A 103,763-nucleotide genomic window follows, 5' to 3' on the forward strand; every position below is an offset into this window, starting at 1 on the left:
GCAATCTAGGTAAAGTACCTTGCTCAAGGGTACAGCAGCAGTGTCCCCCACTGGGGATTGAACCCACGACCCTCTGGTCAAGAGTCCAGAGCCCTAACCACTACTCCACACTGCTGCCCCAGTAGGAAGAGTTGTCATTTGATTCAAAATGTTGAGGCGCGCATGTCATGCATGGTATTTAAAAAAAAAAAATCTTGATATGGAGTCTACTGAGACACCACATTTGATTGAACAAGTTGCTGATTAACACACCCGATGTGTATAACCTCTGTGATAAATGAACTTGTTTGCATTTTACAACACAATTTGTGCAAAGCTTTTTTTTTTTTTTTTTTTTTTTTAATGAATACATATACATATGAAGTAAATATAGGTTACATATACATATCTGAGGGGAGATGTTTTTAAATTACTGTGGTTTTCTTGCATTAATTCACATTTTTACAATATTACATGTATGTTCTTAAGTTCTTATGTTCTTTTGTTCTTAACTTACTGTGACATTATAAAAACGTTTCTGGCTCAGCTCTGTTCTCGGTGTTGCACATACCAGGATAAAGCTATATTAGGAAAAATGTGTAGCTCTCTACTGTAGTTTCTGATATATGGTATGTTAAACGTCAACGAGTAACAAGCTGGTGGTCTGTGAGTGAATTGAAGGTGTTCCAGCAATATTGAGTCTGTATTTCTAGGCTGTGGGTGTGTGCTTGAAAAGTGATAATTACCTACACTACCTTTCACATAGTGTCTTAAAGTTATGCCTTTACACAACACTATGTAAAATGTTCCATGTTGCTGGTGCCCCGTCACGTTTGATTTTTTTCTTCAGTGATGCATTAGTCCAGATAACTGAATTCAATGCTGTGGAAAAGCAAGTGTGGGAAGTGATACTGATATGTTAAAGCAGGGCTGGTGCTAACCAAAGGGTTAATGTCCATATTGTTACCTGTTATTAGCACTGACATTATTACAATATTATCTCCTGTTCCCCATGGTCCTTTTTCTTATATACTTCAGTTGGAATAATATGCAGAACGCTACAGAAAGCTGCTGCTTCCTCCTGGTGCCAGATCACTTCCTGTGTGGTAGATGAGTTTCACTCCAATGGTCTAGCTGCCTTCAGAATCAATGTGATTCGTTCTGATCTACAGAGTTGTGCTTGAAAAACATACATGTACTGAATAGAATACTGCAAAAAATAATGAAGGCAAGAAATCAACAAAGTACAGACATAACTTCAACTAAATAGAGGGAATAATGCTGCTCATTACTATAAATAGGGAAGACAAAACCTTGGTTAGCACTATGAAGCGTGGTCCCTGCATGCACATGAAACAGGTTTGTCAGCCTTCTGGAGTCCTTTTATTGATGGCAGTGCCTGTATTCTTTTACATGGGAGGGGTCCAGATCCCATTGTATCCCATCCAAGTTCCCTCCCTTACTCGACCATAGAGCCCTGGGCTCAGGGAAACCATGTGCATGCAAAAAAAAATGACTCGGGTTAGCTGCTTCTAGCTATTTCCTCATTGCTGATATCTGCAATGAGATCACATGCCACTGTGTTAGAATCTAGTTTCAACACACCTTATTTATATACCTAAAGAAATAAGTCTGGTCTCCTACCAGGGAATCCCTTGATAACGTGCTGTACCCTGTATGTTCGGTTTGAAACACACAGCGCACCATACCATACCCACTGCGTGATGTCTTATCTATTTGAACCCAGCTCTTGTAGAAATGCTTTGCGTGTATGGGGCACATGACACGGGGTATTGCTTAAGCAACAAACACACCACACCTACACATCCAGGGCATTCCATTAGCGATGTATAAGAAACGATTTTAATTTCTTTGTGTTTAGGTCACACGCCCTTTCTTAAAGGTCATTTGACAGTACAGAGAGCTACAGTATAACCTGTTCTGCCAAATTCATATTTTGATTTCTCAATAACAGTGTGTTAAATTCTGAAAGGTCTGTGTCCATGGTTACACTAACTTAAAAAAATGACAAAAAAATAAATTAAAAAAATGACAAAAAAAAAATGTAAAAAATTCCAGCATAACTGGACTAGCCGCTAAAGCTGCGTTACATGCAAATAGGCAAACATGTACTGTCGCAGTAGGTTACTGTAGCAACATGAATTAAAAAAAAAAAAAAAAAAGGGAAGGCAGAGTCTCCCCCAACTGCCATGTTTAATAGCCCTTTCAGAATTGCATTCCCTGCTTCACAGCATTCAGCACAGTGCTGTGAAGTTCCCCCTTCATTCACTTTTAAAATCCTTAGATTGAGATCTAATATGGGCCAGCGTGCCTTTGTATATCAAACATCTCATCTCTGGAAATCATTGGCTTCGAATATTAAAACAGCCTCTTCACAATACCTTCTTTTACAGCACAGTGAGCAGATTTTCAAAGCTCAAAACCAGGAAGCATTGTTAAATACAGCTGTAACTAGGGGTGGGCGAGTGGTTCAGCCGCCCAGGGCGAAAAGCCATGAGGGGCGGAAAAATGACTTGAATGCATTGCCACTCGAGTAATCATTTATTTTCTGTGGTTCTCAATGTTTTCACTTGTCAGCCCCCCCCCATTATAAAACAAGTTTATTTGATAATTACATAGCTCATATAATGCGTTAAAATATGTATGTATAAAGAAAGACAACATCTAGTTATTTTTAATGACCTTATTTTTTGGTTTAAAATAGTATACAAACCTGCATGGCTCTTGCTAAAATGTTTTGGATCTATATAGATGGAAATGCGAGTTTAGGTCTCTCTGAATGTGTTTCAAGCCATTACATCCGCGTTTGTGTTATGATTATTTTCAATCCATGCTTTTTTACAGTGGCAATCAAGGATTATGAGAACGCCACACATTAATTTAACTAAAAGTTATAACATGTGTAAACAAGTTCCTTTCCGTTTAAGTAATGTCTTGTTCCCTTCAAACATGGTAAAGGAGTGATTCTGAAATAACAATAAGTTCATCAAAACTATAAAGTGTGAGCAAATATACCATCCCAACTTTTAATACCCAAAAAGAAAAGAAACAGCAGGGTGGGGGTGCGATGGGTGCAAATAGGATTGCCTGCCCCGGGCACTAAAATGCCTGTTAAATTGATGAGACTAATTAAACCATTAAAATATAGGCTATCATTAAAGTAGGTTTCATTAAATCATTAAAATAGGTTTGGTATTTATTTATTTTCTTACTCACTGCGTCAGGCTCTATTTATTGACGTTGTTGATGTGGTTTAACCTGGTGGATTCGGATGATTGCAACCTCTCGTTGCACTGTCTGGGCTAAATCCCACCAGAACTGAACAGCTACGAAATGACCGTATTACACACAATTGTAGATTCATATGGAGTACATGCTTTAATGCACAAAACTGGTAGAGAGCTGACCAGGTGACAATAAACCAAGTAACACTATTAACTATGTGTACAAACGTTAACCCTCCCGTTTTCCACTCTCTCTACAGGTTCTTTTGGGATTCTGTGACACCAACTTTTCCAGGTTCTTACTGCAGTCTGTTCCTCCAGCGATTCCTCTCATGCACGTCCTCGTCTGGGTCGTCCAGCAACACGGTGTGCCCTGCTCTCTCCTGCACTGTGCTGACAGCACACCTTTCATAGGGCAGTTAGTAATATTGTGAGGTAATGGATAACAGGTGATGCAATTAGGTTCCTCAGAATGTCAATCAGTTCTACAACTTGGTCACCACTAATAATAAATACAACAAAATAGTAAAAACTGAACATAATAATTAATATAAAATAAAACAACCAAATAATCACAGCAAATGACAACAAACAGTGCAAATCAATCAATCAGTGAAAAGTGAAAATGTGCAGTGCTCAGTTTGGTCACTTATGACATATATGAAAACGCATGGCACACCCAGGAATAAGCATGCATGCCTGTATTAATCACTTTATAAAAATAATGTTCTCGATTACCGTAGTACCTTGTTTTTTTATTTTATTTTGTTTTCACTGCAGGTGCCATAAACTATAAGCGGGTGTTCATGTTATTTTGACAAAAGGTATTTAGAGTGTGTCGCGCTACATGAAGTGGCTGAAAACCAGGACTTTTTAAAGATTTTGAGCAAAATGTCGGGACACCGCGACCTTTGATGAAAAACCGGGACTGTCCCGGCTAAAACGGGACGTCTGGTCACCCTACCCCGCCCATGTGTGTGTTATGTGTTATATGTTGCGTGTGGTGTGTTAATGTTGGTGTATAGGTATTGGTGCACGGGATATAAATGGGTCTGTGTAGCACAGGTGATGTAAAATGTATAATTGTATTTAGACACGAGGATGGCACAATCCCTTCACGTGCAGATTAAAAGGGGTATTTGTATGCGAGCACGGGGAAGGGCACAAAGTAGTTCATGACGTGCAGATGTACCGAGATTCCAATTGAATGATTGATTAGCAATCGAGTCTCTGTACACCTGCATAAAAGAGGCAGTGTTTCACTCACTCGGCTTGTGTGTTCAGGGTGAAAGAATGGGAGAGAGTGAGGAGAAATAAAAAGAAAAAGAATTACAATTGTTAGACGTGCTGAGTTAGATCAGCACGATACTTGTTTGTTTAGCGTTCGTCCCCTGTTTGTTAGTGACTACTGCTTCCTGAACCTGACGTCACCACCTACACGCCACACAAAAGCCACTGTGACGATCACTCATTATTATTATTATTATTATTATTATTATTATTATTATTATTATTATTATTATTATTATTATTTATTTCTTAGCATACGCCCTTACCCAGGGCGATTTACAGTTTTATACAAAAAATACATACCAAGAATTACAGTAGAATTAAGAGCAAGATGCAAAATACAAAGACTTCAGTCGTAATAAAGGCAAATACAAAACCCAGTACGATTTGATATCGGGGCAGTTCAAGAGCAGATAACAGTGTTGATAGTTACATCAGGGTTAGATACGAGTGCAAGTGAAATACAAAATACTACAGATTGGATTAAGTGTAGGATTAAATACAGTAAAACAGGGAGCAGATAATGCAAGTTAAAGTCAATCAATTTTTTTTATGATTTTGTATAGCACCTTTCATAGTGGACCACCATCACAAAGCGCTTTACAAGATGCAGTAACAACAAGAAAATCCGTAATATTTTAAATACAGAGAAATGCATAATACATGCTATACAGTAAAAAAAAAAGTGCATAATGATGTGATCATGATTTTTACATCTGGTGAGGATCCTGGCAGTGGCATTCTGGACTAGCTGCAGTCGGTTTATGGTGCGCCAGGAGACCACCATAGAGAGAGTTGCATTAGTCGAGTGGAGAGGAGACAAATGCATGACAAAGTATCTCCGCATCCGAGAGGGAAAGGTAGGGACGGACTTTAGAGATGTTTCGAAGATGGTAGAAGGAAGATATGACCACGGAGGAGATCAAAGGAGATCAAAGGAGAGGTTGCTGTCAAGTACACCAAGGCTTTGTACTGTGGGGGAAGGCAGCAGCAGACAGTTTCTGAGGTTCAGGGAAGCTATATTAAGATTCTTAAGTCGAGTTTTTGATCCTACTAGAAGGAGTTCAGATTTGCTAGTGTTCAGCTGAAGAAAATTGGCAGACATCCAGGCCTCGATGTCTTGAATGTATGCCGAGAGCCGGACCATGGCACAAGGGCTTCCAGGGTTGAGTTTTAAGTAGAGGTGGGTGTCGTCAGCATAGAAGTCAAACATGAGGCTGTCTTGGCAGATGAGGTGACCCAAGGGAAGCATGTAGATATTGAAGAGAAGAAGCCCAAGAACAGATCCTTGGGGGACACCACAAGTGACTGGGTTTGCTACACTACTGCATCCAGCATAGAAAACAGACTGAATCCATCCGGATAGGTAAGAGGACATCCAGGAGAGACAGGTTCCAGTGATCCCAGCATACTTCTGAAGACGGTCAAGAAGAATGCCATGATCTATGGTGTCAAAAGTGGCTGTTAGGTCAAGGAGCACAAGCACAGATGGAGCACCAGCATCAGCATTGAGCAGGAGATCATTCAGAATCCAGAGCAGAGCAGTTTCAGTACTGTGATGCGGCCAGAAACCAGACTGTAGAGATTCAAGCCGATTGTTATCTGTGAGATGTTTCATCAGCTGACTGGCTACAGCCCTTTTGAGAGTTTTTGAGAGAAAAGGGAGATTGGAGATGGGACGGAAATTAGATAAATCAGCTGGGTCGAGGGAGGGTTTTTTGAGTACCTGTGTAACTCAGGCAAGCTTAAGGGCAGCAGGAACCGAGCCAGAATCCAGGGACAGGTTGAGAGTGTGCAGAATGGAGGGAGCAAGATCAGAAGCACAGAGACGGACAAGGTTCTATGAAGGGTTCTATCCTGGTTAAATAAATGCATGTGAAATTTGAAGAAAAAAAATGAATTGATTTATTCTAATGTGTCTGGAGTGACTCCCAATAGTGCACTGTTAAACAGCATTTTCTCCTTGGTGAGTATTGTCTGATAATAGATTTAATAAACAGAGAATAAAGTAGAAGCTACTGTACATAATCAGATTGTAAAAAGCAAGTAGTTCCATGACATCACAAAGGATGAGGCCGCAGCCCGAGTGCTCTGTGATGTCACAGACCTCCAAGGTGGCTTTTTACAATCTGAATTATGTACAGTAGCTTGTATTTAATTTTGTATAATACTATTTTACCAGCACTAAAAAAAAAGAAACACACACAAATAAGATTAAACTAAACTTTTGTTTACTAAAAATCACAAATCAAACAAAAAACTACTTTTTTATAATAATGAGTTGCTGTCAGAATTATAATTAGGAACTATAATTCGTAATATTCATAATATTGATTGCAGGCTAGTACTGACGTCAGTAGTAACCTGTAATCAGAGAATTAAGCACAGGATTTTATAGGGAAATATCAGTTACACTGGTATGATTGCAGTTTAATGCCAGCCACTCCCCAGTCTGGATAAACTAAATCCCAGAAGAGTAGCAGAGTCATCTATTATGAAGTCATTATGTTGCAGTTGCATATATGACCAGCCGAGGGCGACAAAGTACAGTATATATAGTGACAGAGTAGGGGAGGAAAAGTAACGTAGTCTTTGTGTAAAATAGGATGCAGGACTACATTCCCCACAATGCACTGGTTTGGAATTAGAGCAGGGAGTGCCTACACCTGGCTCTAAGTTAATGAGGGACACCTGCCTGTAATCTAGCAGGTAGGCATTTAAACAGGTCCAAAGGTATACATGAGCTATGTGTGTCTGTGTGCGAAGCGCATGTTTACAGACCTGGGGGAAAAACAACGGTGTTGGATACGTTTGTTATGTGTGTGACTTGTCTTCTTGATAAGTGTTGTGTATGGACTCGGTAAACCGCTTAACCGTCCGATTATTAGTTAGAACGTTGTCAAAATTTAGCTAGCGCTCCTTGGTGCAGTCAGGGTTTTTGTATAATAAAGAAATATACAGACTCTGCACTGTTTTGAACCTGTCTGTGGTTTCATAACAGGGTGGTGCCTGTATATTTATTTATTTATCAAACAAAAGTCTGACTCCACCAAGGGGCGCCAATATCTGTTACTGTTACCCAGGTCTGTACACAAGCGCTTCCACAGTCCACTCACACAGAGGGAAACTGACAGCTAGGTAGCTCAGTTATACTTCTGGACCTGTTTAAATACTAATTCACTCCCTGCTCTAATTCCAACCCAATGCATTCTGGGGGATGTAGTCTTGTATCCTATTTTACACAAGGACTACATTCCCCATTTCCTCCCCCCTATGTCACTTTGTGTCCTTAACAAAACATACACAACAGCTAGGTTGCTGTATCAAACCCTAAGTCTCCCCTGGTGCTTCTTGACTGGATTTTCAAGCCACAAGCGCCGTCGTGTTCCCTCATTTTAACACTTCATTATACACTGTATATGTAAATCCTTACTTGTGATGACTCTGCTTGTCATCCATCAGAAATCATTTCTCATATGCATGATTACAATTATAGTATTCATTAAATGGCACCTGCATACACAGGCATTTTGTAAACGTGTGTCTTCTACCCCATGAAAAGAAGAAACTTAACGTTAGGGGAAAAAAAAAGCTTCAGTGAATATTTGTTTTTCTCCATCTAGAATAAAATTATTATTATTATTATTATTATTATTATTATTATTATTATTATTATTATTATTATTATTATTATTGTTGTTGTTGTCGTTGTTGTTGTTGTTATTGTTGTTAATAATAATAATAATAATAATAATAATAATAATAATAATAATAATAATAATAATACATTACGAATGTACTGTATTTAATAAAAAGGAAGATCATTATATGAAATGTTTAAAACTATGTGATCAAATGTACAGGACTACCTGGATTTCAATACCTACTTGATTGTCCGGTTTGCGAACAGTCTAGGTTCAAACGATGAGTCCTCGCGCTGAAGATAGGGGGCGCTGTTCCCCAAATGTTCCCATGAGGAACAGATCAGAGGAGGGATTCGGGAGAGTAGGGAGTGCAGAATAGCAAACAGGGCGTGGTTTCTCTGAAGGTGATGAGCACTGCGGGGCAGTCTGATACTTTATCCAACCACTCCCTGCAAGTCCCGTCTCCCTCTCCAATCCATCACTTTCGAGTCATTGTCCGAGACTCAGTCTGGATGAAATAAACGCACAACGGCACTAAATCAACGGGGCAGGCGATCCAGTCCTCATAACTCTCTCCCGAGTCTAGTGTTCTTAATTCAGACATCCTCACCGGGAAATTACGTTTTGTTAGCAGAAGGAAACCAAAAACTGAAACCCAGGGCAAGGCTGAAAGGTAAACGGTCTCCCGGACCATTTTTTGTGTTGATTTCGTTTACTTTTGTCTTGGTTGTTGCACCGGTAGTGGTCATTTTTGTGTTTCATTTGTAATAGTAGTTGGGTATGTTTGTAGTGCTGGACAGAGGATGTGGGTTGCCTTTTGTTTAAATAAACTCTGGCTTGAACAAATTAGCTAGTGAGATGATCAATTCTTTCGCCACAAGATTGTGGAATGATAATGCGATTGATGATGGACTGTTGCTTATGTCCACGATGCACAGTCCGTCAGTGCTATGCGAGTCTGTTTTGGATAACTTGTAAGTGTTTGCTAACATACTTTTCACCAGCTAGGGTTGTAGTTTAAGTCTTTAAAGTGCCCGTGCTGTCGTGAATCATATGCTGAATACATGCGTTTATTTTATTTTTCTTTCAGTGTCGTGCAAAAGAGTGCCAGGAAAATAGTCCAGTTCTGTTGTAGCTGTGCGTTATGTTGTTAATTGTGCAATATTCATGGACTTTGCTCTGGAATTGTACAGAACTACAAAGTTACGTTCAGTCGGTTCTAGTATCGATTGAGGAAGGGAAAAAAGCGTGCGGTTACCTGACACATGGCATGTATAATATTGGTTTTACTTAACTATTTTCGATTTAATGTTGATCCTTTTCGTGGATGCTGGTGATGATAATCCGATTATTGATCGATATATACCACCTGTTCTGCCGCTATACTGTTGTATGTATGTATGTATGTATGTATGTATTTATTTGGTGTTGTATGTAACAGGCTAATGATTGTCCCATTTGATTTAGCGGGGCGATGTGATTGGAAACAGATGTAGGGATAGTACAGTGTCGCGTGAGTACTACAAGCGCGCACTAGCGCCATGCATTGCGGTGTTGGTTTTATGGCTATTACGCCAGTAGGGTTTTAAGTGTTGAAAAGGTGGTAGTGCCAGTAAATTGTGCATGTCAGTTCGTGGAAGGGTGTAGAGAAACGGCTAGGTGGTCGCGATCAAAGGGGTCCCAATGTGTGTACTTGTTTTAATGTGGGTAACTTTGTCCCCTCCCTTGGTGTGTGTCCTCTCTCTCTCTCGCCCGCCCTCTCTGAGAGAGAGAGATTGATTGATCGATATCAGCATATGTGACATGAACGGAAATCTGTGTTTTCCTAACCCCCCGTCACGTTTTAAAATCGTACCATGCTATGTATTTTAAGTGACGTAGCCACGTTAGCTTTAAAGTAGCTAGCACACTGTAATATAACTAATTCCCTGGTGGGTTGTACATCTGGACTAGACTCAAAACTGAATGCAAGAAGGCCTGGTCATTTGTTCATGGGGTTCTTTAACAAGCTATCCTTTAACACAAGGGCTTTTGTATAAACTATCACACATCGACTTCTTTGGAAGAGGCTATTTAACATTGTTCATTGGATAAATGCTTTTTTTGTGGCAGGAATTTTTTTTTTGTGTGATTTAGTACAGTACCATAGCTATATGTATTTTTTGTTGGAGACTGTGACTGCCCATTAGTTCATTTTAACCTTGTGCTCTCTTCAGAGAGTAATGCCACTTGGCAGGTTGCCATAGCAACGGCCTGCAGATTCAAACCAGGGGTTTTATATTTAACCTCTGTGAAAATATTTCTTTGACCTCTTTTTTTCGTTGCTGAATGATTTAGTATTCTTGAAAGGCAGTGGAATGATGCTTCTAGCCAGAGCAAAGTCAGTTATTACCCGTCTTTTTGAAGAGCTAGCAGCAATCTACCATTCCTTCGTTTTGGCATCTCTTAGCGTTACAGCAGTACCACAGCAACTAACAAAATAAAGAAATAATTGCTCAAAGTAAAATATTTCCAACATGAGCGTTTGAGTTAACCACCCGTACGTACCAGTATGTGTAAAGCCGTACAGAGCCCAGCTCCCTTTTAAAGTTTGATCACCTTTCTTACAGAACGGTACTTGATGAGCAGTTCTGGTTGAGTCCACAATTAACAAGCAGCCCTTTCTTACCGTTCAAGTTAGGCTGTATCTAATTACAAGCCTGTCCTGTGATTCAGTAATTGCATGTGACGCTGATGGCGTAGAAAGCTGGGTGTGTGTTTGTTTAGAGAAGCTTGCTCTGGAAATAGATCCACTGCTTCAGTCTGTGTCTTTACCCTGTACTGGCTCTGATGCGTTTTTAAAGGGTCTTGGTAAAATGTGACTGACCTCTTTTAAAGCTGTCCTGCATTAAATCAGTCTCTGGCTGTGCACAGGAATATGTGTCTCTACATGTGGGGTCTGAATCCTTCTTTTCAGATTGTGTAGCCTGCAGAAGTTGAGGTATTGTATTACCTTCAAGGTAAAGAAGGCATTTCCCTTCTATAATATCAGTGAAAGGTAAAACTCAAGGGTGTTCAAGTGCGCGGTCATGATAAGAAGCTTTGATCTCTTTTATAATGAATAACCTTTGCAGTTAAAGCCATACATAATTATGAATCGCTCCATGTTTTTCCACAACAGTGGACTTCAAGCCGGGAGCATATTATAAAGTATTTTATTACTTTAAGCAAAATGCCACTAACTTTAAATGCAATTGTGTAGCCAAATGTTATCCTACAGTTAATGCTCAGTATTTACGGTTGCAGTTGGTGATAAAAAGTTGTTTGTCATGCAGTGTTGTGCAATACATGATTTCAAATAGCTAACACTGACACAAGGATACCGCTTCTTAGACTATTGATATATTCATCTTTTTACTATTGTCATATCTGTCACACTATCAAAAAGGGTTCTCAATTAAGTAGGTATTTTGCATACTGTCTGCAAATCCCCATTAATAAAATTGGTATTGATCCGCCGTCATTGCCACAACACGGACTGACCTACTGAGACCCAGTCATTCTCTTTGCGTTTGGACTTCGGGTTCTTCAGCCCTGTGACTCCCTGAATTTCACATTGACTGAATGTCAAACTGGGGTGTTACTGGGTTTGGTCTTGCTGGTATCATAGCAGCAATGTGTCACTTTCATTCTGGAGTTAGCTTTGCTGTTCAGAGGCAAGAATACAGGCAAGCCTTGAATAGCACATAGTCCTCTCACTAGTAAGGTATTTGTCTGAAGTTACCCAAGCCATTGTGTTTCAGTGGTTTATGTAATCATGTACAGTCTGCTGTAACAAGTGAACACTCCCAATTGCATAGCAGTTTGAGGTGTTAACTTGGATCCTAATTGGTCACACCTGAGCTTAATAACCCTCAGAATAGAGCTCAGCTGTGGAGCCAGCTATGGCTCAGACAGCTTTGCAATGAGTATACTAACTCAGGAGTGGCCAAAGTGGGCTCTTCCACTCCTGGTTTCTGTTCCAACCCTGTTCTAAATTGTTTAATTGAACCAGTGAAACCTCCATCCAGACCCTGAAGAAGATAATGATCTAATCGTACCTGTTAAACCTGGAGAGGAATGGCCCTCCTGGTCTGTGATTGACACCCTGCTGGAACTGTTACACTTATATATTATTTTCTTCTCATGTTTGTTTTGCATTATGAGCTTGTCTTGCAGTTGTAGAGTATAGGTGTGTATAGGAGGCTGGGTGTTTTATATTGGCATGTGGAGAGTCTCTCCATATGTCTTTATGTAGAACAGATCTTTGTTTATACATTTGGACCGCATTGATATGTTACCAAATCAGAATAGCAGGTCTAACAAGCCTTTTTTATAGGAGTTTTGTTCCTGGAAGTGTAGAATAATTTAAAGGTGTGCCTCAGGGTGAAAGCACTTCGGCATCCCACAGCACTGAGTTCACTTCGCATCTGTTAAAGAAACCACATGAGCTGTAAATTCTATGCTGTGGAATGGTGGATCAGTTGGGGTCTGATTCTCTGTAACACAGGAAGTGAATTGAACTTCGTGTTGTGGATAAAGGTGCTTCACCAGGGTCACAGTGAAAATAAAGATCTGCAGCCACAGGGACCTGTGAGAAGTCTGTGAGGTCTCTCATTTGCACAGCAAAGCCACTGTAAATATATAGCTACTTCTCCTGTCTCTGGGTGTCGGGTGCATTAGGCTGTTAACGATGTTGTGTTAAGATGGTTTGATGGCTCAGTTGTTGCATTGGAAATAATCGTTCAGATAAAGCCTTCTCTACCCTTCCCTGGATTTCTCTTGAACCCCTGAATATACCAGCGTCCAACGACTGTAATAGTGTCATGCCTGGGTTACGAGTTGGGCTTGTTTAGGTGTGTGTTTGTGTGTGTGTGTGTTTGGAAAGGCCTGCCTGGAGAGGTAGTTGTTAAGCTTGCTTTCTCAAACTGCTCCTCTAATAAATGTTTTTCAGAAGTTGTGGCGCTGGGTCAGTGTTGCTGTTAGTTTGTTCCTACAGTGACACACTGTGGCGTTTGTTAACATGTAGGATTAGTGGCCCTGGTTTTCTAGCACAGAGCAGGTGTAGCGCAGCACTGTCACAGATTCTGTGCACACTGGAATCCAAGGGCTTGGGTTAATGGAAAGTGTCAGGGAGGTAACCACGGCAACAATGGTTGGCCAGGTGTGCACCTAGCGCTGCCTATCTTACAAGTTGACAGTGGTGCTATTGGGAGTGTCTCTGATCAACACCTACTGTATCGGTGTGATTATCCTTCTGTGAAAATTACATGGACTCCCATTATAGAAACTGTGAAAGGAATTGTATTTATTAAGGTACAGTAATTGTGATTATGGATTGGAGTTGATACTGTTTGTTGTGTTTACTGTAATATACGAGCACTCAAGACCTCAAACAGTCTGCAGGTGTCAGTGGGAATAAAGGGTTATTGTTTCTTTAAATCTCCACCCACCTGAAGAAGAGACTGTTGAGATCTTGAAAGTTAATGTAAATCTACACACAATAAACTCCAAGTAGAGTTTCACTTTTGTAGTTTAAACTAAATGCATACTTTCCTATAGACCACTACACAGAGTACCAGTCATAAAACGTGCATGACATTACATTGTTTAAATGGTTCCTTGTAAATTAGGACTTTTGTATCTGCACTGAGTTAGTGTTAAAATCTGTTATTAAAATGAAAGAGCGTTTAATGCAAACTTCCATTCTGCCTGTAGATTGTAAATCCCTGCTGTTGAAATCTTAGCTGAGCCAGTAGCAGGTCTCTGGATTACCTGGGGAGTTGGATAGAGTCAGACATGTGTAATCAGTGTTAAATATTAACTTGTTTGTGCAGAGCCAGGAAATACAAATCCAGAATTCATCATCGGCGCTTGCCTTCACTGTTTTCTGTTAAGTCCCTCCTAGCACTGTATAAAACTGTATTTGTGCACACGGTTTCTAGAAATGCAAACTGTGTGCCACTGATCCCTTTCTGGGAACTTCACTGAACTGTACCGTCTAAAAAAAAAAAAAACCTGCGAATGGAAACCGAGTAAAGAGAGTTGAGATAGGAAGCATTGTGTATACATTAATTTATAAATATGCAATATAGTTTAAAAAATAGATGGGCTTTTCCAGTCCATTATATTCCATTGCAAGACTGTGTTCCGAAAAGGTCTTTTATTCAGACAGTGTTCAGTTGAGTCAGTTAAAACAAGGTAAGCACAAGTTAAAACAAAGCCCTGCAATGGATGAGTCAGGTTGACAGCAACACGTGAGATCATTCAGAAATACTGCCCTATGGCGAGGGGACGACAAGCATTTCTTCAGTTCCAAATCCTAACACTGTTTCTGTCACTCCCTCTCAAATTCAAAATTTGTTTTTTTTCATCTTGATTTGTTCTTCATGTGTTAATGTTCAGTTTTGAGTGTGTCTTTGCCAGTAAAAGATCAGTACAGTATACAGTTTAGAAAGAGGTGGCCAAATGGTGTCATGCCTGGGGCTAAAATGCAGTCATCCTCGTGGGGGGGGGGGGGGGGGGATTCGTTTACAGTGGGGAAGACTTTGTAAAACATATGCCGTAAAAGATTGGGCTCCAGGAGCCAATATTAACAGCACCGGGGATGCTGGGCTAGGGGGGAGGGGGAGGGGGAGGGTGGTGAACTGAGCAGATGTCCCTGATGGGGAACAATGCAGATTTTGAAAAGACCCAGAGTAAAAGATAAAGAGCATTCCCATTTCTCGGAATGATCGGCAATGCTTTTGATCTCAGAGAACCTGATGGAATCCTGCTCTCCTCCTGTGACAGGTTTATGGGGTAAGGTTTTCTTCACAGGCACCCCTTTTGAACATAAACTTGGATTTGACTCTCCCTCGAGTACACCTGAGCGTTCCGGTTTGGGATTGCAGATACAAGCCTGCTAACCAGCCTTGCTTTGGTGGGCAGGGTACCAGAAGAACAGAACAGGGTAACAGAAGAACATTGAAGAGCAGTACATTCTACTCTGCCTGACTCTTGGGTGTAGCACTCTGTAGCCAAAAAAGCTTCATATACATCCTGGTTACATACAGACTCAGCTCCACTCTTGCTGTGTGCTCAGGAATGTGAGAATCAGGGTTTTTTTTTTTTTTTTTTGGCAAATCCCCACAATGAGAAATTAGCAAGCGTCTCTGTGTGCTACAGTATGTGCCTGCTGACCTCAGTCTGAATGCAAACCACAGTGACGTCATTGAGACGTGAGTCATGCTTGAAATGATGTAGCTATGTCCACTTTCACCTGCTTCGAACCACCCCGTGAGTAAGGATTACCTGTCAAGCCGGTGTGAAATCAGCGGAGACACGGCACTCCTATCGCTGAATATATGCGACTGCAGTGAAGGTAATCTATTTGTCCTGGGTTTAAAAGCCAACTGAATACCATCAACATACCTCGCATTAAAACAAAAGCAACAGCAATTTTAAACATTAAGCAGGCACCCTAAAACATCTAACAATATTCTAATAAATCACCCATTGGGCTCTCCCTGATGCCTGCCTGTACTTTAAAATGTGCTACAAAATGAGCTCTGCATTGTACTCCTGCATTACTACAGTATACACACAAGTGATCATATTTGTGACAGGTCAAGAAAACGTTTAGACTCTAAACTAATAAATGCCTGCTCGGTGATATTTCATTCTGGATTATGTCTACATGGTGGGGTTACAGGGGAGAGGTCTCGGAGTTTAGATCTTGGACTCACCTCACTTACTCCTAATTAAACTGTTTGATTTAACCCATCGAGTGCCTCTGTCCCAACCAGCTGTAAAATCTGATACTCACTGGGAGGAAGGGGGGGGAAAGATGCGCGACTTCTTATTGCAAGATTACCTCTTGGTTTATTTCAATTATTTAAGCACGGTTTAAATCTATTCAACATAACTTGAGCAGCAGGAATTGTAAGAATCTGGTTTCTAATAAAATAAATTACATTATTGAGTTAACAAGTTTGGAACTTTAATACAAAGCAATGCAAAGCTTTTACAATGATTGTCTAAGCATCTGTGTCATTGTTTTTAAATACTAGCAAGTTGCTTAAAGTTGTATAACTTTTTTTTAGCAAGATAGGAAGGGATACAGTAGATCCCATTGATCACACTGTAGTATAGCATGCAGCATTAATGACTACATTTGATTATTTTCAGCTGCATCTGATTGTAATATAGATAGGGAAACTGACGTGCCAGTGTTTGACCAAAACCACACAGCCTACGGTCTGGCACATTCACCTGACTCTAACCCCTTAAGAGACATGAGGAATTGAGTGGTTCTTCTTAAAATACATTTCAGAGTGACTCAAGGAAACTGACATTTTTGATGACTAGATCCAACCTTTCAGTACATTTTAAACTCTGTTTTGTGCATCTCATTGCACAAATAAGAAAGTCAGCATACATTTTAGGTGTGGGACACATACTATATATCCCTTGTACTTTAAATGGTTAAAGGTGAATAGTCTATTTATTAGTTTATTTTATTAAGTAACAAAAATGCTTTGCTTGGTGCAGCAGTTCACATTTGCAAGCTAACACCCATTTATTTCACCAACAGTAGTTCTTGGGCTTTTTAACTTTGTTCCCTGTATTTCATTGTGAAGTTTGAGGAGTGAATTAGGCATTCAATTTATTTAAAAATAAGTCTCTAGTCGTCCACCCAGAACACCAAAATGTAGTGAAATATATATGTAGCTTATGAGCTCCGCATCATGTAGAACCAGAACTCGCTTGACAATAACAGACATTCACATAGCATGTCAGAAATATAAAACAAGATTTTATTTAAGAATAAAAAGGGTGCGCACCTAATCTATTGCAGAAAGGAAAGGCGATTGGTTAGAGATATGCGTGAATAGTATACAGTTCATTGATTTCTTAGTCAAACGATTACAATGACCACAACATTATTAGCATACATGGTTAATATACAGATATGGCTGATCACACAGTGTCTGCTTTGCATTAGTATTTTCAATACTCGTTTCTCATTGCAATCGATCATATTTCATATCAAAATGCACGAGAATTAATTCAATTTCCCATTCAGAATGGAATACAACATTCCAATAACTAATTTATCAAATTAGTTTTACTGTGTTAATTTAGTTTAAATGTGATCTACCAAACTAAACGATGTTATCAATCTCAGTTGATTCTATATTCAAATTAACTCAGAAATGGCGCAATGATCAAATTCTCTGCATTTGAGGCAACTCATTTGAGTTACACATTTAACAAACAAAATACATTTCTTGCACACTCTAAAACAGGAAGTTTTATTCTATTCCTTGAACAACTTATCCAATAACTTGACAGCATTTGCTACAGTTAATTTCTCAAGTCATAACATGTTTTAATATTTGATTTGTTGAATACTTATCAATTTTCAACAAAGGATTCCATCGCCTTAGCAGCTTCTCCCATCTCTCTCTGGGTCTGACGTTCCACAGAAGGAAAAGAAGACGGTACTTTGCTTGTTGTAGGCATTGTATTGCGTCGGCTCGCAACAAGATAATATTTATTTTCAGAGGGGGGTGGGTCCTGATCTCCAACAGTCCTGAAACATTGTCTTTGGCTTGCCGAAAGGTTTCCAACTGGAATGGGTTCCATTGATCAGACGTGCTCCCATTTTACAGAATGTGTCCGGGTTATTCCACCGCAAACACGTGGGTCTTGGGTGTTTCACTGATATTTCACTGAAACAACACAAGTCCTCTTGGTTACGTACCCTTCTGATTACCTGGATTATCTCAGCGCAAGTGCACTTAGTTATTTAAGTTCATTTAAACAACCTTGGTTAGAATGATGGCACGGGATGCAGGTCTCACAATCGGAGCGGCTGTTGGTTTCTGTTCAGTTGCTTTCTGTGTGAGTTGGTTCCAAGCAGTTTGCGACAGGGCCCGTCGTGTCTTGCAATCGTCCCGTTTCCTGGTTAGAGTTTACCGTGCAGAGCCCAGAGCAGAACCCCCTTTAGAGCTGGTCAGCCTTGGGATTTTAGCCATTTTTGTATCTGATTTTGTTCCCACTTCAGAGCAGATTTCAGAACTAATTTCACCTTCAGCGCATAACTTTTACAGTCAGCTTCCTTGTTCAGACCTTGGTCCAGTCTTTTTGAATTAAACCTTGACCCATTTTGATTGGATTGTTGAATTCATGGGTGGTGTTTAACGTGCTTAAGCACTGGTCAGCTGGCCTCTGGCCACTCCTTGGCCTTGCCCATAGCTTGTGATTGACAGGAAAAGAGAGAACTGCTTCATGTCAAATGCCCAGAATTGCATGTTTGAAGAGATCTCAGTTTGTGATTACGCAAAGGAATGTTTACAACTCAGCTTCACAAAGCTGCATTTGTCTACTTTAATCAAGGGATGGGGGGGGGGGGGAATAGAAAAAACATTAACTTGCAAACTTTCTCAAACAAATTTAAACAGTGAATATATCATCCAGCAATAACCTGATTTGACTGCACTGTCCGCTACAGGGGTCAAAGTCAAATTCTGTGGTCTTGGCTCTGTTCCTGATTTTATATAATAACTTCTTCTTGTGGTTTTTATTATTATTATTATGGTAATATAATGGTACTCCGCGGCTCTGCAGTGCTCGGTTTGAGCCCCTCGTTAGTGGTGAAGCTGACGCAGTGTCTCTATGGTTTCTAATTTCTGCTGCTAGGATTTCCAGCCTCTCTCTTCGTGATACTTGTCTAAATCTACAGGTTAGTGGGCTTAATGATTGTTAAAGAGGACCATTTTGAGTAAACCTATATAACCATGGGAAAAGCATAGGAAACTTACAAAAGTTGGGGTGGGTGGTGCCATGCTACTGTGTGATTTTTTTCATCCAGAACTCTGCTGCTCGCCTGGTGTTCTCTCTACCTCGCTTCGCCCACGCTACTCCACTACTCCGCTCGCTCCACTGGCTCCCGATCACCGCTCGCATCCAGTTCAAGACTCTTGTACTAGCCTACAGATGCCTTGATCAGACTGCACCCAGCTACCTCCAGACCCTCATCTCTCCCTACACCCCCACTCGACCTCTCCGCTCCGCCTGCACTAGAAGACTGGTTCTACCTCCGCTACGCTCCCCTGCCTCCCGAGCCTCCCGAACCTTGCTCCACAGTGGTGGAACGACCTTCCTACAGATGTCAGGACTGCCCAGTCCCTGACCACATTCCGGCGCCTCCTTAAGACTCACCTCTTCAAACAGCACCTGTAGAACTCCTCTGTTGTATCCTGGGACACTATCACCCTTCATTTAAATATGCTTTATTTTGCTCTTATCTGCCCCCTATTTTACTGCATTTAATCCTGTACCTCAGAATATTGTAATCTGCCAAGTGTTTAATCTGTAGTATTTTGTACTTAATCATATCCTGATGTAACTATCACTATTTAATCATATCCTGATGTAACTTTCACTATTATCTGCTGTATTATTGAATTGTGGTTTGTCACACTTGAGAATTATTGTATTTCTTGTTCTTATTGTATGACTTATATTGTAACACTTGAATGTATTTGTGTTTGCTTGCGATTGTAAGTCGCCCTGGATAAGGGCGTCTGCTAATAAATAAATAATAATAATTTGCTTCACTCTTTATACCCCACATTCTTTGTGTTAAGGCCCCACTTCATCAAGGAAACTAGGTGTCCATACTAGAACTAAACGCTCAGATGTCAGACATAATCATTTTCGTCTGTTTTCCAGTAGCAGTTTAAGGCTCATTTTATAATATAATCCGTATTTACTCAATGGAATAGTCTCCTTTAGGGTTACTTAAAGCTGCTTCGGTTAAGACTGTTGTTCTAGCACTGACTCTAACGCCAGCATTGGAAAGCTGTCTGTCACAACAATGACTAGTTTCTGCGACATTGATCAAGTCTGCCAGCGGCATAAAGTACTGTAGTACTGCTTACCATTACAAAACAAATAGCACGAATGTCAATACAGTACTGTATGTGCCAGTGGCTTAGAATATATAGTTCATTCAACAAACAAATACATAATGCTATACAAATATTATTTTTGTCGCTTGGGCTGTATTCAGTATAATGTGCAAATATACCAGGTATGTTACCAGGTATGTTATGTCCTGTCTCCGAACTCCTATTGCAATGGCACACTGTTTTCCCAGGTCTCTGTGGTTTGTAAAATACAGTAAATAAAAACAAGGGCTGCATTGCAAACTCCTGTGGTTGCTGTGCAAATCCATAGCAGCAGTTGCTACAGTACAGAAGAGTAGCAATGTTTGTCGACGTGCATTGATGGAGCTATTACCTGATCCTGCTTTCTTGGTCCATGCAGGGCACACATTTATGAAACACATAAACCAGGTGTTTTAATTTCATAAATTAAATCCAGGATTATTGTCTTCTGATACAATACAATGGCATGATGTTCCCATAGCAAGCGCCAGTAAGTTGCAGAACAAACAAAGTACCGCACTGACATGCAAACAATAGGTAGTGATGTATGCAAAGCATTTCGGTAATCAGCCCACACTAAACCAGATTAGGCAACAGCAATTGATAGTGATCGCATCTGTGAGGCCATAGAGATGAGTATGTACAGTATGTAGAGTGCTTCATCAAGACTGCCTTTTATCTTGGAGTTGCAACATTTTCTAGCAGGGCTGGCTCTAATGGACACATACTTGATCTGGTTTCTTATCATATACTCCCCTTCATCTGAACTCCCACTAATGTAAGATTTCTTTCCAAGTCCTTGGTGTGGTTCGGATGAAATCTGTGAATACAGTAAGGTTCTGTAAGATGAATAAGTTATTAATACACTATGTGCTGTCCAAAATATACCCCAAAGGCAAAAAATTTAAGCTCATGGCAACATCATGACCAAAATCAACTGTATGCAGTTTCTTCTTCTAAAAAATTAAGTTTGACATTTATGCAGACAGACAGATGTCTCAACATACCTCCCCTTCTGTTACTCAATAGCCCTCACATTTTTGAAGTTTCGTCACAATTGGATTTGCATTATGTAAGACGTGTGAAATGCATGCATGCATACAGACAGATAGGTTGCATTCATACACCCCCAGATTCTGATGGCATGTAGTAAAAAATGTCCTCGGCAAGTTTCACCACAATTAGGCAATCGTGTTTTTGGATATATGTAAATCTCTGGCATATGTACAGTGCCTAAGGCTGCCTCCACTACTGTACAGTGTTTGCATCCCAGGCAGGAGGTAATGAGCGAGCTTCTTGCTAATGAGTGGCTTCTCACTATTGCTTTCCCATCACAGCTTAGAGGCCTGGCTTAGAAACCAGCGTGAAGGCAAGAGCTGACCATTACAGTGACCGCTGTAGTCGTGGATTAGTGTCCAGGGATGCTAGCGGCAGCATTCTGTTGCTTTGTTTTATATTTTAGTTTTTCTTGTACTGTATTAGAATGGAGTAAATATCTAAGTCCAATGGACAGGAGCTGAAGCAAATAGCTTCATCAGTATCATGCTAAAGGCATGAGTTAAGTTTAGTCCAGAGGATCTATGCTAGTTGCTTGGTTTTCTGTGCTAGTTGCTTGGTTTTGGTTCTGACCCAAGTTTTTCTTTTAATGAATTGACCATGTTTTTATTGTTGTTTGTTTCAGGAGATATGTCCAAGATGGAGGTGAAAACGTCACTTCTTGACAATATGATTGGGCTGGGGGACATGGTGTTACTGGAGCCCCTCACTGAAGAATCTTTCATAGCGAACCTGAGAAAACGATTCGACCACAACGAGATATACGTGAGTTACACTTTTGCATTTGAAATATTTGCATGGATAAGGCTATGATTTTGGCACGGTAATTTTTGGTACATTTCACCGCCGAGGTGCGGCAAAAAAACAAGAATTCACAGAAAGGTCTCCAAATAATGTAGTTTTAGCTTCATAAACATACACAAGAGCTTTTAAATAGTACACCAAAACCAGTACTATAAAGACTATTGCTTTTGACTACTGACAAGTTTAAATGTTACTTTTAGAGTACAAAACTTACAGTACGTACTTCAGACCGACATAATTTCTGGTCAGAGTCGAGGGTCTGTGACCCTGTATGAAAAGTCGGAGTTATGTCCTCTACAGTCTTGTGAGGTGCATCTTTTTGGAAAGGCGTACAGCCTTAACAGATTGTCAAACCTTTCACCTGTCATTCTAAAATACCTAAAATATCTCTCACTGTCGCGTACCCACATCTCTAAATAATATTTGGTTGAGAGGAGAGATGTACCAATGGCTTCTTCTTAAATGTAAATGTATTCAATTATGCAAATACAGTTTGTATTTAAAGTATTGAATTTATATGAACAACAGCTGCGACCACTTTGCAGAGTCGACCCATACAGCAAATAGTGAAGCTGCACAGCTTTCAGCTGTCTACGCCTGACATATCGCTTCATCTTTTCCGATGCATTTGTTCTTCTGTCTTTACAGAAAACAGGTCACTCACAATTTTTTTTTTTTGCAGTTTAGCTGTCACCGATTTACTTGCTCGCTCAGCTATCTCATTCGCTGACCTCTAGCTACACGTAAATGCTGCGTGAAACGACCAAACAATTTACAGATCCTCGCAGATTTGTATTTTCAGTGCATGACGTACTGCACTTTGTTTAAGGAAATAAAGAAGCGCCGAATCGTAATGTGATTTTACATCCATTTCCAAGATTTTATTTATTTATTTTTCAAATTCACGATTTACATGACTTCCATGACAAAATCATAGCCTTAGGCAGGGTTCCTGTAAATTAAGCTATATATATATATATATATATATATATATATATATATATATATATATATATATATATATATATATATATATATATATATAAAAATAAAATAATATAAAGCATTAGTAAGCAATCTGCTGTACTCGGACACTGCCATTGTGAATGCTAAAGGGGATCCCTCCTCTCATTATAGGATCATATTTACCAAATATGTTGCCAAACATAGAACTGTTTACTTAATGTGTGTAAAACAAAAAAGGGAGTTGTCTTTGTCAGGGTTGCTAATAACTCATATATACTGTGTATATATGTATGTGTGTGTGTGTGTGTGTGTGTGTATTATATGGTGGCAAAGCTGTCTGCTCGGGCTCGATGCACCCTTTAAAACACACTGACCCAGACACAGAAATTGGATTTAAGTTTCAGCGTGGATGCGCACTTCTTATTAAACAACAAAACAAAACCTAACTCCCCACGAAGTACTAACTAAACTAAGTTTTCTCGCTAAAGGGTTGGGACGGCTAAGCCGTTTTCCCAACAAAACCGCTCTTTTATTTGACCCAGGCTGGGCAAAAGCCTTCACTGGTTTTCTTCTTTAGCAAGTACACAGCACACTCTCTTACCAGCTCCCTGGTGATCCCCTAATAGAGCTTCCAGCAATTGTCCCTGCCAACCACCACCAAAACACCCCCGCGATTTGGGCAATGATGTTCTGTTGAATATTCCATTTTATTTACCTGATTTCCTTGAAACTAAAATGGAGGTAGAGGCACTGAGGGAGGCATACAGACCTGTTTGCTGCCATACAGAAGTTCAGTGGCTGATATGATAAGCACATCATCTTGCCTGTTGAAAAGAGACACATCCTCCTTCCCTAAAGGTTTTGTCACCAACAGGCAACTCTTACAGGGGGAGAAATAGCAAGTCAAAAAGATGCTTACTTTTATCTGGCTGTGAAAGAGGAGGCTTTATGTGAAAAGTTTTTTAGAAGAAAACCTTGATTTTGTGATACAAAATATAGTAATAATAAATAAATAACAGCCCAAAGTGGTCTGGGATGCCAAGTGGCAAGGCATTCCTTGTTACACAATTCACATTCTCTCTGACTAGACAGAGGCATCAGAACAATTAGGGAAATGAATACAGAGGCGTGATATCTTTTCAAAAACGGTACTTGTTTAACATTGATTACAAAGATGGATTGACATGTTAATTGGCACGTACATCCGGGCTATTCCGTGTCATGCACAAAATGTGTTGATTGACTCGACATTTATAGGCATCCTTGAAAAATTGGTTTGTAACAAGGAGAGATCAGACCAGTCTTGTTTTCTGAGATCAACCAACAAATTATTATTTTTTTGTTTAGTTAACGGTATCCAGATGTTTTTATCAAACAATCAGATTTATTACTTTAAGCAATTTAAAGAAAACACTGTGTAACAATTTTTTTTTTTTTTTTGGTTCCTGGGTAGTAAGTGTTATTTCCTAATTGCTTATGCCTCAAAAGTATAGAAAATGGCTATTATTCCCCACAAACTTTGCTTTTGTGACCAGGACAGTGATATTTTGAAATTGATTGGACACTCCTTCCCTGGGTTAGATCCAAATGGAACCCTTGCTAGCAGTAAATCAGCAAGGAACTCTGGGAGTCTTTCCACTGGTGCCATCAGGTCACATGGGTAACCAAGTTTGAAAAGAAGCTATTCAGCCAATATCTGGGAACTAATGATGCAAGTCCTGCTGCAGTGTTTGTTTTGATAAAGCTTGGGACTGGCCATTGAATCCTGGCAGCTTGCAAACATGTGCTGAAAATGCAGACTGAAGCAGATATGGGTTTGCTTGAAATGATCTGAATGGGGAGCAGGATGTTGTGACGGACAGGGAATTATCAACATGATGGAGCCTCTGCTGCTGGGGGACCACAGGCTGGTACAGTACAGGTGCTCATCAGAGATACCAGCAGAACAGAAGTTTTGACTACCGGCATGTTAACAATGCTCCCATTTACTCCACGGTTTCCTCATTTGGTTTCTTTGGCCCCCTCCTCACTCTTGTTTCATGGCTGAGTGGGGTTTCCAATCCCCTGGTTCCTTGTCCGTATTTTCAACAACAGTCCTTTCTTATTGCCACTGCAACCGATTGACATATGCTATTAAGCAGATGGTAGTACTTATAAAAACATAGTTAAGTTTTTTATAAATGCGGTAATCTCATCTCAAATGCTTGGACATTATGCGAAGTCTGAAAAGCACCTCTCTCTCTCTCTCTCTCTCTCTCTCTCTCTCTCTCTCTCTCTCTCTCTCTCGGAAACGCTTCCAGTAGTTTGAGAATATTGGGAGGCTATAACTGTGGATTCCAATATCTATCAGTCCCAAAGCTGAGCTCCGATCACATGATTCCCACAGAAGTCCCCCTGAATTGTTGACATTATTAACCCAGGATAGAGGGTAGGAGACACTTTACACAGAGAGGTGTTGGTATGGAATGGGTTACGAAGCCATTTACTTACAGTTGCTGGCCTCCTCCTAGTTCATCATTTTTCTTGTGTTTGAATGTGTTTAAGTGAACCCTAACTAATCTGTCCTCCTCTTTGTCACCACAGACCTACATTGGCAGTGTGGTGATATCCATCAACCCCTATAGATCTCTGCCCATCTACACTCCCGATAAGGTGGAGGAGTACCGCAACAGGAACTTCTATGAGCTCAGCCCTCACATGTAAGTGCCAAACACCTTGCACTACTCTTCTGTTTTGTGTGTTTCTTATTATTTTGGAGGGGTTCAGCATTCACAGCTGAATCATTTTGGGAAAGACTTCTGTCCAAAACATATGCAATAGCAATAAAAAAGAACCCGAACTGGCCCACAAGATAATGTGTGCAAAGCATGACGAATGATCATGATAATTACATCATGATTTTTTTTACCAGTAGATAATTGGCCAGTGCGATCCGAGACAATGGAAACAGTCTGAGCTCCAGGCTTCACTAGGGTTCTGTGCTTCGCCTTGGAGCTCGGAGTGTAGTTTCTGAGGAGTGATCATGAGAACCACTCTCGGTGACAGATTTGTCCAGCTGTTTGTTTTGGTGCTCTCTTTATAAAGAGGATGTTGACGTTTTTCCTCTATTGTGTTCCTTTATTGGGCCGTCGATCCTGGGTCCTGCTCTCGCAGGGAGCCAGCCCCGACGTCACCGTCCAAGCATGCTATTCTCCTCTTAAACCCTGGGATGCTGTCAGTCTCTTTAAAAGCAAGCGGTCAATTCTCTGAGCTTTCCGTTGAACTGCAGCAGCTGCTGTTCTCATTATTATAACAGGGACTTGGAGGGGTGGATTTTTATGTGAGAGTTGAGGGTGGGGGAGCTTCAGCAGTTTGTGATGCAAGTCAACAAGGCATCTGTGCAACCACATTCAGTCAATGGAACTGAACCTGATTTTACTTCATTGATATGCTGGATATATGAAGTGCTTGTATAGTAATGTACAGCATGAGCTGTCTTTCTTCTGATGTGTGTTGGTAAAAAAAAGATCTGCATACAAGCACACCTATTTCCAAAGATGCATGAAGACATTTTTTGTTGTTGACAAAACCCTATTGCAATGTTTACCGATGGCACAACAGTATTTGTGACCTATTGCTCGGAATAGGCTATTTAAAAACCTGTTTTTGTTGCAGTTTATTACCCCTGTGTTGCCAAGGAAGCTTGCTCTAATAGCTGCCATTTAGTGGTTCCACCTGCCAGGAATAGTGTACAGCTTACAGGAGTTATGTGTTTAACAATGAAGCAATTAAACCTTTCAGTTATGAACTGTTGAATTTGAGTCAAATGTAAGCATTCATTTTGCCTGGTATTTGTTTAATTATTTGTAAGCATATACTTGTATCCATACTTGGCATACATTTTAAACTTAATAGATATGTCATGATTGTGTATGTCTGTTAACCGTGGACCGTCCCCAACAAACTTATCAGAACTGGAGCAAGTTTCCCGTGAAGAATGTGCAAAGATTTCACCATCCTACTGTGCAAAGCTAGCAGAGACCTATCCAAAAAGACTCATAGCAGTAATTGCTGCAAAAGGTGCTTCTACCAAGTACTGACTTAAGGGGTTGAATACTTATGCAACCAGTAAATTTTATTTTGTACATTTTCTTTGCATGTTTTGCTGGCATTTAACCCCCTCCTCATATAACAGTGTTCAGTTTATCCACTACAGCTTTGAATAAAATAAGTTCATTTGAAAAACTGTGCATATTATTAGTAATTCAACAAAATGCGACATTATTGGTAAGGGGTGAATACTTCTGCAAACCACTGTACATCTATTTTCAGTGCAGTAGTTTAAAGCTTTATACCATTTTTTTAAAACAGCAGACTAACTTTTTTCCAGAGTATTTCTATCCTCACTAACTGTGTTTTTGTACACAGTAAATAAGGTCCGGGCCTGTATTTTTCCAAGTCTGTTCACAGCTCATGCTCGCGTGCACTGGAGACACACTGACTGCTTATTGAAACACAGCGGCAGGCTTGTGTTTGACATGCCCTCTTGAAAACAAACACCAGGAACTGATTCCTTAACACAAGTCTGGGAAAGTCAAAGGTCAGTGGGGTTGTTTACGACAATGAAGTTGCTGTGCAGATAGTGATCTGCTGTGTGAGCTGGCCAATCAGGATCTGGAAGAGATTTCGGCCCAAGTTTACAAACCTGGGGGCTGAAGGTAAAATGTGTTGGATTTTTATCATGTGTTTTTGAAGCCTGAAGGACACTTCCATTCGGTGCACTGAAGGACATTTCCATTCGGTGCATTGTCGGTAAAGGTTAGGAATAAGATTTGGAGACATTTAATAATTGTTGGGCTTGTTCAACTGCTTTTAAATTAAAGCCATTTTAATTGACTAATGGTTAAATTGACCTTTTCCACTGAGAAGCGCATTATAACAGAATGCTGCCAATTGCAATTTTGATCAATGAAGTGTTGGAATTGGTGAAAAAGGAATTGGAATTGAGAATATGTTTTAAAAAGGGATGTTCTATTTTAGTTCTGATATATTTAGTTGTTTCACATCAGGGCGTTTTCAATGCTTTTAGGCTGTGGTGCTGTATTTTATAAGAGGGTTGTTTTGATTCCCTGTAATTACTGTTTTTGTTTGGTACTTGCCATATAATTACATTTTTGTATATTTTATTTCCTCCTTGTAAAGCATTTGGAAATAACAAGGTTACATTGAAATTGCTTCTTTCATTCTGGCTGCTTGCAATGGTCTAATGTGTAATGCATTCACTCATCCTAATAAGGAAGCACAAGCCTCTCTAGTGAAAGTTCCAATACATTTTATCAGGAAGAAGAAAGGTTTGATGCTGTACCAAAAGTGATCATAATATTCCTGGACATTTCAGGGGGGTACAGACCCAGGGAAGAAGGACACGACTTGTTTGTCATGATGTCATTCTTTCACTTTGTTTGATGTTGTGTGCCTGGGGCAATTGGTGGCTGGCTGTGTTGACATTGCCAGACACTGAAATAAAAGTACTGGGGCAGTGTCAGAACTAACAGCACTGTGCTGAAAGCCTGACTGTTTCTGTTGTGAAATGAGACAACTACAACAAGGGTGGGGCCGTGGTAGTTGTCTGAAGGTAGATTGGTCTGTGTGGGGGTGGGTGGGAGGTCATTAGCCTTTGTTGTTGGTGATCCTGATACAAAAGTTCAGAATTCATGTTTTTGTTTTTCCATTTAACGAGACTCGAGCAGCTGATCTCTCCCCCTCCCTTTCTGCCTTTCCCATTCGTATGTCATCGCTTAACCTTTCAATTAATCGCAGCATGTTGCTGTTTTTGCTGATGCATTACCGGTTCCAGAGGCAAGTCCAATTTAAACTGTAGCCACACCAGATGAAAGCTGCCACAGTTATGACTGTGCTCATGCTGATGGTATTTTCAGTCAGCTTTTCTTTCCTCTAGGTGGAAGTGCCATTAGTGACTTTAGCTGCCTCTTTAAATGACTTCTTCAGTCGTCCCCCCCCCCCCACTATATTGTAAATTGATGTAATAAATTGAACGGGGGAAAAAAATAGTTAGGGTGCTAATTAACCCTTTCTTAAATCATTTTTGTCAGCGCTGACTCGCACAGAATGTTTTGATGCAGAAGTGAAGATTCGGTCCATGTTCTAATCAGTCCATCTACACCATGCAGACTGTGGGTGATTAACAGCTGAACCAGATCTGTGGAAGTGACACGATTAAATAAAGCTGTGCCAGTCGGTGTGGAAGCCTCAATAGACTTACTCCTATCAACTTACTGTAATGCTGTAGCTTTGGTCATTTTTGTTAGTAGTTTGTTTAATATTCATTTTTTCTGTCCAGTTACATATTCATGATTCTGCTGTAAATGCTTTTATCTTTCTGAGAATAGCTGACATAATGAAAGATAATTGACTAGAAATAAGCGCAGTGATAATTGATGGAGACTAATCTACACAGACCACGCAGCTACAGTCATTAATAACACTGCTCAAAGTGACCAATTGCTTTGGCTGATAAACATGGGAAACAGTTAAGATGCCAGTGTAAATATAATTTGTAAGCAAATGTACATTTAAAAGCATAGCAGTGTTCAGTTTACAGTTCAGCTACAGTGTGCAAATATGACCTCAGGTATCAAAAAGCTAAGCAGGATAATTCCATGGCATTATAGTGTGTTCACAGTGACATGGTTCTGGGCCCATTCTGTATGAGCTGTACACAATGATGATGAGATATTCCTGCACATGACATCTCAGAAAAGGGTAATCCCTGTATCAAAATAAATTGAATCTTATCTTCTATTGGTTTCTTTTTAAAGTGCCTCCTTTCAACAGAGATTTAATTGTATTTATTTATTTTTAGTAAAAGAAGGTTATTATGCAAGTGTCAAATTCCCCCACCCCCCCTCCCCCCACCTACACACACACAATGTTTAAAAACCTCTGGGAATGGGGTTCTGTAATTTGCAGACCCTCGTAGCTCTCCCCTCCAGCGCTGATTTACTCTGCTTCTCCTATCTGGTGCAGTCTGTCTGTGTCTGCCGGCAGTCCCCAGAGTGCAGTTCAGGTTACAGAGTGACTGACAGGCTGCTGAAAAAGAGCAAAACATCAAAGATCATTCCATGGGGAAAGAATGATGCAAGCGTTTCAGCCACGCAGTTTGTTTCAAATCTGTGCCGAGGCTTTGGAGGGTAGTGAGAAATGTCTTTCCTCATCCTGAACCTCCAGCGATATACTCTCTTTATTGCATGGTACATTGAACAGAGCACTGAAACGTTTGACCTTCTGTCTTCATTTCTTATTTTTTACATTTTTGTTTACCTGATTTATTGCACAGCAATGCACTTTGTAGTTAACCTGCATAAAACCTTTTAAACTCCACACATTTTTTGAACAGTCATCCTAAAACACCCTCCGTGCAACGACACTGTTTGCATTAGTTGCTATGGTTAACAGACTAGGGGGCCCTACGCTAACCCATATTTTGGGGGCCCTATACACAGTAGCTTGTGAAACGGTGTTGTAATTAACAGCCTGCTGGTAAACTGTATCTGCATGGACAGCTTTCAGTTCTATGTCAGATGCATGTTCACCATTTAGACCTTGCAAAACAAATACAATGTGTAACACATACTGATCTTGGGCATCAATCGACTCGTCAGTGACCGCTGACAAGCAACCAGACTGTTTTACCAATTCCATAATCTCCTGCTTGTGATGCTCAGCAACTGTAGGTAAGTATTCATGTCTCAACTGGGCTGATGAAGGAATCCACCATTTACGTAACTTTTTTGGTTGTCCAATTTTTCAAGAGGAATATTTGCGTAAACAAACACATCTGTCATGTCAAAATGTAATGTGTTTCGTTTTTCACGGTATTAATTTCACGATTTCCACGTAGTATATAAAGGAAGAAAACAAACAAACAAACAAACAAACAAACGCTATGGACATACCTTTCTTGCCTCCTGCATTGTACACGTTTACCTTTACCTGCCTTTTTTCCTAAAATACAAACCCCCTAATTAAAGTAAAATTCATAAAATGTAGAGAGCTATACTGTGCATATTTGAGACAGGACAGGTTTTTAAATTGGTTCTAAAACTGAAATAAATGAATGCGTAAATTGAGCATGATTCACACATTTTATCCTGCAGACCTGATGCCTCTGATGTAGGATTAGGGACAGATCTTTCCCAGGAGGTAGAGGGCATGGAGCGTTTGGTATTCTACATTAGCAGGAAGCTACTTGCATGAGAAAGACCAGGTATGCTGTAATTGAGATGGAATGCCTAGCCGTCACAAAATTTAAAAAATGAACCGAAAGTAAGTTTCTGTGCATCTCTCTTCCTGCGTGTGTGTGTGTTAGTGTTTTCGGTTACTTTATAAAAAGTAACTGAAAACACTAATTTCATACAGTATTTCAAAAAACGAAAGCCCTGAAAAAAAACGATTTACATTAAACTCAAATAGCTGAAAGTAAGCCCGCCCACTTTGTGCATCATCCCAACTAGAATCATACCAATCAAAGTATTACTCAAGTAATATGGTAGAGGCTGCTGGTGGTGGCCTTGAGAGAAGATGAGACACAACAGTGAGATCTGGGGTCCAGGCGCTGCTTTTACAGACGACCGGTCTCAATTACTGTAGGTACTGTGCAGGGAATGTGGGTGAAATAACCCTACCGTATTAATAAAGCTTAACCAGAATTCTAATTTATCTATCAGCAAACTACATAAAGGCATTGCATTTCAGATCATCTTGATAGAAGAAAGTCGTGTGAAACCAAAAGAATAGTGCACACAGTATTGCCAAACTGTGGTTGGGTGGTTAAATCCCTAACTGTGTAATATCCTCTCATTTCTAAATATATCCATTGAATTTTACAGTACTGTTCTATGCTATTGTTGGTAGCTTGTACGAATAAGACAGATTTATTTTATTTTATTTTATTTTATTTTATTTTAATTTTTTGTCTGGTACAAGTGCTGTCGAGGTCGGCCTGTAGATAAAATTATTGTAAATACATGTCAAGTAGTTTAGTGTTTGGGGGTGGATTGGTCGAGACTCCTTGCTGTAGGAACATGCTGAGCTATGGAAAACGGCAGCACAGCCTCCAGTATCTGGAGGATGTCTGCATTCCCCTGTGATTTTAAATTCACTTTGGGGCAACGCAGCTTGCCAGATCCCATTTCTGTTTGTTTTTTTTTTTTTTTTTTTTTTCAGGATTTCCTGGAGGCAGGATGTTTGGCTAGAGTTAAAAGAAACTCCTGCCTTTTTTTAAAAGGTTCATTTCCAACCTGTTAATATTCCGAACTGGATGCACCATAAGGTGTAAAGATAGGCTTGTGCAATCCCCAGATTGTGGAGTGGGTGAGAGAGAGGGGTAATTTTCTAGGGTTAATCCAGCATCTTGATCCGAGTGGTTTTATTGCTGAAATGCTGTGTTCAGTCCGCTGAACAGCCTTGAAATAGATGAAAAAAAGAAAGTGCAATTGGAAGCAAATTATCTAAAACCCAAGGGCAAATCGCCTAGTCAGTATCCTCAACTTGCAATAAAATGGCTACAAAATATATGAATTGATATTACCCCAAAGTATTTGAATGGAACTTTCTAAAAGACTTGAGAGTTAAGGGAACACCATTTTTTTTTTTTTTTTTTTTTTTACATTCTTGTAGTTGAAATGAAGTCTTCAATCTGATTTGACTTTGCCTATATTTAATCAGGAATTCTAGAATGAAGACCAGTTCTCTCATTCCATTTGGAGAGCAGCTCTGGCAGTCACAGGAGCAGTTTGTCTTGACCTCTTGTGAAATCTCACATGAACATGGAACTAGGGAGGGGCACTTTGTATTGGGTGAGTGCCTGCAGTGTGGAGAAGGTTAGATTGGAGAGATCAAGGCTTTTTCTTCAGGCCTCTGTTTACCAGAAGCCATGTGAATCCTATGCATGTACAGTAGAGTGTATGAAACTTGAGTTCTGAACTGTTGTCTGCTTCATACATTGTGAGCCCTTGCTAACTGAGTTCCGTGGTCTAAAATGTAACTGTACAGTAGAGACTGGACCCAGCTTTTAAAGCTCAGATTCAGCCATGGCTCCGCTGTGATTCCATGTACACCACAGCTCTGTGAGCTCGTATTAAACAGGCAGATAACTTCTCTTCAGTGCTCTTTCCTAATCTGTCACTGAGTCCTTGATCGACTGTTTGTTTAAATGTATTATTAATTTTAGCAGACTTCATATCCTTCTGATAAGCAGTGGAATGTACAGGGTGCAGGAATGGATTGGATGCATTGTTCTGAGCTGTAATGAGACACACCTCAAACATTACCGACTTTGAACTTAACTAAATGGGTTACTTCTGAGAACAGCAAAGTAGATGAAAGAGTGTCTCATCTTTGTTTCCTCTTGGGCTCAGTAATGTCCACGTTACGCATTAATCTAATCTGTGCTTTATTGCATGCGAGTAGTGCAAAGTGTCACTTTATTTCAGAAATCATAAATGTCCACGTGACCAGGTTTACTTGGAAGGAGTGCCTCTGACTATTGAAACCCAGAACACTGTTGAACCTCAGTCTTGTTTGCCTTGGATTGCTATTTTCCTGTTTTAGAATGCTAGCCACTTTATGATCCCAAATAATATCCTGATTCAATCTGTGTTGCCTGAGCAATTGGCATGACTGAGACGTGCTGCTTATTTTATAGAACAGAAGGTAGGGAACCCTCTTACACAGAGTTACAAATGCAGGGAATGGCCTACCAGGTGACATAGTAGAATCTGAAACATAGCTGGATTTCTAGACTATGTGTGTAATCTCTTGAGTGTACAATACATATATTTACACAGTGCTTTTAAATTAGATGCCCCAGTTGTAAATGACTATATTGATGTTTGTTTTAACTGGGGATTATGTAAGGCACTGACTACAAAACTATAAATGAGATGTTCCCCCATGTCACTTCATGTACTGATATGATTGAATAGATGCATTGAAAACCATGCCGTCCCATAGAGGCAGATTTAGATAAAGGAGCTTTAATGTTGAGCAAGTTTATAACAGCAGTTTCAACTGAGTAGCATTGCCTGATCTTTTAATAAAAGGAGTTGTGATAAGTATGAGGTCATGGAGGAGGAGATTGCTGTAAAACACTGTAGACTGTGGAGATCACCTTGTATACAAGATAGTCTCTGCACCCCAATGCACCCACCATGGACAAGGCAGCTCTAGGGGGACAGACCAAGGTTTACATCTTACGGGTAGAATGACAAGAGTTTATAAAATGGTATTCATTCACCCATGTGTCATTCGTGTTTCCAATTCCTGTCATGTTTCTGTTTGTCAACACATCTTTGAAACTCTTTTAAAATGTTTAAGCCCAGCTAAGTTCATAGCCACAAGTTATGCTGAATGACATTTCAACTAGTCTTGTTCAGTGTTGGAAACAAGAATTGGAAACCAAATAACCTGAATGACGCGTGGGTAAGAGAGTCATGTATTTAATCCATTCCCATTCTACCTTTTAAAGTAAAGTTCTACAGATGGCTCTGCATGAAGCAGGGCTCAGAAAGGAAACCGCTGTAAAATAAATGCCAAATGTCCCGCCTCGTGTGTGTTTTTTTTTTAAATTTGTTTTAATTGTTTCCCTTTTTCTTTTTATTCTTGATAAAATCTGTATTTTTTTAAAATATTGTTTTACTGAATTAAATTGAGTTAATTTAGTTCACAATAGCTCACATAGTCAAAAGGAAGAATACAGCAATTGCTAAATTATTTTCCAAGACCATATCCAATTTTAACCAAGAGATTATGATCCTAAACTACAACCCTCCGTGATTTGGTAAACGGTCTCAGATTGCCCTTAAATATCTCTTAAAATAGGGCACAGTTTTTTCAAATTCTCTTCGATATGGTTTGAGAGATTCCTAGTGCCAACCTATAGCAGTACTGGGAAATGTGTGTATGTGGATTGGTCCATTCCTGCACGGTCTAGAATGAGTCCCCCTAATCTGTTTCCTGCCATTTTACAATGCAGAGAAAACAATGATTAAAAAAATAAACAATTTTTGGCACAGTAACTGAACAAACCACCTGGCCCTCGTGTCCCAGACCTAGCTAAAGGCTTGTTGGCAGTCTTGAGGGCTACAGTGATCCTGTCTGTAGTCTGAACATGTAATTGCAAAGGGTTCGCAGTCAGGCTGCTGAGGTCAAGCTTTCTGTTTTTAAAGTGCAGAACGCAAGCAAGACGTGCAGCCCTCCATGGAAGAGTGATTGTACCTCCTTTATTCAAAGCAAGCCGGTTGTTTAAGACATCCTGATCTTATTTTGAGCTCAAAAGAGGAAGCGCGCCCTGGTCAAAAAATAGAAACAGCTTCAATCCTTGGAGAGAATACAAGCTACACCAGCAGAATTATTATAGAATGGGGAATGTAAGTCACATATCCGGAGAGCAGGATCAGAAGCAGCAGCAGCAGGGCCTGGGGGCCTCCTCATCTGTTTCCTTGGATTGTAGTAACATGGGAGCTCTTAGTGGGGACTTTCCTCCAAGTCTGCGTTCAGACAGTCAGTAGACTTCACTCTAGTGCAGTCAGTTATGAATGTACAGTAGTGGAGACACTTTATTCAGGGATACTAAGATATTTAGTGAGCAAGTAGTCAGAGTGAAGTTATCTGGCAACAAACTCCCCATCCCCAGTTGTACTGCTTTCCTAGAAAAATGATAGTTATCCCCATGTGTTGTTGCAGCTTTGTTTAATAACAGGCTTGCCTGATTTATTTAAAGACGGCAATGCTTGTGAGAGAACGTACAGGGATGTAAGCAGAGTGGCTCTTGCTCTTTGTGTGCAGTACAGTATGTTTGATATTTCAAATGCATGCCCTGAAAGCTAAAATACAGAGCCTTGTTTATAAAGTGCCCTTCACTATACAGAGTGGGAAGCAGAGCTATTTAAATGGTCTTTATAAAGCATGCCGCTGTTTAGATGCGTGCTGGTTTCTGGAAATCCCGTACATTTACAAATATGACTTCCTGCACAGAAAATAACATTTGCTGATCTATCCTATATCTGTTATTAGTTGAGGCTCAGAGAAATTACTCGGTAATGAAGGAAAAAAAAATCAATCCCCGCTCTGCCCAAAATCTCTTTCCAAGTCAGGACGTGTGGGTTAGAAAAATGCAGAGCTTTGCTTAATCGCCATGCTAGTGGTTTAATTTCTGAACTGTTATGAAAGCATGAAAAAAAACCCTGCTCCACTACTAAGGGGAGAGCTGCTTTTAGGCAGGGTGTGCCCAGACGAGAGGTACTGCCGGCCCGGTTTGAGATTGGACGCTTCTATTTTTGAGACTGCTCGTGGGTATAATTGTTGCCTGGGAGCACCTACCTCTCTAATTGGGTTCACATTGACTTGCGCGTGTTCCACAGCCAATCCTGCAGAACTATAATTCACCCGCGCTGGCACGGCTGCTGTGCAGAGTTACTGGCCAACAGTCTTTCTCCACTGAGACACTCCCAGAAACAGAAAGAGCAGAGCATCTACCTCAAGCAAGCCACAGGAAACAGGAGCATAGAGACAGACAACTCCATCCTTCTGGGCTGCTCTGCACAGACCCCGAGACGATTGGTGCTTTGCAGCACAGATCTTTTTGTTATCCGATAGGCTGTGGTTTGGCATTTGATCGTGACCAATAAAGTTAAGCCATGATATCCTACAGTCCTTGTTGTGTTGCTTACAACTGGATACACAGGTCTGCTGGAATAGTAATGTGCCACATCCTTGATGAAAGAAATTGCGTTGTATTCAAAATGGCATGACGTATAGTTTTCGTTCCGGTTTGTTTCATATTTTAACTCTTTCCGCACCAGGTATCTTTTGAAAAAGGGCGCCACTGCTAAAACGAATTAATTAGTCATGACTTGTATAGAAATACTGAATATAATACTAAATGATACAGGGGAAATCAAAGACTGGGGACAGGTAACTGAGTTAAAGACCTTCAAGATCTCCAAGGGCTGCAGTGTAGTTAGGTGTCACTAGATAGATTATTCATCTTTGATTTGTTCTTGTACAAAATTTTCTACTGAAGTAAAATAAATGACAAAGCAATTGCAATATTAACTATTTCAATGCGTTTAATAACAAATGTAGATTTTGCTGGAAATGTTTATATACTGTAGATTATAGTCAATAACTAGTTTGCAACAGGGTTATCAACTACTGTGTATACTGTACATGCACTCAGTGATTTGTACTTACAGTAAGGTGAACTTGTACACGTGGAAGTATATAATGTCCATAATGTGTAGCATAATAGACTTGTGTGTTCATATTCTCTCAATACTGAGTCCTGTGTGTGGCGTCACTGTGCTTCTGTTTGATTTGTGAAGTATGTTCCGGTCCAGGTAGAACAGTCACACGGTACCTTCTTTACACAGAGCCCCACACGCACGGTGAGGCTTGGGTGCAATTAAACCCTGTTTCCATGATCTGGAGCAGCATACTGCACAGTGTTTATTAGTGGGACGACAACCTGCACTTTATGTGTTTATCAGGAAGACTGCCTGTTGTGTCTAGTGTTGTTTTTGTGACTTTTTGTTTACTGCAACTCATTTTACTAAATGTATGTTTTTGTTTAAAACGCGGTTGATCAAAGCTTATCTCCTGACTGCTTAGCAAAGTCAACGATGATGTAACAAACTCACAGCAGATCCTTTTCGGTTCAGAAAGAGGTGATGATTATATACTGTGTGTGTCTATAAACATTGTCATTGGTTAAACAGTGCTTAGAATAGATTTCTATCCCTCTCTCTAAAACGATAGAAAAAGATTTAATGAACAAACATGATTCGGTAAATCAAAACAGGCTTTAAAAACCCTTAACGTTTAGTGAATATGGTGGCTGAATTTGCACTGAAATAAACAATGAGCATGAACACGCGGCTTGCTTCTGAATAAGAAGGCTGTGAACTGCATAGAAAATAAACAGTATGGGAACGCTCCGACGGACAGTCCTTATATACAGAACCAATTCCTGTTTAAGCTTCCTGGCTGATTCTCACAGCTTCACAGGTTAGCCCTGCCAGCGTTGGATATCCCAACTCCTTTTGACTTATCCCTGTGTAAATATTTATAACCCAGGGAAGATATCTTAGCTCTTTGTGAAAGCTGTTTTCACTTGTGAAATACAATCCTGCTGCATTATCTCCATGCACAGCTTCTTTTTCACTGTGAGCTGGCTCTTCACACCGCTGCTGACTCTAGTTAATGTTGAAGAGTGCCGACTCCATACGAGGCATGCCACAGGACTGGGATCACACAGCTCTGTGCTTCACTCTTCTCACATGGCTAACCCAGAATCGCAAACCCAGAGCTCCTGTCCACCGGGCAGTTGAGCTGGTTTAGCTTTTAAAGATACATGGAATACAAGGTTGTTTCCCCTGGATATCTAGGCAATGTTCTGTTATTGAGATCCATCTCTTCTAGATGAGCCCCAGTTTCTGAAGACTACGTTCAGTTGGGTTATTATTCTATTTGAAAGGAGTGGTTTAAAAAAATAATAATAATAAGTACATCCAACACTGTACACAATGCTTTTCATGCAAGCTAAAGATTAAAGCTGGAAGTGAACTCTTTTCACTCTTTCATAACCAGGTCTTGCTTTTGCTGTTTTGCAGTTACGCCTTGGCAGATGAAGCCTACCGATCCTTACGGGACCAGGACAAGGACCAGTGTATCCTCATCACAGGGGAGAGCGGTGCCGGGAAGACAGGTAACCTGACTGATCTGCTTGCGTATTACACTGCAGCAGCCTTACAGGTAACCTGACTGATCTGCTTGTGTATTACACTGCAGCAGCCTTACAGGTAACCTGACTGATCTGCTTGCGTATTACACAGCAGCAGCCTTACAGGTAACCTGACTGATCTGCTTGCGTATTACACTGCAGCAGTCAAAGCAGCCTTTGTTGTATTTTATTGTCAGTTTTGAAGCATAAAATATTACATTTAACATGTGAGGGAAAGTCAGAAACTTGTTTACAGTAATAATTCCCCTTATCAGAAGCAACACTGTACCATTGATACGTGATTCATGATGCGGTACAATAAATGACAGGGCATTCCTGCATCACGCGAGTGTGCTGATGGGCATTTCAGTCTGTACAGCTTTTTATGGGTTCTAATTTTACATGTAATTCTGTTGTGACAGCACGTTGCACACAAAAACCTTGAAACTTTCCCAAGGCTTTGTGACTCTTTCCAGCCATGCCTTAACTACCTCATTTGGTAACAGGATCCCTACAAGGTTGTTTTTTTTTGTCTCAAGCCCAGATTGTTGCTGGTTATCTGTTCTCTGAGCAGATGTGTAGCCCAGTGGCACTTCTTCCCCCGCAAAATCAATGACAAAATCGCATTTGATTGGTAATCTATTCCAGTCTTCCTTGGGTGGTGCTACACACACAGTAAATGCAAGCACTAGGAATGGGTTTTGACTTTGGCAGTTCTTCTTAGGTGCAGGTGAGGGCCACGTGTACAGGGATGGAACGTACATGTAGCTATTATAGCTTATTATATTTTTATTTTATTTATTTATTTTTTTTAAGTGGATCCAGAATTTTAAGGGCTCTTTTTTGAATTGCAAGTATCAAAGGAAAATGTCCAAGTTTGGCTCTACAACAGTTGTTGGGAGCGTTTCTGTGGATGTTTAAGATGTTTTTACAGAATTTGCAGGTGAAATTGTTCTGTTGGACTTTTTTCCGATTTCTCGAGATGAGGAAATAGAGCTGGACCCCAGATTTCACTGCCATACAGAAGGATGGGCAGGATCGCACTGTCAGTTTTGTCCACATTTCTATTGATGGATTTAAGTGATAGATTTTTTTCTTTATTTCATAATATGCTCTGCGTGCTTTTTCTCTGAGGTTTTTTATTGCCCGATTTAGAAGCCCTGATGAGCTTATTATTAGACCCAGGTAGTTGTATTTTGTTGTGTGTTCTATTACATTTCTATTACATTTTTATTAATAGTGAACTGGAATTTATTTCTCTGCAGTTCGGCTTTTTTCTGGAAAATCATTTTTAGTTTTTTCAGGGTTAATTTCCAGGGCCCAGGTTTTACAGTATCGCTCCAATGTTGTGAGTTTCTGCTGGAGGCTTGTTGCTGTGGGTGACAGTAGCACCAGATTATCAGTGTATAGGAGGCACTTGATCTGTGTGTCATCTATGACCAGTACAGGGGACTGGTCCAGATCTGTGGCCAGCTGGTTTATATATAAATTAAACAGTGTTGGGCTGAGACTGCAGCCCTGTCTCACTCCTCTGCCCTGTGTGAACGAGTCCTCATGTCGTTGATTTTCACACTGCATTTGGTTGCTTGCGTACATGGATTTAATGATGTCATGTAATTCTCCTCCAATTCCACTTTTGAGTAATTTCAGGAGGAGTCCTGGATGCCAGATTGGAATCAAAGGCCCACTTAAAATCGCGAAAACATGCAAATATTTTCTTTCTTTTTGTGGTGTACGTGTTTGGTGATCAAGGTGTGCAAGGTATGTATGGTCTGTAGTGCGGTGATGGGGGAGGAACCCCACTTGCTCAGAATCTTGTGTTCCTGCATGAACGTCAGGAGTCGGCTGTTTAAGGTGCTACAGAACAGCTTCCCCAGGGTGCTGCTTACACAGATGCCTCTAGAATTGTTGGGGTCTAGTTTGTTTCCCTTTTTGTGTATTGGGGTTATAAGGTCTATGTTCCAATTTTGAAGATAATATCTGGATTGTAGCACTAAGTTGAATAATTTCTCTCTCTCTCTTTCTCTCTTCCTTCCCCTCTGTCTCTCAAGTCCCTTGATCAAAGCTAAACTACTGTAGGAGCTAAACTGTAAAAGCAAATGTATTGACCGCCATTACCAGTGTTAGTTTCCTTCCTTTACAAGTCAGAGGAATCTTCAAATAGAACAGCTTTGCACACAAACAAGTGCTTCTGCTTTGGGGTTAGAGGAGATGGACATTTTGAATAGAGCAGCAAAGGTATATTACAATGAAAAACTCAACTCGAGAGGGTCTGTTTGCCGTTGTTGTTGGTGGTGTGTGTGTGTGTGTGTGTGTGTGTGTGTGTGTGTGTGTGTGTGTGTGTGTGTGTGTAATATATATATATATATATATATATAATATAATATAATATAATATATATAAAACAATGGTCTAGGTAAATATATATATATATATATATATATATATATATATATATATATATATATATATATATATATATATATATTTTACCTAGACCATTGTTTTTCCTCTTGGCCCGTTCTATATACATGAAACCAGAACTTGTGTTTTTTGTTGCACCTTTTTAATGTTTTCCGAAATCCCTTGCACTAAGTAACAGCCCAGCATCATTTGCAATAAAGCCATTCAAACGTATGACCCATTATCACAAAACAGTATTATTTCTATCCTGGCCAGTCAGCTCTCCTGTTGACTTTCACTGCATGCCAACGCTAATCATTCTTTCTGTTTCCTCCTTCATAAGACACAGCTAGTGCTGCCTCGTACGTTTGTGGGTGATGATTTTGATTTAACTGTGGACGGGGAAAGTGTTTTTTTATGTCCTGTACGCACTGTCGCTTTCAGAGCCATGCAGTAGCTCCATGCACTTCTTGCACTGCCCTTTTCACCTACTCAAGGTCATGATTTTTTATTTTATTTTATTTTTTACTATATTATATTTAAAAGTTCTACCTGATCTGATCCAGCAGTGCTTGTTTGGACTCAGAGCAGGAGGTGGGCTATGGACTAGAAACCTCAGTGTTTCCACCCCAGTGTTAATACATCTAATGATAATCAACATTGTATTGCATGCCACTTGGGGAGAATACTCAAGGGCAGTGCTGTGTTGTATAACTGTGTTGTATATCAGTTTTGTTTTCCTTTTGGAATGGCACCTTACTTTTTTGGCCACAGTTGTATGGGAAGTGACATATGGAATGGAACTCTCTGGAACTTCCTGTCTGCCCTGGTAACTCTTCTCTCTAGTCTCCTCAATGAACAGTAACATGGCTTCTTGGACACACAGAACAGCTTCTGAATATATCAGCTGTGTATTATATGGAGTTGTGTGTTTTGTGTTCGCAGAGGCGAGTAAGCTGGTCATGTCCTACGTTGCTGCAGTGTGTGGGAAGGGAGCAGAGGTGAACCAAATCAAGGAGCAGCTCCTCCAGTCAAACCCGGTGCTTGAGGGTAAGTGCAGGCCTGTGTCTCTTGTCAGATGAGCTACATATATACACACACACACACAAGCAACCATTACACCACCCACCCCACAGACAGATACACACACACACACACACACACACACACACACACACACAACCCTTACACCCCCCCAAAAACTGACCTCCATCACTTCCCTTTTTAATTTTTGATTTAAAAAAAAAAAAAAGAAAATGCTACACATTAAACACTGCAGAATTTCAGCAAATGCCACTCCCCCAAAAATATGTGCTCAGTTCAGTTAGTGTGAATGATCTAAATGTCTTTAAATGTTGCATTATTATTCAATTAAAAAGATCTATCTTTTTCCTGTAATCTGACCGAAATTGCATGGAATGCACATTCCTTTTGTTTTTGGTGCAGATGCATGGAGTTCCTGCTTCTATCGCGTTGCTCTGCTGCCGTTACTCGGATGATCAGCAAAGAGAGCCGCGTTCTTCTCACATCTGTAACAGATTCAATGTGATTGTAATGAGCTGGGAGTTAGACGCTCTCTGAATGCCTGATCACTTCCTGCAGTGAGCTGGGGACTCTGACGTGCTCCCTGGAGCTCTCATTATCCATATTCTCAGGGTTTATTTGTTGTTTTCAGCTACCCATGACCGGCACTGGCGTGGATTAGACAGTCGAGCAACATGTGCTTTATAGGCTTTATAGGCTATATATTCTATATAGGCTTTGTTTTCAGTACCTTCACAAAAAACCAATGGGAACACAAATCTCCACTTGCTTAACATTAAAGAGTGGAGCGAGAATGCTAAAGGATTTTACAGTAATGTTACAGTTAGTCTTACTGTATACAGGGTGGTTCAAAAGTCATTTAGCCGGCTGATGTGTGCCTTTTTAGAGCAGTGAAGTGAACTCAGACTGGCTGTGCTATACGGTATAATGAAAAACACACTTCTTGTTGCATGTCTGTGAAATAGTTAAGAGAGGTGTGAAGCAGCCTTTTATTTTTGTTTGATTTGTTTTGAGTTTGATTCTGAACTCCACCACACTGTACAATCATTAAGCGTCCAATTGGATGTCAGACCTGTCTGTACCTGCACAGGTAATGCAGACAGAGCTGTGTTGTGCTCTTATCTGGAGCCAAGTGAACGTAATGCTGAGCCAGCCTTCACTCTGAATGTCCTCAGATTGCAATCATTAAAGAATTCACACAAATATCCCTCTCCGGTTCATGGGTCTACCTTGATGACCTTTTTCTTTCTTTTTTTTTTTTTCATCCCCCCCCTCCCCCAGCATTTTTCTTTGATATGCTATAACCTGGTCCCTCAGCTTTCTTTATTGAAAATGTCCGTCCAGTTAGAGTGAGTTACTGTACCTGATGCCACTGTTCCATGTTCTCTCCCCCGTTTTAGCTTTTGGAAACGCTAAGACCGTGAGGAACGACAACTCGTCTCGGTTTGTAAGTACCACACCCTCTTGTTGATGAATACGCCGCAGTTAAATTTGTTTAGAAGTTCAACAGTAAAACTTTTTTTTTCCCTTGGCAAACCAATGATCATTTACCTCAGTTTCCATGGGAGTGGTTGCTAGGGATATCTGCTGGTAGCAACTGCATTGTTATTAAAACTGGTCTGTTCCGACTGTCAAGCAAATTAAATGTCAGGAACCAAAAGGTACCATGAAGCGAGACTCACCAGAAACATACGCTCGTGCTATCGGTGTACTATCCTAGAATGCTTCCCTATTTCACTTCTTTTCTATGTCATGTTTTATCTTGTATTTTTTTGAAGTTATGTATGATATACTCAATTGAGCCCAACTCTGTTGCTCAAAGCTGAGGGAACACAGACACTTTGTGGCTTTTTAAATTTGGTTTCAGGAGACTTGGTTTCAGCCCAGTGCATGACACACCAGAGGAGACTTGATACAGGTTTGATACGGCAAAGTTGCCTCAAACTAGGTCTCCTGGAACCAGGTTTCAAGCCACTGTTCCTGAAAAAGTGGCTTTGTGTTCCCCCCAGATCTAACGTTTCGGTCTGCTTGGTAAAGCTCTGGTTTCAAACACGGGCAGTCTTGACTGTTTACAGGCTGCTCTATACTGTGTACTTAGTTGCCCTTGTCAGGCAGATTGTAAAAATGATGTATAAAATAAATGCACAGCTGGATGTATATAGGATTTATTTTTATTTTTGCTTTTATTTTGTTTTGCAGGGAAAATACATGGATGTTGAATTTGATTTCAAAGGAGACCCGCTGGGCGGAGTTATCAGCAACTGTGAGTAGCTGGATGTTCTTTGCTGGGTTTTATTGACGACATGGGTTTGGGATAGACCGAAAAGTGCTGCATAGTTCTATTCATGCACTGTCCCTGTGCTCACAGAACTTTAGAGACTGTGTTTCAGATAGGGTTAGATTAAATAGAAAAATAAACTGCACATTTTTAATTGAATTCAAACAACAACCCCTTTTAAAACATTCCTTAAAACAGTTAGTTTATGTACAGTAAAGGTCCCAATATTTCACCGGTAGTTTTACTGGCTCTATATCCAGTGTTATACATGCATGTCAGCTAATCTGCAAACTTTGTACCCTTAATTGGGGGAAACTTCTTTTTCCTTGAACAATGCAACCTATGCAACCTGTGCAACCTCTAACAGCTGAACTGTTTTTATAGCCTCTTATCTCAGGGACTCTGCAAGAACAAAACTTGGCTTTCACAGTGCTTGATCTATGAAACCCTTTACATAAATAAATGAGTAGGCGGGGAGTGTGAGACTGTGTGCTGTCTCCCCAGTACAGTGTTCATCGTGTTGTGCAGAACACCTGGGGCAGTATGATGGGGTGTGCTGGGACTGTGAACGCCTGGGGCAGTATGATGGGGTGTGCTGGTTCTGTGAACGCCTGGGGCAGTATGATGGGGTGTGCTGGTTCTGTGAACACCCTGGGGCAGTATGATGGGGTGTGCTGGTTCTGTGAAATGTGAGATTTGCAGCAGCCTGCATGCAGTTCAGTACACAATGTGACCCAGAGGCATTTGGAGACATACCTGTGATGATGCAGCACCATGTGTCTTATCTGTTCTATAGGAAATTACTGAAGCACTTTATTCTTCAGTGCTTTCCTCCAGAGGTATTTAAATGCACCATTCATTAGGAAACGCTGTGCATACGTACAGTACAGACTCCCTCGAAGGGTGAGGACTTCTCAGAGCATAGTCTATATTCTATCTTTAAAAAACAAACAAATCAACAAGTCATCTTTCCTGGTTGTCTGCTGAAGGTTTTTTATCTTCAGTTTCAACTGCAGCCTTTCACGATTTATTGAGGTTTGTCACTCACAGAAATGGATCACACTGCTTTGTAATGTGAGTCCATCCCTTTACAGCATGCTGTGGTTTTGGAAACCTTTTTCAAACAGCAGTACAGAAAGTGTTATCCCTACTCCGGGTGCCTGTCACAGCTGCAATCTATGATGTCTCTCCCTGTATGTACACCTTCCAGGGCTACAACACTGAACAAGAGCAGACGTACAGCTGCCTGGTGGGCATTCCTGAGATAGGGAGATATGAGAAACAGTCAAAGATACGCTAGGGAAATTAATACAGTGCATGATTGCAGGTGTAGTCGTGACAGTGTGTGGTGTTGATTCAGGTCAGAGAGTAATCTGAGCTGGAGTGGAACTCCTGAAGAAGAATGACTGGTTTCCCCAAGAGAGTTTAACCGGAGCACCACTCACCCACTGGGGTATCCCACATCTGTGCGCAGTACTTAGTCATGCTTTATTGAGCTGGAGCTTATTTTGTTTGTGAAGTGACCTCGTACCTTCAAAGGGTTAATCAAGCAAAGCAGCCCTCTCCCTCCTAGACGCAACCCCTCCCCCACCTCCGCCCTTGGTTTTGTTCCTTCTGTTTTGTCTACGGAGGTTTCTGAGTAAACCTCAATGCTGTCAAGGTTACAGGAATCTAGGCATGGTAGTGCAAGGCCAGTAGACTGATTCATTGTTCTTAGTGGCGTAAAATTGACGTTCGAAGCTGCCAGTTTCTCAAAGTAGAAACAGGTGTCCGTTTAGGCAAATTCAGTGCAGGCTCGGGGTCTTTTAAAAGCCTTCCCTGGCGCCTTTGTTTGTTTGTACATTTGATAGATCTTCACAGTTCTGTCACCAGCAAGAGTCAACCAGTATCCATACAGAGCAGGATCTCATTCAGTGGTATATTAACTATTCAAAGAGATGCTTGCACAGGGGAATCGTGACCTGCTTTGTACTAGGTGAATGCAAATCAAGTGCTTCGGCCTCTAGCTGTAAAGTTATTTGGCAGGAGCGGGGTAGAAGCTTGCTATCACACACACTTGTTTTTGGGCAGTGATGCACACATGCAGTAATCGTGCCACTGTCGTAGAGCTGCAGACAGAGGCTCATTAGAATGAATGCTGACTGTGGAGTTTAGGAGCCAGGAAATGCCACGGATACTTCTAGCAGTGGAGAACAAACATCTCTGCTAGTTGCAGTGGGGAAGGTTCGGTTAGTAGTCGTCAGACGTGGTTTCTCTTGTGTTACAGATGAGAGTTGTGGCTGAGAACAGGCATGGAACTCGTTCTGGAAGCACTTGGTTCAAATTAGTTCGTAAGAAGTTTACAACTAACATAGAAATATTTGTTAGTGGTTGACCTTTTCTTCTTCATACCAACACTAGAAAGAACTGTGTTTTCCTTCTTGGCACACCATTTGCCCCTAGTAATACTACTGAAAATACCATGATGTCAACCCATTAGTTTATAAACATTAGACTGCGACAACTATGGAAAACACCCAGCAAAGGGATGTAAAGCAGCCAAATCACTGCTAGTTATGTGGAAGCATGGTTAAAAGAAAACATGGCTTACTGTAAATACATAGTTATAAACCTGGGGAAAGCACATTTTATGAGGGATGATTTGAAACAGATTAATTCTGTCTGTAGGGTGGTCTCCATGAGGGAAAAAAAAACTGTCAAATAGCAGTTCTCAAAATGTGCAATGAAATGGTCTTGTACAAACAAAGTCTAATAAATAAAAGCTTCAGCATGCCCGTTTTGAAGGCTTCTTGTGTTTCTGTAGCCTGAAGAGCAAGTGAAAGCCTTGTGAACGACTTGTTTAACTAACCCTTTAGCTGCTAAAGCAGGAGCGCTGCCCACCTGTTGCAGTGCTGTGCAGTATTGATGAGCCCCATTGTGTAGCATTTTGTTCCGACATTAAGAATTCAAGAGAACAATGGCAGGAGGCGGTGAGCCATGGTGAGACTACATGCTTTACCCCAGCCCCTTGGGATGTCTTCCAGACACTAAATACTGTAGCCTGGTCCACCCTGAGCGCCAGCACACAGCTACAATGTGAGAATTCCATCTGGGATCGTGGAAGAATGTCAGATCTAGTCTTCCCCCTGAGCCCAAGCAGGTTTGGGAATGTATACATTTAGCCCAAGGTACCCATATCCCTTCTGTTCTTTGCTCCACCTGTACCCTAAATTAAGTAACTGAACCAGGTCTTTAAGAGTTCATTATTAAATGATACCTACAAAACCCAGAGGACTGTGGGGCTCAAGACTAGATTTATGCAACTTTAGTTTCTTCTTCTTTATTCAATTCTGCAATGATGTGTTTTTTTTTTTAGTGTGCTGTTTCAGTCTGTTCTGCTGAAGCATTTGTCAGGCACTGACAGAATAGGGATCGACACAATTGCAGTATGCAAGCATAGCCGAGTGCTTCCCTAGCAGCAGTAACTGGTAATGATCATAATACTTCAATGTGTTTCTCTTTCCCAGATCTTCTAGAGAAGTCCCGCGTCGTCAAACAGCCGAGAGGGGAGAGGAACTTCCACATCTTCTATCAGCTTCTGTCCGGGGCATCGGAGGACATGCTGAGTGAGTGCATCTCTAGTTTTAAAAGACACATAAATAAATAATACACCACCATTCATCTACAGTGTCATTGTTTTGTAGCTCCATTGCTGGGGTGGACAAGTTTCATATTCTGAATATATTAAAACAAGTAATTACTCCAATTAAACCAATGATGCACAACTCCTGGCTCCAAGACCATTCCAGTCCTGCTCCTTATACAAAGCAGCTCCTAAATTTAGTTTTGTTGTACCTACTAAGGTCAGATGAATCCCAGAGTTGTGCGTCACAGGCTTAAAGAACCCAAAACCCATAAGAGAAAAGGACTTGTAATAGAATTCCTAATGGCGACACTAAGAAATGGAATTGGGCCTCACTGCTGTGTATTTGCTGAGTTAGGCTAGCCTGTGCTTCTGTATTGAACCTTGCTGGTGTGCTCCCCTCCCCCAGAGAAACTGAAGCTGGAGCGAGACTTCAGCAAGTACAACTACCTGAGCCTGGACTCTGCCACAGTGACCGGGGTGGACGACGCCGCATCCTTCCGAACCGTGAGGGTGAGAATCTCATTTCCTGCTCTGTCTGTGGCTGTGGCCCTGAGCCGCTCAGGAAGGAAGGGGCCAAGTGCCTTGAGGACGGAGCAGCGTTCATGAAAACCCTTCCCCCCCCCCCCCCCCCCCGAGTAACTGCTGCACAGCTGCTCCCTCTGAGGGTTATAAAACACGCTGGGCAGTACAAACAATAGAGGCAATTCACAGTGCAATAAAACACAGGGCTCAGCAGGCAAAACGACACTCGCTACCACACAGATGCAGTGCTGTGCATTTGTCTTGGGCTGGAGACTCTCTGTGACCTGTGAAAAGAAACTTACTTACTGAAATGAAATGTGAGAATTGTTAAATTATAAAAAATGTTTGCATTTAAATTTGTGGCAAACTAATTCACAACTCTGTTAGAATGCTCATATTTACAGAATTCTGTTATCGCTACGTAACGTTTACCCATAAATCCTGTAGATCAGGGATGGCCAATCACGGCCCTGGATGGCTACCTTGCTCCTGGTCTTTGTTCTAACCCTGTTCTAAATTGTTTAATTGAACCAATTAAACCTCCTTCAAGACCCTGAAGTAGTTCATTATCTTACCTGCTAAACCTGCAGTGGAATGACCCTTCAGGATTGGACATCCCTGCTGTAGATATTGAATTCGACTAATAAGTTGGGTCTCCTGCCTGATGCAGATCTAGGCTGTCCGAGAGAAAGGGCAACTTTATAAGGAGCACTTTAATACAAATAACGAAAGGCTTTTTAAGGGCATCTTATGAATCATATTGGTGGGTTCCCAAGGGACAATGTGCAGTACAATTATCCACACACATCATTCCAATATCCCATGTATTCACTACATACATGTGTTCATGAGTTGATAAGGTAGATGTAGTTGGCTACTTAAAAGAAAATCTGTCATTCTGTTCCAGTTTACACTTCACTAGTCACTTCACTAGTGAACTAGGACACACTGCTTGAAAAGTTAACTTGAATAGAACATTTTAAAAGTCTACTTTTTTTTTGTATTTTTTAAAATGTGTGGTGCCAGTAAGTCACAATATCGCTGCCTCCTCACTGCACAAAACCACTTCATACTTGCAAAATCAGCCTGGCTTTTGAAGTTTGTATCGTGAGTGTTGGCAAGGTTGAATAAATCAATGTCTGAGTGGCATTATCGAAATGTTCAGGCTGAGCACTTCTGTTCCCACACAAAGCTTTTATTCTGCACAGACAAGGCACTTTATGAAACGAATGCATATTCCACAGCGCCTGAAGGTTAAGCAGCTGTATTAGCATCCAGGATTGTCAGGGACTGGAGCTGCAGCGAAGTGGCAGCTTATTGCACTGATTGGTGTAATTCAGAACCTCTTATGAGGGCAGCAGTGAAGTCACTTGTGTTTTGAAAGCTCAGCTGCCTGTTCTACAGTTCAGCGTGCCAGACACTGCTGATACATTCCTGCAATGAGCCCTGCTTTGTTATTGTTCCCTTAATATATGGATTTGTTTAATGTGACCATCATGTTGCTGTAGGTGCACAATATTCCAAAAATATTTAGGTCTGTTTGAAGTACTGTAGAAACGTGCCAAACAGCCATAGAGGTCGCCAAATCAGATGATATCCATTACCGAGTATGTATTTACTTTTAGCTAAAAAGGACAGTCCATTAAATAACAAGCATATTAAAGCACAAGCCAATGAGAATCAGAGCCTGAACCAAACCAGATTGAAGGGGTTTTCAGAACTGATAGTAAGAGAGCTCCTTGGCATACCCCTGGCAGTGAAGGCTGTATATACTGTTATTGTAAATGCTGTTTTAACATGGGTGCTTTAATTACTCTCAGCTAATCAATGTGTTCGCAGGGATGGGAGCTGAAGCTGCTGTTTAATATGGATCTGACAGGTCTGGTGTACAGAGCGTGTCTGCCATGTCAAGGTATCCCAGCAGGTTAGCAGCTGTGGGACAGCAGCTCTGTGATCTGGTGTGTGTGTGTGTGTGTGTGTGTGTGTGTGTGTGTGCGCGCATGTCTCTCTTGGTTAACCCCCGCTCTCCCCCCCCCCCGCAGAACGCCATGCAGATCGTGGGCTTCATGGATGACGAGACACAGTCTGTGCTGGAGCTGGTGGGAGCCGTGCTCAAACTGGGGAACATCGAGTTCAAACCGGAGTCACGAGTCAACGACATAGATGAGAGCCGTGTCAAGGATAAAAACGGTACCTGGCAAAATGAACCACGAGGAAAATAAACTACAGGGAACATCGAGAAAGCAAGAATCTCAAGAGGCCTCCCCTGGAGAATTAACACCATCACTTGTTGTTTCTTAGCCTGACACCTTTTTTTTTTTTTAAGGCAGTTGAGCTTGCTCAATCTTCACATATCTTTTATGAGAAATGCTGACTCAAACATATGCTGGAAATGCCCTTCTGCCCATTGATTATGTATTGCTTATCTATACTCACTTCTATGTGTCAAAGTTGTGCCAGAAGCGGTGCCTGCAAGTTGGTACTACCATATTGGGGCATGTGACTTGATAGTAACCTAGACTTTTTTTTCCCTACCTGTTGTAGCAGTCTAATGAGAGTGCATTGTTCTCACATAAAGGTGCTGATTTACCGTTCTGAGCACTACTGCCATCTTCTGGGTGTTTTAGAACACTGCATGAATCAGAAATTCAGGGAGCTTTTTGTAGATGCTTCATGTATTTATCTTTTCACACTGTCTTGAAAGTTCAATGGTTCTTTCCGGCATTTGGAGAGTTATGATTTTAAGGAATCCGGAGAACTGCTCCTGGGATGGGGGTAGGAGTGAACGCTTGGGAATACATGTCCTTGTTGCTTTCGGGGGTGCTTTATGGGATAAAAACCGTATTTAGAACCAGACTTTAACCGCCCCCCCCACCCCCCCCCCCCCCCCACTGTGTCGTATGTAGGTTTGGTGTTTCAGGATTTTTATATATATAATGGAGGAGGTCAGCGCTGTTCCAGCTGCTTCAACATTGCTGGCATTTTTTCTTTGTTTTTCTTCCCCCGCAGTGACTGTGCCATACTATCAAAGCATGCAGGCATGTAATGCAAGATAGGGAAGAGAGAAATAAATAACACCTCTCGCAGGAGTCCTGCACCCTGCCCTGGGTTTTAAAACAACCTCGTTTGTGCAATCAGGCCCCTGTTAAATAATCTGTAACTCCCCAATAGCTGCAAGAACAAGCCCTAATAGTAAACATGCAGAGATGTATTCACTCTGTGAGAAGTGCAGAGCTTGTATACCTTTTCAAGGGGAGTTCTGAAATCCAGGACCAGTATTGCACACATTAACCTGGGGGTGGGGGGTGGGACTAATGAAAACAATGGTGTCTATTGTAACACCATGTTATATAAGAGGCCTTTCGGCCCATCTTGCTCGTTTGGTTGTTAGTAGCTTATTGATCCCAGAATCTCATCAAACAGATTCTTGAAGGATCCCAGGGTGTCAGCTTCAACAACATTACTGGGGAGTTTGTTCTAGACCCTCACAATTCTCTATGAAAAAAAGTGCCTCCTATTTTCTGTTCTGAATGTCCCTTTATCTAATTTCCATTTGTGACCCCTGGTCCTTGTTTCTTTTTTCAGGTCGAAAAAAGTCCCCAACAAGATGTATGGTTGTGATTTTCTTAGAGCTGAAGCAGATCTGCTCCTCAATAAGATGTACGGTTGTGATTTCTTACAGAACTGAAAGAGATCTGTGAGCTGCTGGGGATCGAGCAGTCTGTCCTGGAGAGAGCTTTCAGTTTCCGCACTGTGGAGGCCAAGCAGGAGAAGGTGTCCACTACTCTCAATGTGGCCCAGGTAACGAGGAGATAGAACCCACCCCACCTCGCTTAGTTTTACTGCATGCTGGGATTCGCATTTTCAAGTCATACACCCTGGTTAGTTTGTGCAAGCGACCTCACGCATTCTAGGTGCCAGCCAAAAAAAAAAAAGCATCCATAAAAAGAACTCTGGGGAGGGAGGATAATGAACATCTTTCTGTCTGCATGTAACCTGGACCTCTCAGCCTTGCCCTGTGTGGTTGTATTTCCAATGTGCATTAGAGATGAAGTTTAGAATTATCTTTATTGTTTCATCTGAGGGATCTGCAGCGTTCTTCCCGAAGGAGTTCCAGCCCATTGTTTCAGGGATCAATTGAATTAAAGAGCAACCTCAGAAACGTGCCGAAACTCTGGCTTTCTCGTCTTGGTTTAGAAACGCTGGCTTTCTCGCCCTGGGTTTAGAAACGCTGGCTTTCTCGTCTGGGTTTAGAAACGCTGGCTTTCTCGTCTTGGTTTAGAAACACTGGCTTTCTCGTCTTGGTTTAGCAACGCTGGCTTTCTCGCCCTGGGTTTAGAAACACTGGTTTTCTCGCCCTGGGTTTAGAAACGCTGGCTTTCTCGCCCTGGGTTTAGAAACGCTGGCTTTCTCGTCTTGGTTTAGAAACACTGGCTTTCTCGTCTTGGTTTAGAAACGCTGGCTTTCTCGCCCTGGGTTTAGAAACACTGGCTTTCTCGCCCTGGGTTTAGAAACGCTGGCTTTCTCGCCCTGGGTTTAGAAACGCTGGCTTTCTCGTCTGGGTTTAGAAACGCTGGCTTTCTCGCCCTGGGTTTAGAAACTCTGGCTTTCTCGCCCTGGGTTTAGAAACGCTGGCTTTCTCGTCCTGGGTTTAGAAACGCTGGCTTTCTCGTCTGGGTTTAATGGCCTTCAGATGCTTTGTTCCAAGACAATGCAGGTTTGATCCTCTCGGATATACAGCAGTCTGAAACTCATCTCAGGGTCATGTGTTAAAGAGCAGGTGTGTTGTTGTTGTTGTTGTTGTTGTCACTTTGTGACCCTGAGCAAGTCACTTCACCTCCTTGTGCTCCATCCTGCGGATGAGATGTTAAATCAGTGTCCTATTGTAAGTGACTCTGCATATAATGCACAGTTCATAGACTACCTATGTAAAGTGCTTTGTGATGGTGGTCCACTATGAAAGGCGCTATATATAAAAAAATAAAGATATCATATATGTCTTATATGTCTTATTATTATTATTATTATTATTATTATTATTATTATTATTATTATTATTATTATTATTATTGGTTCATTCCAGTTGAATGTATTTTTTTACAGGCATATTATGCCCGAGATGCCTTGGCTAAGAACCTGTACAGCCGTCTCTTCACCTGGCTCGTAAACCGAATCAACGAAAGCATTAAGGTACCATCTCTGCTGCATGACATTTTCATTCCACAAACGTGGAAGCCAATTCCACAGTGCAGTAACATTGTAGAATTGCTAACACACAAATTATCACCTTCCGACAGGCACAGACGAAAAAGAGAAAGAAGGTCATGGGGGTTCTGGACATTTATGGATTTGAAATTTTCGAGGTAAGATAATTCTAATGAAAATATTACATTATTACAGAGTTACTGGTGACAAAATGAACAAACACTCTGGGCCTTGGATTAAGATTCTACTGTTATACACTGCATTACAATGAAATGATGCCGAGCACGCCTCCAGAGAATTGTGTTCATGTTCGATCCCTTCACAGTGTTTCATAACCGCACGGATAAACCCACAATGCTCTTCACCGCAGCAGCGTGTTTCATAACCACGCTGACAACCCACAATGCTCTTCACCACAGCAGTGGTTACATTTCGCAAAAAACAATACTGTACCAGATGTCACTCACAGACTTGCTAATCCTGTTGATCAAATATGTGTAGTCAACTGCTGAGAGATCCGGGCAGGGCAGTGTTTGTACTGTAAACACTAGGCTCTGTCTGAAGTGTCAACTTGGTCATGTGAGCTCTATGAACATAAAGGTCATTTGTTTTAGATTGTTGTCTTTTGCTACTCCACAGTCCAAGCTGAAAAAAGACACTTGCAATGTGTACAATGTACAAACACTATTATTATTATTATTATTATTATTATTATTATTATTATTATTATTATTATTTATTTCTTAGCAGACGCCCTTATCCAGGGCGACTTACAATTGTTACAAGATATCACATTATTTTTACATGCAATTACCCATTTATACAGTTGGGTTTTTACTGGAGCAATATAGGTGAAGTACCTTGCTCAATGTACTTTACCTAGATTGCTTAATCAGCAGCATAGATTGAAGAAAAGTAGAAATAAGTCATAGCTATTTGTTAATGTGGACTGAAAGAAGCATTGGCAGGAGGTTCTAAACAATTCCCAAGAATTATCTTTGAAACCAGAGAAGGACAATTTATCAGATTTGATATTCATACTATGATGGAAACAATTCCACGTCTTTGGGAGTTCATGTGTAAAAGAGAATTCTCCCATATATATATTGCCCATAGCCCACTCCTGTGCTGCTTCTCAACACTTCAATCCCCTCCTGATGCCAAACTTTGGGGAAACTGATTTAATATAAAACTGTGTTTTGTTGTTTAAAACCCTTTTGTGTGGATTGTATCGCTATAGATATCCCTCCTTGGCAGTGCTTCCCAGGGACCTTTTTGATGTTTTGTTTTTCATGTAACTTTCCATAGGAATGTTTCTTGATTTACTTTGCATGATGAAACTGAGCAGCACAGAAGTCCTCTGGCAGGACAGGAAGTCCCTCAGTGCTAGGGTTGGTGTGACTGGGTGCAGCATGTTACAGCATGGAATGCACCTGCAGGCGAGTCCTCTGATAACCACTGATGCAATCCAGAGGATTCCTCTGTGCTGTAAAATAAAAAAAAATAATCCAGCTCTGATTTATTCCAGTCAAGCCCTTTCCAGGAAACCGCTAACAAGCCAATACCTTTTCATTGTGTTTGCAGAAAAGGCATCTTGCTGATTCTGTGGAAGTTGCTTCATTTCAGAGCATTTGTTTCTGCATTGCTGATCTTCATCTCTCAGCAATTTCCACTCCAGGTTGAGCCCTGTATAGTCTTGTGAGTGCTGGTATTGTGAACAGAAAAAACAGGCTTGAGAATGCCAGTCAGCAGCAGACGGACGGGTAGGAGTGCGATCTGGAAGCCTCCATAATTCTCACATTGTACTGCAGTCAGCAGTCCACCCTCATACCAGCTCCAGACTTTCTCAATCTGGCATTTCACAGGATAAAAGGCTGTGCATTTAAAAGCAAAGGGATTGTAATAGATTACAATGTAATGATGATTTCATTCAATTTATTTTGCATCTTGCATGTTAATGGTGCAGAGTGGCCTAGATGTTGGAGCTGACGACTAGCAGATCAAATGTTATTGTACATTGTACTTAGATATGCCTTAACCTCTGTCAAAGAATCTTCTCCAATCTCCAGAGCTAAAGGGCTATGAAACTCATTTCAGTATTGCTCATTTTAATTAAGAAACTCCATTCCCCCCAAAAAAATTTAAATCCCAAAAACTGCATTTTTTTTTTTTTTTTTTTTTACTATATAAGAGGTCGTATGTTGCGATTGTGTTATATGGGATGGTTCATGATCTCTAAATCCTTTCATCAATAGTTGATTTTACACTGTACAGTAGTGGTTGCAAGTCATCTCAATGTGGTGCCTGTGTGCAAGGTGGTACAGTAAGTGATATGAGATTTGCTGAATGCAATCCTCAACATCTTTTATAACAACCCCTTGCAGGGCAGCTTAATCTGCAGTGCATCACAGAGGACAAGTTAAAATAACTGTTTTCTCACCCCTTCTAAGGTGAGCTGCATACTCTTCAAAGATATTTTTGTAAATGGGTTGAAAGACTTGATGGTTCCCTCCCTGCCCCACTCTGTGTGTTTTAGTCTTCAGGGCAGTCAGTCTGTGATCTTTCACAATCGCAACACAAAAACAAGCCCTGTGTGTTAACCTGTTTACATGCAGGCACATGGATAGGGCATCTATCTTCCTGATCTAGGGGCCTGTGCCAGGAAAGAGTTACAGTCTGCTTGAAATTGCTTTCCTATGAACTGTGTGAAAGAGAACCTTTCTCCCACATAGAGATCCAGCTATGTAGGGCAGTGTAGGACATGGGGAGGAAGGTACATATGAATGAAATATACAGTGAACCAACAGCAGCTGCTCCATTTCTGTTTGTGGCATGGAGGATTTAGCAAGCTTGTATCGCCTGTAGTAAACGAGCATGAACATGGGTGCAGCTGCTTGTATGCAGTATGTGCATTTAGCAGTGTGCATTGTGCATGTGCTGGTGTGCATTCATTAGGATTTCTCCAAAAGATTGTAATTCTAGATTGTAATTATAGATTTCATAACCATCCTAAAGGCTGTGTTGCTATAGGAATAGCACAGGTACCTCCGGTTATCTCTCATACATTATATATGGGGCGGGGGGGGGCGGGTAATTAAATAATTGCTTAAAAAGGTTTTGTAATTCGCAAGACTTCAAAGCAGCAAAAACATGGTAGGACAGTGTTAGTCTGAGTGACGGTCTGACAGTTGTTTTTTCTCTCCTAATTTTGTTTTCTATGACAACAGAATGGCGTAAGTATGAAGTTTGCAGTGACAACGTTTGGCTGCATGCTTTAATTCTAGTCCTAATTCTTAGACCTCATTGATCTGTGTAAGAAACCTAGTCAAAGGGGCAGTATTCTAGCTGCAAACCTGGCTGGTACCTCGCTGATGCCCTCCTGTGAGCTTCCATCCAGTAATGAAACCCTCCTGGCGTGGTGAGGTGCAGAGTGAAGGGAAGCCTGGTTTGCACAGTTGCCTGGATACTTCCCCTTGAAGAGCAGCTTTGCGCTTCCCTCGTGTGTAGAACCATGAGAAAGCAGGCGTTTGCTGTGGCTTCTGTGTGTGTGAAGGTGCAGTGTGTCCCACGTAGCTGTCAAATGTTGCTTCCGGAGACCCAACCCCCACACCCCCACCCCTTTTATAAGAAACAAACATGTTCTATGGAGAAAATCCTACACAAATACATTGCATGTGTGTCACAGTATTCCCCCAAGGTACCAGACACACACACACACACACACACACACAGACACACACACACACACACACACACACACAGGAAAAGAGTGCAGTAGAATTGTACAATGTACAGTGCAGCACTGTAGATTTCTGACTTTTGTAGCCCTGCCATGAGGGTTAATACAGTTGCCTTGTCTTGGGGCAGTCCTATTGGTGGTACCATTGCATCTCCAGAGGTCCGCCTGCAGTAATATTTAATATTTAATTCTAACACACTAGTACATCAGACTAACATGCTTTGTGTTAATTCAAGCAGAAAGGCAGGGGTGGCTGTAGTGTAATTCCTGGGTGTTGAATACAGAAGAATAAAGGGGCTGTATTACTGTTCAATGGTTTGGTTTTTACTTCTTGGGAGGAATGAATTGAATCTAAAATGACTATATTCTATGTAATTACAGTTCATCTACATTCTCAGAGCAAGTATTTGGAATGGCCATGGTTGTGATTGGCTTGACAGTAATTTAATGGTCTGGTTCACTGCAGTGGTTCTGTTGCAAGACTTTTTTGAATGGCACTGTCCTGTATGGATCTGAAGACCAGGCAGAGGCCCATCAGCTAGTTGAAAGAGGCTCTTTTATGGGGGTAGTGTTTATAGACATGCCACTAATGCTGAATATTCTTCTACAGGAAAACAGTTTCGAGCAGTTCATCATTAACTACTGCAACGAGAAACTCCAGCAGATCTTCATTGAGCTTACGCTGAGGGAGGAACAGGAGGAATACATCCGAGAGGTAACTTCCATCTGTGCCTCCTTTTCCTTATGGAGTTTTCCCTACACATCCCTTAAGCAGCAATGAAATAACACCTTGACCTCCCCCTGCTAGTGCAAGGCCATATAACCAAAGGGTTGTAAAGCAATACACTCCTGCTTGCTTTCTGTTTCACCACCTTAAATACAATCCAATATAATGACCAAGAACAGCAATCTCTCATCAGTGTAGCCTGATGAAAATAAAAAGATAATACAGTGGATTATATAAAACAGTGTTATGTAACTTTTTATTATATAAAATATCAAATGATGAAGTGTTTAATACTGTAATCCAAGGGCACCTACTCCCCTGTGCTCAAGGTAAGTACTGTGTATCCAGCTTGATTGCATTGTGCCATTAGCACAGTGCCCTTAAGCTTAGCTCACACAGTTATCATAATGGCTTGCTAAGCGATTGGTTTCAGAACTTAACAATGTAATGCATTCATTTTGCAGACAAAATACTCAAAGACTTTCTCTCTCTCACACGTGAATCATACCCCTGGAATACAAACCTATCCCCCAGATTTGGTTTGTCTCTGTTTCCAGTGTCTTCTCAACACCCCCTCTCTTTAATACAGGGGTGGAAATAAGACTCCCATTGCATAGCAGTTTCACTCATTCCAGGTTTCACTATGAGCTTGATTATCCACGGTGTAAAAGTAACCAATTGACTTAGTCTCCATGTTACGGGCGTAAGGGCGCATCCTGTCGTGGGCAGTGTCGGGCGATACACTGCCGTCACGGGCGTAAGGGTACATCCTGTCGTGGGCAGTGTCGGGCGATAAACTGCCGTTACGGGCGTAAGGGCGCATCCTGTCGTGGGCAGTGTCGGGCGATACACTGCCGTTACGGGCGTAAGGGCGCACCCTGTCGTGGGCAGTGTCGGGCGATACACTGCCGTCACGGGCGTAAGGGCGCATCCTGTTGTGGGCAGTGTCGGGCGATACACTGCCGTTATGGGCGTAAGGGCGCATCCTGTTGTGGGCAGTGTCGGGCGATACACTGCCGTCACGGGCGTAAGAGCGCATCCTGTCGTGGGCAGTGTCGGGCGATACACTGCCGTCACGGGCGTAAGGGCGCATCCTGTTGTGGGCAGTGTCGGGCGATACACTGCCGTTACGGGCGTAAGGGCGCATCCTGTTGTGGGCAGTGTCGGGCGATACACTGCCGTCACGGGCGTAAGGGCGCATCCTGTTGTGGGCAGTGTCGGGCGATACACTGCCGTCACGGGCGTAAGGGCGCATCCTGTTGTGGGCAGTGTCGGGCGATACACTGCCGTCACGGGCGTAAGGGCGCATCCTGTTGTGGGCAGTGTCGGGCGATACACTGCCGTCACGGGCGTAAGGGCGCATCCTGTCGTGGGCAGTGTCGGGCGATACACTGCCGTTACGGATTTTGTCCTGTCCCCTGTCGGTGAGATGAAGTTAAATGCTGACAAGCCCAGCTCTCTTGCATTGTGGTTAAGAGGCTCGTTTGCGGTGTGTGGGGTGTGTGCCCAGCCTCCACCCTGTTGCAGTACTAATGCCAGTACTTGATGGATTTCATGCCTATTGACTTCTCTAAGCCTTGTGTGTGTCGGAACAAAGGGCAGTCACTAGCACGAGGGCTGCTCCAAGTACTGAGGGTCAGCTGATGCACCTGATCCTTCATGCAGGCTCTGTCCTGGGCTGTGAAGGGTAAACACGCATTCACTTCCAGCAAGGGAATGGTTTTGTTTTCATTTTTTACATCTGTGCGAGTGCACAAAGCTGCTGTGATCTTGGCGAACTGCCAGTGGAGTGCATGGGAAATTGACATGAATCTGGAAGAAGGAATGAGGAGGAAGCAAGCTTACCTCCATCTCTGCAGTGAGGGCCCATGCTGTGTGAATCAGATATACTGTACACTGTAAAGAGCTCAGACTTTTCACAACCAGTCACATGTATGATTTCAGATCTAGGCTTTTAAAGTGTGACTTTGCATTACACTCCAGTTTTCACACCATTAAATGGTTGAACTGCTGTGCACTGGTGGTCTCATGTCTGCTTTTATACTGCACATAGCAGTTCAAGATTGGAGTGGTGCACATGGGGTTTGAGTTTCAAACTGTATGTTCTGTGTTGCAGGGTATTGAATGGACGCACATTGAGTATTTCAACAATTCTGTCATCTGTGACCTGATTGAAAATGTAAGTTGTTGTTGTTGTTATTATTATTATTATTATTATTATTATTATTATTATTATTATTATTATTATTATTATTGTTGTTGTTGGTGTTTGTCATTAAAACAATTTACTAACACATGAACGCAAGCTGCTTGAACAGTGTATCAGGTACCTGAGCAATAAAATCTAATCCAGCAATATATTTATTTTGCTTTTTTAAATATGAATATTTGTATAAGCTGAAAAAAGCATGATTTGACTGAACTCACTTGTAATTCCTGGTAAGTCTTGGAGATGTGATGCCCTTTCCTCATCTCACTCCTCCGTCTCTCCCCAGAACACCAATGGGATCATGGCCATGCTGGACGAGGAGTGTCTGCGTCCCGGGACGGTCACAGATTCCACCTTCCTGGAGAAGCTCAATCAGGTCTGCGCGGACCACCAGCACTTCGAGAGCCGCATGAGCAAGAGCTCCAAGTTCCTCAACGACCACAGCCTGCCCCACAACTGCTTCCGCATCCAGCACTACGCCGGCAAGGTACAGGACAGCAGTCCTGCTGAAGCACCCGCACGGGGGCTTTCAACTACCTCGTTTGCATGCTTCAAGCAACCTGCTTGAGGAATCGATTCTCAAATCCTCCATGCAATCCGCATGCAAACCACTTTCGAGCTGGAAGCGAGAAACAAAAACGAAGGAGAAAAGGAACGGTGTATACAGCAAGTCCACACTGTGATTTATTTTTATTGTATGTAGTAATATTAATAAGTAGGGAGACCCAAGCTGGATTAATTTAAAGTATTTAGATATGTAACTGTTTTGATTATTAAAATAGTCAAAGGAAAGTGAGATTGTAAAGCAGAGAGCTGTGTGTTCCCCTGGTCCGCAGGTGCTGTACCACGTGGAGGGCTTCATGGATAAGAATAACGACCTCCTGTACCGGGACCTCTCCCAGGCCATGTGGAAAGCCAATCACAGCCTCATTAAGAGCCTCTTCCCCGACGGAAACCCCGCCAAGATCAACCTCAAGAGGCCCCCCACCGCCGGTTCCCAGTTCAAGACCTCGGTGGCAACGCTCATGAAGAACCTGCAGACCAAAAATCCCAACTACATCAGGTGGGCATTACACTGGAATCGAGTCATCCAGATTCTAAAGTGCATGGATCTGATTCCAGTTCTTCATGCGTGTGTTTTTTTTTCTGAGCTTCATGGCCAATAAATCAATTTTACTTTGAATATGCTTTCTTGATAACAGTCCATTACTCATGGTGAGGTGTCCTTTTTGCAGAATTGACAGCTAGCAGATAACCAATTTTTAATAATGTTTTGCCCTGGGCTCTTTGTGTCTGTCTGTGCATGAGCTGCATCTCCTGATGTACGCTGCATGTCAAGTGGAACACTTCAATTCCCAGCACTCTGTCTGTCAGTCTAGCTCCCTTGGCCGCCGCCCCTGTGTGATAACTGTACGTCCATTCCAGGTGCATCAAGCCCAACGACCAGAAAGCGTCCCACATCTTCACAGATTCGCTGGTGTGCCACCAGGTGCGTTACCTGGGCCTGATGGAGAACGTGAGGGTGAGGAGGGCGGGCTATGCTTTCCGCCAGCCCTACGAGGCCTGCCTGGAGCGCTACAAGATGCTGTGCAAACAGACCTGGCCACACTGGAGGGGGCAAGCCAGGTGAGAGGCCAGTGAAGCCTGCCTGTACAGACACTCCAGGGAGCTGCTAATGGGGGAGTGGCTGCATGGGCTTCATTCATAACCACAGTATCACAATTCTACTTCTTTGTGCAGCATATGTAGGGGTTACTTTCATTTGACATGGGCTTAATTGGGTTTTAATGCTGTACTTTAACACAGAGTAGGGGCAAAATCAGGTCTTCTTCCATCATGCTGTTAGCAAATAAAACATCAGATGCTTTACTGTACATTTCTATACACCGAGTAAGGCCACTCTTATTGAAAATGCATATTGACGCTGATTATCCAGTCCTGAAGTAAACGCCTGTCTTCTGTGGGGGTTTTTCCTGCATTTCGAGTCGTTCTGCTGCCGCTAGGGCAGGTGATAACTTGTCTCATTGCAAAGGAAGGTTACTGATACCGTTCTGCAGTTATGCAAACAGACTTCTAGATTACACAGCTGAGAGATAGCAATCTTCCCACTTGAGAATCCTAACTGCTTCTCCACGGCAGAGCTGTGCTTTGTATGGGAGGGCGGGCTGCCCCCTCAATCCACACCTCTCTGCCAGAGCATGCAGGCTTCTTCTTGTCCTTCATCCAGCCCCATCTTCTATAGTGTGATTCATATGTGCAACATCCTGCAAACATGCTTAAGCTGAATAGCATAGAGCTTCATTTAAACTAATGGTCCCTGTTTTGTAGTGTAGTTTCAGGGATGGAAAGGAGGAAATATTGTATTTTTTACCCCCCTTTTTAGAAAAAAAACCTGCAAGGATGGAAATAAGACTGATATTGCATTACTGTTTCACCTATTCCAAGTTTTACAATGCGCTTGATTAACCCCAGTGTATAGGTTACAAGCTAAGGTGTGTCTGATTTTAAACTCACTGTAAAACCAGGAATGGATCAAACTGCTGTGCAATGGGAGTCTTCTTTACATCCCTGCACTGTTTTTTTTCTAAGAGGGGGGGTAAAAAAAAAACCCTCCAATCTTTGCTGTTTGTGTCGACAGAGCTCTGCGCTTACTTCAAATGATCTAGCATGCTGTTATGATAGTGCACCTCGGCAGGGCCCTGGAAGAGAACCAGTCTGTTTAATGCAGCTCTCTTGTGCTCTACAGGGATGGTGTGGAGGTGCTCCTCAAAGACCTTCAGATCCCAGCAGAGGAGTACTCCTACGGCAGGTCAAAGATCTTCATAAGAAATCCCAGAACGGTATGGAGTCACGCGTTTGTATGTCTGTCTGTACTTGGTTAAAGTTCAAGAACCGGGATCAGCATGGTTACAATGCAGTGCTGCCGAGAATGTTGCAAACATGTCAATGGTATTCTCTGCCCTTCATGATGATCACAGCTCACACACTGACCTCCTGCCTTCAAGGTTAACTCTTCCCCTGGGAGAGCTCAGAAGCAGTACAGCCAGGATGTTGGAGGGTGGACAGCACAGTTTATTACACACCTACATCACTGTAGAGCTCACCATGGGTGTCGATGAGGGGGCCAGAATTAAAGGGGTGGGCTGGGTAAAGGGATAGATAAATAATAAGGATAGAGTCAATATTACATCTACAAGTGCCTCCTATTGTCAAAAGCTGGATTGCTCTTGCATTTTTATTTAGAAGTTGAATGGAAGTGTAAATGGGATTCCAGTAATAATAAACATGACTGCAGATCCAACAGTGCTGAATGTCATGCCCCCTGAACTCTGACCTCTGACCCTGCCGCCTCGCAGCTCTTTTCCCTGGAGGAGCAGAGGAAGCGGCGCCTGCACGGGCTCGCCACACTCATCCAGAAGATCTTCCGCGGCTGGAAGACCCGCACCCGCTTCCTGCTGATGAAGAGCAGCCAGGTCACTGTCGCTGCCTGGTACCGCAGATACGCAGTAAGGAGCCTCCTTTTATTGCTTTAAGTCTGCTGAAGCCCATGGTCGACCCCAGCAGATCTAAATGCATCACACCACATGAAGCATGTACCACCACGGACCATTCTGCATTGAGGTTTATAACCAACCTGGGTTATTCTCTTCATCATTGTGATTTATATAGATTGGCTGCTCTGACTTCTTTACCTTTGCGATGATTGAAACACTGCTACATAACTGTTGATAAAGCAGTCTTTGGCAAAAACCCAGATTATTTTAAATTGCTAATTACTTCTAGTAGTTCTTCTAATCTTAGATCTCTGACTATTCTAAGTTTTTTCAGTTCCTAAAGTTTTTGTATGGAATTTGAAAAAAGACATTCCATTTTCTTGCTCCATGGTCTTGGAATAAACTTCAGGAAGAACTGAAACTGTTCTGACTCCTTTTTAAAGGCTTTGAAACAAAAAAGAAATCGATGTAGCTCAGACATATTTTTGTTTGGCCAGTGCTCCTAAATTGTTTGTTGTAGTTTTGATTAACTTGTTTCTATCGGTCGTCCTCATTTTTATTTTATTTTTTTGTGTGTTGTTAAATGCCACCTTCTTGACCAGGTCTCCCTTGAAAAAGAGATTTCAATCTCAATGGGACTTTCCTGGTTAAATAAATAATACTAAGCATTTGTGGTGTCATCCAGCTGCGCCTCTGCAGTAATCCCAGCCCGTAACCCTCCTAGTAGGCCTGAAAGCTTCGCTGTGCCTGCCGTATTGATCCTGAAAGATGATGCTTGTGCTCATGTTAAGTCCCATGGAATACTAAAAGTGGCACAAATATATTTTTCGTGTTCGTGAATTCTGGTTAGAAAAAGTCACGTCCTTTTTAAAGTCTTTTCTTTTCCAATTTCACAGCAACAAAAGAAGTACAAGAAAACCAAGAGTTCTGCAGTGATCGTCCAGTCTTTCATTCGAGGCTGGAAGGTAAGTGGCCTTCAACTTACTCAAAGGTTACTCTCTGGATTACCATTCTTTCCAGCTACTGCACAGCTCACCATAGTGTTAAATGACTCAACAGGGACACCTTCTGGGGACAGTGGGGATATATTGGATATAGACCAATTTAATTCAAGGGGTGGTGATATACTGCTGACCTCATTATTCTGTCACCCTGGTGACCCTAACCTTACCGCTTTTCATTTCCTTCCCTCCAGGCTCGCAAGATCCTGCGGGAACTGAAGTACCAGAAGCGGTGTGAGGAGGCTGTGACAACTATCGGAGCATACTGGCACGGAACTCGGGTAAGAGGGCTTTATTTCCAACAGCGTGTGAAGTCTTACAGCACACGGCCCTGTTTCATTAAATACTGTTCTTTTAATAATGGAAATGGGGTTCTTTTATAAGAGCTAAATACTCTGAGGTCCGTTCCAGTTTAAAGGTGGCAATACTTTAACGCTTGAAATGTTTTTGCTTACGATTGTAAGTCGCCCTGGATAAGGGCGTCTGCTAAGAAATAAATAATAATAATAATAATACTAAAATACTTACAACAATAGCCCACCTCTCTCTCTCTCTGTCTCTCTCTCTCTCTCTCTCTCTCTCTCTCTCTCTCTCTCTCTTTCCCTTGCTCACCTGTGGCTGTGAGCTGAGTGTTCTTACTGCTTCTCTCTCTCGCTCTCTGTCTCCACCCCCACACGCTCTAACCCCACCCACTGCTCTGTAACCACGCCCCTTCCACAGGCACGGAGGGAACTGAGGCGTCTGAAGGAGGAAGCCAGGAATAAACACGCTGTCACTGTTATTTGGGCTTCCTGGCAGGGGACGAAGGTATTTAGGAACCTGCCGTCCTCCATCCATCCTGCATCTCCAACCACCCCAACAATCCCCAGCACACAGTAACCCTCTCCCATCCCCAGTCACACCCATCCCATACTCACTCCTGCATCTTCTAATCCTTCAAACTACCATAACCCTCGCCTCCCTTCATACTGCTCTACAATTAACATTCAGAGTTCTTATTTATTTATTTATTTATTTTTGTGCTTTAATTATAACCTTTTTTTTCTAGGCTTTCTTTTTTGAATTGAGGAGGAGGGTTTAGAGAGAGACTGGGGAATAACACGCATTTTAATTTATCATCCTAACCTCATCACTTAAATGATTTAATGTATTTATTTTTTGTACTAACTTGTGTTGGTTGAATCTGTAAAAATACTGTAAAAACAGGGTGTAGTACAGCAGATACTGGTGACTCAGTATGTTTATGGTTGCACCGAATGTGGACCTCAAGATGATTTTAAGTTGGTACTGCTTAAAAAACCAAACAAACACATGATTTAATAATAAATCTCTTGACTACTACACTGTGCTCGGCACGGTCCAGCGACACACATGTGCTGCACAGTCACAGGGTCCCAATGGGCAGTCTTATTGCTACTTTGGTTACAGGACATGCTGTATAGTACCCTGAGGTGAAGCAGAGTGTAGCCTTTGATTGCATCTGTATCTCCAAAGCGCTGGTATTTATATTTGAGAGTCAGTAGCTGCTTTTTTTTTCTTTTTGCTTTTCATTCTTCCAGTTATCTGGGCAGGCCTTCCGCCACCTTATCCTGCTTTTGCTTATAAAATAATGTTTTGGTGCAGAAACAAAACTCTCCAAGTTAATAAGATGCTGTAGGATCCATGAGTAGTCTTGCATGTCTGCTTGGTTGCCAGAGCCCCTTTTCAGAGCCTTTATTTCTCAACGTTTCTTAACACTGTGGCCCAGCCACACACTGCAGAGGGGCACCAGGATTCCTGAACAGAGCAGAGATATCAAAGTGAAATGACTGGAATACATTATGAATATAATATCATTTGAAAAGCATCAAGAATATAAATAAAACATATTAAATAATGTATACGGCTTATAGCGCCACCACCACATTCAAATGTATTAGCACAGAGTACCCCTCCAGGGTAACAGGGTTCGCAAGCCACCAGGTGGACCCCAGCTCTGTGCTTGGTTACATTCATACACCTAAGATTTGTTTGTTGTTGTTGACTAGGACTCGGGATAACAATCGAAGGTCAATGAGACCTCTCTCTATCTCCTATCTGTCTCTCTCTGCTCTCGCCAATGTTTTCTCACTGCTTCTCTCTCTCTCTCTCTCCGTCTCCGCCCCTACACGCTCTAACCCCGCCCACTGCTCTGTAACCACGCCCCTCCCGCAGGCACGGAGGGAACTGAGGCGTCTGAAGGAGGAAGCCAGGAATAAACGCGCTGTCACTGTTATTTGGGCTTCCTGGCAGGGAACGAAGGTATTTAGGAACCTGCCATCCTCCATCCATCCTGCATCCCCACCCACCCCCCACTAAACCCCTCACTAAACCCCTCACTCACTCACGTTGATCATCCACAGAAACTTTTGTCTATATAAGTGACATTAAAGTCATTACATTACAGATGGTGTATCGCATTGTCGTATGGTTGTCTTGTCTTTAGTCCAGCTGCAAACCATAACAAATATTTTTGCTGTATCAGTAAAACAAACAATTCAGTTGCAATCAAGTGGATGTCATGGAAAAGGATACAAGCCTCTGCTTGTAGTCTAGGATGCAAGCGGGGGTTCTACTGGGGAGAGAGAAGCAGCTGCAGTAATACATAGAATACATCATCACCAGACAATGACTTCTGAATCCGAAGGCATGGAAAAACATATCCGAAGGCGTAGAAAAACATATTCACTGCAGAAACGGCTAACCTGTGTAGGCAAATACAATATGCTGCTTGTTTTATCTAGCTATAAGTCTGGTTTGTGCCAAAAAAAAAAAAAATAGTATTATAGAATTAAACAAAGTTAATACTTGTTAATTATACAAATTTGAGCTGATTCTGAACTGGTATTAATGTCAACAAGGTGCAACACACACGCTGCGTTTGCTGGACACTAAGGTCTTAAGCTAATATTTAATCTTCATATTTAATTTTGCGAAAATCCATGATCCTCACATGGTGTAAAAATACCTGAAAGAAATCCGAATCATCATAAAACATATCCATAGGCCTGCTAGAAATAGCAAAGACTTCTGGGAGTTGTAGTCCAGTTTGGTAAGAGATTCCTTATGAACACACTTACTAGAAACCTAGATATTGAAGAGGTTGTGTATTTTCAGACGTGTAGTGTTTAATAATAATGATAACAATTCTAATTATTTACCATTTTCCCTCCCAATTCCGTTCTAGGAGTTCTTTTAGGAGCATAGTGTTAAATTTTATTGACCCATTTTTTTTGTTGTATATTATTATTTTACTTAACAAGTTACTTTCAATAAAAAAGGGAATATTTCTATGTGTCCAGGGCACCCAGTCTGGTTTCCTCCTTGCTTTTCTGTCACCCCCCCCCCCCCCCCCCTGCATGCCTGCTTCTAAGCACAGACTGCTCTGCTGCTGGTTAGGGGACAAAAAGCAATGGCATGGAAGAAGGGCATACAAAGAGATGGGAAGAAGCCAACTTCCAGGGCCCTGCTAGTAGATGACGGACTCCCCTGCTCCACCTTTCAGGTTTAATGGAGCGCTTGGAGTTTCTTTGCTGTTGAAGGAGACTGCCCCCTCCCCTTCTCTCTTCTCTTCTGTTTTTCAATCTCTCTCTCTCTCTCTCCCCTGGTTCTTTGCCTCCTTTCCAGGCCCGCAGGGAGCTGAAACGCTTAAAGGAAGAAGCCAGGTGTAAACACGCAGTCGATGTCATTTGGGCTTATTGGCTTGGACTGAAGGTACCTTTATCTAACCCGCCCCCACGCTCCCCAGACATGCTGGTGGGGGCCGGGGTAGGGGGCAGATCTAGGGTCCAGGCAGGCAGACAGGCAGGCAGTCTTGCATATAAGAGATTTACTTTGTGCAGTGGAGGAATCAAATGATAAATACACTTGAAACTGTTGTATGTATGTGATTTTTCTGGACTGTTAAATATACCAATTGTTTTATGTTAAAAAATAAAAAGGTCATAAACCGTGATGAATATCAGGCTTTATTTAATCCATCAAAATGAGTTCAACTTTGAAATATGGCTTTTTGGAAAGGGGGGGGTGTGGGGGGAAGTTAAATTGCAACATAAAAAAAGAATCGTCTTGACCAAAATCAGGGATGATCTCTAGTGCAGTGTGTATGACCTGCACAACATTGAATCTGCATAATGTAGTTGTTTTATCACTGGCCTGCCTGATTCCTTGCCTGTCTGAGAGACCTGCTGTATTTGGGACCCGTTACACTCTGCTGGAAGAGTCTGTCTCACCTACTAACCCTGTAATCCCACATCTAGCCATGGGAGATGGAGAAACGGTCTCTGTCTAACATGCCAGTGCTGTGTGGCAGGCTTGGGTTGTGTCCTCTTGTTATCACTCTTTTTTTAATTTAATGGTGATGTGAATCTAAAACTGAATCAGGTTGTTAATGGTCTTGGCTGTTGCAGAAATTAATTACATTTACTGGGTTTGACAGCATAACTTGAAGACTGAGGCGCTAAAGGGTTTCCCTAGAAGAATTTCAGATAGAACCATTGAAATTCTTCTGTGTATTTTTGAACCAGTTAAACAAGGAGGTAGAGCAGTCGAAGGTCAAGAATTGGGTTGTTTTGAGCTAGAGGGAGATGGGTGGGCTTGGCTGAGTGGGGAGCAGGCATGCCTATAGCATACATAGATGAGTTAGAGTTGAGCACTGTAGGCTGGATGGATGTTGCCACAGTAAGCTAGAGTGAATGGCAGTGAAGATATTGACCAGGTTACTAATTAACATTGCCAGGTATGTTGGAGGACATAGTTCAAACAAGATGTCCATGATCTCATTTGAATGTAGTAATTTATTCCATGTTTGTGTGTTTTTTTTGTTTTTTTTTAATGTTTGTTTGTCAAGAATGAATTTGTGACTAACCACCTGTCTGACACTTGAAGCCTATCCCCAGTGCTCCAGTCTGTGTTGTCCGTTATTGCAGTGCCACACTGACCTGTACCGTCACCTCTGTCCACAGTCTTTGTGTTCTCAGCTTCCAAATCGCTCTTGGTTATCCTGGTGGTCCAAGCTGATGAAATGTCCCATTTTTTACTCCCCAGGTGCGACGGGAATACAGGAAGTTCTTCCGGGCCCATGCTGGCAAGAGGATCTACGAGTTTACTATCCAGAGAATCGTAAGTGACACCGCTTACTGCTGCCCTGTCACTGAGAGCAGCATTGACATTGACTCTCATGTGCAGGTGTGGGAAGATCGTACAGAACAAGTGATGACCTGTGAAGAGGTGCTGCCCTCTGGCTATGTCATGTATTATAAATATCAAATGTGGTGACCACGATTATAGATGGAACTTGATCTGGCCTCAAGTTCAAGTTCAGTGAGTGAGCAGCTGTGTAAACTAGGATGTTTATTTGTGTCTTCCAGATGCAGAAGTACTTCCTGGAACTAAAGAATAAGACACCCTCTATGTCCCCCAGTGACAAGACCTGGCCAGCTAGACCCTACCTCTTCCTGGACTCCACCCATAAGGAGCTGAGGAGAATCTTCCACCTCTGGAGGGTACACTGGCTTTCAGATTCCAAACCCTCGCCCGCGCGGCACGAGACCCGAGACTGTTACTATAGTTGCTCACTCACGAGCTTGGAGCTTTAGAAATTCCCCCTTTTAAATAATGAAAGTACATTGTGAGTTGAAACCCTATGATTCCAGTATACTGTAAATCAGAAGTTGGGTCAGACAAGCCCAGTTCAGTATACCATAATTTGTTAATTGGTTAATATATCATGATAAACAAAGCTTGCATCAAATTGCCAGTGATTTTTATTTTTGTGAATGTTTGTTTATTTCCGTAGTGCAAGAAGTACAGGGGCCAGTTCACAGACCAGAAGAAGGCAATTTATGAGGAGAAGCTGGAGGCTAGTGAGATCTTTAAGGACAAGAAGGCCTTGTACCCCAGCAGGTAGGAAGTATCTGGAGTCACTGCTTGTACTTGGCAGGTAGAGAGTGTCTTGAGTCACTGCTTGTACTCTGGCAGGTAGGGAGTGTCTGGAGTGACTGCTTGTACCCCAGCAGGCAGGGAGTGTCTGGAGTCACTGCTTGTACTCTGGCTGGTAGGGAGTGTCTGGAGTCACTGCTTGTACTCTGGCAGGTAGGGAGTGTCTGGAGTCACTGCTTGTACCCCAGCAGGCAGGGAGTGTCTGGAGTCACTGTTCTTTAGCAATGAGATGGGAAGTAACAAGCACTGTAAACACACTTCTTTTTATTTGCTTTTATTATTAAAGTACAAAAAGAAGACAACATTTTCCCCTGTTTGCTGCAGCCTAACAGATGAGGTTTTCTTCATTCTCTGTGTCACTGCAGCGTCGGTCAGCCATTCCAAGGGGACTACCTGGAAATCAACAAGAACCCCAGATACCAGAAACTCAACAGCCTGGTGGAGGAGAAGATCATCTTCGCAGACGTTGTGAACAAAATCAACAGGGCCAATGGCAAGGCAAGTGCTTTGATACGGGAGCACTGGAGAATGGGACCTGTCTGTCTGTGGCATGGCGTTGGCATTCAGTGTGCTGCAGCAGGACTCTGAAGAGAACCAAAAACCAGGCGCTCCACCAGACATCCCCTACTAGGATTTTTTTTTTTTTTTTTTTTTTTTTTAATTTAGTAGTCGCCAATTATTTTAGATTTTTTTTTTTTTTGTTATTTTCTCCCCAATGTAGTAGTGTCCAATTATTTTGTTTTAGCTCAGCTCACCGCTACCACCCCTGCGCTGACTCGGGAGGGGCAAAGACGAACACACGTTGTCCTCCGAAGCGTGTGCCGTCAGCCGCCCGCTTTTTTACACACCATGCAGCCACCCAGAGTTACAGCGTTGGAGGACAACGCAGCCCTGGGCAGCTTACAGGCAAGCCCGCAGGCGCCCAGCCAGACCACAAGGGTGGTAGTGAGCTGAGGACACCCTGGCCGACCTAACCCTCCCTCCCCCCGGGCGGCGCTCGGCCAATTGTGCACCGCCCCCTGGGAGCTCCCGTCCTCCATCGGCAAAGGAATAGCCTGGACTCGAACCGGCGACATCCAAACTATAGGGTGCATCCTGCAGTCTACGCGAGTGCTTTTACTGGATGCGCCACTTGGGAGCCCTGTGCATGGCATCTTTGTACATATATATCTGTATAACAGATGTGACCTGTCTTTCCATAGTCTGTAATGTACTGTTATCTCTCTCCTTCAGGGAGCTCAGCGAATCTTCCTGCTGACCAAGAACAAATTCATGCTGGCCGACCAGAAGTCGGGTCATCAGATCAAGTCCAGTGTACCACTGGCTGAGCTCACCAGTGTCTCCATGAGCGCACAGAGTGATGGGTTCTTTGCTCTGCGGGTCAAAGAGGTGAGACCAGCTGACTCGAGCATTAAGGGTTTGATCAGCTTTCATGGCATTCACTTATCCAGACAGCTCTGCTGTAAGTGTGCTATTGCTGTGCACTGCTGTGCATGACTTTGTGCAGTCCTGCACCTGCTTTGAAAATGTACTTGTATTTTAACCCTTTTTAAAGGACATATGCATCCCGCAAATAAAATTATGCTAACTTCCTTAATTGTTTTCAATGAGCTTGTTACCTGAAGGGGTTAAAGCTCTCAAGACCCTTTGTTTCATTGGATTCCTTTTTTATTGTTCTGGATGCAAGCTGGTAAGAGCGACGGAGTGCTGGCTGTGTTTATAGGAGAGAATGTTTGCAGTAGCCCGAGAGGTCAGCCTGGAAGAGAAAAGAGCCACATAACTGTAGAGATCAATTGGAGGCTGGGGCATTGCATGCAAGAGCTTTACAAATGCAAGAGAAGCATTACAAAACTGTTTGGTAATCCTGTACAAGTTGGTCTTTCAGCAATCAAGGGGAAGTGGAATTATTCATTTTTTAGCTACTTTATTCGATTCTTTTATTGCCACAGGGGACAACAGCAGCTGCCAAGGGGGATTTCTTACTGAACAGCGAGCGGGTAATTGAGATCATCACCAAACTGTACCGGGCAGGACTCAACCTGACCAAGGAGAAGATTCAAATCGAGATAACGGATGAGTAAGATCACTCTCATTGTCGTATTCAGGGGGGAAACAACACTCCCGTTGCATAGCAGCTTGATCCTCTCCTGGTTTTACTATGAGTTTAATAATGCACACCTGCGCTTGTTACCGATGCACACTGTAGCTAATCAAGCGCATAGCAACACCTGGAATGGGTGAAACTGCTATGCAATAAGAGTCTTATTTCCGTTCCTGGTATTAATTCATATTCTTTGGGTGTATGCTGGCGAAGCCCCAGTTCTTGTTGTAGCGGCCCCACCTGTGTACAGTGGAAATGTAAGTGTATGAAATGGATATGTGAAGCGCTGTGCACCCAGCCTCTTACTGCTGGATCTCTTCCTGCAGGTTCCTGGTCCAGTTCAAGCAGGACAAAGTGTGCGTGAAGTTCATCCAGACCAGCCCCAAGAACGGCACCACAGCCTCCTGCAAACGGAAAAACAATCGGCTGCTGGAGGTGACCGTGCCATCGCCATAGCCTGCAGGGTGACGCCACTCGGGACTGTGTTTCCTAATTACTGTGCAATTTGTTTTTGTTGTTTTAATTTCTTATTTTTATGTGGGCTGACGTTCGAAGAAGAAACACGACTGCACCAAGGCTTGAAGATGAGGAATGACCATTTAACAAAAAAAAAGAAAAGAAAAAAAGTTGGCTGACTGCTGTCCGGTTTCATTTTCCAGGTGTTTTTGCTCAGTTTGTTTCGAGCTTCCTTCAAATGTAAAAAAAAAAATAGAGGTGTGGAGGAGGGGTGAAAGGAGGCTGTTTTCTAAACCCGTAACCTCTGGTACTTTTGAAAGAGACAGGATATACACGGAGTTAGGCTTAAAGCTCCTAATTCAGTATCCAGTGTACCTCTTCCTGGGGTGGAAGTAAGACTCCCATTGCATAACAATAATCTATTCCTGGTTTTGATGTAGGTTTAATAAGACACACCTGAGCTTGTTAGCTATAAACTGGCTAATCAAGCTTGTACTAAAACCTGGAATGGGTGAAACTCTCATGCAATAGGAGTCTTATTTCCATCCCTGTCTTCACTGATCATGCCCACTAAAACATTTAGGTTCTGCACAATCCGTATTCTTTCAGAATAAATCCAAGTCCCAGAAATGTAAAAAATGGAAATATACAAGGTGTTAAAAATGACTTTGAAAATAAATAAGCAGGTTACACAGTGGTTAGGGAAAATATTACCTTGAATGTCAGGCTTTCGCCTGTTGAGTGACACTGGGAGATGCACAGTCACTCTGTGTGTGTATGTGTGTGTAATATATATATATATATATATATATATATATATATATATATATATATATATATATATATATATAATTAGTCAGATTATCTACAGGTAAGCTGAAGAGGTTCAATGTAAGAGATGCCATGTGAATGAGAACCACCTTTATCTCAGTGTAGTGAAAACCAAGGCACAATTTAATGGACCATTATGAAGCACTGGTTGTCTGCCAGCCGAAGAGCAACTAGAACAGGATAGATAAAGTAGTGATTAGTGGGTTCCACCATTGAAAACTGGTCCTGAATGCCTTGCTTTGCTTGAGCACAGTTCAGTGTTAAATATAGAATATAACACACACACACACACACACACACACTGCACAAGGAAACTGATGATAATCTGTGCCAAACATCCTGAGATCTAAAGCCACCTACCAACCATACATACTACATCTGTATTGAAATACGCATGCGCTTTAATAAAAATTAAATAGTAATAATTTTGCAACAATGAAAAAAAGAAAGGATTTGTAATTTGGTGATTCTAGGGTCATTGTAGAGATAACGATTAGTACATCTTAATCTTTGTAGTTTTATTTTACAGACGGTTCTTGAGTCTCTTTTCTTTTTACTTCTCTGCTGGTCTGGGTGAACTCATGGCATTGTTGTAATGATATTTACATTACAACAATCTTCTCCACAGCATTGTTATAAGCCTGTCATTCCAGCACTATCCAAAGTTAGATTCGGTTATTAGAGATTCAATTAACATTCTTAGCCAGCACAAATGTTTTTCCCTGAAATAAAGGCATTATCTCTAAATCTGGAAACAGTTTTGTTTTTGAAAATAGCAGTTAAAGTCTATGAACAAAGGAATGTATTTTCAGTTCATGCCATGCCATGACATGCAAAACTAAAGAAACACCCTAGAATTACATTTTAATTATGTTGTTGTTATCCTTATAGTGGCTTTTAAAAACTACCTACCTTGGGTAACTAGGTATGTAATGCTTATGATGCATAAAATGCCAAAAAACAATCTGCTATCTTTATCGCAACTTTTTATATTATTATTTCTTGTTATTTGGTACTTTTTAAAATCTGCTGTAAACATAGTGTTGCCATAATTAACATTTAATACAAGGGAAAGTCCAGCAAGCAAATATTTTGTCTATATTTTCAAACTGGTGTCCAGCTATAAGAAACTAGAAGACCGACTCTTTGGCTAATGCTGCTGAATGAAGCATTTGCCAAGCCATTTATCTACATGGCTTTCCAGAAATTGCAATAGCTGTCATAATAATATTAATGGCAGGGCCATAGTTTTGATCTAATCCATGCGCTAATCACAAGCATCCACCATCTTCAAAGAACACTACTCCAAAGGTTACAGATGGCTGAAGTATTTGACTACTGGACCATGCATTCCCAAACTATGTTCCCAAATAATTATATTTATTTATACCTTGGAATATGTCAAATGCAATCTGTCAGATCTCCCAGTAAAACTCCTTTCTGTAGTGAGTTGTGTAATTTAATCTGAACCCTGTTCTTGGAGTGAGGGTTCTTTTCATCCTATAAACTGATGATTTACAAGCGACATGCATCTGAATGGGTTCTGTAGAAATGTGCTCAATGTATGCAGGTGCTCTTTAATCCAGACTGTGTAAAGAAAAGGGGATATATTTGACCCCTGTGTATTTTTAAATGAGATGTCTTTACTGCTCGTACATCATGCAGCATATAATTTATCTTGTACAAAGGGGCAGTACAACCAAGCAAACATGTATGCCATTGCCAACTGTGATACTATTTCTATGTTGGATGTACAGCACATAAAGTTCTCTTTAACTGAAGTGTTTTTTGTATGACAGTTCTGTACGGTTTGCTATGCTGTATTAATACCTAGCTTATTGTGTGTGTGTGTGTGTGTGTGCGCGCATTTAAGAATTGCAGTTTTGCATTCCTGTTTCGTGTCTGATGAAACCTGCACTGCAGAACAGACAACAAAAACTGCTTTGATAGAATTCACTATATGATTGCACTTGATCTTCTTTACAAATTAAAAAAAAAAAAAAAGTTTGGATTACTGGTTTAAATCTGTACTTTGTTTTGTCTGAATGGAATGTGCAATAGTTTTGTTTGTTTTTTGGGGGAAGGGATTTGTGTACCCAATTATTTTACTAGCACCACTCATTCACTCACTCACTCAAAAACACCTAAAACATAAAAATGTCTTCCCCCACAATATGCATGGTCTACCGCAGTGTTCCACGTACAGTAATCTGCAATGTGGACTCACTGAGAGCTCCATTGAAATGTGAGGCCAGTCTGCAGCCACTCGTGGATTAGCATGATGCAGAGCTGCCCAGTTGCAGTGGACTGTGTGCTTTGTGCAGATCCTGCTGCTCACACAATCCAGCCCACTGGAACCCCAGTGATGCAGAGCTGCCCAGTTGCAGTGGATTGTGTGCTGTGTGCAGATCCTGCTGCTCACACAATCCAGCCCACTGGAACCCCAGTGATGCAGAGCTGCCCAGTTGCAGTGGATTGTGTGCTGTGTGCAGATCCTGCTGCTCACACAATCCAGCCCACTGGAACCCCAGTGATGCAGAGCTGCCCAGTTGCAGTGGATTGTGTGCTGTGTGCAGATCCTGCTGCTCACACAATCCAGCCCACTGGAACCCCAGTGATGCAGAGCTGTATTATCTGTAGCATCTGCAGCAGCACAGCTGTTTTCTATCACATCTGGAGAGCCTTTCAGGGTTAAATCCCTTCTCTTTGTGGTGCTGCTGTTGGGCTGTCCCCCGAGACACAGCCTATGACAGATTGTACGCTGGAATTTAAACACTTCCCATTCGTCCCTGGGTCTGACTAGAGTTCCCACCGTCCGACTGGCTGGGAAAGGGAAGAAAGAATGAACCTGGGGCAGACCCCAGGCACCGATTCTGTGTTGCTAAAGTCCCTGCAGGGGCGAGGCACGGTACAGTTGCTTTTCCTTTAGATTTTTATGTATTGTTTTATGATTATTGATTACTGTTTTCTCTGGATTTCCAGAAGTCCAGAATACAGTGTTTGTAATCTAAACTTCAGATCTGGCTATTACATATTCCAATGATACCATACTGAATCTAATTTTCATTATAGACTATGGCCTCTCAGACTTCAAAACTGCAGCAAATTGTGACAAAAAAACAAAAACAAAAACCACCATACACATCAGATAAAAGTAACATCCATCACTGCAAACACATTTCATCTAGGGGATACAAAGGTTGGTAAAAAGAAAAAAATGAATTTATGACACCATTTATTAAAAAGATAAATAAAACCAGCTGCATGAACAGAAGGCTATTTTGCTGGGCAGATGTGGGAATGAACAAACAAACAAACATGGTTCTGTACATTGTTTACTTGTTACATATTTAGAACTATATCACATGTGCAACATATACAATAAATAAGACATCTCCAGCACTGAGCCTACACCAAGCCCGTTATCGCCTATAGTCCGTGCTTTTGTCCTGGCAACACGTATATGCATTCCTGGTCAAATCACCAGCGAGAGAACCAGCTGTGTTAGCGCCAGAGGCTAAGAGCTAGGGGTTTAAACTCATGGGAAAGCCACGCCTACATTCCGCTCTCCTGTAGAGAATGTTCCCAGACTGGACCCCCTCCCCTCCCCCTCCCCCCCCCCCCCCCCCCCCCTTGAACTCGGGAATTGTGCGTGAGTGTGTGTGTGTATGACAGACTTACCACTCGAACCTGACACGCCCTTCTTTAGTCACCTGTGTCACAAAAGGGCCCCCGAAACAAAGCATGTTGGGATTTGTAGTTCCTTTGTTTGAAAGCTGAATTCCAGTGTCCATTTCAACAGTAAGTTTCTGTTTTGATGATGTGTACTTACATGTTAAGAGTCAGAAACAGTGACATTCCTGGGCATGTATTAAAAGAAGATACGTAATTTGAATAAACTTCCATGGTTTTCAAAAACTTTAGAAAGCGATATGGCGCTCTCTTGTGGATTGAGAATAACAGTAACAGGCTAATCAGATCATTTTCTATGTGTATGCCAATGCATGGCTAAGAGAACGTACTTCATCACACTGGGAATACATGATCGCACCACTGCTGATTAAATCGCATTGCTACAGTCATTAAGAGAACCAGGTGCAGCCCAGTGGGGATACAGCATACCCTTTACTTACAGAGGTGCAACTGTAAGTGTACCATGTATCCTCCTAAGTGTAATTAGAGCCGAACTGGCAGGGCGTTGTTTACCCATTCATTGTGTTCACAGCTGATCGGTGTCGTTTGTGTTTTTGTTACCTTACAAAGCCTAAGTACTACAGAACATACTACAAAATACTACAGTAACACATCAGTGCTATAGAATACTGTAGTACTCTAAACAAGGTACTATATTATTCTATGTGTACTACAACATACTACAAAATACTATAGTGAGTACTACATTGCAACTTGTACTGTATTCGTGCTCTATAGTATTCTGCAGAAGGTACTATAGGATTCTGTAGAATTCTATAGAAGCAATTAATATGGGGTATTTCTCCATGGAGAAAATCTATTTATTTTGTATATAGGCTACCTAGACGCTGTTCCTTGTGCCAAAAACAAAACATCAGAGCTGGCCGGCTGCTGCCTTTGACACTGTTGATCACTCTATTCTACTATCATCTCTTGCTGACCTAGGGATCTCTGGCACTGCTCTGGCCTGGTTCTCCTCCTACCTCTCCAACCGCACTTACCAGGTAACCTGGCGTGGAGCAACCTCCACACCTCACCCTCTCTTAACTGGAGTCCCCCAAGGGTCAGTCTTGGGTCCTCTCCTGTTCTCTCTCTACACCCGCTCCCTGGGCCCCCTCATCGCATCCTATGGTTTCTCATACCATTTCTATGCTGATGATGCTCAGATTTTCCTCTCCTTCCCCACCTCTGACTCCACCATCTCCTCCCGTATCTCTACCTGTCTGTCTGCTATTTCCTCCTGGATGCACTCGCATCACCTCAAACTCAACCTCTCTAAATCTGACCTCCTTTTCTTTCCCTCCTCCTCCCCCTCCTCTGATCTCTCTATCTCTGTTCCTCTGGAATCTACCACACTCTCTCCCTCTTCCTCAGCTAAGAACCTTGGAGTCACCCTGGACCCCTGCCTCTCTTATTCCCAGCACATCTCCACTCTGGCATGCACTTGCAGATTCTTCCTGAGCAACATCCGAAGAATCCGACCCTTCCTCACCAACTATGCTACCCAGCTCCTGGTCCAGGCCCTGGTACTCTCCCGCCTAGACTACTGCAACTCCCTCCTGGCTGGCCTCCCTGCGTCCGCCACCCGTCCGCTCCAGCTCATCCAGAACTCTGCTGCTCGCCTGGTGTTCTCTCTACCTCGCTTCGCCCACGCTACTCCACTACTCCGCTCGCTCCACTGGCTCCCGATCACCGCTCGCATCCAGTTCAAGACTCTTGTACTAGCCTACAGATGCCTTGATCAGACTGCACCCAGCTACCTCCAGACCCTCATCTCTCCCTACACCCCCACTCGACCTCTCCGCTCCGCCTGCACTAGAAGACTGGCTCTACCTCCGCTACGCTCCCCTGCCTCCCGAGCCCGCTCCTTCTCCACCCTTGCTCCGCAGTGGTGGAACGACCTTCCTACAGATGTCAGGACTGCCCAGTCCCTGACCACATTCCGGCGCCTCCTTAAGACTCACCTCTTCAAACAGCACCTGTAGAACTCCTCTGTTGTATCCTGGGACACTATCACCCTTCATTTAAATATGCTTTATTTTGCTCTTATCTGCCCCCTATTTTACTGCATTTAATCCTGTACCTCAGAATATTGTAATCTGCCAAGTGTTTAACCTGTAGTATTTTGTACTTAATCATATCCTGATGTAACTATCACTATTTAATCATATCCTGATGTAACTTTCACTATTATCTGCTGTATTATTGAATTGTGGTTTGTCACACTTGAGAATGATTGTATTTCTTGTTCTTATTGTATGACTTATATTGTAACGCTTGAATGTATTTGTATTTGCTTGCGATTGTAAGTCGCCCTGGATAAGGGCGTCTGCTAAGAAATAAATAATAATAATAATAATAATAACACAAAACGTATTTACTACTAGTACTGTACAAGTGAAAAGGGTGGCTTTGAGAGCGGGCTGTAAACACAATATTCTGCACACCCGTTCATTAGTTTCGGAATATAAAAATCCTCTTTTCCACCTTCTCGACTGAACGCTGAATTAATTCGTACCCAGTGCGACTATGCAATGGAGAAAACAAAGTATGTTCTAGTGGCAATGAAGTGAATAAACTACATTTGATGACATATGAAATGTAATCATGCACTGCCACCTTCTGGTGACTTTGAGCAAATGCATTTGAAGTTCATAATAGGGTTTTTGTGTACTGTACTTGATTGTGATTTTTAATTGTAATATTTGTATGACTGTTTGATACGAACAGTTGCGAATGAACTGTTGATACTGGTACAGCTGTGAAATGTTCTGCCGGTTAGTGGACATTGGAAGTATCTGTGTCTTGTCTTGCTGCTTTGTACGGTTTAATACGGCACTGGTAAATACAGCTGTAGTCGAGCTGAGAAAAAAATGAAGTGTCTCGCGCACTAAACTGTCAGTTGCTTGGAAACCAAAGCGAAGCGTGGAGGTACCGCTGCTCGTTCCCGGAAGTGCGTGGCTCACAGAGCGGCCATGGCGACGGACAGGAGAATGGTGCATTTGGTAATGTTGTGGCTTTCTCCGAAAAAACTTTTCATCCAGCTTATTCTGCTTGTTGTCTTTGTAACGGTAGGAGCTACAGAGATCTCCCCCTCAGGCGAGGCGTTCGGCGCCGGCCAGACAGCCTTCAAACCCGTGTCTGCCTCAGTTGCTAAGAATATAAGGTACGCAATGCAAACTATTGACTTTGTATTTCCACTTCATACATTCACAGAGGTACTAGGTTTCTAAAAAATACTGACGAGATTTTCTTACACTGCAAATTTCAGTAAAAATGAAAAACTCAAACACTTTGTTAGGGCGGGGGGGGGGGGTGTTCCACTCCAGGCTTAAGTACAATTAGATAATTACCTATTGCAGGGTCAGGTGGAGGTTTAATCGGTTCAGTTAAGCAATTTAGAACAGACCTGGAAGGGCCAACTTTGCCCATGTGAGTTTAGAGCATATCGACTTTTCCTCCCCATAGGTATCTGTTATACGATGTTAACCCACCAGAGGGCTTCAACCTGCGGAGGGACGTGTTTATCCGTATGGCTTCCCTCATGAAGAGCCTGCTGAAGACCGGCGACTGGGTCCTGGTGCTCCCTCCCTGGGGCCGCCTGTATCACTGGCAGAGCCCCGATATCCACCAGATACGGATCCCCTGGGCGGAATTCTTTGACGTTCCCAGCATCAACAGGAACATCCCTGTCATCGAGTATGAGCAGTTCCTTGCAGGTGAAGATTGCACCCTTAACCCCTTTTAACCACGAGATGGTAACGTACAGAGCTGGCTTTTTATAATACAGGCATCGCCCTTATTATTATTATTATTATTATTATTATTTATTTCTTAGCAGACGCCCTTATCCAGGGCGACTTACAATTGTTACAAGATATCACATTATTTTTACATACAATTACATTATTTTTTTACATACAATTACCCATTTATACAGTTGGGTTTTTACTGGAGCAATCTAGGTAAAGTACCTTGCTCAAGGGTACAGCAGCAGTGTCCCCCACTGGGGATTGAACCCACAACCCTCCGGTCAAGAGTCCAGAGCCCTAACCACTACTCCACACTGCTGCCTCCACACTTAATTTATGATGTGTGATTACTGATAAAAAATAGAGAGAGTGAGAGAGAGAATCAAAGTACAAGCAACAGCAGGGATGTAAATAAGACTCCCATTGCATAGCAGTTTAATACATTCCTGGTTTTACTATAAGGCTCGCCTGTGCTTGTTACCTATACACAGGGGCGGATCAAGCGCTTTGTAAAACCTGGAATGGGTGAAACTGCTATGCACTAGGAGTCTTATTTCCATTCCTGGTATGAATTCATATTATTTGGGTATATGCTGTTTTTTTTTTTAGTGTTGTCAGCAGCATTTCTATTTGAAAGTCCAGGCAATGATTTGTTTTTTTAACCTCAGAGTCAGGCGGCCCCTTCATTGAGCAAGTGTATGTCCTGCAGAGCTATGCAGAAGGATGGACAGACGGAAAGTGGGAAGAGAAAGTTGATGAGAGGCCCTGTATGGAGCGTCTAATGTACTCTCATGACAAGCAAGGATATTTCAGGTGTGTCCAACCCATCATACACAGTGCTTGAATTTGCCATGTGACCCTGTATGCTGTTGACCATAGCAAAGCCCCTCATCGTCTTTTCTTATTGCACACATTGTCAGCACAAACTGTCTGATAAAGATTGACCAATAGGCATCCGCTGTTATATTAAAATGAAATTAAAACTACATTTTCTATCTAGAAGAGTGCTATTGTAGTATATTGCACTTTTTATGAACTTGGTTCATCTTTTCCTGATTGATGACGCAGGTTATCTGCCAGTTCAGTTGAATTGTCACACAAATAAACACATGGCTCATAGATTAACCCCCCCTTTTTTCCCCTTTGTTTCAGGGGCTGGTTCTGGGGTTACGAGGAAACAAGGGGCTTGAATGTTACCTGTCTGTCTGTTCAAGGACATGCCTCTATCCTGGCTCCAATCCTGTTGGGAAACACCACAGCACGGTAAGAAATAGAGACAAGGCTTTTATTATTCAAATAATAAAGCTGGTGATGGCTGCGTATTAACAGTGACCTTTCAGTAGGGGCTTCGGATGCGTTGTATTTAAATGCAGTACACAGAATGAATATTTCCAGTGGTGTTTTCTTGTTAGGTCATTGATGCTGGACCGAGCGGAAACAGTCCTCCATGACCATTATGCGGGGAAGGATTATTGGGATGTAAGTTGAATTCTTCTGAACGAATCAATGTACTTATTTATTGAATAGTTAAAAAAATAATAATAATAAGCAGAAAGTGGTAGCAGTAGCAAAACAAGAAATGACAAGAAATGACTCAATAGGGGTATATTTGGTAAGCGTTTGCTCCTGGAAACAGGTGAAGTTTTGTTTTCCCGACAGGCTCGTCGCAGCATGGTGTTCGCAAAGCACCTGCGAATGGTTGGGGATGAGTTCAGAGCCAGATACCTCAACTCCACTGATGAGAGCGATAAGACTCATTACAATGAGGACTGGACACAAATGAAAGTAAGATGTGCATCTCTTATGTATTTGTTCATGTATACGTAGCAACCCTGTGGTTTGTTTTCCCTTATTCTCGCTTTCACACAGTTTGTTTAAATAATAACAATACTATCAACTCCAGTACTCTGTAGTAAGGTTCCCAGTGGAGGGATGGGTTTTAAGGCAGATTTCTTTTTTTCTTTTTTCTCTTTTTGAAGACAAAAAAAGTACAATTTAGGGACAAAAGAAAAAATGAAATGGTCGCTGTTTTGAAATGAAAGCCCTTGAGCATCAAATGTGCCTACATAGCAAAATAAAGAATGGGAGGAACGTAACCAAGACCACCTTTCAATACAAATACTGTGCATACAAAAACACAGCTCTTCGCAGTCTGCAGTCTGTCATTTGGTTCCCTCTCATGACAGTCCTGTGCAGATCCATGCTTACGACTGTCCCATCAGAGATGTCATCCTGCTTATTTAATGCACCTCCAGCTGGTATGCTTGGATTTCGTTCACCAAAAAAAAAAAAAATCATTTGTAATGTATTTCTTTATTTCCCACGGCAGTCGAAGCTCGGCAGTGCAAAAGGGGGGCCCTACCTTGGGGTCCACCTTCGTCGGAAAGACTTTATCTGGGGTCAGAAGAAAGATGTGCCCAGCCTAAAGGGAGCTGTCAAAAAAATGCGCAGTATTATGAAGAAACACAAACTGGACAAGGTGTTTGTAGCTACTGATGCGGCTGAGGAAGGTAAAAATGATTAATGAGCTGTGTTCTAGTGAGACTGGAACTACTGCTAAAATAATATCACACTTTAAACTGACACTTTTGATGCTTTAGTTTAGAAGCCAAATCCATCTGACTGACTTGCACAATAAATCTCTCTCCAGACTGGTGAGCTGCTTATAGAAGCTATGTCCTGGATTTTTCACTTCTGTTTTTTTTACGTTTAAAATCCATTCGTTATATATATCCCATGCTGTATGAAAATGAATGTATGGCTGTTTTTCCATACTTTGTTTTAGATATTATATTACAAATAAAGTAGACATATATTCTTCCTATGTTTCATTTTCCTGGAGACAAGCTGTTAAGGTCACCTGTCTCTTGCAGAGCTGGAGGAGCTGAAGAAGCTGCTTCCAGAGATGGGGAGGTTTGAACCAACGTGGGAAGAACTGGAACTATACAAAGATGGAGGAGTTGCTATTATCGACCAGTGGATCTGTGCCCATGCCAGGTACCAAGCATAATAAACTCAGACGCTGCCCGTGAGCCAGTACAGGCTGCTCAGACACACACTGTTGGAGGGGTCTGTAGCCTCGCTGAACAAGGTATTGGATGACATGCTCCATGTCATACACAACTGCAACATCCTTCACTGGTATGAGTAAAACACCAAACTGTATGTATAACCCCACACTGTCAAGAAACCATTAGTAACACACAAACATTCATCTGACAAATTGTGTTTGAGAGCACATGCATTTCAGTGTGAACACTGCATAGTACCTCAAATAGCTATATTTTTAACAAAGACACAGGGTTTTATTGAAGATTTCATAAATATCTTGCATTTGACTTTTCAATGAACGCTATATATTTAATAGCTACTGTGTGTGGGCAAAGTTACTCCCAAATGTTTTTCTTCTTCTCCTCCTTCCATCCTTCCAGATACTTTATAGGGACCTCTGTGTCGACATTCTCCTTTAGAATTTATGAGGAGCGTGAGATCCTGGGATTCGATCCCAAAACTACCTACAACAGGTTCTGTGGTGAAAAGGAAACGGACTGCGAGCAGCCAACCCACTGGAAGATTGAGTACTGATTCAACAACTGGGACCTTTACTAAGTGGTGCTTTTAAAAGGTTAGGGTATGACATGTTACAGGAGAACAGGACTATACCATGTAGGCCCATGGGAATCCTGTGAAAACAGGGAAAAACATTCTCCATTACTATTGGGTGGAATGCTAGTTGTCTTTTCTCAGCTCAGAAGCAGTGTCAGTGGGGTCTATCTTTACCCTATGCACCAGACTGAATGAGAATCCTCTGAGCAGTTAGCCATCCAGTCGGACGACTGCAGAGAAAACACTAACACAAAGCCCTAACCACTGAGCTATCAGCTTATCATAGCAGCTTGTAAAACTTTCTGTTGAGAATGCTGTAGTCAGGTGGAATCTCTTTGCTCTCGACTAGTATTCAGAAATCTACGTAGCCTGCAGAATACAAGGCGCTGTTCACTTTTAATGTACTGTCTCTATTTTATTTTTGGTCAGATCTGACATTTTTTGCAGGTTGCATTCCACAAGCCAAACACATGTTCAGTGTTATTTTTAGTCTGGTTGAAATAAGGGACCACTAGTTCTTGCAACACTGATTGTTTTAACTTTTAGTTTGCTGATATGTGGTTTGTTGTGGAGGTCTTGTCCTCCAATAAACAACATAGTTACAAAATAGCACATACTATAGCTATAGCCAAAAGTTTTGCATCATCTAGAATTTTTGGATTGAGACATGATTAGAATGGAGATTTTCATCAAGCAGAAAAAAGGTAAAATGCATACATGAATACTGTATTTACATATTTTCCAGTGGATTGATTTGGAACAGGGATTAAACATAGTTTGAAAGATGACGTTTAAGGTCCTTTACCAGTGAATAAGGACCTCGTATTGACCAATCAGATTAAAGGAAATCTCAGCTCTGTTTTCACATTAAGAATATTATCACAGACAGCCAAGGGAATAATGATTATGTCTTTTTACAAAAGTTTTTAATTCAAGCATCAGAAACACTGAGAAAACTCGTAAGGAGCTACGAAGAAGTTTATTTTTTCTAGCTGTGTAACATTAACAGACACACAACAGTGCCAGTTTCATGTTAATTTAAAGACTTAATCTATGCCAATGTGCAATGCAGTATTACAATGTGGAGAAACCAAAGATTCCTTAGATATTTTTTGCAAAATGAAAGTGTGGTATATTAAAGTTCTGAGTATTGTTGAATAAACGGGACAATTGTTTTCTGTGTTACACATGAAAAAGTGTGTCGTTCGGCACCCCTATCCCTAACATATGCCTTTTACTGACCAAAACTTTCAAATCTTGATTTCTTGATTTTTTTTTTTGTTTGTCCTTTACAAATACAGTTGTACATATTGTACTGTTGCTGAAACCCATCTGAATTTTGCTTTAGAAGTATAAGCACAATCTTAATAATATTAACCTAGCTGGTTCACTTTAAGTAACTGCCTTTCCTACTGCCTGTGCCACTGCTACATGGAAAGCCTCACGAAGAATCTGACATGGCAGCTTCATTGTTGTCAGTGTTCTCGAAACACTTTGACCTGGGATCTCAGATAGCTTACACTTTTGGTAACTGGCTGGTACGCAGCCACATTTTATGATTTTTTCTCAATTAAATTTCATCTTCAGCTGTTTCACTGCCATGTTGTTTTAACCACTGGCCTTGACAAGGACACACACTCTCACTCTCAACTTTGGACAAACAGAAACTTAACAGAAATAAATATGATTTAAAAAAAAACTGCTTTCACTAAGGTGCTACAGACACAGTAAAGTATAAAAAAACAATACAAAGCTTTTTGTTTGTTTTACAGTAAAAACATTGTAATGTTTCTTACAGTCTCCGCATGTAAGCTGATGTTTATGGTGTAGCTATACCGTTTAAAAACATCATCATAATAAAGATATACAAATCTGACTGGACAGATAATTTGTGTCGGGACTGTACACTACTACATTTCTAAATGTGCTTGTTTCACTTGGGCATGGTATTTTCTCTCTGTTTCCAGTTGTGAAGCTTACAATGTGTAACGATGTGAAATATAACCTTTCTTGTATTTAAAAGTTAACAACGTCGAAACACGCTGTTCAAGGCAGAGTGGGTGGATTCCACCTGCTTTTAATTCAGAATTGTAATTGGTTGCAGTCATGCCAATCAACACCTTAGCCAATGAGGTTGGAAACGTTTAATACCCAGTAGACACGTCGCCAAATTGGCAGTGAAAATAGACACGATAGATAAGAGAAAACAACCGGGTAAGTGAGAAACAGTACTATAAATCGCTAAGCATTGTATGTCTTTAGTTTAGGTAGATACTATCTAAATATTAATTTAAACAACAACGGCTAAATCATTATTGTTTCATGTACGTGCGTATATCAATGTGTTTCAACTTAGGCCTAGCTATGCTGCTGGATTTAAATTACGTGGGTAAAAGTGTTTATATTTATTTATGATTATTTTGTGGTTAAAAAAATCCTTAATAATATACACATATTTTAATTGTTTCTCTATTATCTGTAATGATATCAAGGTACATCTATTGAGAGGTATGCTTGAACTGGTAAACTCGCGACGTGAATCTCATATTAAAAAAAAAATACAACTTGTAAAACTTTAACCGTGATTTATTTGATTTGTTAACTTGTTTTTTTTCGATGGCATTTATTGAAATAACAGTGAGATAGAGTTGATCTCGTGGGTTAGAGAGGTCACGTCATCAAATATTACTTTCCTGACTGCAAGCCACGTGCTTTACAACTATGCAGTAATTTATTGTTAGATAACATAAATTTAGAAAAAAAAGTGTTCTGTTCTTTTAAATAATACACTTGAGAATTAAAAAACGTAACATTATGAATAATCCTAAAGTATATCTGTAAAGTGTTGATATATGTATATCTATTTAATATATATGTACATACATAAAGAATGTTGTATTGTCTTTGAAGTATAATAAAAAAAACATACTTCACAAAACAAAAAAGCATGACACTGACAGAAGGCATACATATAATAGAGTATGCGTCGACATGACACGATAGAGAGAGTCACACTGGATGATAGAAAGTGCTGGCATAAAGAATACCGTGGGCGATCCAATACAACATTTCTCCAGAATTAAAAATGACAGACCGCATTCAAGTTTAAACCAGAACTTGTGTTCATGTTGCATTATGCATTAAGTAATCATTATCTTAATAATACTATTAATTAAAAAAAAAATCATAATTTAAATTGATGATTATCAAATATATATTTTCTTTTCAGTTTCCTAGTGGTATATCTCCATGGTAAAAGTATGTGTCCTAAAAGCATATTAAAACACGTGCATGCAGTGCGAGTCACTGGTAAGCATGGTGAACGCAGTGTAAAACCATTGTTCGCAAATGCAGGGTGTGTCACAAAATGACTGCAGGTGTATCACAAAATGACTGCAGGTTTATCATGGTAAACCTGCTAAAGGGTTAGCTTATACACCTTGTTTCAGTCCACTGGTCAGTGTCACAGTGAAAGTGCAGGGGTAAGAGTGTTCAACATTATTAAATCTGACAAGTTTTTATTTATTTATTTTGAATTTTTTTTTTTTTTTTTTGCTTGTTTGCGGTTTCTTTCCAGGCTTCATGTGGTAGAGCCACTCTCCCCAAAAACAAATAGAAAGAAAAGACATGGCACTTCAAACTGGGTTTAACCCCCAAAGAGTATGGGCACCTTCGGCATTTGCAAGCGAGTCCTCCTCTAGCATGCCTCCCACCCTGTTGTCTTCAATGTCCTCCTCTAGCATGCCTCCCACCCTGTTGTCTTCGATGTCCTCCTCTAGCATGTCTCCCACCCTGTTGTCTTCGATGTCCTCCTCTAGCATGCCTCCCACCCTGTTGTCTTCGATGTCCTCCTCTAGCATGCCTCCCACCCTGTTGTCTTCAATGTCCTCCTCTAGCATGCCTCCCACCCTGTTGTCTTCGATGTCCTCCTCTAGCATGTCTCCCACCCTGTTGTCTTCGATGTCCTCCTCTAGCATGTCTCCCACCCTGTTGTCTCCGATGTCCTTCTCTAGCATATCTCCCAACCTGTTGTCTCCAATGTCCTGCTCTAACATGCCTCCCACCCTGTTGTCTCCTATGGTGTTTTTGCCAGCACCAGTTCCACCGTTTCACCTTCCAGTTCAACACAATCACAACCCTTGCCTAATGTCTTGGCCCCCTGGGATTGTCCATTTTAATCTAGGACCAGGTGCCCATCGTACATTTCAAGCAGCAGCTAATGACGACTTTGTTTTTGAATTTGCTGGTAAGTTTATTTTTGTAACTCCAATTTAGAACTCTCCTCTTTATGGTAAAATTGAACTTCTTTGTATTATTGTTTGAGACAAAGGGACGCCACTGGTGTGGGTAAAACCATAGCTGACTTGTGCTGATTAGTCTGGGTCTGTGCAAGTTTTACTCCTTGATACTGAAAGGGCAAAATGAGTAGACTGCAGAAATGAGCTTAATTTTTAGATCGATTTATTATTATTTATTTCTCAGCAGACGCCCTTATCCAGGGCGACTTGGTCGTAAACAAAAATACATTTCAAGAATCACAGTATAAGTATTAATACAATTAAGAGCAAGATAAAATACAATGACTTTGGTTCTAGCAAGTACAAGAATATGACAAAATACAATTCAATAACAGAGCAGATAATAGTGTCAGTGATAGTTACATCAGGATATAATTAAATACAAAATACTACAGATTACAGTACTCTAAAGTACAGGATTAAACGCAGTAAAATAGGGAGCAGATAAGAGCAAGTAAAGCGCATTTAAGGAAGAGTGATAAGTGTCCAGAGGGAAAAGAGGAGTTCTACAGATGCTGTCTGAAGAGGTGAGCCTTGAGGAGGCGTCGGAAGGTGGTCAGGGACTGGGCAGTCCTGACATCTATAGGATGGTCATTCCACCACTGTGGGGCGAGGGTGGAGGAGCGGGCTGTGGAGGCAGGGGAGCGTAGAGGAGGTACAGCCAGTCTTCTAGTGCAGGAGGAGCGGAGAGGTCGAGTGGGGGTGTAGGGAGAGATGAGATGAGGGTCTGGAGGTAGCTGGGTGCAGTCTGGTCAAGGCATCTGTAGGCGAGCACAAGACCAGTAATTTGGATTGACAAAAGTTAGTAAGAGGTAGGGGATTGCTTAAAAGTAGTTTTGCTTTTAAACTTGTAGGCCTAAGTAATAGGAAAAAAACCCTTCTTTAGTTCTACCCATTCATTGCATTACACTTTGAGCTTGAAAGTATTGTTTTGTTCTAGAGTTTGCAAAATAAGTCATTCCTAAGTCATAGTCCCTCATTCATTTTAAGTAACATTTATTTTGCTCTGTATTCCACAGCTGACCACCATGTCGTTTCTCATATACCAAGAAGGAAATTCCATCTTAACAGGTATTTGCAAAGTGCTTTACCGAGTACAGCGTGGGATTGAATTGAGAAACTTGCCTTTCAGTGATCTAAAACCTAGTCCTGAAAGCACATAAGTCCACACCACAAAACCACCCAGACACCCATTTGACATGCATTGTTTTTTATGGCTATTTGACGTACGTACGTGTGTGTGCGTGTGTATATATAATTATAGTATAGTATATTCAGATTTTTATGTTAAAAGAAGATAAAATATTCTCTTCATCCCCACTGTAGTTTCAAGCATACAATATTGATGTGGAGCTATTGGGGAGCAGGGGGGGGGGGGGGCAGATTAAAACCAGAAAGTCAAACTCTATATACATTGGTTGTGTTCGTGGTTGCAGGGACCTGTTTGATTTAATTAAAAAGCACAGAGTTCTGGACCTGACTGACCAGAGGCTGCTGGGCTGGTATCTGATGCTCCCCCCTGAAGACAGAAGAATTATTCAAGGTGCTAACAAAGAGCTACAAATGTGAAACCAGTTCACTGTCCACTACCTATAATAAAACTGAGCCTGTCTAATGCGCTTTGGAACAACTGACACTGAACTGTTCTTTTGAATGCCTGTCAAACAAAATAAAACATCATCTGTTTTCCTTAAGGATAAACATCCCTGTGTATTTGGATTTGCTGCTGTTTCGATCAATCAGATATTTTAGAGACTCTTTAAATAGTGTGGCTCGTGTTGGCTAAAGTATTTTTTTGTAAGGAAAAACAAAACACATTCTCTTTACCCTGAATCTGCAGGTGAGGGTGGACTCTTACAGTTCCTGCAAAAGCACCCGGCATTTGAAGTAGCGAAGCACAGTGTGCATTTGAAAGGTAGGTTTTCCTGCTTTTTTTTTTTTGTCTGCAATAATTAGTACCTGTATAACTGCAGAGAGTGCCTCCTTTTACTATTTCTATAAAACAATTGCTCTTTAATAGAAAAAAAAAAAAAAAACTTGAATTCAGTTTGATAAAGTTGAAAGAATGGCACCAGGTGTAATGAATATTGTAGGACCTGATGCCGCCTAACATGGAATTCCTCGTAATCTAAGGTACAGATGAGGCGCTTTAGTTGTGTGTACTGTAGGTTGTAAAAGGAGAGTCTTTTTTAATTTAATTTAATTGTTTGCCATGCAGATCTGATGACACATGTAGGACCAGAAGGGATGTCCACAAATCTAAACAAGTATGAGCATCTTTATTTACATACATACATACATACATACACAGATGCACAATGAAAACACAATAGTCTTAAGTTTTACATCAATAGCTTATTGGACACATAAATATTGTTATTTACATTTTAAATAGTGATCAGATAGGTTTGTTGTTTTTAGTAATGTTGTTCCTTGGGATAACAAAATACTGAGCTCAAGTCATACGATTTCATAAAAATGCCAGGTGCTCAGTGTTTGGTATTTGAGTTGAGTGAAAATTGCCAAAATGAGTTGATTTAAGAATCTGTATAACTAGCCATCGAAAAGACTTTGAATTGAAATGATTTTAATTAACGCAAGAACAGTGATTACAATTGCACGACTTCAAGAAAACAATGTCGAGGTATTGCCGTGGCCAGCTTTTTCTCCTGACCTGAGTCCAATAGAACATCTGTGGGACCAAATCGCCAGTACCATCCACAGGAGACAACCGCGACCAGCCAACCCAGGAAGAGTGACGGAACATCCCACAGCAGTCTATCCAGAGTCTGATCAGGTCTATGCGTCAACGTTGCCAGGATTGTGATAATGCTCAGGGAGGTCATACCCGATACTAACTTTGTAATGTTTTCATTTTGACAGTGTGTCACGTTTCATACTGAAAGCTTATCATGATTCTTTGATCTGTATTTTTGTTCACATTTTCTGTGATTTGTTTTGATATCTGTATTTAAAATATTTTATTAAATCCATTAGACCTGAGTTGCATTTCTTTTGTGCATCAGTGTGTGTGTGTGTGTGTATGTGTGTCTATATATATATATATATATATATATATATATATATATATATATATTAATTAAATAATTACACATGTATTTTACATTAATATGATACTATTTTAGAATCGCTGTCTTAGGAACATATGTAACTCTGTAACTTTCCTAATGTCCAGATCAAGAAGACCGACTTTCTACTGTGTTTGGCATTGTCTGCAGTGTGATATCAGCAACACTTTGGATACAAAAAAGTGCAGAAGGTGTAATGAGCCCATGGCAGAATCAGCACAAACATACTTGACAGGTTAGTAATGACCTTTAAAAATACATTTTATAGAGAGTTTGCTGCTGCTGGCAGTCCGTTTACATCTGCATATGGTGTCCATACTGCATCGTTAAATACACTAATTCCACCCTTTACTAGATTTTGTTAGGGTTTGCAAGGTATTGAAAAGAAAATCAATCTGGTTAAATAGTAATACACGTTTGTACTTTTTTTTTTTTTTTAATGTTTTAGAAACAGAACATTACATGCTTCCAGACAGCATCCAGAACCAGCCTAATAAAGAAGACATGTGTGCCTCTGGAGACTTCAGAAGGGCAGCTGAGCCAGTGAAGCTGAGCCAGGCCAGAAACCTGCCAAGCAGTGCCTCACTTGAGCGATCTGACGCTTTCCATTCAGCCTGTGATAGCACTGCAGCAGAAGACATCGAGGAAACTTTCTGTACTCGGCTAGTCTCTGCTGAAAAGCAAACTCAACACAGCCTGAATCTGGAATTACTACAAGAAACATCGGTGGAGGCAAGCCTGTCCCTGGACATCGAGCTTGAGATGCACCAGCGGAATGCACGTTCAATGCAAGCAGGTGACTGCTGGGACAAGGGCAAAGCTGATTTCGAGGCTCGTGGCCTTAGAGAAGCAGAAACCTATTCGAGTGTTCCAGGATATCAGGAGCTGGAAAAGGAAACTCTCCCTGATTACTACAGTTTCAATAGCACTGGATTCTATGAGGCGGAGAGGGATGCTTCATCAGGGCCGCCGTGCATGAGTAGTGACACAGAATCAGGGGCCACTGCAGACCCCTTGGGTGACACACCTGAAGAAGGATGTTACAAGACCAGTGAGAAGTGCTCTAATGCTGCCCTTGAAGAGTCCAAGGGATGTGATTCACAGTGCACCAGCTCCTTGGATGACTGGCCAGGTGGAACTAGTTTTTCGGAATACGGCTATGGAAGTGAGGGGGACCCTGAAAATGACCAAAACTTTGAGGTGTACCACAGCATTGCAGAGGGTACGTCCTTCACTGCAGAGCAAGATGAGCTGCAAACTGAAAGTACACGTCCTGCTGGCTTACGATGTGATCACTGCCTTCCTGTCCCAGATGGTACGAAGAGCAGCGCTGATAAAGATGCTAATAATAATGATAATAACAGTCTTTTGGAAGTAGACTCAAGCATAGATTGCTTGGGTTGGGATGTACCTGAAAAGCCTTGTGGATTTAAATGTGAGCCTCCAGTCGCTAGAGATGATACATCCTTGTACGAAGAGTCTTTTCTGTCTGCCGCTGCGGCTAATAGCCTACTGCCAGAGCCAAGTATAGAAATGGATATCAGTGGCTACGTAGGAGCTTCAGCGTTCGAACGTAGTGGCCAGTACAGGGAATCGGATGCTGAAGAGAGTCCCACCACCACATGCCAGAGGTGCTTAGCTGCAAGTGACTCTACCATCAGAGTAAACCAAATCATTGATGCCAGTGCTGATTTCAGGGCAGGTTTCACCTCAACTACAGCCACTGAAGCCAGTGTGTTTGTGGCGAGCAAATCTACAAGCACAGACAACCCTGGGGTACCCCATGCACATGCTGCCGTCAATACAGAATGGTCTTTGCTGCAAGGTGCTCTACGAGATGGGGGTTCCCAAACATCGGTGCCTTCAACTAGTGAAAAGTGCATCAATACAGACTTGCGTATGGTTGACCTGGATTCATTTGCTGAGGTATTTATTTATTTATTTATTTAGGGGGAGGAGTGTTTTAAGTGTGAATGTACATGTATATTATGTGATTTTATATATATATATATATATATATATATATATAATTAGTCAGGATTCAAGAATAAGCCCATTGGTTACATTTCTCCTCGTGGTCTGTTAGGCTTAATCAGAAACTGTTGCTGTCGGTGGATTTGTAGCTCCTCTTTGGTTTCCTTGTAGTTCCACTAGCTGGGTTAAATTTATGGGTTTATTTTGTGTCGGGGGGGGGGGGGGGGGGGGGACGACTATATATATATATATATATATATATATATATATATATACATATACATACAGCTCTGGGAAAAATTAAGAGACCACTGCAAAATTATCAGTTTCTCTGGTTTTACTATTTATAGGTATGTGTTTGGGTAAAATGAACATTTTTGTTTTATTCTATAAACACTGACAACATTTCTCCCAAATTCCAAATAAAAATATTGTCATTTAGAGCATTTATTTGCAGAAAATGACAACTGGTCAAAATAACAAAAAAGATGCAGTGTTGTCAGACCTCGAATAATGCAAAGAAAATAAGTTCATATTCATTTTTAAACAACACAATACTAATGTTTTAACTTAGGAAGAGTTCAGAAATCAATATTTGGTGGAATAACCCTGATTTTCAAGCACAGCTTTCATGCGTCTTGGCATGCTCTCCACCAGTCTTTCACATTGATGTTGGGTGACTTTATGCCACTCCTGGCGCAGAAATTCAAGCAGCTCGGCTTTGTTTGATGGCTTGTGACCACCCATCTTCCTCTTGATCACATTCCAGAGGTTTTCAATGGGGTTCAGGTCTGGAGATTGGGCTGGCCATGACAGGGTCTTGATCTGGTGGTCCTCCATCCACAACTTGATTGACCTGGCTGTGTGGCATGGAGCATTGTCCTGCTGGAAAAAACAATCCTAAGAGTTGGGGAAGAGTTGTCAGAGCAGAAGGAAGCAAGTTTTCTTCCAGGACAACCTTGTACTTGGCTTGATGCGTCCTTCACAAAGACAAATCTGCCCGATTCCAGCCTTGCTGAAGCACCCCCAGATGAGTCCAATTTTCAGCTTTGCCCAACACCTGGTCGTCTAATGGTTAGACGGAGACCTGGAGAGGCCTACAAGCCGCAGTGTCTCGCACCCACTGTGAAATGTGGTGGAGGATTGGTGATGATCTGGGGGTGCTTCAGCAAGGCTGGAGTCGGGCAGCTTTGGCATTAATGTTTTTATTGATTTTATTATTTTAAATGTAATACATTTCACTGTTTCCCTCTGACAGGAATTCATGAAACTGAGATTGGGAAAGGAAGAATTAAATGAGCTAAAGAAAAAACTTGCAAGGTACTGTAGTTCAAAAAACAGTAAAGTAGACTTGATGCTGTTGCATTTTATAATTTTGGCTAACGGCCTTAATCGGTGCTTTGGAAATATATATTGGACGGTAAGTATTTAAAAAAATAAATATACTATACTTTTTTTTTTTTTTTAAATGTGCATAAGAATGGAAAAGTGCAGCGCTGCTGCCTGTGGGTGCAGTTGTGACACGGCGACGCAGAGGGCAGTAAAAGCTGAGCTGCAGCTGTTGGATCTGCACTACTGGATGTGTCGGCAGCACTGCTGGAGACTTCATTACACCGTGCATGAGAAGGGCTTCAGTGACCTGGGGTACGTAAATAAATACATGCATACAGAAATGCAAATAAGAATAGTTTGGATTGTTGAACAAACATAGCTCCTTTATTGTTTGGCCAGTCAGTTTTGGTACTGATTTAAAAAAATATATATTTTCGTATATAAAAGAGGAACTTGGAGATCCTGTAAGTTGTAGAGATTTTGCTTGCAAGGTCCTGGTTTTGAAGGACCCCTTTGACTTATTCATGGGCGTTTTTAAAATGTGTTTTATAAACAAAAATGTGTTTGTTAATTAAAAGCATTTTAACTGCGACTGGTGGTAGAACCTTCAGCCTATGTGCACCCATGGCTGTGGAGTCGAAAGGCTGAACACATTCATTATATGCAGTGACTGTTCTGCTAGGCTAAAAAAAATAAATACACATGTTGTGTCTGTTTATTCTCAGTGCTGCAGCTCATTCTCAGGGTCTCGAGAGTGCTCTTCAAGAGCTCCAGTCCGATTACAGTAAAATGAGAGAGAAAATACTGTCTGGAACAAGCTTGGATGATCTCCCACCACTCTCCGTGGATTCAAAGCGCATTGTCACATTGAAACAATATGTTCCTTCAAAGGTAATCGTATCTGTATTGCATATCATTACTTATCTGAGGTAGTGTATTCCTCTTGCTGTTTTAGATTCACTTTGTATATCGTTTTCTGTTCTGTCAGCACATCCTGGTCACTTTTTTTGAGAGCCACATGGATGCTTTAAACAAGGATGTGATGGCCTAAACTGAAAATAGTCAACAGAGTTCATCTAATCTAATCTAAGAGTACCTGTAGTTGAAGCATTATAAATAACAAACTCTTAAATTGAAATAATGCCTTTCTTTCTCAACACATTTCTAATTTCAATCAAGTATTTTGGGATTTACAATTCCTAAATTATACATCTCTGAAAATCCCTGTGTGTTTTCATTTATATAATATATTTGTTGTGCTTCAGGTAATTTGTTGCATTTGAGACATAAAATATGACAAAACTGACACAGATTTGCTTTCCCAGGTAATGGCTGTGGCTTTGTCGTCTCAAGAGGTGGTGTGTAGGTATGTTTATGAAATCCATTTCAGTGCCCTGCCGCTTCACCAATTAAGCGTTCGTATCCAACACAGCAGATCAGCATCATAAACGGAAAGGCAGAACTGGCATCCCTTTTTGATCTTCATTCGTTGTTGTTTCAGTCATCAAGAAAAGGGTTTACCAGAGGATAAGAATAATGGGAGAGGTGTTCCATCAAGCAGTCAAGTTTTACCCTTTCAGGTGTGTGTGTGTGTGTGTGTGTATATATATATATATATATATATATATATATATATATATATATATATATATATATATATATATATATATATATAAATAGTAAATATGGACTGGGAAGTGTTGTATAGCCCCCTGAGGAAAGAACTATAGTGACCAACAGGGGACTATGGTGCCCGAAGCCACAGGCTGGAGGTAACTATAGTTCTTCCCGAGGGGCCTTTAGTTTCCCACTATGAGCCGAGGCCTGCAGTCTGTATTTGTTTTAATTTTCTCACTGCGGCATAGAATTCTCGGAGGAGTTCGTTGAATTTGTGAACATAGTATTTATTTACGTTGTTGAGTTGGATTTGTTTGAATTTTAGGAAGTCAGAAAACACTGAAAGCAAAGTTTTTATGACGATTTTAGTGTTTGCACATCTTTGTGTTGTAGTATAGTTTGTAATTCATTTTGCTTTTCTTGTGTGAAGAGAGGAAGGATGTTCAGCGTGATGTCATTTCAGGGAGTTTGTAAAAAACTATTGACCGTAAGCAGTGTCACGGGGGCAATAGTTGGATCTATTTTTGGTCATCTAATGAGGTTTTAACCAATCGCATGCCAGAATTTCGAAGGACCGATTTCTCATATATATATATACTGTACTACTTTTAATCTTAGTAATTAAGTTACCAAATCATGTTATTCAGTAAGTGTTTTCTACTATGATCTTCCATAAAATGTCTAAGTACTTCAGTTTAGGCTGGTTCAATGGCAATTTACTGTGCCTATTATAATCCAAAGACCCAATTAATTTTTGCATAGTATTTTAGTTGATGCATAAATTAAGACAGACTGACTAGATTAGATGATCAGTTTGCTTGGCGTTCTGAATTCTTTGTCTTAGGAGAAACCACACTTTGAAGTCTCTACACGCTGCTGTAAGTCTGTGCATGATCCGGCAAACAGAGGCTCAGATTGCAAAAAGCAAAGTAAGTGAACTGGCCCTTAAACCTGATAGCTGAACTCCAACCACCAGGCATTGGATTCTGCTGAATCTACAGGTCCAGCCATAATTGACAAAGCAAGAAATGTGGTGGTGGTGGATTATTATTATTATTATTATTATTATTATTATTATTATTATTATTATTAATAATCAAACCTTTTTCTTCATCAAAGTAATTGAAACGTGTGTCTTGAGTTAGGGTTGATTTTATCAACCCCACCCCACTGGGATAGCCCAGCTGGATTTAAGTGTTTTACAGCTCTAGGTAATCACTCTAGATTGCACCAACCACCTGTCAGTGGTGAGAATATCCTGTTCAAAGCTGTTCACAGGGATTTTCCAGTGCAGTGAAATGTTCTAAATTCCAGCTATTGCTTATCCTGGACAGGGTATGGGTTGATAAGATCAAACTGTTTGTTTCATACAGAGTTCAGTAGGTTGCAGTGTAAATAACTCGGGTGTTCTGTTGTATTTCATCAGGAATGAAGAAAGATCATGATTTTACGGAAGACTGGTTTGATGCAGAGGAGAATCTCAGAACAGACGGGCAAATAGATGATGTTTTGGATAATACTGGTGTAACGAGGCAGACAGCAGGAGGAATCTGTGGGAGTAAGAGCACTGAGGCTGTCAACGAAGACTGGGGTAACAACCATAGGAATCATAAATCAAACTGACATAAAATGTGCCTAATGATGAGCTAAAATGCAGCGTATCTGGTAATCAAATCAGTGTTGTGTAAATGAGTAGTCTTAATCTACATACATACATACATACATACATACATGCTTTCTTAGTTTTTATAAAGTGCTCAAACTATATAATGGGGGGAGGAATAATGAAATAGCAATAAAAATAGTAGGCCAGTCGTGGGGCATAAAGTTCAGTGTGTGTTTGGTAACAGGAGGAGCTTGTCTTATGCATGTGCCTCGCATAGTATTAACAAATACTCCGTGATCTTCCACAGGATTGAAATGTGAAAACTCAGCAGAAAGGGAGAAGCAGCCGGATCACTATCTGTGTGTCAGAGATCTGTCTGTGACGGTGACTGAGGTACACTTCCTGTGCTATGGTTATTCTGCAATGAAAATCCGCTACTCAGTTGTAACCATGTGGCATTGTTAAGCAGGTTAAAGGTGTAGTCACTTAAGGTTTTTACCCTGTATTAGCTTGAGGGCCATTTTCACTGTACTTTGAGTGTGTGTGAAAGTGAAGAAATCTTGTTAGAAATGTAAAAGTATATGCTGCTGCAAGTCCATGCCTGACTATATACAGTATTAGGGGCAGGTAGTGAATAGTGGTGACAGTTGCAGAATGAAAAAGTGGCATCTTGTGTCTTCTACTGTAAGGTCAAGGTTCGTGCTTTAGTGTAAATGCCATCCGTGAAATCACCTTACTTCTCGTTCTAGAAAGATTTGATGCGCCTTTTTCAGAAATACCAGGCTACTGATGTGTGGATAACTAACACGGCTAACCACCTCAGGTAAAAACCTCAAAATGATCTAGTATATTCAGTGTTTTTATAGGGGGTTTCGGTTTGATCAAAAAAAAAAAAAAAGCAGCTTCTTTTTAATTCAAACCGAACGCAAACAGCGAGTGAAGTGAAGTTAAATTGATTTAATGAAATCATAATTAAGGGGAAACTTATTTGCAGAACAGGTTATGCAACGAGTCATTTAGATTTTAAATCTGGGAAAAGCAATTTAACTGAATTTTGTGTTTGGTTTGAATTAAATAGAGCTGTTTTTTTTTTTTATCAAGCAACGGAAACATAGTTTCATTCAATTTACGGGAGAAAAAACAAGTGATCTCAGCTCAAGGGACATCACGTGACCAAAAATAAAACCAGAAAACGAAGAGCCCTGTTGAGTTAGTATTTTGTCAGTTTTTAAATTACCTACTGATTGTAATATTAAATGTATGAGTTCTCTCTACCAGCCTGTTATGTTTGATCTCGTCCTGAAATTGCTCACTCCACTAGGTTAGCAATTGTCACAGTCTGTGGTACCAGCTGTGCAGAGAAGGCACGGAAGGAAATGAACGGGAAGCAAATCCATGGAAGAGCGATTAAAGTGGACCCCATAAGACAGCCAGGAGTTGGGTGGCAGAATGCATCCAAGCACTGCTCTTACACACCAGCTCCAGTACAAGAGTGGAGAGCAGAGAGCTGCGACGGGAAGCAACTAAGAGTCAGTTCACAAACTGGGCCTCTGATACATCAAACAGGGCCTGTCGCTCCTCCAAAGGTAACAAAGATAAAATACACTGATTTTCAGTACAGGGCTCATCCAAAAAAACAGAACAAACACAATTCTTTGAAAGGACTGTTTTTAAGGTTAAACCATGCTTTCTGAAAAATTTGAGTACACTAATTTCTAAAACGGTAACTTAATTCCACTTTAAAAACAAGTTCTAAAACAGTTTTGTGAAATAGGGCCCAATGTTTTCAGTGAGGATGGACTAGTGTATAATGACGGTCTGTATGATTAACATCTTCTGAATTTTCATAGTATTTTAAATAAAGTCCAGAATTGTGCAACCGTTAGTAAAAGGACAGTCGTGTGTGTGCATCAGATGTGTATTGCCATTTATTTATTATGAATATTATACCTGGTTCCTTACATAATTTAATTTACATAGACAATGTAAAGTTACTTATTAATGTTGCTGTGATACTGTAGAAGTTGCACTGCTTTCAAATAAAAAATTTAATTGTTTACTGACATTCACGCTGTATGCCAGGTTGCAGATACACATCCCAGGGATAGAAATAAGACTCCTTGCAGAGCAGTTTGATCCATTCCTGGTTTCACTGAGTTTAATAAGACACACCTGAGCTTGTTTCCTATACACTGAGGATAATGAAGCTCGTAGTAAAACCCTTTCTGACACCCTCAATGTGTTTCTGTTTGTGCTCAGGTGTTTAAAAGGAATTACGAGAAGCTGCAGTGTGTCCAGGACACACCGACAGCCTCTGGAACATTTCTCACGCAGCACTATGCAGGGCTAAGCAGCTTCGACAAGCTGATGGATAGGCTGATGAAGCTTCACCCTGAAGCTGGCAGACAGAAAATTGTGGAAGCGTTGATAGAGCTGAGAGCTGAGAAGAAAGGGTTCCTCAGTGGACTCCCCTTGAAAACCATTGTGGAGATGACATCCGCAGTGCTGAAGAAGAATCTGACGGGGGTAGCGACACAAACGGTCAGTAACTGCTGGCCCCTTTTTTTGCTGAGTGTTTTACTGTTTGAGTGTCCTTCCATTCCAAGAGTTGAAACAAGACTCCTGTTTCATAGCATTTTGAGACGTTTCAGAGTTTTAACTGTGCCACAGTTTACAGGTTACAAGATCTGGTGGCTTTTAGTAAACCCTGGAATGTATCAAACCGCTACACAATCAGAGTCTTATTTCCCATTGTTCAGGTAGGTGCTTGCATACATTCACTTGTAGCTGCTTTTCCTCTTGAATATTACCAGGTGTTCCATCAGAGCTTGGCATGCATTTATCACAATACATTTGCACTGAATTTGCAAATGCCACACTTTACCATGGTTAATCCTAGTTTTACTTTGTAAGCTGATGTAAGGTACAGTGTAAACTTTTTGAAAATATATGTTGCCCGATACTTCATTTTGGTGTTGTTTCTTAAAAACACTTTGAGACTTAATACTTACTACAGACTTCTTATTTGCCGTTTTTTATATTAATGATGAGTCCTTGTCTGTCACATATAAACTGCATCTGTAACAGAAGTGTGTCTTTTTTTTTTTATTTTTTTTTTAGGTTCTGCAAAGAATTAAAGAACCAGTGGATGTTCAACTGATACACTTGTTATTTTCTTAAGTTCTTGTTAACGGTTGCACTAAAGTAAAATGTACTTTAATAATTAGCATGTTCCTATATGCAGCTCTGTTCAGGTATTGCAGCTGTACATATAGTTTTGTGTTGCTCAGTTTTGTGTTGTATTGTGTGAACAGTCAATAAACAACTGCTTGTGCATTTGTTTATTTATTTTGCAAGTGGCTCTACGATCAGAGTAAACCAAATAATTGATGCCAGTGCTGACTTCAGGGCAAGCTTCACCTCAACTAGGGCCACTGAAGCCAGTGTGTTTGTGGTGAGCAAATCTACCAGCACAGACAACCCTGAGGTACCCCACACGCGTGCTGCCGTCAGTACAGAATGGTCTTTGCTGCACAGTGCTCTACTTGTATATGGTTGCAGAGATGCCAGCGGCTGCGATTTGGCCACAGCAGCTACTATTTTGGAGGCTCTGCTATGGTGCTACGTCAAAGGGATATAATACTACGATTTTTATTAAATAAATAAATGATGGGTAGTCCCTGAATGTTTATGAAACATTATTTCAATACCATGTGTGTGATTTTTTTTCCTTTTTTGTTCTTTTAATACTGTATTTCACTGGCGGTTTATTGTGGCATGCTAAAAGCTCTGAGCTGGGTTGCTTAGTAATGATTTAGGGGTCCTTCAGAAACTGCTGCTCAAGTGTTGCCTTGCTATCAGTATCAATGTCACATTTACTTGGTTGCTTATTATCAGTTTAAAATAGGAATCACAAATCAAACAAAAAAATGTCCAAAAGATCGAGGTTGGCTTGTCAGAAATAGAGAGGAATTTACCACAGAACGATCATTCATTAAAAGAAGTTGAGTGTCTGAATCTCACGGCTGCTGTGAATACTGCCGGACAGACTTTTCTGTGAAACATGGTGCGTCATGGGTGTCATGACTATCGCTCACATAGATACGAAATGCCAGCAATACGCAAAATCTGGCACTCCCCATTACTGTATGTTTGTGGAAATGGGTTTTGAGGTTTCACTCGCTTTAAATAATGAATTTATTATTGGATACTACACAGCATTTTGTGTGTTGATAGTTGCAGAGTAGTACAAATTTAAATAAACATGTCAAATCTTTCTTGGTGTTATTTTGATAGTCATTTTTCTAAAGTTTTGAGGTTGAATATTTCAGTCCAGGTTTGATAGCGCTTACGAGATCCTAAAACACTCTTCATTACTAATATTTAAATCCAGAACAAATATAATTCCAAATAATACAAAAAAAGTATTTTTATTGTGCGTTTGTTTGTTTGTTTTTTCTTAAATTTCTAAATGCTGTGTG

At 41.3% G+C, this 103,763-nt stretch overlaps 3 protein-coding genes across 9 annotated transcripts; all 3 read left to right on the forward strand.

Annotated features, from left to right (window-relative positions):
- The first annotated feature begins 8,540 nt into the window (after window positions 1-8,540).
- Window positions 8,541-76,096, forward strand: LOC117405716 (unconventional myosin-Ib). Of its 5 annotated transcripts, XM_059032561.1 has the most exons (32): window positions 8,541-8,831; window positions 21,797-21,936; window positions 25,525-25,640; window positions 38,613-38,707; window positions 42,071-42,175; window positions 43,570-43,616; window positions 44,369-44,432; window positions 47,954-48,052; window positions 48,479-48,582; window positions 50,637-50,784; window positions 52,277-52,395; window positions 53,698-53,784; window positions 53,892-53,957; window positions 58,149-58,253; window positions 60,382-60,444; window positions 60,761-60,961; window positions 61,311-61,537; window positions 61,900-62,100; window positions 63,221-63,314; window positions 63,831-63,980; window positions 64,865-64,933; window positions 65,164-65,250; window positions 65,690-65,776; window positions 67,163-67,249; window positions 68,615-68,701; window positions 70,034-70,108; window positions 70,357-70,491; window positions 70,785-70,891; window positions 71,293-71,429; window positions 72,165-72,316; window positions 72,877-73,004; window positions 73,355-76,096. In XM_059032561.1, the coding sequence occupies exons 2-32, from the start codon at window positions 21,802-21,804 to the stop codon at window positions 73,482-73,484; spliced, it is 3,507 nt and encodes a 1,168-aa protein (XP_058888544.1). In that variant the 5' UTR covers window positions 8,541-8,831; window positions 21,797-21,801; the 3' UTR covers window positions 73,485-76,096. The 5 variants fall into 5 exon arrangements, with proteins under 5 accessions (XP_058888544.1, XP_058888546.1, XP_058888545.1 ...); XM_059032563.1 differs by lacking the exon at window positions 68,615-68,701; XM_059032562.1 differs by lacking the exon at window positions 65,690-65,776.
- Window positions 76,097-80,806: 4,710 nt separating this feature from the next.
- LOC117404462 (GDP-fucose protein O-fucosyltransferase 2) lies at window positions 80,807-87,242 on the forward strand. The gene is made up of 9 exons (XM_059032568.1): window positions 80,807-81,174; window positions 81,477-81,727; window positions 82,429-82,573; window positions 82,913-83,023; window positions 83,173-83,239; window positions 83,420-83,545; window positions 84,090-84,270; window positions 84,634-84,757; window positions 85,192-87,242. Exons 1-9 carry the CDS (start codon window positions 80,984-80,986, stop codon window positions 85,343-85,345), a joined length of 1,350 nt encoding a protein of 449 aa, XP_058888551.1. The 5' UTR covers window positions 80,807-80,983; the 3' UTR covers window positions 85,346-87,242.
- Window positions 87,243-87,353: 111 nt separating this feature from the next.
- LOC117406420 (RNA-binding protein 44) lies at window positions 87,354-102,616 on the forward strand. 3 transcript variants are annotated; one of them, XM_059032567.1, is made up of 21 exons: window positions 87,354-87,580; window positions 88,944-89,026; window positions 89,460-89,612; window positions 90,684-90,735; window positions 91,101-91,207; window positions 91,505-91,579; window positions 91,883-91,931; window positions 92,861-92,988; window positions 93,202-94,679; window positions 95,986-96,047; window positions 96,207-96,371; window positions 96,785-96,950; window positions 97,385-97,425; window positions 97,561-97,639; window positions 98,521-98,605; window positions 99,103-99,267; window positions 99,590-99,675; window positions 100,032-100,105; window positions 100,604-100,868; window positions 101,542-101,823; window positions 102,403-102,616. In XM_059032567.1, the coding sequence occupies exons 3-21, from the start codon at window positions 89,513-89,515 to the stop codon at window positions 102,460-102,462; spliced, it is 3,519 nt and encodes a 1,172-aa protein (XP_058888550.1). In that variant the 5' UTR covers window positions 87,354-87,580; window positions 88,944-89,026; window positions 89,460-89,512; the 3' UTR covers window positions 102,463-102,616. The 3 variants fall into 3 exon arrangements, with proteins under 3 accessions (XP_058888550.1, XP_034780397.2, XP_058888549.1); XM_034924506.2 differs by having other exon boundaries at window positions 88,944-89,612; XM_059032566.1 differs by lacking the exon at window positions 87,354-87,580 and adding an exon at window positions 87,591-87,751 and having other exon boundaries at window positions 88,944-89,612.
- Window positions 102,617-103,763: the final 1,147 nt, after the last annotated feature.

The sequence above is a fragment of the Acipenser ruthenus genome, chromosome 10, assembly GCF_902713425.1.
Source record: "Acipenser ruthenus chromosome 10, fAciRut3.2 maternal haplotype, whole genome shotgun sequence".
Classification (NCBI taxonomy): domain Eukaryota; kingdom Metazoa; phylum Chordata; class Actinopteri; order Acipenseriformes; family Acipenseridae; genus Acipenser; species Acipenser ruthenus.

Excerpts from the sequence above, each read along its gene's own strand:
- LOC117404462 (XM_059032568.1), top strand. The coding sequence starts at position 80,984 with ATGGCGACGGACAGGAGAATGGTGCATTTGGTAATGTTGTGGCTTTCT. Across the intron at positions 83,240-83,419 it reads CGGGGAAGGATTATTGGGAT|GCTCGTCGCAGCATGGTGTT; the intron begins GTAAGTTGAATT and ends TTTTCCCGACAG. Across the intron at positions 84,271-84,633 it reads TACTGATGCGGCTGAGGAAG|AGCTGGAGGAGCTGAAGAAG; the intron begins GTAAAAATGATT and ends TGTCTCTTGCAG.
- LOC117405716 (XM_059032561.1), top strand. The coding sequence starts at position 21,802 with ATGTCCAAGATGGAGGTGAAAACGTCACTTCTTGACAATATGATTGGG. Across the intron at positions 42,176-43,569 it reads GTCAAACCCGGTGCTTGAGG|CTTTTGGAAACGCTAAGACC; the intron begins GTAAGTGCAGGC and ends CCCCCGTTTTAG. Across the intron at positions 44,433-47,953 it reads GGGCGGAGTTATCAGCAACT|ATCTTCTAGAGAAGTCCCGC; the intron begins GTGAGTAGCTGG and ends TCTCTTTCCCAG.
- LOC117406420 (XM_034924506.2), top strand. The coding sequence starts at position 88,994 with ATGGCACTTCAAACTGGGTTTAACCCCCAAAGAGTATGGGCACCTTCG. Across the intron at positions 91,208-91,504 it reads AGACAGAAGAATTATTCAAG|GTGAGGGTGGACTCTTACAG; the intron begins GTGCTAACAAAG and ends CTGAATCTGCAG. Across the intron at positions 99,676-100,031 it reads TGTCTGTGACGGTGACTGAG|AAAGATTTGATGCGCCTTTT; the intron begins GTACACTTCCTG and ends TTCTCGTTCTAG.